Source organism: Anopheles marshallii, chromosome 3, assembly GCF_943734725.1.
Source record: "Anopheles marshallii chromosome 3, idAnoMarsDA_429_01, whole genome shotgun sequence".
Lineage (NCBI taxonomy): Eukaryota > Metazoa > Arthropoda > Insecta > Diptera > Culicidae > Anopheles > Anopheles marshallii.
This window is the reverse complement of record NC_071327.1, coordinates 33,367,641-33,480,038: the sequence shown is the minus strand read 5'-3', so window position 1 is coordinate 33,480,038 and position 112,398 is coordinate 33,367,641. Positions and strand designations below refer to the sequence as shown.

The following is a 112,398-nucleotide window of genomic DNA, read 5'->3' as shown; positions in this document are numbered from 1 at the left end:
CCGGATTGGCATCTTGTAAGTCCACCGCTACACCAACAGTTGAAAGTGTCACTCTTCCCATCACAAAGTGCACATGGACGGTTCATTCGATTGACTGTGTGATTTAAAAGTACATCAAACAAACACAAAAAACTCGCAGCAGCACTGAGGACCTTTGCCAACTGTGCCACAACGAACGAGCAGCACTAGCGCTTGTTGAAGTAGCTGACAGCGTCAACATTACTACGAAAACCCTCGACCAGGATGCATCACCAAAATCATCGCTAAGGCTGGTTTCGTCCTTATTTTTACGTTTCGCTTTTCCTACCAACAACGATTGAAGGTCTTTTAGCTTTTTGAACCGGACAGGAAAGAGAGAGGGAGTGAAAGAGAACGTACCATTTACGTCACGGACATGAGTTTTCCCTCTGTGTGTCAAATTTGAAAATGGCCAACGGAAAGGTCATCAAAAAAGAAAGAGAAAAAGCCAGCAATAAAGCTTTGGAAACTTCAGTAGTGTTATGCTGTGGTGAGGCCACGTTTGATGGTTCGTTGGAGGTACTAAATTTTTAAGCGAAGATACCTCCGCAATCCCAACATATGCCGGCAACCGGTCAAGAAGTCATGAGTCAGTTTGAGTTTGAGTGCCATCGGTCTTTTACCGGCAGCTGTAAAGTGTTCGCTAAGATACCCCGAGTACCTGCAACTATTCTTAGAAAGCAATTGCAAAGCGGCATTCCTTTTTTTGCCTTGAATTTCCCTTTAGGAATTGAACCTTTTGCCACTAGTATTAATGTTATCCACGCTGTAAATGTCACAATACCAGCCCAAATCCTGATTTTGATATCGCAGGTGAAGCTCCATTTTTTCCAATGTTCTACTTCGCTCATGTCAGTAGGTCAACTATTAAGCTATCAGTGAAAATAAATTGGGTCACTGACACGTTCACTTTTCGACACCTTTTCCGTTTTATTTTTTCGGGGTTTCCCCTCGTTTTTTCACTAAACTCCAGCCTATGATGATTCACACATTCTTCAATCCCACGTGTTCTAGGCGCCAACAGTTCGATGGCCCCCAAGTTCCACATGTACACCGTCCGCATACGACCAAAGCGGGCCACTCCATTACATGGGAAAGCAACCAGTGAACGAACCTCCTTCGGGGCCCGACGACCCCCTGCTACTGCACATTTTGATGGCCTGCTCTCCCTCTGCGGGTTTCCTGTTCCACTCCTCTCCAATCCTTCCGTTGCGAGTGTCGCAACGGGAATCATTAATAATTCACCAACCACACGCTCGCTCGAATCCCTTCGCAGGGAGTAGCGCAGAAGACATCGACGTCTTTCGGCCACAAATGCCACTCAGTGCGTTGCCGTGTGTTTTTGTTGAAAAAAAAAACGTCGACAACAGTGTATGTCTTCAAATATCCTCAAGCTGGAAGTTACTTGTGTTAATGTAGTTAACTATTTGTTGAAATATTTCCAACAGAATTGAGTCCGATAATGAAATCCTTTTCAAAAATCACCAAAAACACAGCTGAACACTGTTCACACACCGATAGGTGCTGATGATCTCATCGCAGACAGAAATCACAACAAAATCCCTGAGCACTCACTGCCACTTGCCGCTCGCGCGTGTGTGCGCTATGCAGCATATACTGGTGAGCACAACAACAACACCTCATCTCACAAACAAACACCAACTCACTAACGCTTTTGCTCGGACTATTCGACCGAGAACCGACAGCGCACCGTACACCGTTCCACCCTGTGCAACTTACACGATCTTTGCCAGACCAGCGACAAACGGTGACTGAAAGTCGCAACGGAAAAGAATGTTTCAAATCGCTGCCCCGTCCGTCGGCTGTAGCGGGGTCTGTATTGCACCGTGCTGGTGTGTATTAGTTTCGAAGCCAACGGTGGAACGGATTGGTCGTTGTGACTGGTAGCGACTTCTTTCGTCCTTCAGTGTAATAAAGGAAAAAAACCGAAACAATCCAGAATATCCCCGGCTGCTTTCCATTACCACACGAAACGTGCCATGTCTGGGAGGTCCTGGCATCGAGCACACGCTTCGACCCTACCGTGGGTCCTTTATGGTACGCTTTAGGTGGAATTGGTGGACTAACCAATCGGTAAGGGTTTTTTTTTATTTTTTATTACATTAGAAGGGCAAGGGTGAGTAGTGAAAATGGTTGTGAAGTCCCCGACGCCGCACGAATTACTCAATGGAGACGCATGGTTCATCACGCTTTTGCTAACGAAAGGCGCACATACACACACATACGCACATGTCGCACGTAATTTTTGCGTGTTCAATTTTGACGATTTCTTGCCTCCCTTTCTTGCGCACACCTCCATTCGCTTACACTTCCAACGGCTACTACGCTTACCTTTAACACAAATTCACTGATGAAGTTGTTCAGAAAAGAAATTCAATTCGATTAATACACCAACCCAATCAAAAATGCGTACGAAAACCAGCTACATGGTAGCAGATATTAATTTTGTTAACCTTGCCTCTATGTATGAACGATGTTTTTATCGCTTTTTCTTCCTTTTTCTTCCTTCCACTACCCTTTTTTAACACCCCGTTACGTACACACACGCAACGCGCCGATGCCGATGTGAAGCAATTAGAGCCTTTCATTGAGACCGCGAACATCGAGTGGTAAAAACTTAAAAAAAAAACCCGTATCAATAAGCTATCGGCGTATGATTAGCCGATATCACTGATGACCGTGTGACCAATTAACACAATACAATACCTCTACATCGGCGTGCACATATATCTATCTATTATGAGATTGTTGTGTGGTTATGTTGCTTATCTTATCCATGGAAGCGGATTTTAACTGTTTAACTGGTTTATCATTTAAAAAAGAAAGGGGTTTCGTGCTTTACTACATCATGATTTGGCTGTGAAGTGTGACGTCATTGGAAATGCCACTTTCAGGAACTGTTTATTTCGCGATGGGTGAACGTTCGTTGAGGAAGAGGTTTCACAAATTAACAGTCGCCTAATGGCGATCTCAACACAGCGTACTAATTGTTTCTAGGTTAGTATCTAAACCTATCTTGTTTTAGCTAGCCCTGGAGCTAGTTTTACACACTTCAAACAGGTTCCAGAGCAAACTAAGGTGTGGAGAATAGTTTTTTTTTATCTATTCGATGCAAAACTAACAGTTTTTGGTTTACACTTGTTCGAACTAGCCTATTATTCAACGAGCGGATGCATCAATAAGCAGCGCGTAGATAGGGAACCTTACAGCAAAACCGTTCTGTAAATATATTCTGTGCCTCACCTTATTGATTTACTCATGAGAATAACGAGTACCTTATTATGGATTATTTATTTACCACTTGGAAATTGTTTGTTTCACTTCGTTCCTTGTATAGCGTGATTTCATTTCTGATGAGAAAAAAACTGTAATAAAAAATTTTAAAAGTAAAAAAAACGCCTCTGCCACAATTTAAAGGTTTTCATTTGCTATTTGTGTTCCGCTTAAACAGCTATCAAGCTCTAAAGTAGCTGATAAGGTAGAACCTTTCGTTATTAAACAAACAAAACAGCCATGTCTTATTATACACACCTCTTATTATATGGATTCTGTGAAATACAACTGTGTTCAATAATTAAAATATGTTGTTGGAGGAATAGCGATAAAATCAAATCAATTTCAATAGTATCTAAAATATATTTTCAAAGAGATCTAATTTGAAAAGTGAAAAACTATCTGCCCATAGGGCGTCCCACTGTGCCATTCGATCAGCTGTCATTCGTAAAATATCAACAAACCGGCATCGTAAACAAAACGTGCACCAAAAACCGTCCCGTAATGCAACAAATTGTGCAACGTGCGTAATGCGTATTTGTGCACAACTTAATTTAAAATGTGGAGTTCTGTTTTACGCACCTTTGCTAATCGCCACAGCCAAACCGTGCTACCAGCTAGGCGTGTACTGCTGTTAGACACTGCACGGTATTCAAATCAACGTGTAGCTGTTCCATTACGAAGCAAGAAGCCCACATCCAGCAAACCAACGGTGAAGAGAAAAACACTTTCTTCAATTAGTTATCTTTTTAATAAAATAGTATTCGTCCATTTTTAGACACAATACTTCGTAGATAGCCGACATGTACGTACCGTTGGTGGCAGTGGTGGTGATGGATGTGTTTCCTTTCTACGTCTCTGGTGTAATGAAAATGCCGGTCCAGATGGTGGCGATGGTGGTAACGGTGGGCACGTAGTGCTGCAGGCATCGCAGGACGTTAAAGATTTAAATCACATTACCTCACTGCTCCGTGCGGACGACGGTGAACGAGGTGCCACTAAAGATTGTCACGGCAAAAACGCCAATCACACGGTGGTGAAAGTTCCAGTTGGAACGATCGTTAGAAATCCCCAAGGAAAGGTTGTTGGTGATCTGGACAACGAAGGCATGATGTTTGTGGCGGCTCGTGGTGGTGCCGGTGGAAAGGGAAACCATTTCTTCAAAAGTGATATCGAGCAAGCTCCACAGGTGGCAGAATTCGGTGCCACCGGAGAAGACACCGCGTACACGTTGGAACTTCGCAGTATGGCACATATCGGATTCATCGGATTACCAAACGCGGGAAAGAGTACACTGCTGCGTGCAATTAGTCGAGCACGTCCGAAAGTAGCCGCCTATCCATTTACCACCCTGAAACCCCACCTAGGTATGGTACAGTACGACGATTACGAGCAGATTGCAGTCGCGGATCTTCCCGGGTTGATTGAGGGTTCGCACAAAAACAAAGGTCTTGGCATACAGTTTCTTAAGCACGCTGAGCGTTGTAATGCGCTGCTGTTTGTGGTGGATGCATCCGCCGATGAACCGTGGATTCACTATCACACACTTATGCACGAGCTGAGTATGTTCAGCGAGGAACTGATTTCACGACCAAGGTTCATAATAGCGAACAAAATTGATCTTCCCGGCGCGGATCGGAATGTGAAAATGCTAGCCCATCACGTGGATGTACCGGTCATTCCAATCAGTGCCAAAATGGGTACCAATATTTCAGAGATGCTTCATGAAATACGAGTTATTTATGAATCGAATCGCGAAGAGAAGCAACCCACTGAATCTTCATCTGAAAAGAGTTAGATAAACCAAAACATAGATGCCTAGTGAGGAAATAATGTCTCTATTGTGTAATAAACGTTGATCTTTATTAAGCCCGAATAAGCGGATGCGTAGTTCGTGCGCAGAAAGATGAAAAAAAGAGTAAAAAATTACATGCTGAAATGCACTTGAGAGTTGTTGCTCGACCTTGCCCGCTGGAGAGCCGTAAAATGCATGACGTCGACATCTCATTAAGTTCTGTACTACCTGGATGTAAGCCTGGAGTTCCAGTTTTTACTCCAACTTCGAAGCAGCGAAAAGGCGTGCCAGCTCCAATATCTCATCAGCTTTATCGAAATTACCGCCAGATGCTTGGGCGGATTCGGGCTTTCCGCCACCCTTTCCGCCCATCACCGGTGCAATGTGCGAGATCCATTCGTTCGCCTTCAGTCCCTTCTCGACGGCCGATTTCGGCACGCTTGCCAAACAGAAGATCTTTTTCGACTCTTCGTCCACCGACACGAATAGTGCTGACTGTTCTGGATTTACCTTGCGCACCTCTTTCAAGGCAGAATCGAGCGCTTTCGTGTTGTTGAGGGCTTCCAGTCGCTGTACCATGAACGGAGCATCCCGATGAGCTTGCGAGAGTTCCTTCGCTTTCTCGACAACGCCACTAGCAACAGCGGCCTTCGCAGCACGTTCCTTATCATCGAGTGTCTTCTTGAACGCCTTCAGTACCGTGCGTAGTTCGTCCTTCTTTACGTACGGTATAGTCGCCTGCGACACATCGTCCGTTAGCTCGACGATTTTCTTCACGTGCTCCTTCGCTTCCTTCCCGTCCTTATCGCCCTCGATCGTGGCTTTCAGTTTGCTGACCTCCTGCTCTAAGAGTTCCGTCTTATTCAATGCTTTCAGTGCTTCCGGTCCGGTCAAGGCGACAATACGTCGAATACCCTTGGCGATGGCTTCCTCAGTTGTGATTACGAAATCCACCATATGGCCCGATTGATGTAGATGAGTGCCACCGCAGAATTCTACCGAATTGATTACGCCCGCTTCGCCGGTCGGGTCGGCTTCCAGCTGTTCCACCGGTACGCCGAACGAGATCACACGTACCGGATCCGGGTAAACCTCATCGAACACGGATCTCAGCCCACGGATCGTTTTGGCTACAGCCAGATTTGCTTCCTTCGCATATACCTGCACATTTCGCTTCACGACTTCGCGCGTCAATCGTTCGGCTTCGGCAACCTGTTCGATTGTCATCGCCGATTTGTTGGTGAAATCGAACCGAAGCTTCTCGGGGACTACCAAAGAACCTCGCTGATCCGTATCCTGTCCGAGCACCTTCAGCAACGAATGGTTCAGTGCGTGCGTAGCCGAATGATTCTTCATCGTCAACTGACGCCTCACGCTGTCCATGTGGCAGTGGACCTCGTCACCAACTCGCAACGTACCTTCGACGACTCCGATGTGCAGTATGTAGCCTCCCCGGTTGTACACGAGCGACACATTGAATTCGCTGCTCTCATCGTTCACTTTCACCAGATAGCCCTGGTCGTAGATCTGGCCACCACTTTCGGCGTAAAAGTTCGTACGATCCAGTATCACGCCACACTCCTGCCCGGCTTGCACCTCCTGCACAAAGGCATTATTGTGACGCAATGCCACAATCTTCCCTGAGCACGATTCGAACACATACTGCGCCAACGGATCGACCGACTCCGCCTTGTACCGGTACTTGAATGAATCATTCGTCGTCGGTACCTTACGCTCCTGCAGCTCCGAAATCGCGTACACATCCAGATCGATGGTGGCCGTTTTGTTCTTTTCCTTGCCCTGCGACACGATGTACGATTCGTGCTTTGCCTTTTCATACCCCTCCATGTCGATCGTCATCGCCTTCTCCTCCGCCATCAGTTGGGTTAGATCGATCGGGAAACCGTACGTATCGTACAACCGCCATGCGACATCGCCCGGTATTACTTTACTATCACCCAGCTTTGCGATCGTTCGGTTCAGCAGATTGCGTCCACGGGTCAGCGTCTTCAGGAACTGTTGCTCCTCCTCGTTAATCACGTGCTTAATATGCAACGGATCTTTTCGCACCTCCGGGAAAGTATCACCAAGCAGCAACACAACCGTATCGACGAGCGTCGCAAAAAATCCAGGCTTTGCGTTAAGTTTTTCCGTCGCATAGCGTACCGCACGGCGTAAAATGCGCCGCAACACGTACCCACGACCCGTATTGTCCGGGAACCCACCATCGGCAAGGGCGATCGTGATCGTACGAGCGTGATCGGCCAGCACACGGTACGCCATATCAACGCCGTCGGTATCATCCGTTCCCACGCGTCCCTGATAAGCCGGAGCACCCGTTCCCTTCTGGATCGCATCAAACAGCGGCACAAACACATCCGTATCGTAGTTAGACCGCTTGTCCTGAATTACCGACACCAACCGCTCGAAACCCATACCACAATCGATGTGTTTCTTGGGCAACAACTTCAACGAACCATCCTGCTCGCGGTTGTACTGAATGAACACCAAATTCCAGATCTCCAACACATCCGGATCGTCCATGTTTACTAGCTCGGGAACACTCCGACCTCCGATGCGATCAAAGTGCAGCTCGGAACACGGTCCACACGGCCCAGTCTCACCCATCTCCCAGAAGTTATCCTTCATACTTCCCGGCAGGATGTGTTCCTCCTTCACGCCCAACTTCAACCAAATCTCGCGACACTCCAAATCCGGTTCCAAACCCGACTCCGGATGTCCACCAAAGTACGTCACGTACAGCCGCTCTTTTGGTAGCTTCAACCGCTCCGTTAGCAACTCCCATGCCCAGGTACAGATCTCCTTCTTAAAGTAGTCCCCGAACGACCAGTTGCCCAACATCTCGAAGAACGTGTGGTGATACACATCCTTGCCGACGTCGTCCAGATCGTTGTGCTTGCCGCCGGCACGTATACACTTCTGCGTGTTGGCCGTCCGAACCCACCGTGCCATGTCGCTGTTCGGATCGACCGTGCCGAGAAAGATGGGCTTGAACTGGTTCATACCCGCATTAGCGAACAGTAGCGTCGGATCATCGAGCGGGATTACCGACGACGAGTGCACGTACAGATGTTCCTTCTCCTTGAAGAAGTTCAGGAAAATGCTCCGAATCTGCGAAGCGGTCAGCGAGGTATCCATGGTAGCACGACTAACAAAGTAGCTGCAAAGAAGTTTATAAAAATGGATCAAAACCAACCTATAAAAACCGGTTTGCACAGTGGGGCATATGCACATGAATGGTTGATAAATCAGTAGCGACAGTACTTTCACTTCTTCTGTATTCCGAACATGCAATGTGACACGCGTCCAAATGCGAGGTGTAGCATAGGGGGTTGTTTGCAGGTATGTACTCCCGTTTTACTTGCCTTAATAGCCTCTATTGTTTCATCAGCCACATTGATTTCGATTGCAATCTTGAATGATGTCACCTTTGGCGTACTTTTGCACAACTTCCCATCACTACTTACCGGTAAGATATAGAGTAAAACTACCGATGCAGTGTTTTCAGCCTAAAAATATGTCTCCCTAGGCAATGCGAATCACGATGAGCCGTTTCGCCGTAAGATCGGCCTTTATCCACGTTTTATTTTCCGGCACAAACACCACCAGGCGAACCGTGAAATGAAAAAAAAACAACCTCTGTGGCGCACTCTGTGCGCTCCCTGTGTCCATTGAATTGACATTTGGTTTGACAGTTTATTTTGCATTAAATTGAAAATGACATCTGGAAAAGGTTTTTTGCGTGTATTCTGCTGTGTTTAGAAAGGAATTAGCTATTCTTATTGAATTTTCAATACGTGATATTCGATTACTTCAGTAAATTTGATCGTTAGAACGCATTCTTCCTCTATTTCTGCCAAACACATGCATGCTCATGAGGAGCATGACCGCAGAGTACGGTATGAAATTATTTTCTTACGTTTTGCAGAGTATTTTTTTTTTAGTCTTTCCATTGAAACTTTGCCAAAAACTGTAACCTTAATCATGCCGCACAAATTCTATTCATTATTCATTATGCGATAATAAATATCACTAGAAATATGGTGCCACCAAGTGATATGACCGGTGGCATAACCCACTATCCACGCTTCAGAAGTTTGGGTTCCTAAACGCTAGCGTGTTGTCCTGCAGAAACGTAAACAATTCCAAATCCACCGGCTTTACCGCAAAAACAGACATCTTTTCAATTAAAACCCGCCCGACAAGTGTTCAGCGTGAGGTTATACCATATTTCTTGTGACCCCAGTACACCATAACAGTTGGCAAAGTGGCGGACGTACCGAAAATGAAGCTCATCGACTCGGTCGTGAGGAGCTTCAAAGTGGCGAAGGTATTCCGCGAGAACACGGACAAAATCAATGCGATCGACTTTTCTGCCAATGGCGAAATGTTGATATCGTGCAGCGAGGACGACCAAATCGTGCTGTACGATTGCGAGAAGGGTACCCAGATACGGACGGTGAACTCGAAAAAGTACGGCGTCGATCTGATACACTTTACACACGCCAACAACACGGCAATACACAGCTCGACCAAGGTGGACGATACGATCCGGTACCTGAGTTTGCATGACAACAAATACCTCCGGTACTTTCCTGGCCACACGAAGAAAGTGATCTCGCTGAATATTTCTCCTGTGGAGGATACGTTTCTGTCTGGTTCGCTTGACAAGACGCTCAGGTTGTGGGATCTCCGTTCGCCCAACTGTCAGGGCGTGATGCAGCTGAACGGCCGTCCGGTGGCGGCTTACGATCCGGAAGGGTTAATTTTTGCCGCAGGCGTTAATTCGGAAAGTATAAAGCTGTACGATTTACGCTCGTTCGACAAGGGACCGTTTGTGACGTTTAAACTGAACCAGGAGAAAGAATGTGACTGGACGGGGTTAAAGTTTTCACGTGACGGGAAAACGATTCTCATCAGTACGAATGGTTCCATTATCCGGTTAATTGATGCCTTCCATGGAACACCGCTGCAAACGTTCACAGGTAAATAAGACAACCGCCGCAAACTTTCATTAAATCCAAACAAATCACACAAAATCTCATTCTCTTTTTAGGGCATCTCAACAATAAGGGTATTCCTATCGAAGCCTCCTTCAGTCCGGACTCGCAATTTATATTCTCCGGCAGCACGGACGGACGCGTGCACGTGTGGAACGCAGACACCGGGTACAAAATATGCGTCCTAAACGGTGACCATCCCGGCCCAGTGCAGTGTGTACAGTTCAATCCGAAGTTTATGATGCTTGCGTCCGCCTGCACCAATATGGCATTCTGGTTGCCAACTGGAGAGGAATAATCGAAAGGATATTTTAAAGCAGACGGCAGGAACACAGTTTTAAAACAATATGCTATCAACAATACAACCTCGAACAGGACGATGTGAGACTTTTTGCGTCGATTAATGAAATCTTTAAACGAAACGGTACCCTTTAGTCGAAGGGTTCAGCCAGGTTCCATTTGTGTTCGGGAAAGCTGCACATTAGCTTGCGATATTGTAGATGCAGTACGGTTAAGAATCAGTCTAAATAAACTAAATAACTAACTTTCGATGTGCAGGTTGCACTTCGGAAATTCCCCAAGCGCGCGAGGTGACAGATAGCTTATTTTGAAAGTAAGCCCCTCTCCCGCTGGAGCAACCGCGAAAACGTCGCAAACGCTGTCAAAAGCTTCTTTCGCGCCCTCTTTTAACCGTCATTGCTGCTTTCGCACGTTTGCTCCTACGTAGAGTAGTGCCAAAATAATCCGAATCGAATAACTTGCAAGATTCAGCAATATGGCCTGGCCGTTCTTGTTGAATTAAAAAAAACTTGCAAGATTCCTTCGTTAGACAAATCACTCGGAGTATCTGTCATAGAAATATAGAACAGAAATCAAAATAGCAACTTACCCTACGTTTCCCATGCAACGCAGTCTGCTTAACGAACCATGTTTATTTCCATGAGGATTCGTAAATTTGAAGAGAGTTCTTTTTCGCATGGAATTGACGAATTATGCCGAAATAAACAAAACTGAATTTTGAAAAGGGTTTTTTTATATACTGTGGTAGACCATACATAGGACAACATAGACCTTAAACATAAATGCACCTAGAAGGTCTTACGAATATAGAACAGAAAGGGAATATATGAAGAAACATAAACAAAAGCGACAATCGTAAAAAAGGATAAATGCTTGAAGGATAGAACAAAAAACATATGTGTGCAACATAACTATCCGGTGTTAACAGGATATTGTGGTAATAAAATAAAACAAAACATGACCTAAGAGATGAACCACCAGCGATGTGGATTGCGAATAGGAAAAACCAGTCTCGAAAAATATTTGTATGCGCACTCACAGCAATAGGAAGCGGCATATCCAGAAAAAAATATCGTCGAAGACAGGATTTGCGTTCCTAAAACATGTGCAATTCCATTTTTTATTATAGACAGACTAAAGGAAATGTGTTATGAAGAACCATAACGCTATCGTCGCAATCAACGAATGTTCCTAAATAAATAAAGGCCATAAGAACCCTTTAAGAGCTAAACTTGGTGCAAAGCGTTTATTGAGGATGAAGATGAGAAAACCGTAGAAGAGAAAATTGCGATCAACTTCACCAATACCAGTAGGAAACATATCCTCAAACGCACACTATAACAAAACCAGGAAATAAGAAACATTTCTTTCAAAAACAACATCCTTTTACATTTGAAAACAGAGTGATCGATTCCGTTTTGGGATTCGAGAATGATGCACTTGGCTCGATGAGTTTAGTATCTGGTTAGGAATTGGTTGTAATTATCAAGGACTTAAGAACGGATGTGTATTCGTTTTGCCTTTGCGCTTAGTCTTCTCTGAAGTAATCCCTTGAAAGTTACAATTAATTCTAGTCTTGAAAATGGGATCACGTTTCGAGATAGCAAAAGGTTTTGTTTCTGTGAAAAATAGTGGTGCCCGCAATCACTCTTTTGTGTCTGACCGATGTACTGAGACTTAAATTGTTTTTTTTCTTTTTTTTCAGATTGTTGACAATTCTGTTGGCTATCCGAACTTTACATGAATCGGCATAACATTGCTGCTAAACAGCAGGTTACGAAAACGGACTTTTCAAAATGTTGCCCTCTGGGAACGTGCAGCCGAAAGAGCTGTCAAAATTGGGTAAAAAAAACGTGTCAGCAACGCCTCCGCAATCAAAACAAAACAAGAATTCGTATTTTTCGTGAGTTGAACCATTTTTGCTTGCTAAGCAATATCTAGTGACACCAATTTTCTACATAAATTGGTTGCTTACGTAGGTTTTGTCGGTCTTAAACTATTTGTAAGTAGTTAAACATTTCCTATTAGCATTCGTATTATCTGACACTGGAATCTGCACATATCCTTCGGTGTTGACATGGTCGATGGTCGGCTAAACGACGGAAGCGGTTTTATTTTTTCGATTCCAGCACCTTTATCACACACCACGCAATCAAGATGATAGACTACAGTGCCGCCGAAGAGGAGATGGACCGCGAAATCAATAGCTGGGGGTACACGATGAACGCGACCGATTACATGAGCGGCTTGCGGAACCTGCACTCGACAGCGAACTTTGCCAGCAGTGGTATCGGCATGGGCCGGGGACGTGGAGCTGTCGACATATCACGCAAGAGGCTGGATGAAATCCGACTGGCGGCTAGAATCAATCGACTGGAAGCACACAACAACCCAATGGGACATTTACCGACAACCGAAGAAACGCTCGCCAAAGATGTAGGACCGGAAATTGTGGCGGGTTTGCGTTCGATCGGAATTCTGAGCTCGGACGATCAACTGAACAAAAAAACAACTTCGCGCAATGTGCCACACTGCCGGGAAGATGTACGCATCGATCGAAATGTGCCCCTGATTTTAAATGGCGACGTATTCCGTGCCCATGCTCATGCCAACGATGGATTTGACGGGGAATTACCACCACAGCCGAAGGTGGTATTTGATCCGTCTAAACCGTTAGAAGAGCAGTTTTCAACGATCGAAGAATTCCGAACCCAGCCAGAACCGGAAATTGTTGAGGAGGAAGTGAAAACACCCAAACAGAAAAAAACCAATGCTGGAGCAAAAAAAGGAAAGAAACAAAAATGGACAAAGGTTCCATTATGCGATTTCCTCAGCCCTCCTGGCCATAGTGATAGGAATGGTGGACGCCCACCGTTACCGGTAAATAGTATGTACGAAGGTCGTGCTCTCTATGGTATCGAGGGAAAACGAATACTATAGCAACGATATGATTGGACCAGCTTAGCTACTTCTTTGGAACTAAAATTATCGAAATGTTGAAATTTCAACAAAAGACCCAGAGAGTGTGTACAGCTATTTAAAGATCGAATTTGATGTAGGTTATTAGAAGCAATGAGGTAGTTGTGTTAAGATTTTTATTAATGTGACCGTCAGCAATAATGGCCGGTAGGATGTGTGTATCCCAATGGGTTAAGAGCATAGTTGTAGAGCCCAGTGACAGATCGGGCGGTAGGTGAAGTAGGAGAAAGCCTAGGGTCTTGTACAAAGCTCTTTGAAGAAATTTATTATGCAGGGCAAAGTATGTAAATTGTGATTGTTAAATGTAAAGGGTGTGGGCGGTACACTTTTTTAAATTTGTCCGTCTACTACCCTATGCCTTCTGAAAATAGTGACCTCACCTACCATTTCGCTCAGGACCTACAGCGAGCATGATCCGCCATTGGCGTCTGCTTTATTCCCTCCTCCTTTTCTGTGCCTTTAATAAACGATTATTATATTTAGCCTCGAGATTTTAACACCACTACTCGATCGAGATTATTGTTAACACCACTACTTGAGTGTTCAAATTCGTAACTATTCGTGACACCAAAAGGAGAACTGGATGGGTTAGACAGAAGGGGGTGGGTCTCCAGGAAGATTTCTCCGGAGGCCCCTTGGGCTTCGAAGCCCCCTCTAGCATACGCAGAAGGTTGTAGAGGCGCTTGTTGTGCCCATTTCTGTCATAATTCATACACTTTTTCCTTCTAAACTGCTTTTCCAAGGACCTCCTATACGGCGAGGTCCCGGCCACCTACTCCGCCTACCGATGGATCCGACACTGCTCATAACAGGAGAATACTTCTTTCTTCTGAACCTTTCCAGAAGTTGCTAGTAGCTGTTTTTGTTTCTTTGATGGTGTCGTAGATCGGGTCTTAAGTCCAGCATAAAAAAAAGATGTAATTGATACAAAACAGAATTTAAGAACCAATATAGCTTCAATAGTGGCGGATAGTTGAACTATAATGTCAAGATTCTAATTTTGAAACCACTTTGTAAACAACTCTATGTTTCATCCAGAAACATCTCTTCCTTATATTTTTTGTCGTCGTGAATAAAGCACCTCTATTCTGCTGTTCGTACTGTCGACTAAATTTATTATAGAATTGTTGTACCTTGTAGCTCATCCATTACACTTAAACGTTGTTTTAAGCATTAAAATAAATATGTAAAATTCCGCTCTTAAAAGTCCGCCTGCTCACACCCTGCTAGACCTGCGTTCCTCTATCACAGCCCAGTCTAACGAACGTTCCGCATTGCTGGTTGTGGGGTATAGTTTTGTTCTAGGTCTTCATGCAAGGCGTACCGGCTGCAAGACGTCGCATGAAGTGATTGTAGTCGTCAGAAAGATAATCCAGTGGTTGATTCTACTCGTTACGAAGCGAACATTCAAATTTCTAAAGATTTGCAGACAAACGGTTTACACCTGGAGGGAGTACTAATGACAATATAGCTAAGCTCCTAAACCTAAACACCTTACGCATTCTTCTCTCCCAAAGACGACGATACGGGTGTGCCCTCGTTTTGCAAAAAAAAAAGAAGAGTTCCTTTCCAATCGACGGACAGCCTTAAACGTATTTTACTTTACTTTCAAAATACTAAAATCTTTCCATGCTTAACGTCCATTTTTGGATGTGCTTACAGTTAGTGCTCGTTAGCGCCTCGGTGCGCGTTTGGCCGGGAGTCATATAATGAGTATAGTTCGATTGTCTGCCTAGAGAGCTGGTCTGCCCATCATCGCTGCCCTTAACACTTGTCCTTCTTGCAGTCGATCACATTGTTGCTGATCTCGGTCGCGTTCGGCGGACCCTTCTCGTACAGGTAGGTGACGGGCCACAGTTCGGCCGGTGCGGTTACACCGTCCAAATGTCTCAATCCTCCCGGCTTCGGTGGTGGCTGATAGATTTCACCCTTTTTATTCTTGTTTTGATAACCCGAATCGTGCTGTTTCTTGGGGAAGTACTTATCGCTGCACTTGCGCCACTGATCTGGGGCATCACCCACGAAGCACCTGCGAATGCGGGGAGTAGAAGTTCGGGATTGTTAGCGAAAATGCGCAGGGGTTTTGAAGTTCTGGAACCATTTCACTCCATGCGGTGCATGCCATGCACATTGACAAGGTAGACTCGATGTGGGGAGCAATTTTTGACACAAGGTTACGTATATTATGGTTCGAAACATTGAAACACACGAACAAGGGTGAGTTGTACGACACGGAACACGGAACATGGATAGAAAAGAAACGTTGGACATTACACCGAAACCGAGCGGACGCTTGTCGTGGTGCGCTTGTATGCTGTTTACAACCGCATCGGTCTATAATCCCATCCCACACTGAGGCATGAGATTTGCTTACCATGGATAGTCGAACCCTCGCGAGTAGCCGCAAGGGTGTTCGGCCTTACAGCAATAATCCCATGAACCAATCTCACCACCCTCTATCTCGCAGGAGTAAAATCCTGTGATCTTGTTTCGCTCGCATTTGGTACCGTAGCGGCAGGGTTTTCCCGAGACGGTATACTGACGCCAACTTCCATCACCTTGGGAGGTCCGACAAAACACAATGAACAGAGAGGGGTAAGTGTCACGATCGTTATGCTTAATGTGTAGTACGAAATGAGTGTTTTTTTCTTGTGGGTGATTGATTGATGGTGTGTCTGAATGTGATGGATGGGTTTTCTCGCGGGACGATACGCAGGGACCAGGAGCAGTGATGAGCACACCATGAGATGAGATGAGACACGAGCATTAACAGAGCGGTCTAGGCTAGGGTAAGTAGTACGCACTAGGCATGAACTTTTGATGGATGAAATATCTGGTATACGGTTAGACATAAGCTTGGACCTTTCTCAGCTAGGGTAGCACTATGCTAATGATTAAGCAACTATTGGAGCGAGTCTGCTCCGGAGACCTCAGCAGATGTATGTAACTAATAGTAATTCTAGTACGCTGCCATCATGGGATGAGTGCTTGATGATGCTCGGATGTTAGCGAAAAAAACCTATGTCCCTTTCATCCGGATGTACCGAGTGGGGCAGTGTTCGAGGTGCTGCTGGTATATCTACCAGCAGGTCGCGACGATCGAGCGAGATCACTCTCAACCACACCGGTACGGTTTACCGAACTTCCGGGAAGCAGAATGATGAAGCTGGAATTGGTAGAGTTAGTGGTCGAAGTAGTGCTTTCGAAGGATCGATTTGCAGTGGTAGTGAGCGAGGTGGTGGAGGTGTTGCTATTCTTGTGGTGGTCGTCCTTGTGCTGGTCGCTAGTGGTATTGGTGGTGGTGGTGGTGTCGATTTTGGTGCGTTTGAAACCACCAGTCCGACCGTTACGGCCGCCATTACCCGGTTCACGAAGGACGTCAATTCGGCGATCATGATTCATTCGGGTACCACCGCTAATGGTCGTAATCTTATCGCGGCACGTATAGTCGAACGGGTTCCAGGCGAACAACCAAAAGTCGCGATCGTTCGTGTGCGCATAGTGCACGCCCAGCTTCAGTTCGCTCTGGTCCAGATCCGACATCTCACAATTGTATGTTGACGCTTGCGAGCTGGTAGGAAAGGAAAAGCGATAGACGTTATTGAGGAGAGTGATGGAAAAATAACAAGAGTACATTTGGCACCGACGGAGAGTGCCGCTAAGTACTTATTAATTGCTTTGTAGCGCTAAAATTCGTACCAGGTTGATGACACTTACCTGAAACTAAATGAAAGACACTTGAAATGGGTAGCCTCGCGCAAGCGTACGCACTCATTTTTGCAATCCAGCTCCGTGTTCACCGAGGTAACCTTCTTGATCGCTGAGGAAAGTAGCTTTGCCGGTGATCCATAGCCCAGATAGCAGACTGTAATGAGCAGTTTTGTGGTAAATAAGCTTTTCAGACGATCTCTCTGACAAACAGTTACTTACACTTCTTATTGTGCTTATCGTCGATGATGGGCTGTATCTCACAACCCTGCCCATAGCTGGCGCGTTCAAACACATCGAAGCTTTCATCCGGCACCAGATGCCGATCCTTGTCCATGTCGCGCACGGGCCAATCCGAAAGCTGACAGTTGTCGATCACCGCATTGATCGCGTTCGGTCCAAAGCTGTACGTAAACGCACGGCAGGTGAACTTGGACGCCTTAATACACTCCAGCTCGCACTCGCCGATGGATCGAACGGTGAGTGAGTCGCGTACGATCGATTTGAAGAATCGTGCCGAATCAATCACACGTATGAAGCACTCTGAAAGTTGGATAAAGTTTCATGAGAAGAATATCCACGTGCCTCATTAAACTCAATTGCTTACGCGCGTTATAGTCTCTCCTGGGATGGTTGAGCTCCGGATGGCAGGTCTTGGCATCATCGCTCATCGAGTAGATGTCGTAATCACGGTCCGGTTCCAGATCGGCGTAAAAGTCCAGCAAATTGAACGGCCGGTCACAGAGCAGACAGTTCTCGCGGGATACAGCCGAGTAGCGGTAGCTGAATGTGTGACACCGGAACCGTGTCTCCGAGTAGCACATTCGTTCGCACTCGATCACCGTCGGTGTGTTCAGTGCGTACTTCACCACGCCTTTGTGCAGACGGAAACCTTCGCTCGATTTAACAGAGCACTCTTCGTGGCTCGGTCGCCGGATCCACTGCTGACCGAAACCGGGCCGATGTTCCACGTACGGATGTACATGGTGGTCCTCCTCATAACCGTACTTACTGCCACCGTAACTCCAAACATTGTTATCATCAAAGTGATGATCGTTTCGCAGCTCAAAGTAGTTAAACGAAGGACTGTCGTAACGTTTGATCTCGTTCCGTAGGCCCCAATAGTCCGAAATCGATTTGTACGAATCGACGTTGAACGAAGGTCCGTACGAGCCACCGTAAATGCCACCATTCTTATGAATGTTTTGCCCGATCAGGTACGGTATGAAGGTGTTTGGTTTGCTACCGTACTGTTGGACCGTGGAAACGTGCGAAGCTGGTGGAGCTGGAGGCGCCGGCGGTGGATCTCGATCCTCGTATGGATGTCGTGGACGATGAGCTGGCCGGATATCTTCGTGGTGGAGTGGTCTCGGATATTCAGGACGGGTTTCATACGGCTTGAAGAAGCTATGATCTAGCGTGCCGTAACGATCGATCTCGCTACCATACTGTGGTTTGTAAGATAGCGCAGGACGATACGAATCCAACGGTACTGGTGGCGGTGGTGGAGGATAATAGCTCGAAGAGGGACTGTAGCGTTCGAATTCTGGTCGGTTGGAGTACATCGGTGGTCGGTACTTATCGATGGCCGTGATGACCGGTTTGTAACGGTGATCCTCTTCGTAAGGATGTTGCTCCGAAGGATATGGCTTATAGCTCTCTGGATGATGTGGACGGTACGTGGTCGGTCGCACAAATTCCAACGCTGGTCGGAAGGGTTTGGCTATGCAGTCCTTACAACTTGGCCGACAGTTCGCAGTTGCGCTGCGATCGCGCTCATAATAATCATAGTCTGGATCACGGATTAAGTTTGAATCTCGCTGATGTGGGCTGGAGTACAGATCGATCTGAGACAGCGGCTGATCGATCAGCTCACAATCACCCTGTCCACGCCCGGTAGGATCCAATCTGCGGCAAATAGGATTAGTAGGGACCCTTAAACTCCATGCAACAGTTCATTAGTGATGTTGTCCAGTAACTCACCGATAGTTGAATCCTTCGCATGAGAAACGCCTCTCATCGCCACATTCTCGCTGACAGTCCTCCACACGTTCGCAGATGAGTGTTCTTCTTACCCAGTGTGGAGCGACACGCTTTCCAGCCAGCACACGGCGATAGCAAGCTGTGGAAAGAAAGACGAATGAAAATTGGGCTGTTTCATTACCTTTATCCCCATGATCATCTTCATTTGAGGCCAAATGTGGCTTATCTTAAGCCTAGAACTATACAGCAGAAGCTGTGTGAAGAGTGATCATGTATGATCATAAGCAATCATCATCATCATTAATAACTATCACCATTACATCAAGCAGTGCCGATGGAAACCGCTGACGGAAGAAGATGAGCATGGACCGAGATGCTTCAATCGTCAGGCAGAGCGTTGGGCGCCTGCTTTTAGGTCACCCCGTGCGGTTCGGTAATTCATGGCCAAGATCACCATCAGCGGTCGGGCATTGTAAAACGCATTGTATTCGCCAAGCATCCAAACAATGAACATAACATGAACACAGACAGCGAGATAAAGCGTTACCTGTTGCTGTGATGTGATTAAATAGTGGGGAGTCCTACTGTCTCTGTCCAAAAAACATGACCTCATCATAGAAGATACTAGTCTACAAGACATTAAATGGCAAACACGGAAACGCAGGCCTCTATCGCCTGCCTGGCAGGAAGTGACTGGACTTCCTTTCGTCGTTTGGGGTGTGAGATTCGAATGATTTTAAATATGATTTGTGTGGCAGCTACCGTACACCGTGGCACGCTTTGATGCGGTCTGGAGATGCTGCTGGGACGATTAAATATTCCACCACCCTGCCCGCCCGCAAATGTCATTTCGCCTTTCGTAGATTTCTTGAAAGTTGCGAAACCTGGTGCCGCGTCATGGATCGTTGGTGGCCCTCCTCAGATAGGGCTCAACTTTGTTGCAGAGATTTTTTGTTTTGTTTTTGGCTCTAGTGTTCTTTACTTCAGCTATGTGCAGATTGTAAGAATTTATTGGACACTACTATTTGACTGCGGTGACTTCTAGGGGTTGCACGCGACTCACATCGCACCTGTCGCAATAGGACTGTCGTGCAAATTGGCGAAACATGGTGCATTTTCGCTGCAACAATGCTTGGCGCTTGGTTTCGTAGCATTGCATCGCTAGCAGACCGAAGCCCACATACAATAGGCGTATTGAATTTGTGTGCCGTACGTTACTCATGTAAACGTATCTCCCTTGCGTGCGGGAGCGTTTTGTTTGGACCGATTTTTGGTACCACCAGAGTTCGCTGTTCTGGGCGGATTGGTTGGTTTTTCATCGTTTCGGGCCAACCAACGTTCTTGCGCGATCGATTGTTTTTGTGCATCTTGTCAAGCTTTGATGGGTGTATGTGAATGAGTATGCGGTTTTCTGGCATGTCACTGACCATTCTTTCTTTGGGAACGAACGGTAGTGGGATTTGCAAATAATCAGCCAATCAATCAAAACAATCTCGCGCATCGTTTACACGGATTTTTATGACGATTTCAACACCTTAACTCTCTACGCTGCAAGGCGGGATTGTATGGAGCTGCATGAAATGGTAGATGTACAATTAGGCTTTTCTTGTTTATCAGTAACGTTCCTTTGTTGTATTGTTTGTGGGCAAACGCTGCGCTTTTTATTGATCAGCTTGAGGTTTGAGCACACGCATTTTAGCCGAACATTAATAGTTTGCTCATCTGTTGGACTATTTTGAGGAATTTTAAGTATTTTATATTTGAAGTTTCTCGTTTCAAATTTCGCACAGCTGTACTAATGCACTAAACAACATCAGTAAGCCGTAAGCTGACAGTTCTATTATTAAAAAACACTAATGCACTAAAGATTTATCTTTGACAGATTTAAACAATCGCAGAGATCGCATTAGGAATATGATTAAAACCTGAAGAGGACCACCTTTTTAAACTAAAAAAAAAAAAATTATTAGCTCTGGGAAGGTGATGAATGAATGTTAACGATGAATTTGGTACATTGTAGCATTTTTTTCCCTCAAGTTAACTTTAGAATCTAGTCGGGCTTTAAACTATTGGGAAGATGTAGGCTTGAAGATTTAAACGTATTAATCATTCGTTTATTAGAGATTTTGGTAGACGACACTAGGCTCAGACCATTTGTTATGTGTTGGTTAAAAGTACAGCATTATGTAATGTTAAACATTGGTGCATTGCTTATTTCCCATACTAGATAAGAGATTTAAATGTAGTATTGGTATACTTAGATAACATTGTCTATTACTTTTCTCAATGCTATTTGATTGAAGATTTGTAGCATATTGTAAAATAATGAAATTGAACATGTGAATTACACTGTAAATAATAATAGGAGTCAAAAACAAATGAAATTGATAAGTTATGAATTAATTTTTCAAGTCATAAGATTTAATATTAAATTGAATCACATTTTTTGTAAAGAGTTATGGATGTTTGAGAATTTAAGATTAAACTAAACATGAAAGCTCTGAGGATTCTTGCTGATATATAGAATTGTAAATGTAGCTTCATTCTACAAAACATGTATAAAACCCCACAATGGTCATGAATGCTAGATAAGATTTCAAGACTAATGCACGTGATCAAGAAAAAAAAACTCCCAAGAAAACTATTAAACCCCTCAGCACAGGGAGCAGATACGTAACCTTTAGCATCTTCCACAATGATGATCGTTGACGTAATGTAGGCTGGTATCAACCCCGATAAGCTGATGCAGATTATCAGCGCCTTCGAAACGCCAAACACCATTATCACAAATCGACGGTAACGCGATCGACACTAAAACGGCTTGCAACGATCACGCTCACGGTTTACTCTTGCACCAGCTGCACTTCACGGCACCGCACATTTGCATACGCACTGCGATTAACTCAAAACTCAAAGCTCTGTCTGGACTCTGTCGCAAATAATACCCAAGCACGACACAGTATGATTAAGCATGAAGCACCAATCGATAGGATTAATTTGATCGCTATTGTAGCGATAAGCGATAGAAACAACTTCACTTCTAGCAAATGGTTGGCTTCGTATTGTACAAAGTGCACTAGATACGCTTTATGTTCGATACAGCGTGTTGCATTGCAGCGTTTAATATCCGGTGCACATCCACTGAAATAAACACGCTATCGGGCTTGATCTAGTAACCTACACGTCCCTTCGCTGCAATAATAGGAACCGATGCGAACGTCTCCACCGTTCATACGAAACTGCCAGCACCTTTGCGGTGTCGAGTGAAGTTTAGGATTTTCGCGAAGCGAATCTGGCAAAAAAAAAAATAACGCCACTGCTAGCAAATCACAACCGGCAGCTTCTCTTCCCATTTTGGCGCAATGGGGGTGCAGCTCAGTGTGGTGGAAAGCGTTGGATGCCTTCGCCAAATCGTGCCCACCCGTGTGGTGGGGATCGAATCGTTTCAATCGTTCGAGTTTTTACTCGTGTTACTTTGCTCAGGTTCCCACCAGCTGCTGGAAAATTGTACGCTCAAGCACTGGGAGCTTTTTTGACAGCTTTCAAAGTAGAAGGCATACATTGGTGGCATGGCGCGAAAGAGAGATGTCTAAACTCACGAGCATGTTTTGGTGTGTTAATTAAATTTGTACCAAAACCCACCAAGGCAAACACTTTTGTTGTGAACGTGAACCATTTTCATTCAGTTCGTGCGTGAATCTCTCCACTCGCTCATCTGAAGGTCTTTGCCGAATCGGTTCGGTTAACCGTAAATTTAAATTTTCCTGTTGTACTCAAAACCGAATCCAAGTTATGCATGTTGTTCTGTTTTTTTACCTCTTTGTTTTTACTGGAGAACATTGGAACAGAACCATGGAGACATTGAATATTTAATTAGCTGGAGGCACACTCTAGTGAACTCGTTAATAGTTTGGACAACGAAAAACGAAATAAATTCTAGTGTGAAATGTACCGAAGCTTGAACCATAATGCGACGACGTCAATTCGCAACGTAATAGTACGATACGCCAAGTCAGCATGACATGTCAGGTTTAGACCTCAGGTGTTTCGAGTCGTGTTTTTGGAAATCGATTACCATTATAGATGTTAGTCCAAAGACGTATCGTAGGTAGGTATAGACGTAGGTGATCAAGCAGCCATAATTTGTAATCTACTGAAGAATTTGTACAATAAAATTTTGGCTTCGACTCCAAATTGGTTGAGATTCTTTTTGTTCCAATATTAAATTGGTAAAATGTACTTAACCTTTAAACCTGTATACTAAATACTTTCTACTGAGTAATGTTCAAATGGCCACATTAATATTGATGTTGTAGTGAGAGCTTCAAAGCACGGAGATTAAAAAACATAATATCGATATAACCACATGTCAGCAGCTTTAGCGCAGCTTCACAGCGCATGCCTAAGCGGGCCGGATGCCCTGTCGCCCTCAAAACTCTTCCACAACACACCCTCCCATGGTGCATGCGCGCGCGTAAAGTGTGCGTGCTGGTAATGAAAACACGAGGAAGATACCCATCTGTATCGGAACTGCCAGAGGTTAATGATTGTGAGTGTGTGCCTCATTTCGATCATGCCCGGTAGGGTAAAGAGCAGCTAAATTATGCTAATTTGCACTATTTTTGGGTGAAGGTCTATTGTTTTGTCTCACCATCTAAGCTTGATACGTTACGGGGTTGCTTTTTTGTGGCCAAAAAACCTGTCAGAACATTTCAACATGGGCCAAGCATTTGTCAGATCGGTTGGATGTGCTTGTATATGTGGCTAGTTTTCTGGTACCAAAAATTGCAGGTCATCTATCCCACTTTTTGGTGTGATTTTTATTCTCCCGGATAGGATGTGTATTGTCTTATAACATTGCCGGACATAAAGTTTATCAACCTTAAAAGTGGTATTTTTTCGTTTTATGTGTACTTCCTTCAATTGAAATCTAATAGAGTCATTTGACTACCCCCTACGTATAACGACCCTTTGTAGACAAAACCCTTGGAAATAGAAGGAAGTGGTGCACATGAAACAAAGAACATTACACGCTTCATGCGTGCCTTGCCCGGATGGTCGTTGGACAAAATCCACAAAGAGAGTACCATCTCCTGGAGCTAGAAGAAGTACGAAATCGTCTAAATTTTCCGGTTCACACAGAGCGTCGCTTGGTTAGTGGGTGTTTCGTAAGTGAAACCACCGGCATCACGCTGCACTGACGGCGGTGGCTGCCTTAATGAACGAACCCAAACAGCCGAGAGTGTGAGAGAACCAACTTCTATTTCTATTGCGAGAAAAGCTAACTGCAACAAGAGAGAAAAGCGAAACATCTGTACGCTAACGGTAAGAATTCAGATTTATGTCCTACACAACTCATAAAGTCGTCAAACACTACCACCGAACGGTCGACTGTTGTAGGAAACAGCGAGATCAAACCGCTGTGGGAATAAGTGGTCGGTCCTCACCACGTTAATAACGTAATAGTATCATCCGACCAGTGATGAAAGTTAGCAAAACGTTACACGGTATTGGGTGTCTCGTAATATGTCTGGACAGTGCTGATGATATCACGAAGAAGGAAGTACACGAGTTCACGAGTGTCTCAATTCATCAGTATATCACTTTCGTTGTATTTGTAGACATTTTTAGGTTTTTTTAAACTATTTTAAAGTATTACGGAATAGTTTTAGGTATTCCGGTGTGTTTAGTACATTTTGAACAAAGAAAAATCTATACATTTTTGCAGGTTTTCGTAATACTTCCTCTTAGATAAAAATATCGTTGTCGCATAAAAATATCGGGAGGTCTCCCAATAAGCAATCCGAATTCCAAATAAAACATTATCCATATTGTCACCCATAATTTCTTTTGTGATCTACATCCAACATTTGCTTACAACGGTAGCCTGTGTGCACTATTCCACAAAATAATTATGTCATAATTGAATGGACGTGTTCTTCCTGTCTCGAACGAAATCGCACCTCTCTTTCCTTTCACTGCACTTTTTCAGGTGTTTAGTCTGGTCTAATTTTCGCCTTTCATAGTGCATCGAGTAAAGGGTGTGAACCCTTTTCAACCGACCCTAGAGTAATTACGGTGCTTAATGACAATGAAATGGTTTCTATCCGTGTGTTAGTGTAGTACTGAAGTAGCTGACACATTGGACCAGTGTGGTGCCCTTGGTCCGTTTGATGTACCACACATTTGCTGGAGTATTGTCGTAGAACTTTCCGTTTCAGGTGTGCCTAATAAGCATGGCGTCATCGTATGGAAGGGAAGGAGATTTAAACGATCGCACAAACACGGCTAATTTGATAAAGATCTTCAACCCCATCAAAGTTTAAGAATCGAAGCACATAAAATTAAATTCATGACATTTTAGCTATATTTTACAAAATAACGATTAATATATTTAAAAAGAGTCATTCATAATTATATTATTAGCTCGTTAAACAATCATGAATGATGTAAATTTTAAACTGCTCTGTCGAACAGGGTTTATTGAAACTACTGCATCGGATCTGGTAATGAACTGAATGCTCGCTTGAAACGGCCCTTTCAAATTCGCTTCCGTTTGATCCAATTTTCCGTCCCGTTGCAACGGATTACTTCGTGTGTATTTTTGCACCCGATCTGCATATGTGAACCGATCGAGTAGTACACATCGACACCTCACGCTATATCTATAGCATGAGATGCAAACATTCATCAAACTATGCCCCACCGGTAACGCGAGTAGATAAAGTGCCTGCGGTCACGCCAACCACCGTGTGCACTATGGCGCGACAAATGTCACTTGGATGGATGAGATGTTCAACCACGTGGTGGCGGTCGATGCGGTTTAGTTTGTAAAAACGGGGAAAAAATACAAGAAGTACTTATAAAAGTGAGTAACCGGTATGGTTGAGTGCATTTTAAGCGATGTTCAGCCGAACAGAACGCAAGTGTTTGGTAATTATTCTGCCCGGTCTATGCACCTACAGCACGGCTTAATAATTGTGCAATCGCAGTGTCATGTTCTTTGAATGCTGTGTGAGTAGGAATGGTTTTTTTTTGTTTGGTTTTGGAAGAATTCTAGAATAAGATGGGATGAATACGCCAAATGGATCTCAATGTTTGAATGGATTACTCACGGCGTTTGGTGATGGTCGGTGGGTGTAGATCGAGTTTATCTTCGTGCACGTTGTATCCTGCTCCGTTCGAAGGTCCCGACTGGATTGGTGGAGCAGGCGCTGGTCGAACGATCCCATATCCAGAGGGACCGGTACTAGGTCCTTGTGCGGATGGACGTACAGGTTGTCCACCATAACCGCTTGATCCTGGTGATGAAGGTCGATGTTGTGGGTTACTATCGCCACCGTAACCACTTGGACGTTGAGGTCCCGGATTGTTGGAACCACCATTATAACTGCTGCCACCATTCGAGCTAGGCCGTTGAATACCTCCATATCCTGACCCGGCAGGTCCTGCTGATAGTGTGCTTCCAGAAGATGTAGACGGTCTACTAAAGCTTGTGCCACCGTACTCGGGCCTTAGGTAATTGTTATCCAGTGTCGGTACATTTTGTGCGTAAATCTCCGGAAATCCATTCTTATCGTTCGGCAAGGGATAGTGCGTTTCGTACAACATTGGAAACTGGTACGGATAGTTGCCAGGTTTCGCGGGACCAGTACCACCGTACGTGGGCCGATAGTCGGGTGGGTATTTTGTGGGTGCTTCGCGATCGGGCATCGTTGCACCGGTTTGAGTCGGAGGCAATCGTTCGCCCGTGGCTAGATTATACTGTGGTCCAGCGGCTGTACTTGTCGGAATGTATGGACTGCCACCGGTCGGATTGGAGTGATCCTTCGTACTATAGAACTCTTCGGCTGGAGCCGTCGTTTCCGGCAGTGTTTCACCGTTAGTTTGACCATAAGTCGTTCCTGGGGCTGTAGTACCGTATTCGCTGGTTGGTCTTGACGTGTCCACGAATCCCCCATTTGCGGTGGTTGGTGCCTCGATACCCGCAGATGATACAGGAGGTCCAAAAATTGGTGGACCGGGGCGATCAATTATGCTCGGAGGAGGAAAAGCACCGCCACTGGGTGGTTGTGGAGCGGATGGTAGTGGTTGTGGAGGTGGTTGTCGTTGTGGACCTCCACCTGGTTGTAGTTCACCAGAGGGGAAGCTACCCAGGCCTAAAAGAAACCGTATCGTTTAATTAGTGTTTGATTTGCATGCTTTAAAATAAATTTTTAATTTTTATATTCTTCTTTCATTTAATTTTGAACTGTTTCAAATTGTTATATTTTTAACAGTTTGAGAAGCTTTCATTTACCACTAATCGTTTAGCTTACCTCCCGGTTTGGGTGGTGGGTTTGTGGGCCCATCTAAAAAACAGTTGTATTTGCGTGCGTACAGATCAAAGTCCGGATCGAAGATGGTTCCGACCGGGCGCGATTTAGTTGCGTCAATTGTGTTCGCCGACAGCTGGCACGTACCATTGCCTCGACCGGAAATTCTATCATTGGAAAACGCACAGAGTACAACAAGTACATAATTAAGCAAAGATTAGGTAATGCGCGAAGTTTACACTTCACTTACCCAAAGGCAAACGTTTGGCATTCCTTGTCGTTGAGGCAGAGCGTTTCGCAGATCTTCAGCGAGTTGGTGTCCGAGTTCCGGAACGTTTTCTCGAACGGCAGCATCGCACCGAGCGCTATCCGCTCGAAACAATCTATAATTAAGCCGGGGAGAAGTACGGAATATGTGTTGGTATGAGAACGAAATGGTTGTAATTAGCTTGTCTAAGTGCATGCGTGAGCAATTAAAATTCTTCGATAATCGATCCGAAACGTGGGTCATCCATTCGCGTTGGAAGAAAAAATAAAACAAAATAGGTTAATGGTGATTTTAGCTAACAGCCACTAAAGGGACACGACCGCTGTAACAAGCGGGTAGAAACGATATGCAAACAAGTAGTCGTTTAATCGTCTAAACTTAAACACACCTACTAAAAAAAACTTATCGACGCACATTCCCTTCGGACCTTTTTGATTCCAGCCGGATCGGCCAACACATTATTATGCAATCGAATTGAATTCTCGTTCCGATCATTGTTCACCTGCCACCGACGCTACCGGATGTCCGCCATTGTTAGGGCGCCCGCAACGACGGGGCGCACACGCCAAACGCACTCGTAACTGCTCGTCATGCTTTTAGGGAGGGTGTTAGATGTAGTGCGGGGTTGTATTAAATGCGTACCAAAACGTACTGAGCGCGCACGGTAAATCCGGCGCGAGAGTTAATGAATCAGAACGGTATACAAATACGTCGCGCGACACAGACCGATACGGGTGCATCGTCAAAAAGTGAAAGTGATCAGAGGACGCGCTCTATTTTGTAATGGGTGTATTGTGTTTACCATTCTGGCTGCCAATTACATTGTACACAAAGTGTCAACAATGTTTAGCCATAGAACATTCGTCATAAGAGTGATTTTTTAGGCGTTTTTTCTTAACAACAGTGTTAGTAAAATTAAAAACTAAGAGAAGAAGTCTCTTAAGCAAGTCGGTCTAAAACAAATTCTTTAGTATCTGTTTGCGTTTAAAAAACGTTTCACTTTGTGTTTGGTTGTTTTACTGAAAAAAAAAATACTAGAAAACACTAATAAAACATTATTCTACAAGATTTAAACAATACTATCTGAATACAGTAACTACCAATGTCTAAGACGGTTAAGTATTAATTTGACTAATCCAGAATGCAGTTTACTAAGCAATTAACAGAATGACTGATTGGCGTGCTTCAGTAGGTGTCTTCAAAAACTCACACTACGTCAAAAACATGATGTAAAAAGATGTAGAACACTGATGAGGTCATAAGGTTTATATATTCGATCGCTTCCCGAAGTTTCAACATTAGAAGCTTTCTTCAAGTCTTAGTTCTCTAGCATCTCTGAAGATCATATGTTCAAATAAATAATTGAACATTCGGTTTGGTTCATAGGACAGATTTGTGGCTGCAACGACGGATTCTACGATTTGGGTCACCTTCTATGGTTCTTCGTTTAGTAGGAGACTGCAGGAGGCTCCTTATTGGACGCTGTAGGGACAAAGTATAGGAAGATCCCTTGAAATGCCGATTCGCGATGAACTGGGGAGCTCAGTTGTGTCCATTCTTAGAGTGATTTTTGAAGTGCGAATGTTTTGCCTAAATGACCCTCTTTGCTATCTTTGCCATTCCAGTGCTTTTGTGAGTTAGTGCAACGAAATGCCCACAATATCAGAATGTAGCCGACTTACCATGCTGTGGCTGTACGAGCCGATTATCGATTTGGATTGCAGTGGCGAAAGTCACCGCTAGCAGAAGCAATCGCAGCTGATAGCCGACGATGATCGCTACTTTCCTTTCCATTTCCGTCATACCGTTTGTGCTGATTCGTCTGTGCTTCGACGATGATAATGAGGCAGGCCAAAATTGGGATCAACCAGTCCTCCTCACATGCCACGCACTACCACACACACACACACACCTGCTTACATAGACCAACTTTTTTTTCTGGCTACCCAAATGTCTCACGGGTTTAACTTGGTTGGGATGTTGGTGCCGCTTTGGGCGTTCCTAGATTGTTTCTAGCACACGATGAGTGTTTTTTTTCGATAGTTCTTTCTGCGATTTCACAACTAGTGGGACCGCCACAAAGTCGCGAACTTTCCTGTCCGCGAGGCCCTTATTCGATGTAAAAGAGGATTTAATTGCTTCCTTTCGGTGCGGAACGTTTCCTTCCCTGCTGCGTGTTGGAAATCGGTTCCAGCCCCATTAATCTTACTATCGAGATGCTCGCACGTGAAAACTGTCCACGGAAAGCTTTCTTTTGAAGTAAAAAAAATGGTAAAATAGTGAGCTGATTGTTTTTTTTTGTGTGTGCCTTTTTGGCAATTTGGTCGCTGAAGGAATGGGTGGAGAAAAATCTCCCGTTTTTTATGTCGACCGCTTCTTTATGTTTTCCGCACTTTCAGACAACTTTCGCACACGACCCCTTGGTTCATACTCGATCAAGGTCAGTTTCGTGCGGTAGAAACTATTCCGGATATTGCTATGTTTAGGGCGAGGAACAACCCGGCGTGCCTGTTCCCGGGTCCGGTTGTGCGGAGTCCGGTCGATGTGCGATTTCTACTCAAATCTCTGGCACCCAATCTGCTCGAAAAAGATACGGATGTTTCTCTTGTGACGATGCGCACAGTGTTAGCACTGTCTAATTCCCGTTATATGCTGTAGTGATCACATTTCAAGATTGCCAACTTTACGCTCTTCTAGCATGGGAAACCGTCAGTGACATTGAGTCCATCACAGCGTGCTCTTGGGGGCGAATGGGTGGTAATTATGATTTTAATTTACACTCTATCTACGATGGTTCAACTATTTGCTTGCTGTTGTTGTCGCCAGAGCACCAAGGTATCAAGCACCAAGACGTTAGGTGGTCGGGTTCGAACGATGTCACCGGGCGATAGAAGACGAACCCGTTCCTGTCGTCGGCATTACGCCTGTCCCGGTCGCAGTTCGTTTGCTTCAATCACAAAACCGTTGGCAGAGCTGAGGATAGAGAAGAAAAAAATGGGACTGTAATGTAGTGGGAGTGGAGAAGCTTTGGTTTCAATTGACACGCTTGCATTTAAGAGAGAAAGAACTTGGGTTAATTGTACAGGGAAACAAAAGAGTTAAATTGAGGGTAAAGGACCTTTCTTAACGAAACACATGTAATTGGATGTTTTAATTTAAACGGTTATCCTTTTTTGTAGAATTGAAAAAAAACCATTGTTAAATGTTTCCATGAGTGTGTCGCTAGCGATGAGAACCAGGAATGCGTTCGGATAAGCTCAGTTTACCAAATTCCGACCAGGCCCTAAAGAATTGTTTGCAAATGGGGTTTTCGTGCGAATTCGTGTCGATCCTATCCCATGACGAATGATGCCATGCCGTTGGTGATAAGTTATAAATCAACTTGCCGAAATGAGGCCAGGAAAGATGGTTCGCTGACACAAAGTACTAGGGCTGAACGGATTTTGGTCAACTGAAGGGTTGCCAGAATTCATTTCCCCCTTGTCCAGCGCATTAAGCGTTGCTGGTCATATAACGCAAACGAAACATAGCAATACACAACACAAAAACACAACGGCTTGGGGTGCCATCGAACGAGGAAACATTTGGAGGTCAGACATCTCTTTTGATATGTTAAAATTTGATGGATAGTATTTGTTTTTGCTCTCTGTTTCGACGCACTGTCCCGGGAAAGAGGTGACCACATTTTCGTTGTTTTACTGCGTTCGGTGTTACAGATAGGATTACGAATTCATTATGACAGGTTGGTCTGGTGGTCGATTATGGAATAGAATTAGTGTATTGAAGGGCATACCCGGGAGCATTGTTACGATCTGCGCACGAGAATCCGTATCCGTATTGATGGATAAACGATGGAATTACATTTCAATTCAACTAGGCAAGCCTGTCATTTCATTAGGAATACGATATGTAAGGAACTTGTTTTAATAATTCCAAAAGAATTTGGAGCTAATTTTATTTAATAACAGATTTTGGATTAGTTGTGGAACTATCTATGCAGATTCTGTAGTCTTAAAGTAGAGTCATATCATTTCTTATGAGATTTTAATCAAACAGGAGCTGTTCTTTGCAAGAAGCTACTAAATTTGGCAATAAGTTTCATTTATGACATCTGAGTTATTAAATTGAGAAATTTGGAAGATATTTTTGAACTGTACATGTTAGAATATCGTTATACTTTAGAATACAAGCTCTGAGCTAGACAAAAGTATCTCTTCTATGATCCTGTTAGAACTTTTATGTAGTCCTGATAGAGGCGTTTATGTTTATAACGTTTATAGAAAAATAAGCAAATGCAAATCCCTCCAGAAGATATTTGCTCACTATGACCTCACAAACTAAGAATCTATTCTACCAGAAACGTTCCCATTCCCACAAAAACATTGTGCCGAAACAGTTGCTATAATTTTAAAGAATTTCCCAATCCAGTCAAGGTTATTCTATGTGATCTAGGCATCCCACATCAGCATTGACCCCAATGGGGAAGTATTTCTCAACTCTTCCAAAACCGAATGCGAATGTCCAACAAATTTTCACTGCCAAGCATTACGAAACTCTGTCTTAATTCTTCCGAATCTCGTAAAAAAAAAACAACACACATGCGTACACAAATGCGCATCCAACATGAACCGGCGGGAACAGAAAACGAGAACTTAGAATGCTGTGTGCCATGTTCCACAAACACAAAACGTATCCCAACCACTCTTGCATCCATCCAGCAGCTTTGTCCAGCCTGCCCAACCATTATGATGGTGGTTCTGGGTTGAAGCGAAAACGGGCACTCTGCGGATTGCTTCTAATTATCATGTGAATAATTGTCGTTAAATTTGAAATGGGTGTTGCGGTGGTTTTCTGCCATGCAATCGCCCTCACCATGCACCATATGTGATGGGCGCGTATGCAGGCAAGGTCAATAAAACCTTCCCATCTGGTACAGTCGATCGGATCATTCTAGCAGCAGTGCGGATAACGACGAATGGGCAGGTATTCTCATTCAAATCCGTCCGCTTGCTGGTATATATTGTTTTACATTTCAAAGCACATTTTTTAAGCTGCATCACAGCACTGGCTCCAGCATCCAGAACATCCAAACAGTGATGGCACTGCGACAAATGTGTGTTGAAAATGTTTGCATATTTTTCGATCATATTTTCGCGACACTAAACACACTTTATTACCAGGGGCACTGTATTAAAGTCTCTGATTGATGTTTTTAAATACAAGGAGGCTACTAGCGATGGTTTTGGTGAGGACATTAATTTACAAAAATGTTCCTTTATCGTTTAAATATTTCTTGCAAGTAATATTCATTATGAATGCGTAAGAGCACTAATAGCTTGAAGGACGAAAAGTACAATCACCATGTCACAAAATCAATCCACTCTTAAGGTACTGTTTGTTGCACTTCGCTTTTAGTAAACTATTATAAGAAATGAAGTTTAATGCTCATTAGCTATCAGAAACAATCACACATTCACTAACCCTCTGGTAACATCCAACAAAAATTGTTATTCAAATGTGCACCCGTTTTTTGTTCTATTCTGTATCGAAACAACATAGAAAACATACGTATCCACATGAGTTCCCGCGGGAGTTCGCTTATTTCGGGACTATTTTCCCACGGTTGCAACACATAATACTATGAATTGCTACTACACCGTAGGTGTTACCTCAAAGTACGGTGTACTACACACAACCAATGCTTACTCTCTGTTCACTGAACCGCACTGTACTGCACTGCCCGCACTGCTGTCACACTCGGAGAGCAGATTAAAAAAGAAGCATCTAACACGTCCAGCACTAAACTCGTGTCTCGCAACCCGGTGCGTCCGTACGCTAGCGAATGACGAAAACGACTGAATTATTCGGACGCCGTCCGGGGTGATTTTATTTTTATATTTTAACATATTTTTCCTCCACGCGCCGTCACTCTGGTACTTCCCATTTTTGCCTCTCTTCTGCTTTGGAGTTGTGTTTCGTTTCGTGCGCGCGCGCAAAAGTCTACTGTGTGTACTTGGAAATGCGCGCGTATTCTGGTGTGGTTATTCGCGTGTGGCGGAATGTGACGGTTGGACGAGGAGTGTTGCTTGCATGGAAGAAACGAGAAGAACTTCTTATAAAGATATAGTTTTTTTTCTTCTAGCTTGTTTAAAATGCTATTTTGTATAATGTAAAGTGATTTTTTATTTATCATCTTAAACTGAAAGATATACGAAGGATTAGATTTTATTTATTATTTTTTTTTACAAAACTGAAAACGATGCTTTGATAATGAATGTAACTACTGGAAAAAAATCATCACTGCGCTTACAAACTAAAATAAATTATTGCTATAAACGTTTTGCTGTATTGTCATTATGCAAACTTGAATGCTCATTTTGTACGGTTGTTAACAAAAGCAACCCAAAAAGTGGCTTAATCTTTGGCACATCCTGTCTGCAGGAGACTATCCCTACAAGTCCCAGAAATGTGTGAAATCAGCTTCACATGCTCATATGCAAAAGCGAACAATCAGCAGCAATCGCGCCAATTTGGACAACCGAAAAACTTGATAATTAATTAAGCTTCCAGTATGCTGCGTGATTTCATGTGAAGAAAACATTAAGGAAACAACAACAGAAAGGAAATAAAAAAAGGAAACTACGGTACGAGAAGTTTTTTAAATCGAACATGTGAACTGTAGTAAGGAAGATCGAAACAAAAGTACTCCAATGGCTCGATTGTGTTGTTCGCTAAACCATCCAGTAAACCAGTTTTTCGGTATGTAAAAGATGAGAGCGTGTACGTAAAAAGAAGGCTAAAACACATCTCACCGCAAATACTTTTTAAGGGCTCGCAAACACACCCAGCAGAATGCGGGACTCGATAATTTCGGCTGTCTTTCCTTCCGGTTCTCTTGAGTGGGAAAAAACGAGAGAAAGACAAGACGGTGGACGAGCTTATGTGGGGATTTAACTTTGCGCAGCGATCGTATTCACCGTCATGCTAATAAGCTTGTCCGAATTGTGTCCAGATTCGCTGAAGGGTTGATTGAAAAATTTCTCGAACACAGGAAACTTTTTATTTTCTTATTCGATAATTCAACTTTGATTCAATTTATTCAAATTGTTCTAGGCCATTAAAAAATTCTTTCTCCACATTCGCGTACCGTAGGTAGACACGATTAGGAAAATCACATACCATCGCTTTCCTATTCACCCTCATCAATAATTGTGCTTACCCAATTAAGACTCATTCGCCTGCTAAAAACCAGCTATAAAACCGCACGTCTGATAGGGCCCGGTCCTGCACGAGCTTTACAACGCTCGTGTGCCTGTTCCAGGACGGCATCTGACGCGCGATGACTCAGCGGTCAACAAACCGCACGACACTGAAAACTGGATGGTGTTTGCGTGCCTGTAATTAAGCCATTGCTGGCTATATTATTGGTCGCTATCCTTCTTCTCTGAGCTCGTCTCGCATGCTGTAGTTTGACCACTTATTTGTAAATCGTATCAATCTCGGTCGGTAGTGAAGAAAAAAGATGTACACATTAGAGAAACGATAGACTAAGATCAGATTCGAAAATAGATATGTTGTCGTGCTTGGGAGCGATTAACATGTGTATATATTTTTTGTAACGTTTTCTTTTGACATGGTAGCACTTTGAAACGGGTTCGTTGTTTAGTCGGTAGTTGAAGTCTTTTATGCAGTAGGCAGGAACTAACGCTTTTCGTTCAAGTTAGAGCTTTTAGTTCACACAATCAATGTATGTTTATTTGAATAACGATTATACTAATCTTGCTACTAATTTGATGTCGATCACATTACCGACCAAAGACCCCGAAGCTAATGCCCTTTTAAATAATTACAACCCTCCTCTCCGGTGGCTAATTGAAATTCACAGCTCCGAGCATTATTAATCATCTGCTAAAACAACAACACCATTTCGGTTTCGTACAAAGCTTCCCTATTGACTATTGTTTTGCTAAAGCGTGCGTTCTCAGCAACCAATCGTTTTTGTTGTATAAAGGGTTTTTTGTTTGCATTTTACGAGACTCGATGTTTGTCACCCGTACAACGTGGTCTCGCAGGTGTACCACCCATTAGAGCATCATAATGTTTTATGATGCTTTGAACGCTTACCGTAGGTTACGTAGTGTTATCCGGTCGGAAACTGTGGCGTACCTGTTGTGTCAAGGTTACAATAATTCGTTCGTTCCTGGAAAGCAAACATCGTGCATCAGTAACCGGTGGTTCTGTATTTTCCGGAAAACGGAAGCGTCAAACCTGCAAACCATCAAGGTACTGCAGAGAAATTCACCCCACAATAAAGAAGTGGTTAAATTTTGGCAAATAAATTCCAATTTAACCTACAGCAAGCCCAACGTAATGCTGGTTCAAGCCAGTAATTATTTTCCCTTCCCAAAATATGATGCTTTCCTTCAAACAGGAGCAAACCAAAAAACAGCAAAAAGTGCTCCAAAATAATTATTCTTAACGGGAAACAAAGCCTTCTTGGGCTGGTTCGCACGAAAACATGGATGACCATCCCTTTTGTTACCGGGTGGCTCGGTTTTACGGTTTGCAGATTTGGATAATAGGTGGATCTGATAAAGGTGCTTCCCCATCTATCGGTAAGACAAGTTAATAAGATCGTTGAACTTATTGTTCGTGCCTTTTTTTTGGTTATTGTAATAAAAAAGTCTAGTTGAAGAAACACAAAGACATCAATGCGTAGGTTTTTCCATTCTCTCTCAAGTGGGAATTTTACAACGCTGCAAAGCTTGAAGTTACTGACGATTTGCATTTATTTAACATTATTCGAACCCTTTACATATTCTTTCCTGTAGGTTCAAGAAGAAACAAGAAAAAAGTACAGGAAACAAACGTTCTGTTGTAATTAAATGGCACTTGTGCCAGGTATCTACTTTGGTTTAAGTTCTATTTAAGTGTTACTATTTTATGCGATTTTTAATAATGCAAATAAAAGTGTACAAAAAATTTTCTCTTCTAACTTCTTCTACATTTTCTCACTTCTAATATTTCCAATAGTTCTTTATCATGTTTTGAATAAAAAAAAAAGTAAACGACTTACGGACTTAAGGAAGTCAAGATAATTCATTGTTACTTTTTTAAATTAAATCAATATGCGTTTCTTTCGTATTTCATCGGAATTTCGATTTTTGTAATATCCGCTTGCTGTTACTTGGATTGGTTCCGCATCGAACATACAATTTCACCTACTAGCCAATTGACGGGGAACCCATTAAACCCCACAAACTCAATTAAATGTAATAACTACATTGTCTTCTGTCATCATTAGTGTCAATCAACCAACGCAACATCAATCGTTCCGTTTGAATTTGACTAATTATGTTTCTTTTTCTTTGTATTTTTACTAGGTTCGATTTTATGTTTCACTTGCTGTGGGTTGTTCTACTTGTCTGCGATACAGAATTCTGAATGTTTTGTAATTTGTGTTTTTTTTGCTGTTTTTGTTGCAAATTTGTGATGGTTTTTGCATCAAATATTCAATGTCCGCTTTGTTTCTAACATCATACCTTACAATGTTTTTTCCCTTGTCTTTTTTAACCCAAGCGGGTAGCGCTTAACACTTTACAATACGCGTCATCTGCAGTAGATTATAATCAAAACACTCACACACAGTGTTGTGCCATCAGTGCCAATCAGGGGTTTTCTCCGTTTTAATTTAAATTCTTTTTTGTTTGTTTTAGAAATGTAGTTGGGAAAGAAAATCATATCACGTAAACCAACAGTGTACAGATTCGAGCTTGGTTTTCGTTTTTACTAATCCCTGCTGCAACCTGTATGTCTGGCTGTAGTTTCAGCATCCCGTTCGTTTTAGAGTAAGAGCTCTCGTATGGTTTTTGTTAAGTCTTTTATCTTCTTTGTTGCAAATCGGTACTTACGCCAAAGTGCAGTCACACGCATTCGAAGAATGAATCGGCAAGTGTAGAATTGTTCAAGTATTACTTCCATTGTACGGGAACGGAAGAAAGCCTTGTATAATATGATCAAAAGTTTCAAAACACTATTGGGAAAATTTTACTGCTTACGTTACAGGGGTTTCAGGGTTGTTTCTGCTAGGTGTGCCTTAAATTTTAACTTGTTTCGATAAACAGACAGGTTTACTACATCAAAACTTAGAAATAAAAACACAGGATCAGTGCATAGAATTATGGTGAAATGGAATTTACGCCTTCCCATCGTTTTACACCAATCAGTTCTGCTGTATCGTTTTGGTACTAAATGCAACTGCATTAGTGTGTCTATGTGTGTGTTGTGCTGTAGTATAAATTTTTCCAAAAGGATCAGTTCTTGCTTGTTGTCCAAATTTAGTCCGAATAGTGAACATACACCTGCACCAACATCCATCCCCGTTGTGTTCTTATACTAACGTACAAATGTCTCAACATAACATAACAAACGCTCAAACTTTGCTTGGTTTCCACCACAAGCAGCTAATTACAATAATTTTTTCTTTCTTTCTACAGGAGCTGGTGGAGCCCTTACACGTTACTGATTTTTGTTTCTCTGTTTATTAATTTCGACTGCTTTCTTAGCATTTACAAATAAAGTAAAAAAAAATATGAAGAATAAATTTACTTCACTTTACTTACTGTTTATTGTTTACGTTTGTTTGGTTGATTTCTTGTTTTGTTTGCTTTTCGTATTGTGATGTGACTTTATTTATCATGTAACATGTGTTGCAATGATTGCATACTTTGTGCACTAGAAACGGGCATTTTGTATGGGATTGTTTGTTTGTTCGTTTACTTTTGTTTGTTTGAATTCAGCCTGTAACAGCTCCACTCAACGTTATAAGAAAGATTGATTTCGCATTAGCCTTTCTGAACAGACTAGAACGATTTACAGAGAGTGGTTCACCGTAGTAGAGAAGCTTTATTTCTTCTAATTTAAGAAAACCAAGAAATAAAACAATCACAATTCTGAACAATCTATTGCTATCTCAAATCAATTAAGTATCAAATAAAATGGTTAAAATGGTTTATTTTTTAGTTGCAGATTGTACACGTTGTAGCTTTATCTTGATTGGTTTAGAATAGCAAAATATATGCACGACATGAAACCACGACACTACACGCGTTTGTTGCAGCTATTTGCAGCTTAACATCAGGTGTATACAACTCCTAAAGTGAATGAATGAATCAAAATCAACACAATAATCATAATAAGGATTAATCAGTTTATTTCAAAAAGGCTTTCCGTCCGCTCAGTGAATCATTATGCAATATTCTCATTAACCGTGTGTGTTTTGTATGTGTTTAATGTGTGTGTGTGTTTGTATGTATGTTTTCTTTTTTTATTTTTGAATGGGAGTGTTCATATCTTCTTTTTCGGTTTGAGTGTATTTTTATTTTCACCCTTGTTTTTCTTGCTTTGCCTAACATTTTGTCCTAACTTGATCTTTTGATGATTATAGAATAAATGTTCAGTGAACTTAAGAGCTACCCGAATTTTGCTATTGTGAGTTTATGTACTATCATGTATATCAACTTGTTTTTGCTGCGTTCGCGTTTCTTCCGCTTATCTTCGGTGTTTTGTTTGTTTGTTTGTTTGTCTCCTATCAGTCACATCACAAAGTGTGTGTTTGTCGGTTATTTGTAGCTTGGTTGTGTATGTTATGTATACCTGATTTACGGTTACCCTGATGAGCGAAAGAACGCCACGCTTCGCATATTTTCCCTTTTCTTCGCTTTCACTAGTCAAAAATTATTCGTATCTAAAGTTTTCTCTCACATCGTTCGTTTAAATTAATTTAAATTATATTAGATTTCATCAACTTTGCCTATGCCTATGTGTGTCACATCCGGATAGCGAGCCTTCCCTATCCGTCTTATCCATGCTTAAACGTTTTGTTTTCCTTCCATCTGCTGCTTTCGCATAACTGCATCATTCTTGCACTCTGCTTACACACTATTGTTACTTTCTTTCCCTCTCTACTATCATCACTATGTATATAATAGTCTATATGTATAGAATTATAGATAACCATTTAATCATCGTTTTACTTTGTATGTTTCACGTGTGTTTTTGTCTGTTTTGTTTTTGTCTCCTGCCGTACCGTGCTGTGTGTAATTTTATTTATTTATTCTTGTATTTGTATCATCGTCATCATAATACACGCACCTCCGCCATTTAGAAGTACCGCATACAAAATGGAGTCAATCACTAAACTCTAATTCATTACCATTATCTCCAACCGATGCCGTGTGCAACACAGCTGAGCGATGTTGCACCACACCGTAACATTTTTGTCTAATCGCTACAGTTTTTTTTCTGTACAGACGATAGAGTCCCATTTTGTTTTTCTTTTGTAGGAACTCGTCCTGCCTGCTATGTTCTAGTGTTTGTGTTTTACTTGGTTTGCCTGTATGTACGTGTGTTCCGTTCCGTGTGTATCATTTCTGTGTAGTCTCCGGTTGTTTTCCCTAACCAATAACAGTTCTGCACGTTTTTACTGGGTTTTACTTGTGTTTTTTTTCATCCAGTTTTTTAAATATATTTTATTGTATATTTTTATGCAATTTATATATGTTTTGTTTTGTATATATCATTTAAGGCAATTAATTCATTACATTCATGAAAAAGTGAAGATGATCAGGCGAGTTAAGGAGTCTGATTTCAAACTGTAACTGTGTTCCGTTTCGTCCTTCGGCCATTGTACAAACCACACGCTATGCTTTAGTCATTCTGTGTTAGGTTTTAATTTTTCGCTATTTTTTTCGTTTGCATTTCATTGAGTCTCATTGAGTTGGATCCATATACATTCTCCGCCAGATTGGAGTTTGTATAACAGTTTCATTATCTCTCAAATGTAGGTTTTGTTGTGTGGCTTTGTGAGTGGTTTTCCTAGACGTTGTTGTACCGAGTTCATCCTCGAGGACTTTCCAGATTCCTGTCTAAACTTTACACAATTACCAAACTACTTTCATTTTCACAGTCATACCTAGCGTATTGTTACACTCTTTTTCCCTCTTCCCTCATTTTGCATCTGGTTTTTTGTGTTGTTTTTGTTATACTTTCCATATTCTTTCTCTTATTTCTTCGATTCGCTTTAGTTTTGTTTTAAATATAGATGTATATATATGTATATCATTCTGCTTTGTTTCTTATCCTCATCTTTATCTTTCTCTCTCTATATATATACCTATATATATATTTTCATATAGAAGCACCCATACATTTATAAGTTCTCATTTCATTTGCGGTTCGAATTTGTTGTTTTGACCGTTTTGTGTGTGTGTCCTCTGCCTAACATTCTCAATTCGAGCCAGTTTCCTTTTGATCTATTGTGTTTTACTACTTCAGAATTTGTAAACATATGTGTGTATGTTGAACGTATTTGTTGTTTATCTTGCGTTGAAGTTACTTTGAAGAAAGATCATGGGCCAAATGATGTTTGGTCAACCTTTCAGTTTCCTTTTTTTTGTACACAATCCAGAAGAAAATGATCAACCCAGATCCATCGACCTAAATCATCCAATTTGATTTAATTATGTATTATTTGGAAGTGTGCGATTTTTCTTCTGATTATAATTAAACAACACTTAATCACTTTGTAAGAACCTAGCCATAAAACTTAGAGCAATCTTGTCGGAAACAAATCAACCCAACGTAAAATATTGGTTTAATATTGGAGCTAGAATTTGTATTTTCCTGCTTTTACATCTTTGTATGCGCACTGCAGCCAATTCGAACAAATAGAAAATGTCGAACAAAATCATCCACTCCTAACTCGCTATCATTACGTGCTTGCAAGGATGAATTATACATCGTTAGATGGGTTTTATGTGTGTATATGTATGTGTGTGTGTGTGTGTGTGTGTGTGTGTAAAATGTGAGTGTGCTAAGCGCAAAATTGTCCTACAATATCTTATTAATAATTTCAGTACGATTTTTGAATTTCTTTTCCCACCTCCTAAGCGTTCTCTCAGTCCTGGTGTCAAGTTTCGTTACAATGTACTTTTGCTTCTGACGAAGTTGAAACAGAGGGCAATTTAGCTGTGAACGTGCTCACACATTTATCTAACTTATCGAACACATGTTCGATCCGTATCGTTATGACACAGGGCAAATGGAATAACAAAGCAAACAAACAACAGAACAGTGATGAGAAAACCAGCAAAGTACCACAGTTCGGTGTAAAGTAAAGAAGGCGCAGTAGAAGGATTTCCCCACGACCTAATATTTTGCCTAACAGGCTTCCACTAAGAAAATGGAAACGGTAAAGCTACGGTGGTTGCATTGTGCAAATTCCATTTCATTTGTGAATTGCAAGGATTTTCAAACTCTACAACAGTTTCCTCTTACAAAGAGCATGAAAACCACCCTGCAAGCTGTGGATCAAATCGAATCTTTTCGGATGCCAAAAAGGGTCGATTATTTAGCTATAGCTCAAAAGCATAAGAAAGGAAAGCTAGGTTGTGCGAGACGACTGAGACGTATTTGACGTAATCGAGTTAGTAACAAGTCTATTTCGGTTCATTGGGTCTTTTGGGATTGCATTTTCCGTGGGCAGCTTCCTTTTCGTTAGTGGTCTAATACTGAGCGAAAGGAATAGCCATTATTTCCAGAATCGAATTGAGAAAAGTGCAACGCAGAGTATAAAAAGGTGAAAAGCGAATTTGTGGATATCAAGTTGTTGAATTTTCTGAAGACTGAAGCTATATTTTTACCACTCACACACTCTTTATGTTCCAAAATAGTTTCATCTAGACCATTTCCAGTAAATGTAAGATAAAGGGTATACCTAAGTCACTTACACTAAATAAGAAATAAAACAAAACAAAAAATACACACACACGTACAAATTAAGCGAACCTAAGCGAAAGAGAGAAAGGGGAGAGATTCTGTTCTGTCGGTTTGTGTAACAGCTGGATCGCATTTTCATGTAACTTCGATTTCATTTTCATGTATCAAAGTTTCTCTCTTTCTATCGGAAGGTATTAACTAAAGAAATCAGACTATTCAGTTGCAAAAGACCGAAACCACGCTAGCTGCGATCGGTTAACGCTTCGGTCCCAAATTTTCCTAACATACCGCACATCTCGGGCACTTCATCGCTCATCCCCGTCCATCGATACAAAATAAGTTGTCCAAACGAAACGAAACAAACAAAATAATAGTTCATACTCCATTTTTGTACGTTAGCCGCTTGCGAAGAAATAAGAGAAAAAATCCCTAGAACGAAAGCAATAAACAGTAAACCGCACTGCAATGCGATGCGTCTTATTCTATTCCAAAACTGCTAGAACAATCGTGTACAATGCTCCAACATAAAACTTGGTGTCCGGTTGGAATCTGCTCGGATTCTACACATTCGAACGTTCGATACTATTTAATGCTTTGCTCCGTCTCGCTCCTAGATCGACTGATCATTGCACTTTTAAATGTGTCTTCCCTCTTGTGTGTGTGTGTGAGAGAGAGAGATGGTGATTCTGTGTGTTCTTGTATCTTTTACCCCGTAATCAGTATCGACGGATTCCCGATTTTGGGGGTGAGTTCTACTCCCTTTCGCTAAACTACACAAACACGCGTGGAACGAACAGTCTAATCCATTTTTTGTGTGTGTTTGTTTGTTAAAACGTAAAAAGAAATAAATCTTGTTTAAAAATAGACAATAGAAAACAACGATCAGTATATGATCCATGATCGAGGCACGAATATATGAATATATATATAAAAAAAGAAAGGAAAATAATTTAAAATACATTTCCTTTCCCGTCGCCTTTGCCATCCGTTTCGCTACCTATACGGTATTCGATTCCCTCTAGCCATGCTTCCTCGATTTCCTATGCTATCGTCAGTGTTATCGACTTACGAGTTATTAAAATAATATAACAAATCTTGTAAATTCATTTACATCAACAATTGCTAAAGGTGCATACTAGTTTTTTGCCGTCTCAACTGACGCTGCGCACCTCTCCTTCCGCGCCGTTCCGCGTATGTATGTGTGGTTTTGTGTGTGTGAGTGGATTTTTTTTTGTTTTCATGCTTTTTCTTCTCCGATGTATGTTTGTTTTTGCGCCACCTGGGGATGTTTGCTTCACGATCGCCCTACTACGTCTAAGCCTCCCACCCACCGCACCTGGTTATGTATGTATTTGAGCAGTTAACATCTTAAGGGTTGACGCCGGTCGCCGCCGTTAGGTGGGCCTCGCCGACGCCACCATCGTTCTGGATGATGATGATAAACGTGTTGTTGCCATTGTTTGTATTGCTATCCGTTACCGACGGTGGTCCTATTGCTTCGTCCAGCTCGCTAGCAACGATCGAGTCCTCTCTCCGTCCACACGATGACAACGACGACGACGACGAACCGGACGAGGCCGAAGAGGAATGTTGATACTGCTGCTGGGTGGAATCGTGAGATACCGTGCCGATTGTTGTCTGCTGCTGCTGCTGATAATGTGCCTGTTGGGGCGACTGTTGGTCTTGATGGTGGTGATGAAGGTGGTGCTGCTGGGACGGCTGCTGGTAGCCATGATCATCCTGTTATGTCATTAGGTCTTGCTGCGAGTCGATCGAGAAAAGTTCCTTGTATAGCGCCGGGAAAACGTATTGCGGGTGGTCCTGTTTGAACTTCTGTAACGCTTCCATATGCATGATGGAGAGCTCACTGTGTGGAAATAACGGAGTAAAGAAATGCATTAGAATTTATGTCCTTTCAATAGGGATCGAAACATGCGAAACTCACCGGAAAGTGGGGATTTTGTTGAGCAACGTATCGAGCACCGTAACGTCACCTTTGAGCGGTGCATGGTTCGCTTCTATCTCCTGTCGGATAGCGGACATACTCATGTTGAACAGTCGCTGTATTTCCGTGTTACCTCGCACACCATTTCGTTCTGCAATGAAACAACCAGAACACGCGTATAGTTTGGAGGAAACTACCCGAAGGAAACAAGGAACAGGTTCGCAAAATAATTGGACATTCTTACCAGGCCACAGTAGCACCAGACTTTGATAGAGCGCCAGCTCCGTTTCTGTCAGCTTCAACTCCGTAATACTTTTCGCCGTCTCGAATATACACGCCACCAGCTTCATCTCGAACGAATCGGACGTGTAGAAGGCTTCCTGCGGTAGCATAATGTCACCGTACAGCACGGAGTTGGTTGAGAGATCCATCAGTCGAGACATGCGCACGATCGCCAGCTCGAACGAGCCCGTTTTGAGAAGTAAGATCTGTCACGATGGAAGATCCCAAACGGTTAGCATGAAGTTTGCAAAACACACCATGTTGTTCCATGTTTGGTTAGAGCAATTAGTTGTAACAGGTATACACCGCACTGCTACTACCTGATACTGATTGAAATCTAACGTGGCCGGATTGTTAGTGAAGTGTTTTATTTGTGTAGAGATCATTAACTTCTGCAAAATTCAGCACTACAGCGCGGTAGCGCGTACTGCAAAAAGATACGATCTACTTACCTGATCGTCTTGACTCAATCGCATAAAGCCCGGTATCAGCTTGGCGAACTCAATGATCTGCTGTATCATGGCCGTTAGCTTCTCCGCACAGTCCAACCATAGCTCCTCTTGGGTCATGTTCTTGTAGTAGAGTAAGCGGGAAACATCCTAAAAATAAAATAAGTAATAACAAAAAAGGGGTTTTTGTTTTGCTGGTGTTTCCTGATGTGGCTGCTGATTTCGTACCTGTGGTTTTCTGAACATGTCGTGCACTATCTCTAGCTTGTGGTTGGTGTTGGCGTGCGCTTCAGCAAGGGTCTTTATCAGCACATCGTTGATATCACCTTCGGCTGCAAATATTAAAAGGAGGTAGCATATAGTAGTGCGGTCTGAAGAAAGGGTATTCAACAATGGACAAACTCCTGAACTCTGAGCATTTTGCAACGATATTGGATATAGAGCTATTCTCTAGCGGGCGTGTGCATATTAATGCTAACTAAGTGGTGGGTTAGTGAGCTACTGGACTATTATTGTACATACTAAGAGCGGTTAGTGTCCCATTACCCCATCGAGTATGCGAATCGCAGGAACTATCATCCTCGCCAAACGATACCGGTGTGTTCTGATGATGGTGATGGTGAGCCTGTGAGTGCGGAATACCATCCGAACCCGTGCCACCAGCCGTGATCGGATTCTGGCAGCAGTCATTCCGTCTTAGATTACTACCAGTGACATCTAGAGGGCGTATTTTGGGGGTTGGGAGTGGGCGTGCATAACAAACATAGTGTCGCATTGGTAGTAACGGTGGGGGACGTGTTTTACGGGAGCGTTATTTTCAAGATGATTTACAGGAGAGTTATGCGTTAGCGTTACGTTTGTGTAGTGGATAATGTGTGTGTGTGTGTGGTGTGGTTGTTTAAATATCATATCCAGATAGTTTTGTTAGATGCATAGTGAAGGGAAAGGAGAGAGAAAGAGAGAGAGAGAGAAAAAGAGAAGAAATACAATTCGGTTTCGGTTAGTAACGCGTGGTGGATAGCATCTACAGGGTACAAGCATCAGTCGCCAGCTGAAGGATTGTGATGATGAAGGGATAGTCTTTTAGCGGTTTCAGAAAGAAAACATGTTCGGGCCACAAACCGCGCACCTGATCCGGAGACGGGCGTTGGGACTGTTGTGGCTGCCACTGCAACTACTGCCGCCGTTGGCGCTACCGTGCCCATGCCACCGACGCCATTGGTCGTAACCATCGTGGCGTTACCCATCTGGTGCTGATGGTGGTGTGAATGCTGCTGCTGCTGGCTGGTGGGTGGCGATGGCAAGAAGGTGGTCGAATCGACAAAGCTACCGACAATGCTATCGACATTGGTTAGTTGCTCTTGCTTGATGGTTATAATTGTACTATTATTGGTAGTGCCATTGCTGTTGCCGTTGTTGCCGGTGGTTTGATGGTTGGCCAGCGCCGTCACAGCAGACGACTGTTGCTGCTGCTGCTGCTGCTGCTGTTGTGGTTGTTGTGGGATCGTGTGCTGTGTGGTTGCTTGACCTGTTTGCTGCTGGGATGCAAGACCACGGGGACCTCCACCACCATCGTTAACACCGCCCCCGTCTGAACCGGCGATCACATCGGTTCCAACGTTGGTGGTAGTCGTGGCGGTCGTTTGCTGTACACGCGCCAAACGGATATCGTTCAGCGTGATCGCCCGGTTCTGATCCGGCGAGCCATCCTTGTCTAGAAGGTGAGGTGTTAGTAGCAGAAGAAGACGGGGAAGTACGATTATGGGTTATTTACATCGCCTGTCACAGAGGGTTTAGTTCGTATGTGAGAGTGACTCTGTGTGTGTGTGGGAAGGAAACAACGCACACTGAAGGGAAGATAGTAATGCTGATACAGTGCTCTACAAATTAGTTGACATGCCTGTTATGTGAGTAATGGTTAGGTCTCGATTAAAGGACGGTGATTATTAGTGAAGAATAATTCATTAAAACGCAACCACCACAATGTATACCGCCCACAAGGAATCTTATGTACGAATGTCATAGCAGGGATTAGAGACTTAGAAAAGGGTGGATTCTTCTTTCTTATGATTTATGGGTGGTAGTTTGGGGGATTGCGATGATATGATACTCACTGTGTCCACTTATGAAATCTGAGTCTATCATCGTACTTCTTGGTTCATAAGTTGTTGTACTATCCACGTAGTCGGCCGAGATGTCGTAACCCATCGTCTGCTGCGGCGTCACCGAGGTTGAGTATCCGTACGGGCTGCTGTAGCCCACCTCGTTCGAATATGTGTAGCTGTGTGGGTATTGATAAAATGGTGTCCAGTTAGTGGGTGATAATTGAGGACCCTGCATCCAGTACTATTGTAGCTTTGATACATTACCCATTGTAACCGTGATGCAACTGATCGCTGCTGGAAGGTGTCTGCGTGTCGAACACGGAACTGTCCGGGGCTGCATCGTTTTGTGCGCGCATCTGAGCCCGATGAAACCGTACCTCGTCCTCGACCTTCTCCCGTTGTTTCTTTGACATGCGTCCAAATTTGACAGCTGAAACGAGAAATTAAACATTCAATGCCTCTGGTATCTTTGGCAGCTACACCTACAGGCTGGAGTATTGGAAAACCAGCGTGTTTGCTTATCAACTATTGGAGCTTCCTAGTAAATGGGATACAAACGCAACCAATCCAATCCGTTTGTTAATTGAACTGAATCTGAGATAACGATCGGCTAGACAGCTGGCACAAAAATGCTTGTCCTGATGTTTGTTCTATGCCATCGTCCAGATACTGGTATTCGCCAACGAATGGAGCATTATCGAGCGGTGGGCATTCTTTCCCAACACGGACACATCCTATCTCCAGACGGGTTGGCAGACATCCCGGATCCGGACTCATATGTTGGCAACAAATGTTGGCCCAGGTCCAGGAGATTATCGATTAAAAAAGCATCCCAGCGAGGCGTGCATATGCAATCACGGTCGATGCTTTCCCCACCCTGGCGAATACGAAAAAAACTCGCTGTGAGATATTCGTCTGGCAGTATTGAACGCGTAACTCACACAAGAGCCCATGAGTTCCGGATTGGAATGGGAAAAAGCAGGATTACATACTGGCGAGCTACAAAACGCTCGCCAAACGCTAAACGAGAAAACCATCCCAAGGAAGGATCGATGTACCCGCCAAGATGCCATTCTATCCATTTCCGTTTTTCTTCAAGCATTCTGGGTGAGGAATGAATATTTTTTATCCACTTCTCTTTTCCGACTTCTTGTTCGCATATCTCACTATTGCGTCGTACGCTGCCAGACGGCCAACAGCGAAATATAACAGAGAGATGAGCAAGGGATGAGCGCGATAGCGTTGAACGGTTAGGACATCGCATCCGGATATGCGGAGGCTGTGGCTTGGAATGGAGAGTTGGTCGGAAAGCTTTGTGACTCCACGGCTATGAGAAGCCACCCTGCACTGGTATCATATGCATGTGAGTACACGCCCGACGATATGGGTGTATGAACGCGTTCTATGCATGCGAGAATCCATTTTGGGATAGGTCAGGTACGTTCGATAAACATGCACACCCATTCATTAGAAGTGCATCAAGCGCTTCATTGTGCCACGCCGGCAAAACGCGAACCGTGTGTGTTCGTGTGCGCCTACCAGTTTGGCGTTCCGTTGATGGACTGTTTTAATTTAGCGCTGTAGCTTTAGTCGTTTGTGATCGATGTGTTAGTGTGTCTTGTTTTTTCTTTCCTTCGTTGTCTCCTAACAACTGATGTTGCTGAGGGCCGAGGGCCGTTCATTGCATGTAAAAAGTGCATTAGACGGATGGCGGATGGCTGGAATGAAGGCAGGGTAATGTTACGGTTTTATGCGCACGCGTTGCATAATCGTTGCACTAACGCTGGCCCGTGATGGCGCTGTACATTGACATCGTTCATGATGAGCCCGTTTTTTTGTTGAGCGAACGCTCCCGCAAATGGGAAGGCATGGGCCTGAGGCCTGGAGCATCGTACATCGACCCCTTTTTGTCGTTCTCATTGCATTGGGATTTAGCAGATGGAATGCTTTAGAAATTGACATCTCGTGCATCCCGTACATACATACACCTACACACGCCATACCAGTGGAAATAGGGGGCAAAAATGTATAGGGTAGATGGTGGAAGTGATGCTATCTCATCGTTATTTAGCGTTGTGCATTATGACTCTTTTTGTCTGCCATGTGATACATAAGATGAACCAGTGGATGGAATGTTTATTCTAGAGTCGCTAGACTAACGGTTGCCACAGAAAGTGGACTTCGCGAAACGATGCCTTTCTTCCACGATACCAGGACAGGCGGCGGTTTACTTTATGGAGCGAATGTTTACAACTGGAAAACAGCAATAAGACAATACTTTCGATGAGAACAAAAATATGTATAAGAAAAAGCATGAGAACGACTTGGCGTCTCCATCGACCACCATGGAGGCAGGACCGTGATTAAAACAAAAAAAATATAATTATGATAATGAGTTTGTTTCGATTTTTTTTATTCCTCGAGCAATCTTATGAGAGGACTTTTGATGTGATTCATATGACATCAAAAAACGTAATACACACACAGAAACCGAACTCCAGGACCGGTTTCTTACACATCCCTGTTCACGATCATTTCGTTCCTAATTACGATCGATTATTTTGCTTTGCTTTACCACTTTCGCTCCAGATAATAGGCCCGGTCGGTCAGGTCGGCTACCCGCAAATGCTATCATTCCATCAACGCAACGATGTCTGCGCCCTTCGCAAAAGGCGGCCACAGACGCATCAACGCCTCCTGTACCGGGGTAAACTTTCGCTTTCCATTAGGAGGAACAACATTGCGCGCCGTGGGAAACAGCAGGCGAAAACAAATAGCTTCAACTGCGCCGCGGTGACCTATTTTACACACGGCGGTTTATGCTTATGCAGTTTTTGTTTCGGTCGACAGGGAGATGTACGAACTGGTGGGGTCTGTTATCAGAAATGTTTTGCGAGGAAGTGATTCTTCTTCAATGCATCGATTTCGGTTCGGGGGACTTGGAGACAGGGTGTCCAATTTCCAAACCTACCTCAACGCGGAACTTCATGACAATGTCTAGACAGAGCAGGGCTAGATAGGAACCCCATCTACCACCTTCCCACATACATTTGAACGCGTCATCAGCGGAGGTATTGCAAGAATTGGGCCGAATTTAGGTCAAATGACGCGACAAGATAGGGGCACCGGGTAGACAAGCTGGGCACCACGGGGAGGGGCAAAAATGTACGAAAAATAAACAATATTCTCATTGCACGATGTGCAATTACTTCCCGCAACGCAAGTGCGCGAGTCACTTGCCTTTGGCGAAGGGCGGGGAAATTTGTCTTGGTTGTAGTCTGGGTGTGCGAAATCGCAAATGATAGCTGCTGGAGCTGGTGTTTGTTTAGGTGATAAAATTTGTACCACCGTCCCGGCACCACCACCAATATCATCACCAGTCGGTGATGATCATGGCCAATATTGGCTTGTTGCTTTACGTTCGTTGACGTTTGCCGGGCCAATCAAACGATAACGAGCGTGACGTGTTGCCGGGTGGGCAAAATTTGGCCATAGGCTGTTTGTATTTTTGTACATGAAAAAAAAAAACAAAAATAAATAAACATAAATTTGGATAGGACTTGAACAACCAATTCTATTTATTTATAACTATAGCTATTTCTTAGCAAGATCCATACGTTGGTAGATTGTTTATTAACATTCATTGTTGTTTCATTACTTACATTTCTTGAATCATTTTACATGCCTCAAGGATTTTTCAATACCATTATTCTTGAATGCACATAAATATTACAAACAATATTTTGCACAAGTTTTGAAAAATAAAACCCTTAAATTCAAGATAAATACATGCTTTCTAAACAGGTTTTTCGTAATAGCAACAACAAGCAACACAGCAAGTTTAATAAAACGAAACAAATAACAGGCAGGCAGACAGAGGAAGTAGCCAGATAATGCGGGGCCATTCTGCTGGCTGATGCGCACTTCAATAAACGTTGACTTAGGTCAGGAATGGCGAGAAACAAGCGAGAGTCCGCCACATCGCCTGCAGAACTCGATTGCGAAATTTGTACGACTTGCAAATAGACGGCATGAGGGCATCAAACGTCGCTGTGTTAATGCGTATGAGCAGTGTTCGTTCCCGGTGGCTGGTAGCGATATTTATCAGTTTCGCTGATGAAATGCCGTTGGTGGGTTAGATAAATACATGTGTGATTGTTGTCCGTGTTGATAAGAACAGTGATTGAATACAGTAGGAATTTCTGGACAAAATTGAAGGTGTAATTAGCAATAAATTTAGTATAATTTGGAACTGCTCGTTGTTTTATTTGAGTTTGAAGAGAGTCCATTTAATTTGGAAAATTAATTTTATTAGCAAAGCAATTTATCGAACACGACACATGCACGACACTCCTTCACCGTAGGCATAAATGTCTCGCTAGTGAATGTTTTCCACCATGGTAAAATAAATCACAAGGGGTGTGTTTCTTCTCCGGCGGACCATCAATCATATCGAATCACCGGGGACCTCCCCTCAGGCGGGCTTTTTCTCCAGGGTGGTCGTACATGGGGCTACCCACCCAATTCGTTTGCATTATACAGTTTGGAAGTTCTATAAATACACCCGCCATTCGTCCCTTATTGGAGAGAACGAAATGGAACTCATACACCCAGCGGTGGTGTAGTGCGTGTGGCCATCTTGCTGATGTACACTTTGCGGTGACGTCATGTACGTGATGAGTCGAAGATGCGGGTAACAAGCGAACAATGGTGGTGGAGGAAAGCAATTTCAAGCGACAACAACGATATGTCAAACAAGATGTAGACGAAGTGAGCCAGGTGAACGGATAAAAAAAAATAGGAAGGTGTGTACTGTAGATGAGCTCGCAAAAGAGTGATCACGCACACTTAAGAGTAAATATACAGTCAGTCAAGCTAATCGACAGTAGATGAATATTCGAAAAACATTATTTCATTTTCAAAATGGTTTCAGGAATAACGGATATTAAATTAATATCTGATACAACGCACCGTTGTGATATTTTTTATCTCCCTCCACGATATTCAATTTCTACCGATTTCACTCACGCATGAGACAAACCCATCGTGCAGGTAGGTATGCAACGACACCTGCGATTACAGCTGATGCGTACGTGCCACGATTTGTCATACGGCATTAGTACGGTGGTGCGGCATTTGCAATGCAAAATGCGAAAGTGTGACATTTCCGACCCACCCACCACAACCACCAGCGAACTGTTGGAAAAGACCCATCAACCCACGGTGCGAAATTTCATAGCTGGTGTTGCAAACCACTTCATTACGGCGGTGAGAGAGCTGTATCCTCCCACGCGTCCGATGTGGTTGGAAGTTGTGAAAAGGAGGGATAGATTTGCCTTTTTGCAGTTACACTCGATACCCTGCTGGCATCAGCAGCAGCAGCTGAAGCAGTAAGGGCATCAGTTAACATTCACAAACATTACGCCATCGTTTAGAGACGACGAATGACGATACCCTTGCCTCGGATGGCTTTCCCCCTTTCACGCCCTCCACCCATAAAATCCACCCTCTGTATGCCCGAGGTCACTCACCTTGCAAGCGGTGGTATTGAAAGGCAGAGCGGGAGGAATGATTTGCAAATTAAAAGCGCAAATGCAACCGATTCGGGGATCGGGTTAGCGGAAGAAGCACTAACATCCTTCACGTACGAGTGGCTGAAGGGAAAAGGGGAGTAGGTGGAAGGTTGTAAAACTTTACAGAATCCAGTCCTCATCTCTGGTGTGTAAAACGGCGCAAGAACCAACCGGGAACATCCTGCCATAATGGGCGTAATGCATCCAGTATGCATCAAACTCTCCGTCCCACCGGGAATGACCCCGGGGAGGCGAGTACAAGGAATTAATTTATTGCTCTGTTATGCAAATAAATGCAATTTTCATAGTTTTAATTGCAAAGATTCATCAAACGGAACGGATGTTTGCCGATTGTTTGTGCGAACGTTGTTATGGCGGCGTCTCATACCTTTCACTACTACTTTGCCTTTCGTTCTGCTGGAAATGCTGGAAATGGTGCAAAATGAAAAATCAGCCAAATTACAATTCGTATCTCGCCGGTACCATTACACTGATTGACACCTTGTGCATTGGTAGGGGTTGTTTACTTTTCTGTACTTCCATCTCTGTGCATATTGTCATGCATAGTTGGCACATTGCTTCCGCACTACGTTAACAACCTTAAATCTAATGATACAAAACACGCAAACGCTTCTCGGTTTTCCTTTGCCAAACACTTGTTGTTATTGTACCGGTGAATCAATTAGAGACAACATTAAAAACAACATTTGCAAAAACAGGAAAAAAAACACAAGCATCCACTTCGCAAACAACATTCATTGCAAGCGCGAGTTGAAAGCCACTTCCCAGGATGGCAGTTAGTGCATCCTTTGATCTAAATGACATCACCACGCTACCATGGTTGGCGTAATTAAGTGCGTCTTCATTACGGTCCCCGGGCCATGGGGCCCTTCGAATGGGACTGCAACTGAACGAACGACAGATTCGTATTGCGTTCTTGCGCTCTGGATGCGCCTGGACCTGCGACTCGTTTACAGGCAGGAAGCCACAGCGTTTTCATTCTACCTCGTTAACGACACGCTCTACAAAGTAGCTACTTGGGGAGGTTTCTTTATTCCGGTATTTGTGAAACAGGAAGCTATTACAGGAATGCTGGCAGCAAGTTGGCACGGCCGCGTTATTCCTAGTCTAAAAAACTGGATGAAACTGGATGCTACCCGAGCATTGCTTCCGGATGAATTGACCGTAAATCATTCGGCTAATCGTTTGCTTGCCGTTAAGAGTTTTTCTTCAGGATAGGGTAATAGTTTGACACTTTCTTTTACCAGTTCTTGTTAAAATTTTTTATCTGTGTTAGAATGTGTTGTCTTTGTTTATTCTTTGCTAAGTTGGGAAATAGTGAAAAATACTCTTTTTTAGATAGTTTATCAAAATAGGCTTACTTCCTTCAATTAGTTTAATTTATTATTAGTATTGTGGAAATGAACTGTCAGTTAAATTGGAAAGCAATCTTTTAACCTGCCAACAATTTTCACAAATAATGAACGACATACACTTGCTACTCGCTCATAGATGGCGCTGTTAAATAGTGTGTAATAGATCCGCGATAGTTTTAATTACTGTGTCTATTTGGAAACTTTGCTAACTAGAATGTTTAATATTGATCAAAAGTAGATATCAAACTTTCAGGGTTTCGTAAATAACTTGAAATTTAAATTTAAAGAACCCTTCAAAAAATCAATTAATAAATAAGCAAACTCCGCGAATACAATATCATAGGTACATTCAAACGAAAACGGAAGTTGAGCTTTTTTAAATACCAACATTATGGCTAAAACATTCAAGTATCTTATTATTCCAAACCAAATTTTCTTATCTCCCTTAAACATCATTTTGCATGGATCCATTGTGAAACGTTTTTTTTTTATTGGCATCTTTTCAAGTTTCAATCAGACCGTTCCAGTAGTGCCGGTAAAGTAATGCCAGAATGGAACAATGGCGTTCACAATGTTTCATCTACACCTTTGCTGTAACGCTTTATGCAAATTTTTCATTACACACACATACACCTCATAAAAATCCCCCGTGCCCGGACGCAGAATAGAGTAAAAATCTAATATTTTGTCAGCTCAATGTGTGTCCGAAAGGGATCGGGGACCATCGCAACCGTTCCCCGAATTACGCGAATGCGTTCCGGTGCGTAGCCCTCGCTTTTTTGCCTGTTTAATATTACGCGTCACGCAAGGTATCGCTCGGCGTGACGCACCGTTCCCTGCTTATTCTTCAGCCCCAAAATAAAACTGGCCCTTCGCGGACCTCCATAGTTCCACCCGCGCTGGATGAAGCTGGAAGCATAAACGGTGTTGGGCCTCCCGCGAGCACTATCGCTATGCTAGAGTGTTACGCGCCCTTTTTCCACCAAGAACTGTCCGCCCCCCGAGAACTAGTGCCACTGGCCACCCGATTTCATCATCACCGACCCGTAGCCACGTGTAGACATACACACACAGAGAATTCTTAGTGGTAGTATGCATGTGTGCATGCTTGGGTGTATGTGAGTAACGGATAAGGTGAATAAACTCTGGCGCAGCACTATGCGCTCTATGCTGGCGACACGTGCGAGCGTGCGTGCTACTTCCCATTATGCTACTCCATACTAGAGAGTCACTCACAGAACTATGGTCGCTCAGTCAACTATCAGCAACTATTATTCGGTGAGTGGCACGCTGTGTATCACGAGCGAAATAAACGACTGACGTGAACAAATTTCTTTAATAATGATTATTATTACATGATTGTTAACATTTTTAAAAATAACTCACGCTAGGCAACAAACGTACATTACCCGTCACCTTATTTCTGATAAGGTTACTATGAGAGGATTGTAGCATCCAGTAAAATGTAATGATACCGTGGGCTTTCACAAGCTAGCAGCATGTGGCCCAATTGGTCTGGCAACCACGGGCACGTTTCTTCGGTACGGTTTCTTTCTCCGCGCACTGCGACCAATAAAAGCTTCGCCGCCACACATTTGCCACATTTGAGTGTAGAGCTAGATTGTTAAATATTTACATTCGTTAACTTCAAAACTGACGAGCATAATGGTTGTTTGTTCTATCAGGCCTACCTATTCCGGGGGACGGAATCGGACACACGCGCTATTACGAGTTGCTGTCGGGAGAAGTCCCATTCGGCTTCCACATCTACGGTTCTACGGTTTCGTTCTTTTGCCACAGCGCCTGGTGCGTGAGTTTCGAGCTCGGCTTATGGAACGGGAAACAAATATTTGATAAGCCAAATGCACTTGCGTCCAGCTACGTTTTCCATATTAATTGTACCGCTGAACAAAGAAGTGCGTCGAAGCGTTTAAAGTAGAGGAAAATAGAACCCAACATGTTTTGTTGTACTGTAGTTCATGTAAGCGCAAAGCTACATTTACATTAAAAAGGTCCAACTGATGGGTTCTTTCATTGTTCTCTTAGTATATTTATGGTAAGTGCCTGCACACAAGTACAATAGTTAATTCCCGATAGCTACAACTACAGTCCAATTCCACTTCCAGGGCTAGTTCTTGCCTGCTATCACGACAAACGGTTTTCCAGTTCTTCCCACGTTATCGATTATTTCGGTTTCTTACGCTTGGAGCGTGGCTTCCGTCTTTGGACACCCTTTCCGGACGGTGCCATTACCCTTATTATGTTTTTTCTCTTCCGGCACGAAACGGACCTTTATTCGTTCAGCGGAAGTCAGCCTTGCTTCGTGCAGAAGTTCTAAATGTCCTTTGTGTTGGGCCGGTTCGCTTAGTCACCACACCTTCCATGACTTGGCTTCCACGAAGCAAATCAATCAGTTTATTTAATGTATAGTTTACTTCCCAGTTTTATGTTAATATTTATACACATTAACTCCTTAAGAGCTGATAATATAATTTCGTAGCTAAGCATCTTTGAAAAGTTAGGATGCACCGAAATCTACGTTTGTAATCAAATTATAAAAAGTAACTCTTATAGGAATTAAATTTAACTTCCATTGGTTTACCACGGTAAAATAGTCATCGCATACAAAAACTTACCGTCACGACTCATTCCCAGCTTTAGGCACTTTTGCAGTCGACAGTACTGGCATCGGTTTCGGTTAACCCGATCGACCACGCACTGCTTATTTCGCGGGCACTGATAGTTGACGACGGAGCTCTGTGACCTTCGGAAGAAGCCCTTGCAGCCCTCACAGGTGATCACACCGTAATGCACCCCGGACGACTTGTCGCCGCACACCTTGCACGGTATGATCTCGATTTGAGCTAGAAATAGAGAGATTTTCCAAATCGTTATTATTTTGCAAAAGAATGAAATAATTAAATAATCGAAGAAATGCTGAAGTTAAATGTGGAAAATAGCTACTAGTTATAAAATCCCTCAGTTAGATCCCATAAACCTTGCTCAAATTAAAAATTATCTTAAGAAACACTCTCCCTGACTTCTTTCGTTTATATCCGCCGTCTCTGTTTGATTCTACACTCTCGCCAAAAAATTATTCATCCTCCATCAACCACATCAATCACGGCGTACGAAACTCTTTATGGGCAACGAGAGAAAAAAATCATCACACCCAAGAATTCTCATACGCGCTTTGGTGTACGGTTGATGTATCCATCATTTGGGGCGTTGCTTTTAACTCCGTGCCTCGTTGCCTCCCGCATGCCCGTGTGCTGAATGGCTGACTGACAGTATGTCCGTTCGAGCTGACGCGTGCCCTGTCGACATGCTGTCCATCTTTCCATGCATAAGAGAATCAACGTAAATATTTGCCAAACTGCCAAAGTCAATAACCTCGGCCACAACCAGCTGGCGACTGGCAAGTTGCTGGGTACTGGTAATCAGCCATCAAGCATCAGATGCTGTTCTCTGTATAGCAGAAATCGTTTCTTTGTAATAAAAAAAATGATCAGAAAACAACATTTCTCAGTAATGTAGAAAGTAGAGAGCTAATTTCGTTCGTAGAATGATGGGCTTTTATTTATGTACCATCATTATTAAAATATATTTTAACGATTCATATTCCAATGACACACATGTAACAACACACCGACGTATTGTAATAAAAAGCAATAACAATATTAATAAAGCTTAAATCAATGAAATGATCTATCGTGACACTTGAAACATATTAGAGGTCTTCCAAGCTAATATGTTCAAGGAGACACGATGATTCAATTATGAGTTACAAGAGAAATATAGCCATGAATAATGAATTCAACTCATTACATGAATTGCAGAAACTGAACTCATCTCTCTTGGTCATTGAATGTGAATATCTCTTGGAGCGCAGGAACGTTGGTCACTCTTATACTTCTCAAATTTATAGCTCTAATAATTAATATCCGAGACAAGTGCTGAAACATACACTAAAATAATGCTCCAAATAGCGGAATAGTCACCTAAATCGAGGAAACCGTAGCATCAAGGGCTCTCTCAGCCTCTGGAGAGTCAGTACGGACACTTCCCGGTTGAGTGGCCTGCACTGCATCGTGTGCCCCATTAGCATTTCCATCGGCTGCGCTTCCTGGTATGACCAACCGCGGGAAGTTTGCAGATGTGCGACTAATGCATTCCCATAATAGCAATAATCGTGCCAAGCTTTCTATTGGGGCACATGCCAATCGGTCCCGGTGGCAACGTGTTAAATGTCTCGATAGAATTCCACCAGGTAGTTGTTGGCGTTTTATTCTCCCCAACGCTTGCATTTCGATTCCATAAAACTAGTCCACGATAGTTCCTTTTGGTCCAGCACCTTCAGCCGGGTAATATTTTCATCAATGCTAACCCATATTATACCGCCGGTTAGATTCTTGGAGGACATTTGAGTAACCAGAAACAGCCCATACACAAGAGTAAATCCACGTCCCGACCAAAACCACACCTTCCACCACCAACAGGCACCACCGATGTGCATTTCATGCAAATTAATGTTGATGCGACGTGCCGCTGCAGCGAATGCAATCATCTTTCTTTTGCTACTTCCCTGTTCGCTGTTGTTTTTAAATTTACAAATTTCACCCCGTTCGCCACGCTAGCCGTATTTTTGTCACCGTGTTGTTCCTTACAGCAGCGCGTTTGGAACATCCAGGCAATATACCGTACAATCACCCAATTCACCTTGCACGCGCACCATCGCTGCAGCATGATGTGACCACTTATGGTAATGGTGCCGCCATCACCTAAATGGCAGCTCAATTAGGACGGAGTGTTTCCAGTTTCCAGTACAAATATACAGGCAACTGTTATTTGCATTTCTGTTTAATATATTTCACATATTGTCCGCGTATTAGGTAGTGGCCTAAGAGAATGTTATAGAAAAATACAGGAAGACACACTTTTATGTCCATACAAACATTTATTACCTGTATTTGTAGCTTTCGAATCAAGATAACCTAACGTTATCATTTTTTTTTTGTTATAAATTCCAACCGAAATAAGCTGAACCAGCTAACGGAATCCTATTGCCACACCTTTTTTACTGGAATTAAAATGCTTTTGATTGGGCTTTAGGTTTTGGTGCGTACCTGCGATTGAATAACGAAACACGGAAGAGAAATTGCGCATGGTTGGCCAAAGTCAACGAACTCAAGTGCATTTATGACACACTTTGACGGGCGTATATGCAAAACACGGTGCGTCATTTGCGCAGCCACGATTCCGCGATTCGTTTGCAGAAAGTGTACAGTACGAAGATAGCAAAAGCACGGAGTGCGCAAATCAATACTTTGTGGGTGTTTAATTTTAATTTATTGACTATTATAATGTCGAGTTGATTGGGCTTCCCCGGATGTTTAGTGAGGATTATTGGAAAGTAATTTTGCAGGAGTTTATGATTATTTGTATACATTTTCCCACAAATCTCTCAACTTTCCTGTGGAGATTTAAAGTCCTTTCGTCGATTGCAATACTGAAATCAATAGCAAATGCTATTCTATTTTCACACCCGCTACGCTTTTGCCAACGAAAAAAAGGGTAGATTTATTGCTGAATCAGATGGTTGAACAAAAAAAATAAACACACACACAGCACAAGCAGTTTGAAGTGTTTCAAATCCAAACCGCTCGTCGTTTTTTTCACGCATCTATAAGTATGGCACCAGCACCAGGTTGGGAAAAGATAAAACAAATCAATGACCCGCACCCGCACCACAAATCCGGCATAGATAGGATGGCGAAACCAACACAAACGCATTCGCGGTGCCATTGACCTTTCGTTGTCCTACTACGCAGCAAATGCAATTCTTTTCCCGAACGGTTCAGTCTGTGTGTCGTGTGTTGCCATTCTGTCCGTACGGTACGAGACAATATCAACGGAAAACAACGTTGCATAGGTCATGTACCGAATGTGGGGTGAAAAGATCATGCCAATGACGCCATCGGAACCACTTATGTGGCCATCTTGTTTCGTTGGCCGGAAGGAGATGGAGGGGACAAGCAAGAGGTTGGGAATGGAACAGAGAATGATGCACGTTAGCGGTGGAATCGGTTGAGTTTGAGATGCAAAAGGTAGCGAGTGAGAAGAGTTTAATTTGCAAATTGAGGTTTCTGTCGATAAGCGGAAGTTCGATTCTTCTTCCAAGGGATTCGTTCGTTAGAAAGGATATGTCCGTACTGTTTGAATGTTTCTTACAGATAGACAGATTTTTACAGATAAAATTTCTGGTTTGATGATGAGTAAACGATTTGTTCATTTGTTGGGTATTTAATGCCTTCTTAGCTACTAATACGAACAGAATTGGAAATGCACTTGATACTTCCTCCCAAAAAAAAAAAAACAAATATTTGTTTTCTGGACATTAGGATCACTGATTAAAAAAAAAAAACCTACCTCTAATTGAATTGGGAGTCTTTTTTTCATGCTGATGACCATTCAAACCCAACAGTTCCCCGTTTGGGCCGAGATCACTTTCCACGCCACCATTAGCATCACTGGTACCACCCGTGCCATTCCCGGTTAGTCCAGCAGCAAGTAGAGCACTCGACGAAAATGGTGGCGGTGGTGGTGTTGTACTGTCGGCCAGATCTTCTTCCTCCATTGCGAGCGATGCAGCCGCCATCGAGGCAACGGCCGACAGGGTGGAACAGAATGCATTATAGTCCTGTTCTTCCTGACCGCCCCGTACCATTGAAGGTTGGGAAGTCCCGGAAGTGCCGGAACCACCACCCGGAGGTGGCTGATCGTGCGCGTTCAGTGGCTGTAACAGCCGATGGCTTAGCTTTGGGAACTCGCGCGTTTCGCGGGCAAAATTGGTGCCAGCACCGGTACCACCCATCAGATGCTGCGCACCGTTGGAGGTGTTCGTGTTGTGGCTGCCGCCGTTGCTGCTCGTTGTACTGCTGCTGCTGGTGTTGGTTGTGTTGCTGCTGGTACTACTGCTACTGGTATTTCTTAAAGGCCCTAGGTTTGTATCACGTAAATCAGTCGTTGGAGCACCTGCCGACACGTTGTACGGTGGCGCCGCATGACGGTTACCCACGGCGTTATTGCCGGGGTTCGTCGTGCTGTTGCTGGTGGTAGTGGCGGGTTTGTGGTTTGGGGGTAAGTGAGCCAAAAAGTGCTTGGTGCCCGCGTACAGGCCCTGTGGTCCTGCTCCGGCCGTAGAACTCTGCTGCGGTTGCATAAGCCGCGAGGTAAGCTTGGGTGCAACTGCCATGGCGGCAGCCGTTGCTGCAGCCGTCGCGGCGGCCGCCACAGCCGCCGTATTTGTGTAGCCACCACCGGTCGGCGGTTCATCGCCTGTACCCGCACGATTGGCCGCCGCATGGTACTTGCCATTCCAGGATTGACTGAACAGGTCCAAAAATTCTCCGTCATCCATTTGCCGAAACCTTTTGTCTTAAGCGCTGGAGAACGTTGCTCTGGGAGCGAGTGGTCGTGGGAGTATCCCCACCCTCCGAGTGAGCGAAGTTTGTAAGTTGAAGCTGAGGTAGTCGAATGTTGTAGTACGAACCGGTATAGTACCGATCCCGAAGGCCCGGGAAAGGGCTTTGCCCTTGTGCTTTTATTTGTTTAATGTTTTGCCTAACGGACCTTAACAGAATCTTTGCTTCCGTCACAAGCACTCTACTTCGCGCACTGTTCGCGTACCCTTGGCTGGCCGAAACCAGCGGAAAGGGTTTAGGTTGGATACAAATCCTCAATGCATTCGACAGTCATCCTTGCAGCGGGTTTGTAAACTCCCTGCCGCTGAATTCTGATTGAAGGAGGGTTTCAGGTTACAAAGATTGGGTTGTTCTCGAGACCGACTATAGCCTTAGGCTGTTTCAATGTTACACTTTTCCAAACAGGAAAATAAATCAATCACTTCGTAGTGTAGTCGTGAAACCGATAAACACGCACAAGATTTATGATCCTTTGTTTTTATACCTCCACACTTTGCCTTTAAATGTTTATCACACTGTCACTAGGAAGAGCTGTACTGTTGTTTTAATAAATGATTATAAGAAAGAAACGATCTGCATTATGGTACAATTCCCACACTAATTTCACCACACATCAGTATCATCATTGGAAGCAATCACACAATCGAAATCACATTAAAACAATTCGAAACCACAGAAGCCACAGCATAAATCCTACTATAAAGATTTGATAAGAGTCCCCCAGAAACCCCGGAAGACACTTTTGCCCGGTGTGTGCCACAGTGCGAAAAGGGGCCAGCTAACTTTCACGCCCGCACCGTGCAAAAGATTCCGGAACCGTCGACCTTAATCAGCACAGACGGACTGACCTAAAAATGCGCATCCCAACCCCAGGTATAGTACCCGATATCTTCGTGTGTTTGCCTTTGCCATTTGCTACAATTTTGTGTTGTTATTATTACGACCTCCCGCTACAATCAAAATACAAAGATAGATGCAAAACCCATACACACGCACGTATCTGCATCGGAATTTGCACATGTGTTGGGAAAGACTTTCAATATTGTGCTTGGGTGTGAGAGGGAAGGTTTAAGGGGTGGTCTCTTTTATTCGTTATTTAGGTGCAGTTGCAAGCGAAACTGATAAGAGTTTGTTGCTGTGCATGAAGAAAAAAATAATATGTATCATTTATCGATATGGAAATGACAAATTTTGCAGTTCTGGGAAACAGTGCTTGGAATTGCACCAACAGTATTATGTTTTATAAAGTTTAATTCACTAGTGCTGTTCTTACGAATAATTGAACAATTCAGACGTATCAAACAATGTGTATAGTTTGAACTGTAAAAACATAAAAATAATACAAATATTGAGTAGGAAATCAACAATTGAAAATTTCAATTTGAGTAATAAATAAATTATAGCAGCTAGAAACTAAATGTAATTTTTTAATTCTAGTGATATATAAGATGAACGAAACATAGAACAGTGAACATAAATAAAACACCAAAAAATAAAATGAAGAAACACTTTCACAGGTTGCATGGGGAAAATTTGCACTAATTTGATGACGCTACCAGCCCATAATCTTTAAAGCAGAACGACATCATTAACGAACCGTTCAGAATTTAAAAGAGAGGAATCTTGATTTCAAAGCGAAGTAAAAAAATAACCTATGGCAATGATAAAATAGAAGCAGTTTTCACAAGAAAGCAGCACGATTTCAGTTGCGGGATGCAAGTGCATGGGTGCAAATAACCACACATAAACATATTTACGCTTTTACTCGTACTGCTCACGGTGTTCTATCGCCGCAAAATTACCCGCTAACCCATCCACGGTGCACGCGCGTCCTTCGTACTGCGTGCGTGAAAATGGCGAGGCAATGGCCGGTCGCACGCTGTGCAGAGCAGAGACTGTGCCAACTGCATCGAGGCAGTAGCAGCGCCAAAAGGGAGAGAAAAAAAAACAGCAACGCCTCGCCATTACCACACGCACACCACGAACCACAGTGGGATAGGTCAAGAAACGGAAATCTATTTAAAATGAGATTACGGCAGCAGAATCGGCATCAGGACGGGGGCAAACGTTGCGTTTGCACAAAACATGCGAAACGGGCCTGCGAGTGTGTGCATGCGGACGAGACGCGAACGGTGGGGAGCGAGTGTGCGCCGTTCGTTCTGATCTACCCTTTTGACCCTCTCCGTCTCACGCCACACCGATGGCGAACCGCAACCCCACCCGTCTCGCCAATCGCCTCGCCGGTAAAGTTTCGATCAAACGGAGTTTTGTGGTCACGGTGGATACACAATCTATCGTCACAATATCGCTATCGCTTTCCGGGTAGGTGGTTGGCAAGTGGTCAAAGGGGGAAGGCACGAGGGTGTAATGATATAAAGTTGCAAACGAAGAGACTAACAGAACGGTAACGGTGAGTTAAAGAGACGTCTATTGGTCTGCATGCAATTTCTAGTGCCCGAACGGTTTTATCGGTTTGGTATGAAGGATTCAATCATTCTAATGGCTTTGGCGCTGTAACTTTATGATAAATAATGTTCGCAGGGGAAGGTTCAGTTGTTTATCGTTGCCATACAAAACCTCGATAAGAAACGATTAGAAAGAATTTATCACCGTGCGAAATTGGATATGTTTTACGAGAAGTAGATATAAATCAGTGTTATTAGAGTATAGTAGTAGTTCTTCGTTTGTAACGATTGTTATAGTATAGTATGGGTATTGAGTTCTCATATAATCTTCACAATAAAGTGGTACTATTTGGTACGGTAATTCTGGTTGGAAAGAATGTCGCACTCAGTGATTTATGAGACTTATATTTAATTTTAAACCAAGTGACAAGCCAAGTAGGAAAAGTAATATTAGACATTCAAATGCAATTAAAACGTCATGCAAAATGGCCCCCAACGAGTAATAACTCCATTAAGAAGCAAAACATCACACTCAGTTGATTCACCCGCTACAACACCGTAAAACGTTACGCATTCCGCCCCGTTATCTGGTGCGAAAGCGAAAGTGCAATTACATGACACCATGCATTCTGATGCGCCGGCCGCCAAGGATGGGTCTGCTGCTGTTAGTACTGCTTCTGTTGATGTCTGCCGTTTGATTCCTAATGATTGCCGCACCCGCAGGAAGGGTGGTGCGGCTATGGTAGAAGTGCGACTGATAGTTGCATATAAATAGAATCACCCGCTAAGCTGAATTTAAAATAAAGCAAACAACAACAACAACGGATGACGGAATCCGACTGCCAGTTTACTACTGAATAGTGTGTAGCATCAATTACTACTCATGAATCCACACAAATGAACGTCATAATGCAGGCGCTAATGTGTGATAAGCAAGGTGCATCGCTGTGGGTAGTTTGGTGAAATGCGAATGTGCTGAACTGGTTTGAGTGGGTTTGTTCTCCTGAGAGTTCTTAGACAGCGAGAACTTAATAGCGGTTGCTGCGCAGTGACGATACACCAAATATTCTGTTGTTAATGTTTGCTGCTGCTCTGTTTGCCGAGATTAACACAGCTTACCGCTTGAAACTTTTTAGATCTGCTCTACAAGATATTTCTATCGTTTGCATGGCTATAAAAGATTTAGTGTAGTCGAGGTTAGGTGATACAGATATAGCTATTTCTTGAATCCTTACAAGTTGAACTTTAATGTGCCGTGCTTCATGTTGATGTTGGGAATCTCGTGTAGTAAACATTTGTCTAGTTTAATTAGTTTAATAGTAAAGTTTGAACCATGTCTAGATCTCTTGCATTTTTAAAATTATTATAAAATTGTTTCGTTATCCTACATCTACGACGACCTTTGTAACTTCAGAGAATCAAGAAATGGTTTTACGATTTAAAAGCTAATATTGATTTTAATGTAAAGTTGAGGAATTTTTTAAGTAGAACATATTCTCTCTTACAAGTCTTAGGTTCTGGAAACATGTAACCATTTGGCTGGATTACTCAGTTACGTGGTTATCATTCATAATTGCACACATAAACATACATAGACAACATGGAGGAATAAAATGAATTGACTTTTATTGCTATCGTGCACAATTGTATCGAGAAAGTATTTAACTACGACCAGCTATTTCAGTTATTACCCCATCATGAGCTCATCGTGTTTCAGAACGTCTGAGAGAATATAATGATGCTCTCTGTCTCTCTTTCGCTGTACGTGACTTAAGGAAAATGTTTTCAAAAATCTTCCCATAGCGCTCCAAACGCTTCACGTCTGGCGATTTCCATTTGCTCGTTCATCTACTCCATAAAACACAACCGGTCGGCGAATCCCTTGCGTTCCGGAGCGCACAACGAATATTTACTGGTGCTGCATCTCGTGTTACCTTGCTGCCGTCCCAGTCAAATCCGGCCCTTGCTACCGGCTGCTATCTGGGGTGCAAAGTGCACCTGCTAAATTTGACTCCCAAGTTGTTTGCAAAAAAAGGAAAAGGAAAACTCTTTCCCCAAAAAGTAGCCTGCCCGAACGGACGCGAAAAGTTAAAACAAATAGCAGAAAAGTGTGCAAAACGAAATCGTTCCGATTTAGAACCATACCGATACAGACAATCGGCACGTCCGCAGTAGCCGAAACGTTTTAAAAAGTACAGACGCTGCAACTAGTGTTCGTAGTTGTTGTTGTTGCGGTTTGTTTTTCCTTTTTTTGTATGCCGCTGCTTTCTCGCTCACCCTAAGACCATTAACCCCAAGACGCGACGCTGCCGCTGTCGTCATGTCGACCGGCATCGTCGACGGTCACGCTTAAAGTTTTCGTTTTCTTTCTTGGGTGTCACTGTGTGTGGCTTTTTATGCTCATTTTTGCACAAAACCACTCGCATCACGTACGCGATGAACTGTCGATCACACATGATCGAGCAGCGTGTAAGTTGACTGTACGTGAAAAGTGGTCTTTTTATAAAATTGATAATTGAAATATGTTCACAACGACACTTTATTGGTATTTGTGTGTTGGACATGAAATTTTGCTCTTCAATTCACTTACAGACTGCAGAACCAGAACACCCTACCGTAGCATGCGCAAAAGAATGTAGAATGTATCATACACATGGCGGCCCTTCAACGGAGATAAAAACGAATAAGCGTCCATGGAGTGACCTTGACCTTGGGCATCTCAGTAAGCATTCGGGAAAGTTCTTGCATGAGCCGTTGTATGGTTTTCAATTTCATTGGGCAATTTCTTGCAAAGATATGAAACAATATCCCCACAAGTGTCAATGAACCAGTCAACCCCTTATGGAACTGCCATAAGAATGGTAAATTGCATCATGATGCACCATCCCATGGTGTCGCAGCACAAATGCGTCACCCTTATCAGCAACGGGAGTCTGTGCTCTAGTGTGAATCAGCATAGTTCGTTCACCTTTTCTGCTGCAGGGTTGTCGATTTGGTTTTGCTGTAAAACCACCCCGAAGCGAATCGGAACACACAATGCAACGGGCTAAGAACGATTGGTGTATTTGTGGTGGTGTTAGTACAACGATGCGCATCGGTAGTGTGAAATTATGCAAAGCACCAGCAATGTACGTTTTGTCTGGAGATGCAACCAAGCAAATGAGCTTCTCGATTGTACAACTGGATTGATGAGCATAAATTTAAGCTTGCACTGTTTTGACAGTGTAAGTGTTGTTGAAGAACATTTCTATAGCAACAGTTAATAATGTTCATGGTAAATGTAAAGAAAGATGTTTGAGTTTCACAATCGATGCAACTGTTTGTAGGTAAAGTTTATTAACCTGCACCATATGGAATGGGTCTGTCCATTTTCGCATTCCTGCATCACTGCGTGTGTGTAAACAACGGGATTTGAAAAAAATACAACAGTGAAATGCACATTTACACATGACCTTTTGCCGTTTTTTTTTGGTATTTTTTATCCAAACAATCGCTCCACTGTACCATTTTAGAACATTGCATTTTCGGTTTATCCCAGCCCATCAACTACCGCTTTGGTACGTTAACTAGCATGGGTATTCGTGCGAAATGAATCCCAGAAAGAGGAAGTACAAACAACGGAAAGAATGCACCACCTGAAGGACGCCCTCCGGTTGGGGGTAAATACCCTGGCCGCTAGAAGAAGCGATAGCCCCGCCGGTAGTAACAAATAAAAACAGATCGAGAAAGCAAAGCGGAAAAATCAAGCAAAAGTAAATGCAGCGCAGCGAAGACACCGAAAATTACGTCACATTTGCCGTCAACGGTAGGGCTGTGTGGCATCGCCACAAGCAACGGGGCGAAGAAGCGCACGAAGAAGGCGCAACCAACAACTACGCAAGCAAAACTACGTCGCCCGGCCTCAGCAGAACGGGACGAACAAGAATGGTAACAATAAAAATAAAAACATCTGCGCGATTCCGACGACACCAGAAGGATCATTAACCTCAAGGTGCGCTGACTTTGTCGGTCTGTTTTGGGGTGGGTTTGGAAATGGTTTGGAAAGGGGACCCGTGGGGTAGCAAGGGTTCCTGCGGGGTGGTGTGAGTTCGTTGGTTTTCTTGGCGTAGCGGTACAATGGTGAGTTCCGCTTGCACGCAGTTGAGGGCTGCCGGTTTGCGTTGAGTGCCGAACAGGTGCGTTGGTGGTGGCGCTGCGGAAGGTGCAGGAAGCATTTTAAAAATAATCGAGAACCATCCAAACCCTCCTGCGAGGGAATTAATCGATTTGTGGCCAAGTGTCAATTATAACGCCCAAAAACACCCCACAGAAACTAACACTTGTTAGCGCACTGTGTAAAAGGCGATCGAGACACGATCTCGGCATGAGAGGAATGCATCATCCCTCACGCATTCAAAGGGTGTGAACGAACCGCACACCGTTTTCCCCGTTTTCGCTCTGTTTTGGGTACTCACACAAGGTACTCATTCTCTCCATTAAAAAACCACCCCACGCTCTCTTTCTCTCTCGCACACAGCCACACACTCATTCTTTCGTTCGCTCTCTCGTGGCGTCTCAATCTTTAGGTTATTGAACTAAAGCAAAACACTGCCCGCTAGGGAGGCGCAGCACCGGGAGCACAATGTCTCGCGCGCTCTTAGACTACACACCCCCTCTAGCTCGTTCTCCTTCACAACCTCCTTTTCCACACTAGCTCCGGTCCGTTCCCTTTCGTTCCGTTTTCATAACCTGCGCGCTAAAAGAGCGGGCAAAACACACAACAAACAGCCGCAAGCCCCGGTTCCGATGGCGGGTTCGATGATTTCAACCCGCAAACCCGCACTCGGCACTCACCATGCTTCATCCACAGACCACACCATTCTTGGCGGCGTGCGTTTCACGCAGAGGATAGCTCGTTCTACGAGCAGATTTTTTTTTGTTTTCTGTTATTTGCAGAGCATTATTGTTTGCACTGCAGTATTTATTTGTATCTAAATTTTGGATTTTCATTGAAACTGGTTCATGATTTTTGACATGACGTTTGGGTCTTCAAAATGTGAACAAAGCAGAACGCGTTTGCTTTATACGCGTTCTTTGGGGAGAGTATTCCCATGTGCTTCTCAGGTAAAAGGTAGTATAATTTGGAGTTTTCGAACTTTTATAGCCTTTTGTGTCAGCGCGATTTTATTTTTCCCCTGTCAGAAGCATAAACGTGTGCTGTAATGATCTTATGAAGGATAAAATGTCTGTTTGGTTCGATGACCTTGCGGAAAAGAAACAATTTACAGCATACAGTTGAACGATCTTTTTATGCTCACGTTTAGCATTTCCTGATGGTTGAAACTCATTAAAAATTCGTACCGTTTTGTATGTTTTCTCCAAATGTTTCAAAATTTTGGTGTCACATCCAACATAATATTTACTTGATTTGAATTTTTCCAACCATGTTCATTTGTCCGTGTTAATGCCATCTCAGTAAGGAACTTATTGGAATTGAATTCCGCCCTGAAATTAGCACCCATAAATCGTGCGTAACAATTCTGATCTTCCCACAAGCAAACAAAAACTATACTCTCACATAGCCATTAGAGCCTGTTTGCCAGTGTGACAATCATATTGTCCCAAGAGTGTACGCTGGGAACGCATTTGCACGCAATTGACACCTGATTGTTTGAGATTTATGGGACTTTCAGTGTGAAGTGTGAAATAAATAATGCTGCCCCTCCGAAGTACACGGTGTTAATATCGATTCCCATTAATTAAGCTGTTCGTTGTACCGAGCTACCGGGGTAGCCGTGGCCATCAGTACTGGGATAGATGGCCGGGTTCAATGACCGCAAACGCTCGTCTTATCAACGCACTCGCACACACTTGGCGCTAGGCGTTCAAGTGTCATTTCTTCGGAACGTTTTGATGGGGTCGCTTGCCAAAGGAAAAGCTGAAATGGGATAAGAATGGAACGTCGGCTAAGAAGGCGCCAGTGATCGGCACGATCAGACGGGTCATTGATTTCCTTCTTCCCCACCGAGAAGCGAGTTGAACTTCTTCAGATATGGTGGCAAAAAACACACACACATACACACAAGATCAACACTGCTTTCCACTGGCAGCTGGACGGAAGACATAATCAAACATCGATTTGCACTATTGTCACGCTAAGACGGTTATGTTCCACATTTTTTGTTTGCGTTTGCATCTGGCGAAACCTCAACGTGTCTAGAAGAGAAGGTTGAAAGAAAGGCAAATTTATGTGTAAACTAGAAGATGAATCCGGTAAAACTGCACCATTAATCATCGTTAGGTATTACTTTTTTCCCTTCTGTGGCTCAAAGACGCAATCACACGGTACCCTACATTCACAAAAAAAAACGGCAACGACCGATGCTGTAGCCGATCATGCCGATGTTGTTTTGCGGACGATTGTGTTAAAGCAATCTTCATGCACTAGTGTACCACGGGAAAGGCAAAGACATGACAAGATAAGCTGAATGTGGAAAGGGCAGCACATTTCTTGTTGGTAGTTTGTTTCTTTAGCGATCTGATGCTTTTAAGACAGCATTCAGTGTTTCTTTTTTAGCGCATGTGTCTTTTTTTCATTAATTCTGTCATCTTCCAACGTGAAGCGTTGGAGCTTCAACATCCGCTTGTTCTGTACGTCACCAACCCGGGGGAGGGGGAGTTCCCCTGTTGGTCATCTCTGCGTGTCAACGGCCTACGGCCAACACACGGCGTGAGATGGCGCAATTTGTCTTGCAAAAGTTTTGTTCGCATATTTTTCGTGTTTTTTTCTCGCTCGTCCGGGTGATCCTTCCTCCCGATTCTGAGTGGCAAGAAAGAGGAAGGTGTAAAAACATAAAAATTAAGAATGAAATAAACCATCTGCATGTTGACAGTGTTGTAGTGTTTCTTTGTGCTAAGGAAAAACATACAATATTATTTTAAGATTTATGTTATTCTTAAGTAGGGAATACTGCTATGGATGGCACAGTTGTAATTATGGTCCATTGACATTGTATTTGTTTTAATTTTTTAATCGAACAATTGTGCTTAATTACTTATAACTCCAAAATGGGGTTTTACGAAGTATGAGAAAAGGCAATAAAAGAGAGTCATAAAACGTGGAACAATTAGATTGCATATCTGACAACTCAAATCCTTCTCGTTGAACTACAGTTTTGAGTAGTTTATCGCTAGTTTTAAAAAATATTGTAAAAAGGATATTCAAGCACATGCAGCATCCGTGGAGACGCCTGGTACGTCATACATTTATGAATCACCAGGCGTCCGCTTATTGTGCCTGAGCGCACAATTGAGGATTAAAAAACAGTTCTTTTTCTCTTTTTGTTTCTCGTAGCATGCTCATACCGAGCACAATGAAGCTGAAATAATTGCTTTGCGCCGTGAACAACATTAAATGAAATATTCATTGTTATTAATCACACCTGCGGATCGATATGGCAAAGTGATTTTTCCCAGCCATTTTTAATGATATTTGTTGCCTTCTGTTTTGCAATTGAAATCAGGAAATGGATGTTTTAATATAAAAAAAACCCTGTCTGCATGAGGTTGAACCAACGCAAAATATAAAGTAAATAAAACATCCATCGGGAATGCCTAATGATGTACAAACAAGCACGTGAAGTAATTATGTGCGGCATAACTCCTCGCGACTATTCAATTCCATTCAAGGCCGCGCATGCTTAACATAATCGCACCATATGAAACAATAACGCACCGCTTGTGAATTAAAAATGCATATTTTTGAGTTGCAACGTGTGAACGGTGACAAAAACACACACAGTAAATACGCATAGACACTGTGCCACAAATCAAAAATGCACTCGATCGGTTGAATAATTGTCAACGCTTAAATGGAACCCATGTGGATGTGTGTGAACTTTGGTAGCATTCGAGTGGCAATTGGCAATCGGGTCATTTCGGTGTTGTGATAATGTGATTCGATCGGTACACTCCCATTCGATAAAACCATTCCTCTGGCATGGCCTCGGCGTTTTCGGGTACCTGTGGAATTATGCAATTTGGTAAATCAGTTCCGCAATCGTTTGCCGGTGGTTTTCATTTGCATCGATTTGCAGCTGTACGATGTTGACACAATTGTTTCTGGTTCACTGTACACGGTTTGTACGGCTTCCGGCTCTACTTTGATGCTTTTTTGCCGTTAAAGACGAGTTTTTATTCAAGCCCACACAGATGCACAATTGTCGTTTAAATGCACTTGGTTCTACTTTTGTTTTAAGCAACAATTCTTCGGCACTTCTCCGAGTTACATTTGTGCGCGGTATTTTGATGGAGACCCACTACACTTCTTGCGTCACTCCTAGATTTCATGCACAAGCGTGCTGATGATGTTCAGGATCTGCGTAACCGGTGGTGGAAGGATCGCCGGAACCAAGATCAAACCGTAACCGGACCGGCAGGGTGAGGAACCGTGTGAAACGGGAAGAGAACAAGAGACGAGAGAAACAGAGACAGTGCGTGACTCGTGTTGCGAGATAGACAGAGAGCGTAGAGAAAGAGTGGGAGGTCAGGCCCGGCTAAGCGGGCGAAGGCGTACCGCGTGTTACGAACCAGCCAACTTGGGGAAGCATACGGCGCGAGCCCCGAGTTCATTGACACCGCGCGCGCGAGCATCCTAGTGGAGTGCGGAGGCATAGAAAATTCCTGTAAAAATTCAGCAACCAAAAACGGCAAAAAGGACCGCTCGAAGAGTGCAAGGAAGGGAGGGTGCTGAAACCCCAACATTGGACGAACAATGCGAACATACGGTGGCTTTCAATTTATGCCAAGATGAAATGGGTGAGGACGAAAAAAGGAATAGCTCCTCGATTTTTCACGAGTAATAGAATGAAAGCAATCGGTTTTGTGTGATATTTCTTGGTTGTTTTGTTTGAAGTTGACTGATCACTTATTTTTGTTCATGATCAACTGATCAACTAGAAGTCGTTACAAACTTTTCAAACGAATCAAACTTTTCCACGGAACGTAACGTTTTAATATACTAACGACATCAGTAACATCATGCTGCCAGCAAACAAGTGGTTTACAGGTGCTTCAAATCCCAAATGCTTTTGCCTAAACAGTGTTTATGCGTAATGCTTCGGAATGTGTTCGTATGTGAGCGGTGTGCAACGTTTCAACCCGTGCCCTAATCGACATAAGTTCCCGATATCAATCCGATAAGAAGAGCAGGTGTACGCGTAAAGCAACGACACACCTGAATGATGTTTTCTAGCAACAGCCATTATCAATCCCTCGCATTGACAAACCCGTACCGCATGGACTTCAGGTTCTGGATGTGTGTGAGTACTAGGTCTCAACTGCTGTTATCAAAGTGGCAGTGAAGCCTTGAGTTTACCAACACATGCTAGAGTTTTAGCGTGCTGACCACAACTACCGGTGTGAGCAGAGGTGATAATTGTTAAAGGGTCCCGTTCTGTGGGAAATGGAGGATTATGGAAGTGCACGAAACAGACGGACGGACGAACAGAGACACCAAGGTGTTAGAAATTGTCAATGCGCCCGTCGGAAAGTGTAACGGTTGGCGTTTTGTTTGTGATCTAGCGATCCACTGTGGGCAATGGATGCGGTTAAGAAGGGATGAAAGCGGGATGAAGCTTATCTCTCTTTCTCTCTCTCTATCTCTAGATCTCTCGCTCTCAATCTATCTACAATTCTATTGCTCTCGAAAATTTGACGTTTGACGTTCCGCCATGGGAACGCAATAGAGTGTTGGAGTTGTCCATGTGATTGAACTGTATTTGCGATCGTCTCGCTCTCCCATATTTCTGTTGACTTCTCTTTCTCTCTAGTTTTCTTTCTCTTTCTATAACACTTCGCCTGCCTTTATCTCGCACCGGTCATTTAGTTTCACTCTCTCTCTTTCTTGTTTTGGGGTGGTAGTGGGAAGAGGTTTCAACGCTGATTCATACTACACATACGGTACCGGAACACGCGTCTCGTGCACTATCATCCCCTTTCGTTCTCTCGCTCGCTCACGCAAGAACGCGTGGCTCGTTCGCTCACTCCGTGCGAGGTGCCGTGTCATTGAACCTATCCATTTTTCATGTAACAAGAAAGGGATCCACACATATACACACACACACACTCAGGCCAGATTGTGGGAGGCTCAAGTGTCAAATCACGCCGCCGGTTTTTGGGATTGGTTCCCGGGACGGAAAGGTGGTGGGGTTTAATGGTGGCAGTAGGTGGATTTTCCGCAAACACTATCATCACCCCAAACCGGGAGAGGATTTATTGGTCTGCCTGCTCGTAACTACCCGATTTTCATTCTCTTTCTCACTCCCTCTCTCGTTCTCTGCATCGCCCGGTCTGTCACATAATTCACCACCGGCTCCCTGTCTGCTCACTCCCGATTAGGCGGGATGGGGTGGTTTTTTTTTTGTTTAATTTATTTGACATATTTGTCACACGTTGCAGCGTGATTCTCCGGTTGGGGTGGCGATTTAACTCCTTGCCCGTTCGCGACCGTAATCTACCGATCAATCAGGGGCGCGCACGTACACTAGCATCCACTCGCGCGCAAACAAACAAAACGCCACTTACACTAATAGGCGGAGAAGGGTGAACAGTGAAATGCACTCGAATGCTATGCGTGATGCATTGAGGGAAAATTGATATTGGCAAATGCTATCGGTATCATCACAATCATCGGTAGCTGCGTTTCGTATCCATTGGCTTTACCGGGATAGCAACATAGAACGCATACGGTATCTTTTTCTCTCACACACACACACACGAACACACACACCCGTTCTCATACACATATGGTAAAGCGCACTAGCAGGTGACAAGGTGAAACAAAAGAATTGATGAAACTTCAAAAACAACTTTATCATCGTGTAGAATAAACTCAACGATGCACACTTTAACTCACTCACATACACACCACAAACACACACAAGCGCACGCTCACTCACTGATAGGAAAAATTGGGGGGAACAAATCGAAATGCAAATGACAAATGTGCATCATCACCTCCTCACCCCCCACTCCCAGCGGGGTGGACAGAAATCGATTAACCGAACGGAACTGGCGCGGTTTTTTTTTGTAGGTAATAAGCAAACATAATGCAGAATAAGCATAAGAATGTGGATGGAAAACTTTCAATACAAACGTAGAACGACACGTTTCATTCTCGGCTCTGTGTGACACACGGTACGCATTTGCAACAGAACGGATCCTGAACTGGCCCGATGTGTGGAGTGCATGGAACTCTCGGCCCGTTTTGCTGTTGTTGCTTTATGCACTCGACTGCACCGACGAATGCACCACAAACGCAGCTGCGTAATCGCCGGCACCGATTAATAATAGCAAGAACAGCCCCAAACACCGGCTCGTCGTCGGCTGTGTTATTTGTATCAACAAACGCCACTTTATAGAAATATGTTTCGTCGCGACACATTGACCGTAGCGCCAGAAAATTCACATCTTCGTGAGGATCTTGCCAGGGTGGCCGGTTTTCTCTCTCCCCCACACACGCACACACATGCACACGGACGCACGCTTCCAAACACACACGCAGGCACACACACACACACACTAGCTCTATCTCTCTTGCTCTCTCTGTTTCATCCTCGTCGACGGTGAGGATCGCACGATCGTGTCACTGAATCGCACTGTCACTGCTTTCGCCAAGCCACCCTTTTTACGTGCTGGAAGGGCACTTTTGCTGCTACGTCTGGGCGACTGGCCACCGCCAAAAACGTGGTGGAATTTTCAGAAACGACACCAACAACAAAAGCGACACGATCGCAAACAAAAAAAGGGCACGATGGACAGAATTGTCACAAGTCACGGACGACGACGGCCGGCACTGTTCACGAATGAATCGTCCCGAAATGTATCCGCTTTTCTTCCGTTTTCGTAGAGTTCGTCGTCGAGCACGTCGAGCGTCGAGCAAAAACTCAACAGAACCGCTTCACACTAGCGCACGGAATGCGGGATGCGGGATCTCTCGGCCATTCCCGCGGCATGCAATGCGTTTCGCGCTCGGCACTCACACGCGCTCGGGACCGCTCGGCGCACTCACGGGGAAACACACGGCAAACACTCACGCGGCATCACGAGTGGGCTGGCGCTGTCAATGAACGCTGTCGACCCGCGTGGATGCGGCGTAATGGCAATAACATTGCGTATCAATTCTAACCACTCTTTCCAACCACCCCGCTACTGTGTGATAGTGTGCGTGTTCTTTAAGCAAAAAAAAAACAGGAACAATCATCTCCCGTTTCGATAAACGACACCAGCTGACTGATGGAATGTCATCTCGTGTGGTGGAACGCCAGAAGCCAAGCCAAATCGCGTTGTCATAGCCGAGATACTATTTGCCTCCAGCACAACTACCCCATTGCCGCGACGTTCAATGTGCGTCGCGAACTTGATTCATGGGGTTTCGCTAGATACTTCGCCTTGGAAAATTGGAAAATCCCAAAGCAACTGTCGCTTTAGAAGGAAAAACTGCGTTACAAACGAAACGAATCAATCGGATGAATCCGAGTCAATGTATCGTCGTATTGGGAAGCCCTTTTGCTGTGCACGGGAACTTTAGCCACACGTTCATCTTTAAGCACACATCGACACCGCCGCTTGCGGTCATTGTCCTCGTGGGGCTTGCAGTACCCGGCGTACAATATTTCGCACTTCTACACGAAAAGCCGAAAACCTTCTCTGGCGCACTGATTGCATGTGACAAAATGATTTCTTGCACAAAAATTCTCTTGGAGCATTAGACTGTGTTAGATTATTTGTTCACGTGTTTTGATTGGTATCATTAGAAACAGATTATTGATCTATATTATTTGTATCCTTCAAAGTATTATATAAATTTATCACAGATTGAAATAATTTAATTAATCTCCATTCCCTATGACACCCATCATGATGCGAATTATTTCGGTAAATAATAAGTTGACTACATACCGCTTAAACGATCAGCGTTCGATTTAATTAGTTGGAATTCCATACTTAATTAGCACCTTTTGGTTGACCTATTGCTATACATCCGATGTTATCATACCTGCAACGAATGGAAATGGATGTTTGAAATTATTAATCTTTCGACAGTTGGTTTTATTAAACAGTTAAGTAAATAATAAATATCAGACAATGAATCATAAATACTGAAGAACAACCCTTATTTTTAAATAAAACAGTACCCGAAAACTGAGTAGAATATTTTTAAGAATATAATAATGAAGACCGCCAGAGTTACAATGTGCAGTGTAAGACCAATCTGATTACGATTCATAAAACGTGAAGCAATTTTTAAATATTACACTTGATTCGCAACGTTTGTTCGTAAGCGGTATAAAAAGAATCCAGTACAATATCTCTCATAATGTTACACATGTTTCGATGTTTAAAATTTGAACAGAATACTAGAATTACCATTTAAATTTCCAATAAATCCTTTCGTAGTTTGTGGGCAGGCGTGTTAAATTTTATAAAAGTGCGACTGTCAGAAGAAAAGAACGTTTTGGTGTGTATGGTAAGAATGCATGATAGGGACAGAGCAAACCGTAACCGAGCCTGAGTGGGGTTAAGTAAAAGTCGATGTACCCGTAGCCGCACCGAGAGTCTGCCTGATAAGACAACGGCTTTCGACTTTGACTTTGAGTGCTGTTCAACGCTGCACACAAAAAGGGCTGCACAGAAACAGGGAGAGGAACAGGGGGAGTGCGAGTGTACCACAATGGCCGGGGTTCGTTTTGCTGCGGTTGGCGAGAAAAATTGCTGTCCGCGGAAGCAACAGGATAAGTAAACACGTCAAAATCAAACCCTTCGAATGTGTGCAACGCTATCGAGTGCGGGTAAAGGGTGGCCAGCTTTAAATCATCGTCACCAAGCAACCCAAAACACACTACGGCACAATGCGTCCGGTGTCGTTGACGTCCGGATGGGCTCTTGGAGGGGGAGTGTATTTTTTCTTTTAATTTTTGGATTGATTTTTCGCAACTGTATGTGTGCGTGCGTGTATTACCTACCTGGGACGCAGGGAATGGATGCGCATCTTGGACGAATATTTCGCACAAACGAATGTACACGCACGGACCGAAGTTTTCGCCGAACAAATCGCGTCAGAGTGACGCGCCAAGATGTGTGTGCGTGTGGCTGTGAGAGACTTTTGGCGGAATCATTCAAAACCGACATTGCCACACGGTCGGCATCGATGCTCTCGAGCTCTCTTGCCCCGTCCCGTATGAAGCTGTGCCCCATCTAGCGAAACGATCTCGAAGACTGAAGGAATAAAAAAGGGATATACGCACACACAGCGTTCGGTTGTACGCAAACGCCGCCGCCATACACATATACAGACGCCTAGACCGTTCGCGCTTGCCGGCTTGGCGTAACGCGCACCAAAAACTACCGACCCAGCTCAGGCGGAGTGACATACGCAAGACGCAAGAAGACGCGTACGACCGCACGGATAGAACAAGAAAAGACGCGCGCGCTTCGCTGTGTGCGTTTGTGTGTGCGCTGGCGCGAGAGTGGGGCAGAAAAAATTTGTTTGATAATAATTGTATTGTTATCTTTGTCACGCGGTCGGTCGTTGACCCCTTTCGGTCAGCTGTGAGCGTAAGTCGGCACGCGAGGGCTCTCACTCGGGAACGGGGGGCAGTGGCACTCGCGAGCGGACACCTGCGCTCTCAGCGTGACTGCACGCATAAAATAGGGGAAGGTGAGCGGTTTGAGTGCGTGAGCTCTTCGTACGGGGTTGACAGCACTCAGCTCATTCTTCGCCGGACTTCGCAGGGAAAACATCACGGCTAGCGCATTAGCGTTCCTACACATATGGGCAGTGAAGGAATGCAGTGAGATGACAAGAATCGGGTAATAAAATAATATGAATGCAAATTTCCTTTTGGAAAGATAAGCACATTTCAAATAACAATTACTATGTTCAATGTCAATTCAATGTTCAATGAATTGATGACCTATCAATGTTGCTTGAATAATTAAATGTTTTGAAGCGATTGTGGAAAGAAATTGTCAATTGATATTACTTGTTTTAGATATAGATATTGTACTTTTAAAAAAAATTAAGTTTGGTAAAAGATAATGAACTAATGAGTTTAGAAAGATATTGGGAAAGAGTTAGGAGTTAAAGGGGTTATTAATGTTAATTTCATCTTTATGAAATACACTGTGGGACAATGTGTCACTATGTAAAAATCGTATCTTCATTGGAAAATCACTACAAAAGCGTTTTCAGTTGCTGTACCGGGAAACTATCAAAAACTGTGTTTTAAATAGTTACAGTTCCGGAAGGTGAAGTTAAAGAATTTCATACGCCAAACTGTAAATCAAGCAACGTCGCCATTGCCATCTCCAGACAGTGAGCTTAGCCCTAACGAGTGCACAGGCACTGCTGCACTGCTGCATGATTTATGCACGGTCGTACTTTCTTCGGAATAAGCATCAGACACAAGGAGACAAAAAAAAACATGCACACACATGCACGAAATCACCCAAAATAAATATTTCCAGTAGCAACCGACGTTGCGTTAGCGACACGTTTTACCAACATGCCACCAACCTCCAACGTTCCACCCAAAGCTCCATGGATGGTGCGTTAAGCCTTGCTTCCCAATAAATCGTCTGTAATTAATAGACTTTCGGGAGTGCGGTAGCCCTAACTTTTTGCCCCCGGGGGATAAGCGTCTCCCACGGTTTCAGCAATACACATCACTCAAACACGCGCACGACATGCGGGATTTTTGGATACAATGATTTAATTTAGATAAAAGCGCCAAGTGACTTAACGGCGTCAGGATGGGACAAAACAAAACACCAAACGTTCTCGGTCTTGGGTTAATAAGCCAAACAGTACTGATTGTGAGTGGAGTTAGGATGATTTGGAGACGAACATTTTTCATCACCTACTGGAACAAGTTTCCATTTCTCGGGCATTTATTTCGTTGTCGTTCCACCACGGTTTATGAACTTATTTGTGACTGCACATTTCACTTTTGGGTTCGATTTGTATTCCGCAGCTGGTGGGAAGTTCTTAAAAAGTTAAAAGTTCCCAACATCATGTTGTGAGGTCAGGAAATAGAGTATTTCTTCTAATAATAGATGTTTAAGATTCCTTGTAAACTCTGCGTATTGAATATTACTTCTTGTTTGAATTTTGAAGTTATATTTTATAACATATTTACAACAAAAACATTCTTCATAGTTTTAAGATCTTGTTCTATATCTCTAAACTCTTACAATTCCAGGCAAAATAAATTGTCAAATAATCCGTCTTGTTGCGTAGTTTTACGATTTCTTTCACGGCACAAGAATTCGATAAGGGCGCATTAAAACATGCTCTTCCCCACACATTTTGCGTGACAAAATACAATTCCGGCACCCTTCGATGAGGTTTCCTCAAGTTCCACAATTCCGCCGTTCGTTTCGGAACGTTTGTATCACGGGAAAACAAAAAGTACTTGAGCTACCGTTCGCGTCCACCACGGAAGTAGGCTAATTGTATGCATTTGAACGTGGGTTGCTACAGCAGTGAAGAAATGTAAATCTTAATAATGAAATTTATTGATGATACGCGGAACCTGCCATAAATCACCAAAAGTTGTTTGGCTGCTTCAAAACGAGGGTGCCTAATAGTTCTATTCCGGCAGAACTCCGGAACACGACAACGGCACTGCGGAACAATCGCTTCCACGTTCACGTTTGATATGATTGCGACCCGTTATCGGCAGTTGGTTGGTAAGTTATGCAAAAAGTAAAATAATAATCGCATACAAATGCAGGTCAATGCTGTGCCCGGTTAAGTCAGCGTCCCCGAGGCACTCTCCAACCCCCAGGCAATGACATGGTTCTAAAAGTTTCGAAAGTGAAACTAACGAACGCTTTATGGCATTGAGTGCAGCCCTTTGATCTTTTTGATCGAGACAAACAAAAAATAGTAATCGAACAGCCACGAAATGCGTCTGGTGCGATGCAGCTACACCCTGCTGCATATAATTTATGCTCCATCATCGATTACCCGCACAGCTGTTTGTTCAAGGATAGGAAGCATTTCATGGGCACATCGACGGACAGTGAAAACCTATCAGAACGGATGCGTTTTGGCGTGAAAAGGGTAAGCAATGGGGGCACGATAGCAATGCGATGAAAAGTGGGGAGCGAAAACGACCCGCCATCCACTGGCTGTTTTTGTTCACGCCTGCCGATCGGTGGATCCGGTCAAGTGAAACCACAATTCACGTGAACAAACAAATACAAAGCATTAAACGGATGTTAAAGAACACAGCACACATTGCCATGCGCTGGGTTGAAGGCAAAACGCGTCTGAATGGGGGTGTGGACGTGCATCGGTACCGTTAAGAACAAAGTTTCCAATTTGTAGCATATTTCGGTCGGTTGCACTTTGTAGCGCTTTTCACCCGGCCGGTTCGAGATATTGAACCACTGCACCCTTCCAAGGCCGGTTCTTGACGATCGTAGGACCAGTGGCCATGGAAGCTACTTCATGGTCAGTGCTTAATTTCACTTATCGTGCGAATAGATCGGGATTACGGGAGAGACGTGATTAAGGGCTGTTTAGATAGCTTTATAAAAACGATGATTTCTTTATTCAACATTTGATATGTATTTATTAACTACGAAGTATATAAGGGTATTCAAGCTGTCCAAGACAATCTTTAAAAAATGTACAATTTCGTTTCTTAACAAAGTGAAGGTCGTCTAGTAAGTTAAAACACGATGGTTGCTAACTGTTTGTAAAGGGTTTGCCTACACAGCAAACCGAAAAATAGTTAAATTTGAGCAACCGTCAAGTATTACTTAATTATGCAATTAAATTCATTATGGTGAAAATCTTAGGTAAATTCGTCGCCTTTGTCGATTCTTTGTCAATTCAGGTCGAGGATGTGTGACTTTGTGGAATTCTAAATTTGAAGAATAAAATCGTTTTTCATATTAAAAACATTCTTTTTTATTCTTCAACTACATTAACTCCTTTGATCTTCATTTCAATATGTGTCAAGGCATTATAATGAATTTTTCATGAGATCTCTCTCTTAAAACTTAAAATCGGAAAAAATTGAAAACTTTCTCAGTTAGAAAAAGCTTCCCAAAGCAACTTAAGTTTGGTGTACATATTAAGCTTACTTGTAATCATCCAGTCTTCGAGCCTTACCCGGACAAAACGCACCCGATGACAACCGGCATATAGTGCCGAAGGACATTAGTCAAAGTCGCAGTTGCGTGTCATGCAGACTGGGCGATGCATCGGAATCATGGCTACTGGTACTGGCACCGATCATGGGAGGGTTGGCATACCGTGTACCTTGGCTAGAATAGATGCGCGCTTTCAGCGTGGTTCCATGGTACATTGACACTTTTGTAGTTCAAGGTGTTGCAGTACCATGTTTATGCCCCTATAGATTCGCAATCATCACTCCACCAATCCACCCGGTAGCATCGCTTCTAGCGTGCTGCTATGGCAGGAGGGGAAAAAGCAACGCACCTCATCAGCACCGTTCGAGAAGTTCTAAGTCTAGCTAGACCCCTAGCTTTACACCTTCCGTTCTTACCAGCTCCCCTGGGGAAGAGGTGGTGGAGATGGGAGCTCCTTGTCCGTCAGCTTTGGACAACTTTAGAAACTTGCACCGCCACATGGGTGCAAAATGCGTTACGCAATGGTGCGAAGAAAAAAATAACACACGTTAACAAATGCAGTAAAAAGCAACGCTCAAATGTGAGGTTTGCAGCCAGCAGCATGGTTAGTAACGGATAATTAGTATCAATTTAGTTTCTCATCGTAGACCCTCACAACCCTCCGTTTACCCTTCGTGGACACTTTCGTGACGCTGATGATGGTGGTGGTTACAAGCGAATTGATGGTAGCTGTCGATTAGATGACTCGATGGTGGTTAGTATCGTTTTTTATTGTGCTTTAAAGACGCAACGTAGCTGTTTTTTTATTGCACACGAGGGAAGATACTGAAGAAGAATGACACCCTGTGTCACTATGTTTGTATAAATGGTTGTAGAGATTCTGTTGAATCAGCTAAGATAAGGGATCTGTTTTTGAATGTGATTAGCTTACTTTTATGGTGATCATGTCTAGCAACATTTATGATGAATTGATTTTATTTACAAGAGTAAAACCATCTCTTTCTCATCTTTGCCTGACGTCCTGCCATTTTGAGACTTACTGATTCTTACTTACTGATGAGACCGATATTAAAAAAAAAAATCTCTGATTCGTAATAATGAAGCATTTAAATATTTTACACTTAAAGAACGCAGTTCGTTTTGTCGTGAGACAATATTACACTCCTCTAAACGTCTACACGCAACTCAACGTCAACATCGCGTATTACATGCGCTTCGATCGTAGATGATGATCATCGATTGAAGCGCTATTCTACAAAGAAGACTAATCTTTCTCTCAAGGAATGTACCATCATCGATCGCACCCGTACCCACTGACCAGCTATTGCGTCAATTATGCAACACTGCTCTCTATGTATGTGTGAATGAAGATTTTTGTGTTCACGTCATCTTACATCGCCTGCTCGCAAACGCACTGGGTTTCGCGAAAGATGTGCCACGCAATGCAGCACGAAGACGATTTCCTTTTCCCACACTTTGATCGAAGCCGTTCGATACGTCTCCCGATCGGTCCGGATGCTGGTGGAAGTGTATGATTTTGTTGAAACTCACGATTTGGCGTGATGATGGCGTCTGATTGCTCCGTGGCGTGGACTAGAGCCGTACGCAAGGTTGGGCACGATCATTAAGCTTAGATAGGATTTTTGTAATGTGTCGTTGTTGGATGTTTTTGGCAGAAGAAAAAAGATTACTAGCAGGAATTTGTTCAACTTGGTTGTGAGAAGGGACCGGTAATTGTGTTAAGATGATGCAAGTTTGCGTTCCTTCGGTCAACGTATAGTTTCACACCCGCCAATATGTGACTATCGATACTATCAATAGAGAACTATGTTCAAGAAGAGTTTTTCCTTGGTTGCACTATTAACAAAAAGCACCGAAAGAAGTTTTGATAAGATAATGGCTATTTTTCATCGAAAATTCACTCGCTTCTTTTGATCGGATTTAATTAAAGGGCCGGAGGAATGTTGGTGGAACGATGATAAATAGGGATAACAAGAAGGAAAACAAAACTAAATAAATTAGGGGAAAATCATTCCACCGAAGCAGCTGAGAAACTCCGCTGCTGGCCCAGCATAAGCATAGAACATTATTGTGCTGTTTCTCCCCAGAGTGAGAGCTTGTGAGTAAAACACGGGTTAAAGCGAAGACGAATCGCTCTTGCGTGAGCATTCTGATGTGTGAACGAGAAGCAAACGGAATGTAAAATAGGTGTGAGTAAGAAAAAAGAATAACATCGAGCAACGGGTTCGTTTCCACGCACAGTTACCTTCAAAAGTCTTCGTACATGAGTAGATTTTATAGTTAGTAGTTATTTGGGAGGTTTATTAAAACTTTAGTATTTATTATGAAATAAGAAAGTTGTATGGAAAAAGTGAATAGTACTAAATCTAGCGTTAAGACAAATCATTTGTTCTTTAAACAGCAACAGCAGTAATTGAAATCCAAACTGATCATTAGTCGTGGACATATTTTTACAAATAAAAAAAAATTAAATTCACATAAAAATATCATATGCACAATTATTTACCGTAAAATGAAATGTATGTGTTTGTAGTTACAAACCTTCAAAGATTACTAATTCTTTGCACTACGTACACTTATACGCTGATACGTACACTAGTATCAGCTCTTTAATATAGTGTGGCTTTTTGTAAGAAGGACATTTAACAATACTGTCAAAATCTGTTTCAGGAAAAGTTTTATTTTCCCCTTCCTTGCCACTAAACAACCATACCTTTTTACGTAGTTTCTCATTATTACTTTATTATTAATTTGGGAAAGTTTGATAAAACTTGCTTCTAAAATTGTTTTAAATCAAAAATGATTTTGGGATTTTAACATCAATTAAACCTTCTGAACACACTGCTGCTTCGTCGAATGTGACAATAACATACAATTATTTACTAAGTTCTAGAAAATCAGTGTCGTACGATAACTTGTGAGCATGACTGTAAGTGCATTGACCCAGCATGACGATGACCCACTTACGAAGCGAAACGCGGTATGCATCTTCGTTCTTTTTCGCGTTTCGCTCGCAACCCCCCTCGGGGTGGTGCTTGGGTGAATGTGTACGTGTGAGTATGTGTTCGTTCAAAAGTGGGGTTGAACCATCGTCATCGAATCGATTGAAGTCGTGATGGTGTGCGTGTTTTATTTGGTGGAGGAACAGGCGCTTCACGACGTCAGCGCTATCGGCTGTCGCTATAGAACCCTGTACTCTTCCCTGTACAGCGGGGACAGTGGGAGCATTAATTTCAAATGCTGCACCATTCAATGATTTTACTAAAACGCATACGAACCGGCCGGGACCGGCGGAGAAGAAATCACGAAGAATCACGTGCCGTCGTAATTCGATTCAAATAAAGTAGTAGCAATAATCAAGGATACGCAGAATAGCGCGGGCACTACAATTTCTTGGCAGTTGCAATACAGACGGGAGAACGTACGCGTGTCTGTTGCTGGACGATCAGTTAAATGGGAAAGATGAATAATAAGAAATTTGCAATACATCAATGTATTTGGCCGATGCATTAAAATAAGATAAAATTATATTGTATCGAGTTTTAAATAAAAGTTTCGTATGGTTCGAAAACGATATGAGACCTAATTAATATTTTTTCTGTTAAAAAATACAGCTTGCTAAATGTCATATTGAACCATTGTTGATATTTGTTACTATTGTTATAATATGTTCGTTTTTATTCATTTTCCTATATAGGATGTACGAATATATAAAACTAAACTTAACAACTAGTTTTAATATATAATGAGTATATACTATATACTTAATTTAAAATATAATAATGAAGAGGGAATTAATGGGAAAGGACAACAATAAGGAGAAGTGTTTAACAAAAATAAGAACGGACAAAGAAGCTCAAATAACGTGACTAAGAATTTTTTAGCGGAAAAAAATATAAACAATAAATTACCATAATTAAATCAAACCAGACAAACTGCACCATCCAGGTGTGCCATGCTATGAAATTAATTATCCAAAATAAATTGCACATGTTTTAATATCAGTCACGATGGGGTTTTCCCCAAAAAGATGGCACACAACAAAATAAATAAAATTGACCTTTACGTTGAACAATGTAGCGCTTTAACAACGGTTTGGGGTAAAAAAACCATTCAATCCCCCTATCCCGCTCTGTGCGCCCGCGTTCAAAAAAAATCCTTTCCTTCATGATGCTTCTTGGAAACTGAAAACGGAGTGCGTACAATGTCTGTAGGAAATACTGCTATTTATTGCATCGGACTTCACAAACACAAGCGCTCCTTCTTTGGTTGAGGAATGTCTTTCTTCACGCAGTAGTGGTCACCACTTATCTCATATCTCATCCCATCCCAGTTATCCTTGAGCTCCGCCGACGAGTTCATTGGTAACCGAATCTGACCGGGAGCGAATGCGGCGGTATGCAAATCATTCACGAATGGTACACCGTTGCCAACATAAGCTCGGGAGGAGTTTTGGGCAAGCTGTCAAGCTTTCGAGTTGAAAATGAAATATGTCAAAGCCTGACAGCTGCTTTCAGAAATCGATTGATACGACTGCTAATATCGCTGAGCCATGATCGTGATGGTGAGCTCGAAGGGTGCAAATTGCAAAACAGATGAATATTTTGTTCGCCATCACAAAATGTTGTTATTTGATTCGATCTGGGCGGAAAGCGACATGTTACGTAGATATCGATATAGTGAGGATAGCAAAGATAACGAAAAATTTATGCATACAAATAGAAAATATGCAGAATTATAAAATATTCAGCTTTTTATTATAACGAAAAGCACACAAACAACGCACTGCGACACAACCATACGGCATTTTATTCTCTTTGCCAGTCTGAACGAGATCAGATAACAAGGTGTAAATGGGATGGTTTTACTACATGTACTTAGTGAGTTGCAGTGCGTGCTTTGCTTTGATTGCACTTGCCTCGCTTAGCGGTGTTACTAAAGCGCGTTGAACAGTAGAAATAAAGCACTCTTTTCATGCGAGCACCATCAACCGACGCTCTCACTGCATATCCCTTTTGCTTTTTATAGCCTACAGCAGCCCTGTTGGGTATTTTACTTTCTCACTCTTCCTCTCTTACATGCTGTGTCTTTTTGTCATGGCTTGTTCCTTCCCCATTGTCATGTTGTGTGGAGCTGCGTATAAAAAAAAAAAAACAAATCATAACACAACCATATGGTTGAATGCGCGATATGAGCGGACAAACTGGAGCTGCAAAGCTGGCTGCACCGTTTGCCCCGCCGTTGGATGATATAACACATGTTACAAAAGCCAATTAAAAGTCGCTGCCGAGCACGCGTACGAATGACTTCATTACACTCTTAACACCAACCGATGCGTGCACTGCCGCAGATCGAGAAAGCCGGTGGAACGCGCGGAATCTTGAAATGCACTTTTTATACCACGAAATAAAGAGTCGGAAGTAAGGCGTGTCTGTTCTCTCGTTTTCTCCCTTTCGCAGTATCTTTATTAGTATTGCACAAGCGAAGTATGATGGAGATGCACAAGGGTGCGCTTATGGCGTGGTGAAAGTGATATATTTATTTATTTATGCCCTTTTATTTGACAGCATCCTTGTCTGTGGGGCGTAGTCGGCACATGTGTTGCACTTGTCGCGTTAGGTGGGAAATTAATACCGTGTGTAGTGAGAAGTATTATATCCATGTGTGGTCTGTTTTATGATTACCGTTTGGAGCAGGTTCAATTAATTGTTATATAAATACTTTAAATAGTTTAAATAAGTTTCAAATATCATTTAACTGATCGTTCCAATAATGTTTATGGGTGTTTATGGGTTGCTTAAATGTCCTAAAAAACATGACTGCAGTAGTTACGACTGTAAGAACTCAGTATCACAATATCAATCCAAGGCTTTAACACCTTCTGATGAGAGGAATCATTTGTACTCTATTAAACTCCACTTTTTATTGAAACACTATTTGGTGCCTGCTGTAGTTCCATGTCAGCTTTCAATGACGCCGAAATTTTGGTTTTTGACCAATTAAACCCCCTTGCATAAGAACAAAAACCTAATTTTTTATAATATTCATATTTAAATTGATGGAAATAAATAGTTATCAATTATTTGAGGCACATTCACATTCACCCCACAGTAGTCATATCACATTATTCCCATCATGGGGATAACGTTGCTTTTATTTCAAAATACCCAATTTCACTGGAAAAATCATGAAAAATTTAGCTTGTTTATAAGGACATGTGTTCTTTTTAGTAAATGAATTGAAATCTGACCACAACCAGATTCTACTAGATGACAAAACCACTTCAACTATCACACCAAGCCCCGCCATGAATGCAAACATTGTGCATAATTGCAAGGAAAACGTTTAGCCGTTAGCCTTGTCGCCCATGTAACGATGAAACCATTGCCATTAATCTTCACGAGTGTGACAACCAGTATTACAATCTGTGTTTCTCTGCAATCGAATTTGCGGTGGTGTAGCAAATTAAGATTCAATAACTCTATCGGCACGAGTCGTGCGCCACGGAAGCTCACCGGAAGCTAAAGGTGGAAATTGTATTTCCATTGCTGCTTTAAAATAACGTAATGATTGACGATTTGTTTGCTGCAGTTTTGTCGTTGAATGGAAAGCTAAGAAGTAATTTTCGAAGAGGGGACGCATAAATGAAACGCAAAACCACAGCAAAACCTTACGTTCCAAAGGGGGAAAAGATAAAACGAGAGAGAAAAACATTATACCACGAAGAATTACACACTAAGTATAGAGTGGGTAAGGGCATACTAGTACCATGGCTAGTCAATCCATCAGATCACGATCGGCTACTAAGTCAACTTTTCATGTGTGACCAAGGTTGCGTTGCGCAAGAAACACAACCTAGCTCAAGTGCGAAAAAAAAGGAAGGAGAAGAAGAAGCAGGCGAAGCAAAACAAACCGAAAAACACCATCCTACACCGATGCATGGACAAAATCTGTCCCCTTCGCGGTGGGTAGGTGCTGGTGTCTGCGAATGGGCAGGTTGCATGCAGCAATTGCAGCTTCAAACGATACACGGATTCGGTAGGGAGAAGAGTGCAACGGACGCACTCGGTGCTACCGTGTTTGGTGACGACGTTTGCCAAACGATCGCGCTTGGTATGGTCTTTGAATTCGATTAGCACCGGTGGTACATGGAACCACATCGTTTGTTGTTTTTTTACTGCTAAAATAATAACAAAAAGCCTACCTCGAAAGCTCAGGGTTCGTGTCTTGCTGTTCTTTTCTACTCAAGTCACTCAAGTCACTTTGCGAAGATTTGCGTACGAAGGGGCGCTACATTGCACCCCAGCCCATAGTTCGTCCATTGTTAATGACAATCCGACGGACCATTTTGGAAGAGACGCGATGAAGAATGACACTGCGATCTGAAGGTACATTGTGCAGAAATGCACCGTTTCTGCACTATTCATTTGCATCCTTCAACGGTGGCTAAGGTTTTGGTTGTTCGGTACGGTGCGCATAGATAAACATGGTCAGCTTGATGTGACCACTCAGCTTTTTACTGCTCCGCTGCACAACATTGCATTTGAGAAAGGGCTACGTGCATGCGATGCATGTACACAGTGGCGCTTAATTAAACGTCGTTGGCCTTGATTTGTGAGAATGGAGGGTTAGAGGCACCATGACGCTTGGTTTTCTCTTATCCATGTTGCTTTGAGCGCAGGTCAAAAGTTTTCAATTCTTAGGAGACCCTAAGCCTTCTTGCTACTTGGCTAGTGTACACGTGAGCGGCTTACAGCCTATAGTGTATGATCGTTGATCGAATGCTTGAATACATGCATGTATGGAACCATACGATTGAATGCTGCTATGTGCGCAGTCTACCGCAGGGTAAGGCGTTCGTATTTTCCACGTGTGTTATTGAAGAAAGACCACAAGCAAGACCTTGAATTTGTCGCGAAGGTGGAGTCTGAACAAAGTGTCGACATGAACTAAGAGCATAGACATCGCTCAACTAGCTATGCGCTGCAGAAATCTTACGATTATCGTTCTTTGATAGATCGATGACATAGAGTGGAGACGCATGGTTGCTTGTAGTAATGTTCAATAGCTGATGAATAGTTGTTTAGTATGTTTAGACATATGCTTTGTGTTTAAAAGGCTTATGGAACTAATCTTCAATGTTTATTTCGAAAATTACAGACTGGTATGCAAAGTATAAATTCAGTATAAATTACAACTACATTGTAGTATATAATTAATAATGAAGAAATGTGAACGATTGCTGGTATCTAAATTATGGCAATATAGATATTTTAGATTATTGCCATAATATTTTAAAAACATTCAAAGCTTGCTATAAAATTATGAGCTTCACCACCTTTATTCTACCAGTATGTTTATTCATAATATTGAATAATCTCTTTCCATTTAAAGAAACATTGTACACGATTGTGGTTCGTTTTGTAACATGGCCACCGTGGTGAAGTGTTTGAATTGACAGTAGGCAAACAACTCGAAGCCACACTGCCCAGATGGTCGAACTCGAGCCCTACACTTGGACCACCTGCGTAGTGAACGCGTCACATTGTTCCAGTGCGTTCTTAATCGTTTTCTTCACAGACCCATTTGTTTGCTTGCTTGTATCCATCGCTTTTACAACGTTTATGCGCATACATGCTTATACACATGTGTAGCATACCCTGCATGGCAATTCGTGTGGTGAGAGTTGATCCCTTGAAAAAAGGTGCATTAATTTGCGTGTGTGTGTTGTAGTAAATGAAAACATAAATCTCAACATTTGGCACACGGCGTTTGCATGAGTTCATCGAGTTCGATGGTGTGTGCAACCATAGTACGAACGAATTCGTTCGTTAAGTCTGATTGACGTATTTTAATTTTAGACATACCGCTCCCTTTTCCCAATCGCAACCGCCAAAACAACCAAACCACCTCTTATCGTAGTTTTGACGTGTTGGGTTTAAAGTCTTTCTTTTATTGTCTCGTATGTTCGCTGTATGTCAGTCCGGTGATCACCTCCATCGCTCCATCTAGGGTTGACATCTTCGGGGAAGAGGTTTCACAGCGAGCGGGTGAGCTTTTTAACGAGCCGTTGGGTTGATACGACACCGAGGATGCCTTTTTGGGGGGAAGGAATATGTGAAAGCATCGTCACCATTGAGCCAGCGCACAGCAATTTGGTGGATCCGTTTGACGCGAAATGTTGGGGCGAAAAGCGAAAGTGAACCGGGTGTGTTTGGGTCGCACTGTATTTGGCAAATGGCGCGTCGGCGAAAATAAAAATTTGTCCGAGCCCTTGCTCGTTACGCGGCGCGCGTAAGTGGTTTCGGTGTGGTTTTCACACCGGCACTGTAGGTTTGGAGGGTACGGGCATGATTAACGATGTCATAAATTGGTGGATTGAAGCAGGATTAGGAGGTCGGTCGGTGGCCGGACGACTTGCCGCAGGATAAACACGCGTGTTGAATATGCGTGGGTTGCAGGTAACGAGGAATGGTAACAACGTTTTTCGATTATGTTTGTTTTGGTATGGTTTACAGCATCGCTGAATGAGCGGTACAAATTGCTCCCGTTGTAGTCTAGAGTGATATATAAAGCTGGCATAATTTATTTAATTTTGAAATCAAGTCTTTACAGTTTTTAAAACTGAAACTGTACTGCACCTTTGACAGCACTAAATTCATGTTATATTACATTATAATATGGTATAAAATTTCATTATTTATATACCAACAACAAATTGTCACTGCTTACATTGTTTACAAGAATATTGTGAAGTATTTAATTATGGAAAAAATAACCTTTAGTTGATTGTTTGACATCTGACAGATTTTTAATGCCATTCAATAATGTAAGATTCTTTTTGTAGAGGTTAGCACTTGTATGACCAAGTATCCAAAATCAAACTCATAAGATAATTATGACCCTTTATTGGATAAGACAATTCTCCATTAGCAAGCTACATAATTGTAAGAAACAATATAAAACAATATGCATTCCCGAGTGTAATTGTGATTACGCGAAGCATAGTGTTAGTGTACCCCCCATATTGGATGGTACGTGAGTAGCAAAGACACAAACACGCAAAAACTACTAACAAAAAACGAGAAAACGAGAGAGAGAAGGAGTGAACAAAACACGGCACACATCAAGGAATAAGCGAGACCGACCAAACCGGTACTACTAACATAGTTTTGCGAAAAGACGTCGCCTGGCCTGGCGCCTTCTCCGCACCTCCATGACTTTGAAAGATAGGCCAACCCATGGAACACGGGAAGGGCAGGAGGGATGAGCAGTGGAAAACTTCAGCGTCATCGTCGTCATCGAAGAGCCACCATCACAACGCAATGCATCGCAACGGCTTGTCATGGTTAGTGAGAGAAGCGTGAGGGGTGCTAAGGGTAGCGGGACGGAAGGAAACATCACCCCTAGTGGGGAGGTAGGTAGACGGTAGCGGGTTGATTTGTGAACCGTTGTGATGGTGCTGCACGAAGCCAAGCGAAGAACCAGCGATTTGCGAATGGAAGTGGAACAAAGTTGAATAGACCGTACCAAGGACGGTGGGCCTGTGTTGGTGTGTGCCATGTCCGAGTGCACGTTCTTCGTGGCCGCTTCCACCTCCAATTACCGCATCACAACGTTGCAACGTGTGTGACTCCAGCAGAGGCTTCGCTACTAAACCCACCGGTCGTTGTTGTTGTCTTTGGTGTTGTTGGGAGGTTTTTTTTTTTATTTTGTTTGCTGTGTTTTGCACCTCGTACAACCCTTCTTAGGCACGGCCTGTCTTCATTCTTTGGGCTGGAGACGGAAGGCAGCGCAGTTGGCCATCTCCCATCCGATGCGGTAGATCTCCCGCGGGGTCATCTAATGTGGGACCGCTGGAAAGTCTGTCTGGCTTGTGTGACTTGGGTACAATTTTTGTATAATTTCAAACGAATGGGCACGCGATCGTTGCCAGGGGGAAATAAAATGGCAGATGATCACGTTCACGATGGGTTCTGATGCAAAAATAAATGAAACGTCTGTACCAAACATGGGTCAATGTCTTAAATCACGTTGAAGTTAAGGAGAGTAAATGTTTTTTTTTAAGTCAAAATTTCTGCAACAGATTTAACTTTCCTTTTATATTTTTCTAGAGAATACTCTTTCGAAAGATATCAAAAAAGTTTTTTTATAAATCATTACGAAAACCGGAACATGAAATTTTTTTTCTCATTTAATAAAACAAATTCTCATGACGATAAATTCGAAACCAAACAACGGAACGAGAAATGATCAAAAACTTATTTACATTTAGATAATATAAGAGAGCGCTCCTTGATGGTTATTTCTACAGGATACCTAACGACACGTGATCGTGCAAGATGCAATGAGCCTCAAGCCATTGCAGCATTATACAGCAATCTTCATGTGCTTCAGTTTACAGAGAGTTCCCGCCAAGCACCAATCCCACCCGCAAGGATGAGTTAAAACGCAATCTTTAGAGCACTATCCGATTGCGCAACGATCAGATGATCGCGTGATGTAGCACGGTCGATCACCCGAAAAGGGATGCAGCAAATTCTTAGACTCGGGCCAACAATTTGGCTGTCGTTTCTGTTGGCGCAGGATGGTACCCGTGTGATCAAAGTGCTGGAAACAGAGAGTAACTTTTCGCATCGCCAGCAGTGGCCATTGTGTTTCCGGCAATGAGGCGTCGATCGAAACGATCCCTATCGGAATGGTTAATGGGTGTATTGTGTCGTTCGATTAGGCGTTGTTTTAGTGCTGGAAAAAGACGGCCTTTTAGCTTGGTTCATAATTCATCTCTCTTTTTTTGAATTGCTGGAAGCCTAATGTTTAATAATAGACACTCGAAAACGTTGTAGGGGGTTTTTATTTCTTCGTCTAGCGTAACGTAAGAGTCTTGTCAGTGATGAGGGGCTTGTAAGAGTCGAGAGGTGCTTGTCAATGATGAGATTATGAAGAGATTAGAGCTGCGCTTTGAAAAGCTTTTATATCTGATTGCTTTAGGGTGGATTTTTTGTTGCTGCTCAGAGCAGAAAATATATGATTTTATATCATTTGGAGGAACGGATGAAAAAACAAATTTACAATTTAGTTATCAGTTATAAGTTCACCTTTTATAAGCTGTTTTACGATGATTGTGGTTCCTCAAATAAAGACTTTTTTTTACCAAACCGGACGCAACATGTCGGGCAGGAATGTTAAACCTCAAGTCGTTCTTGACATAGTGTTTCCGTATTCTTTGAGAGCACTAAATATAAGGGAAAATGGGATTGAATAATGAAAAAAACGTTGCGCATACCAATTGCTTATTCTTTCGTCTTTAACATGCCAATTAAGTTATGCAACCAAGTTCTCATTTATTTATGCTCACAATAGCTCGTCGGCATAAGTCATCGAAACAGTTGCATCCTCACGGGCTTAAAACACAAGGAAAGGTGTAATCAACCCTATAAAAGTTCTATTCCGTGCAGCTGCAGCTTGAAAATGGAATTGGACAAAGGTAGTGCAAATAGGAATAGAATCACGCCGGAAAGGAACTGGATAAAAGATCCAAGTGAACCAGCGTCATAATCGAATGCTCGATTGCACAAAGCAAACAGCGGATCGGCTGCTTGGTTCGTTTGAGGCGTAGTTATTACGGTGGAAATTAATTGCAGCAGCCGTTATGAAATTGATTAGCGAGTTCGGCAAGCGAACGGTAAAAGCTAACGCTGACCACTCGCCCGTTACGGCACAGTGTCCGGATCCGAGGAAAGAAAGAATCACAGAACATGCGGCACAAGTGGCAGCAGCGTGGACCAGCGTGGAAGAGCTTAAAACAATGACAGACAGTGCTGCTGTCGGTGTTAATTGCTTCATCGAAAGCTTTTCTAGCGAGGTGGATCTGTTTGATTCGGTAAAAGGCAGAAGTGCATTGCCATTATCGCTGATTGGCCGGAGCAATTTTCGCGCTTTTCACCTAATGTAGCGTAGTGAAGAGCAACCGACGTAAAAGACCGGAAGCTCGGAAGCGGAAAGTGGGTCATTCTCTGACGCTTCTTTTGGCGAGGAAAGAAACAACAAAACTGCACTAATGCTAACGGTGTTTCACTTCCTGTGCGATTCCGATCGATCGGTTCGGTATTTGTTTCAGGTTTTTCGTGTTTTTACCATTCCTTCTCGCAGGCCTCGGCGGAAGACACCGGAGGTGGATGATGGCAGCTATGACTGATTAACTCATCGCGCTTGGAGAACTGGTTTAGACCACCGTTATGTCGGGCCAATGGGTTAGTAAGTGAGCAAGGGCGAACCGGGTCCCAGTATCCCCGGAACTCTTCACTGCGAAGAAAGACCAAGACAGGACGGTTCACACGCACCGTTCGGTGGGTATATCCATAAGCTTGCGTAATACTGCGCCTGCGTGCGTGGTTGATCCCTTTTCGCCTCCTTACACTTGTTGGAGGAACTTGTTGTCAACGTCGCCGTTGAAAGGGGCGACCACAATCACAACAAGACACCATTTCTCTTGCGTGACAACGCCGCAAAACGAACTATTAATTGCGCACCAGAGAAAAAGTAGCTAGAAGGGCGTACGGTACAAAGTGGGACGGTGAGTGTGGGAAGGATAAAATAAAACGAAACAAACTCGTCGATCGGGTGCTTACTGATATTCGCTCAATAAATCCATAAGACCGCACCTTTCCCCATGGCCATCATCCGTCCCTATCGCTTTGTTGCTTGTTCGATCGCGCGCGCGTGTAGGGCTTAGAAAGAAAGATTTGCATAAGTGTAGACACTGATGCGTGCGGGGAATCGTAAAGTTTGTGGCGCACTTAAGCTTTCCGAGTTGCGACAGGTGGTGGTTTTGTTGACGGCGGCGGTGTATGATTGAAATTGTATAATCGAGGTGTTGCATAAAAATCCTCTGATTAGCGACGTTTGATAAGGTATGAGTGATTTGCTCGTTTAAGCGCGAGAAGCATACTCCGGGTTGGGAAGGGCGAGATTTATTACTTCAGGTTTATGCTGTTTGTTGTGGGTAGGTGGGAAGCTAACAATCATCGTCCATGGTAGCTAATCGGGGTAATTTTCAATAGTGTACTTAATATTAGTTAGATAGAGATAGAAACAATCAAACAAGCATGAATAACTTGTTTGTAATATAATCGATTCCTCGATTATTACCAGTAGAAATTACATGTTTAAGTATCTTAAGTTGATTATGTCACCCTTAACTCACAAATTTAATGATTATACGTACTTTTGTTTCCAGTTCCAACAATTTTGTTTTATTACTAATGATTCTAGCAAAAATGAATTAGATAATTTAAATTCTCATAGTGGAATCACTTCACTTTGTTAACCAATTTTAAAAAGCAAAAGTTCATTATCCGTGATGTCTTCGAGGCCCATAATCGTAGCGTATCTGTTAATAAATCATCGCGTAAAGCTATTAGCACCGTTTCCGTTCTAATTTGATAACGCCACCCAATCGAACCGAGCAAATACGAATGGGTTTTGGCCAATAAAAACTTGTGGCAAAACTGTTTTCTTGAAAATCTCTATCTGCAAGCCCTTATTTCACTGTTTGGTTGCCTATTTTTCGGTACCATATGTGTCACCTGTGCGTGGTTTGGCTCGCCACAGTGTGTACTGTCGTATACTTCTATGGGTTGGGCCGTACCGACTAGTACCGTAACGACAACACGGTGTGAGGTTCGTTTGAAACGCGTTGCCATAAAATGATTTTGCAACGGAGGTTCTTACTTTCGATTTTGCGTTAGCTAGAAAGTAAAAGAATGTGGGTGTATTGGGGACAACGCTAGCCAATGCCGTTCTCAATCAGTTTGTCGTTGTCGAAATGTTAGAAGCATTTGCAGGTGTTGAAGCACAACAATAGGAAGAAAAACCAAACAGTTTTCGAAAACCGCGGGAAGGTAAACAAATCGCACACAACGTACACCAAGGGAACCGAAAAATTTTACGCAAATTTCGTAAAAAGCTTCGGGCGGGTCGTATTCTCCGGGGAGAGGAGGTGGTTGGTTGGTTGCGGGTGTTCTGTTTGCGTCGTCGACTTTGGCGACTTTGACGACGCGCTAGTCGATATGGTGACGATGGTAACATTCGCAAAGTAGGTCAAACCGGCGCGAGGCGAAAACCGCGGCGTTTCGTTTGCGTTTTGTGCAGAACCGCGGGCGAGTGAGATTCCGGTTTCGGTCGAATCGTAAAAGCCGGATCCGGCAAAATGATCGAGCGGCCACCGGGACGATGAAGTTTGAGCGGAAGGTTTACGTCCGAATGTTGGACTTTTGGACAATTATTTCGTTTGTTTTACGATCGGTTCAGACTGATTGTAATCTACGGGGTTTCTTCTTTCCATCCCGGGCTTCGGCTGTGCGATGGAAGGGATTTATTAATATCTCACTGATTTGCATTCAGGGTGGGTTTTTATGGGAGAGAATGGTCAAGTTGTAAGACTTGGTAATAGCAAGAGTTGGTAAAAAAAAGGAATGTTTTGTATCAAATTATTGTAGAAGAAACGTGATTATATTTTTAAATCTGGATTGTATCTCGTAAATATTTAAATGTTGAATCAAATATTGTTTTTTGAAAATTAAAATTCCAATCGCTATATTGAGATACATCAATTCATGTGCTTATGCGAAATTTTCGGAGCTAAGTATTTTAATAATTACCAAAAAATACTCAATGTATAACACGTGGACTAATGGAAATTGTTGATACAGTTGTGTAGTTCCAACTGTTTCCGTTTTATCCCATATATTCCATAGTTGACTAGAAATGATCTCAGCTCCATCATTCTAAAACAACAATTTAAGAAGTAGTGGAAAGAAAATCTCCAGCAAATAAAAGCTCCCAAAATAAAACGTTTGTTTCTTGTTCCCCATCAATCAGTTAGATAAAAAAGAAAGACAAAGAACACACAAATGATGACGTATGCTAATGATGGGGCATGGTTCATTCAAAGGACAGCAAAACCCAAAAAAAAAATAAAACGTCCCCATACAAGGTTCCTGGCGGCCAAAAGCCCACTAAACAATAAATGAAGTGGAAGCGAATTAATGAAATGCTGCAGCGTGGAGTACCGAGGTAGAAACGAATGGTAGGAAGTAGGCAGGTGAAAGAGCAATCGAAGAGGAAGGCACCGGGGGACGGTTTAACCAGCTGAAACGCAACGAAAATGGAGAAAAAGTAGCGGTAGAAAAGCAAGTTACTACGCGGTTTATGGCATGGCTTAAACCGCAAGTTTACACGCGTTTTACTGCGATCGAGTAAAAGAGTGCGAGATGGTGAGGGGTAGAGAAAGGCACCAGACTGTTGGGGAAAAGTGTGTAGAAGTATGGCCGAGACGGAGTGAATGTGTGCGATGCCGCGAGACGAGGAAAACAGTTAGGTAACTGTACATAACTTATGATGTACGCGCATCGACGGGATCGCTTGATTTCGGCCGATTGGTGTAGAGCTGCTTAGAAGACATGGCATTTGAACGAAGAGGGTAGATTTATGGGAAACAGAAGCGGCTGGTTCTGAGAGCAGATGTACTATGTTTCTAATGACGGACTATAAAGGGGTTCTTTAAATATTTCAAGCATACTCGAGCAGAATCGTGGATGAGCGGCTATGCACTGAGACTCCAAAAAGCTTTGAAAAAGTGCTGTGAAGCAGCTGACAGAGAAGACATTTTCGAAGGTTAATTTTTAATGAGGAAATTAATCGTTTCAATTAATCTCTCTTATTGTCAATCAAAAATACGGCTTCTTGAAGCTATAAAGCTTATCCCAAAACTACATTGAAGCATATCATACATTGTCTATTAACATTCAGATTGCATCAACGCTTCTTCATCATCGCAAGCATAATAACTGCATTTTGATGGTGGCATCTGTAAGGTACAAAGTTCACTGGAGATGCACCTAAACTTCAATCAATAGTGCTTACAAATTGCTGTCTGACACGGCACTGATGGAATACTCACGATAAGAAATAGTCCCGCAATAAAGAATCCCACAAGAATGCTTCATCCTCGTTGCATCAAGAAAAAGTTAATCGTACCTGGAAAGAAAGCAAAAGAAAAGAAATCGTTAGAAAAAAATAATTGGAAAAGCTCCTCGCCGTAAGCGTAACGCCTGGGGATGGTGGAGTTCAATGGGAAAGGGAGGAGTTTTACTTCAGCCAACAATTGAACGATTATGTCCTGGTGCAATCAATTCAGTGTTTCCTTCGATCGTCTTGAAACCATTCGGCTGCCGATCATAATTATTTCATCTTGAACAAAGGTTCGAAACGATCATTGCGCAGTGAACAATTTTGTTTGGTGCATCTAACGCTATAAACGATTAGCTAAGCAAGAATTCATTTTCATCCCAGCTACAACATCCATCAGTAGCTGTAGCGAGCACCATTTGCATGCAGATAAGCTTGTTTAAGATGGTACGGTTTCCCATGAAGGGTTTGGTGCTTGCGGTTAGTGATGTTGCTTGCTGAGCACCATGTAGAAAGCCATCTATTTCGACACATTTTCCCTGTCGGAAGGCGTTGATTTTGGCGTCGCGCTGGAAGAAAAAATAGCCCAGCGAAGCCTACAACATAATTTGCTCCCTTCATCCGGTCCCTTCTAATGTAATGCAAATGAGAAGCAAATTTTCATTCATTACCACACGAAATAAATCGCTGCAATGGCAAATATTCACCGTCGGCTCGAGGGTAGGCGATGTAGGTGGGTTCGATAGAGCAAAACCTACAGCGAATGCAGTGCACACCATCACCCCGAAATGGGACCGCGATCGCTGTGCATGGTTTCGGCACGGCTGGCCTGAACCCTGCATCCCTCAACCGGGCTGATTTATTGAGAATGAAGTTCGTGACAGGCGATCGCTCGCGGGCAACTTGGAGGGCCGACGATCACTGGACCGGTCCGTTTCAAATTTGATTGGATTAGCAAGGGGCGATATTCGCTAACGATTGCGCGTTTTTTCTTCTCTTCTTTGCCCATGATTGGACTCGACTTGGCCAGAGTTCTTAAGCAAGAACCAACGCGTTCCGATGGGAGGCGGAGAACCCACCCAATATCATGATCTTGAAGTGGAAGTCGTGATTTTTCCATGCCGCGCTGCACCGCTGGCGGCATTTTATGTTTGGCCGGTACCAACCCGAAACGAATGACTAATTTTGCGAAATTGATTCCCGTAATCATTCGAACGGTACGGTCCCTCTGTTTGTGGGCCTCTGTGTTAGAATTGCCATTCGAGAATTGGTCTAGTATCAGCAGGATACTGGAGAATGAGTCATACAATAGAACATTATTTGTAGCTGTCCAAGAGTGTATTGCTTTGTGAGCTTTTACCACATGTGTGTTCTTTGTGGGTTTCATAGATACTGGCTCCGGCGACTATACTTCATCAGTGACAATTAAAACATTTGTCAGCTACGGTAACGCTGATTCGAATTGCGAATCGAGCAATTTAGCTGTCCCTTCGGATAATATATTTTATCGATGAAATGATGAATGGGCTATAGAATGAGCCAGTCAGGCTAGATTTGTATAGACAAATATCAACACAATTCGTAAGGATTGTTCAAGTCATACAAAAGACGGCTTAAGTGCAAAGGATAATAGAGTTAGTTCAAGAAACACATTTTGTTCACACAACGTATACATATTGTTCAAAATATTCATAAATAGAAAGCCAAAGTGCTTTGTAGCAGTAGTGTTGCATCCCGCAACTTGATGTGTCGTGCAACAAACTTTTTTTTTTAACTTTCAACCAACGATCTCGACTCTTTTAACCGCTTTTGTGCTAAAATCGTACTGATTTATTTACTTATTTTGAACACAATCGCACAATCGTCGTTAAAAAAAACCGTACGTCTTCTCGCTGGTTGAAACTCTGTTAGTGACAAGTAGTTCCCAATATATGCGAAAAGATATTGGCTAGGATAGCAAATACGATTTATGTGAGCTATACTCACTATCGTCAGAAGATTTTGATAAATCAGTCATCGCCGATTGGCCACCATTTCCTTGCCAAATTTTGGGAATTCATTAACAACATGTGTTTTTTCGATATTTACAGTAAATAATTTAGTTCGCTAATCAAGTTTTAGCAATACTTTCTTAAAATCTGGTTCCTAAAATCAGCTGTTGCAAAACATCTTCAGACTAAATCAATAACAATTTGCCGTGTCCAGTGAAGCAGGAACGTTTGAAGCACTTTAAGTTTTTGTATTCCCAGCGTTTTGCGTCTTTTTCAAGAATCATAAGTCATTAAGATTTTATGAGAGTTTTTATTCAAATTTCAGCCAAACGACAGAGAAACATCTAGAGCCCTTGACGCTTCCGGAGCAAACAAGGAAGGACACAAGCACAAAAAATAGTTTATCCAGTTTTTAATTGCTACCGAGTTCTTTTGCCATGGTTTGGACGACGTTTTGTAATGACTGTAGAAGAATAGATGGCAATTAGTTGCTTTTCCCGCGCGTACTTCAACAACATTTCGGTAGTCATGGGATATTTGCGCTGTTGATGCACCTCGCTTTAATACAAAGGATTTCTATATGTACCTTTGAGTTTTTATTTGTTTGTGTTTGTGTTAACTGTTTTATTTTCTTATGTTTTATTTAAAAAGAATAGTTAGCTACTCAAAAGAATACATTTTTTAGAATAAAAGTGTTGTTACAGTGAAATTTAAATTATTTTATAAACATACAAATTAGGAATACTATAACGATAATAATAATAATAAAATGATGAATACTATAACGAAAATTGCTATTCCCTTCTTCATTCTGCATTCATAATACTCCAAACTTCAGTGTTTTGATTCCCAAATAGTGTTTGCTGCATTTTATGGGTTAGTATATATTTATCTAGCATGTTATCGTTTTGTTTACAAGCAAGCAAATTTTATTATCATATCCTTCGTGAGCGCATGTTTTAGTTTCTGTGTTTCTGCCGCAGCGATAAATATATTTCACAGGCAAGTATCAGCTACTCAAACATCCATGAAAAAATGCACTCAAATACATATTTGTGTTTCTGCTAGAGTATGCCTTCCGAAGAGCTTTTGGCCTACCAGCTTAAAGTCAATGCCCTCTCGGCCAGGCGACAGGGCACCAGCACGAAAACAATAACATTCCACCGAAAACTAACCATGCCCCGGGAAATCATCTGTTTAAACTCGCTTCCTTTGGAGCGTTTTTTTTTTTATTCTCAACTGGTAAAACAAATGTGGATAGGAAGGGAAAAAAGCAAACAGTTTGAAAAACAAAACAAAAAACCCAAAAACAACACCCTGCGTCTGGATAGTGTTAGAACAAATCGAATCAAATCCGCTCGGATTTCCCAATCGACCCCCGGGGCTCGTCGCGAATGCTGACTGGATGGATAGACAGGTGAAATATGGTTCGTCAGCCACATTTCGCAATGTTGGCAGAACGGTTTTGGTGCGCCAGCGAATAGGTGACGAAACGAACCGGGTGATCGGTGAGCGTTGGTAACAAAAATAACAAAATGCCAATTGGCAAACTTATTTCCAGCTCCAGGGATGCGCTTCACCGAATGAAAGGTGAGGTAACGATTGGGAGACGGGGGATGCGGGTAGACCAACTCGAGGAACCAAAGAAGAAGGTGAGGAGGTTTGGAAAAGCTGCAGCGAAAACAAACGAAGCGACCGACAAACGCCATTTGATTACACATGGCAGGCGACTGGGTTGGGTTGGCGGGCTTTGCACTTTTTCCCGACTGACCTATATTTCGCTGGGCATGTGTTTGAGCGAGCGTGCCGTGCGTCTCCATCGCTTCCGTGCGTTTCATTTCCCACCTTCCATTATGGGGTGGTTCCACAGTGCCAAAGGCACATACCCACACATACACGCGAGAAAATAATCATTCCCTCGTCTACCTGTGCACGAAATGGGTGGAATGGTGTGCGGAAGGAATGTTCCGGAATGGGATAAGCGAGTGGAAGTTCTTTTCATATTTCCATTTAGAATATTCATGCCTACGTCCCCATCCTACTCCCTCCTCCCAACACGAACATCACACCCCTACATCAAACCTCTTCACCATAGTGTTCTAGCATACTTTGACACCTCGACGATGGCAAGCTTTTCCCATCCGTCAATAGACACCGGGCAGGTTGCATCCCACATTCGTGCACACATTTATGCTGATGATGAATGCCAGCCGTACCCGGTGGATGAATTGAGAAGTGAATAGGTAGGAGGAAAAAAAAAACTCATCATTCTCGACACCCCGTTCCCCTTTTTCGAGCGGCCTTTCTTTCGTCATTTCATTTTCTCTATCGTTCAAAATTGACGCTTTAGCATTAGTGGCAGCAACAGGGAAGGGGCGAGGGGGGGGGCATGGAGGGGAAATAAGCAAAAGAAAAACAACAACAACAGCACGCTTGGGAAATGCAAAACTGCGCCTCACCCACGAGAATATCAATAGAAGCGTACGGTAATGTATAAAAAATAGCGTCATCCAGCCAGGGTTTTTACTATCCGCGGGCCTTTTCTTTTGCGAGGGGTTTGTTATTTTCTCTGTCGAGGGATGCGACACACCGGACGCGGTGCTGTGGTTGTGGCCAACGGAGCGAAAATGCTCGGTTTGATGCAGGAGGGATGAATGGTGTTGAATTAAAAAGGCTAAGCATAATTATGCTGCTTCAAGTAATGTATACACCTCGGGAGGGAAATTCGCGGATGCTCCAGAATAGGAATAGCAGGTGAAAAAAACCAACCAATGTTTCAGAAGATAATTGCTTCAATCCAATTTTCTATGGGTAGATAGATAAAGAAAGCGCTTTAACGAAACGGTGGATTAACGCTACTTTAATTTGTATTTCAATGAATGAGTTTGAAGTGTGGTTGGCGAAGGTAAACAGCTGTACACTTTACTGCTTCGAGTGTTTTAATGAATTTTCAAATGTCTTTTTCATTTGTATGCGACATTTTATTCAAATAATAAAAATATTTTATATCACAAATGTCTCATTCAGCTCTACACAATTGATGATGCAAATGGTTGTGACTTCAACGTATTGCAAGTATTATTTTCCTGTACAAGAAAAATGTATGAGGGCATGTGGGTATATGAAGGTATGCATATATATACGGGTATATTGGCTTTAACCGAAAAATGCGGTTCAACGCTTACTTACAAGAAGAACATACTAATGTCTATCATTAGCGTATTTTTTTGTTAAAATACAAAATTGTAATGTATTGCTTGGAAAAAATGGAGTTTTTCCGTGTTCTAGCTTCTAAGCGTATCTTTTTTCTTTAAAATCTAAACAACAAAGCTTCCTAAAACCGCGCTACTAAAAGTAGCTGCCAAAGGGTCGCAAGTTGGAGGGAATGCTAAAACTGACAAAAAAGTACACACAACCACATTAAAAATGTCGGCAAAGAGTCAAACTGTAGCCAGTGCAAACGCTCAACCAACGGTAAATTCTATTCACAAATACAGAAGCGTGAAACGGAAAGAAAACTAACAACAACAAAAAACGAGTTAGAAGCTAGTGGAACCCGCGCTGAGGTGTTGGAAGTTGTAGTAGCAGGGAAAGTGGAAGAACATAAAACGCTAGCTTGGCTGGTGGATACGAAAACCCGCACTGTGAAGGAAACTCTTTTTTCTGACTGAAAACCACCCCGACAAGAACAGGAAAGCTGCAGAAGATCATATGAAACCGGGGTGGAAAAGCTAGCTAACGGATCGTGTGCAAAAGAGAAGTTGTGAGGTAAGGCGGAAAACGCAACAGCAACATGGGTATATAAAATGGGAAAAGAAACATGGAATGGAGTAAATCCATCTAACCAGCCAACATAACATGGTTCATGGAGGCAGAAGAAGCGAACGGAAAATACGAAGAAACGGGAAATTCGAAACACAATCTGAGCGCAAGCAAACGAAGCGAACGGCAACGAAGAACAAGAATTGTTCTCAGGTGTAACATATTTGTTAATAGCACCAGACAACCGCTATGTGGCGCGGTTTTTCTGTTGTCGTTACTCTGCTTCATCATCATCATCTTCATTCCTCCCCGTTGGTTCCCTGTTTTAGAGGTACGTAACGGTGCAAAGGAAAAGCTCGCGCGGTACGCTTGTCTGCATCAAATCCGTGTCCGACCGGGAACGGGACTGGCTCCGTTACCATTTCGCGTTTTGTTCCGCGCGAGATAACGAAGTGGAAGCAGGAGAAAAGGATAGAAAGAGATATAGACAGAGAGAGAAAGAAAAAAAATCCAAAGAAAGAGAGAAAACAGTGATCGTACTGAAAGGTCGCAGTAGGTAAAACAGAATAGAGAGATCACAAATTCGCTGCTGAGGCTATGCGGATGAAGGCGAGTTCAAGCCGGAGCTGTTCACGCACACTCGGGTTTTTTTTTGTCGGTCCGCACAATGACGCAATGGGGATTCTGTGGCGAGAATCCGTTAGCTACTTTTGATTTCAATTATTTCATTACATCGCCATCGCGTCACGATGACTCGGAATTGTGTGTTTGTATGTGTCTGGGGGGTTTTATTTATAAGGCCGCACAACCCATTCTTTGCTTCCCGTTTCTGACTTTCCCATCGTGATCGGAACGCTAGCAGTTTAAGAAGCTGTCGAGATGCTGGGCGCCTTCAATTGCCTTTAAATGTGGATTCTGATATGGAAGACTTCAATGCTGCTGTAGCAAGGAAAAGCTACAGATGTGAAGTTGAGCAAATACAATTGCGAACTCTTATTAGCATACGAGTCGTTCAAAATGTTAAAGTGGATAATTGCAGTACACGTATTATGTATGGAAAAAATAATCATTTGATTGTAAAGCATCCGCACACAGAACACAAATAGACATCACTTGATTCTACCTCACCTTTTATCGATCCGCTAGACGAGTTCTGCACGGAGGACGCTTGCACATTCGTTTGCATGGGTATGTGCGCTTCCAGCTTGGACGTAACATTGCTCCACATTTCAAACATCCTCGGTGTAAACATTGGTACGCGTGTCCCGTACGCGGCACTGCACGATGCCTCGGGTCCAGGTTCTGGCGTGAGTTTATGAAGGATTCCGGTTTCTTAATACCACTTCAAACGACCGACACGATCACTGTTTTGCTAGCAGTCTTTCGTTCGCCACACAGAATCTAAAACACTCTCTCTCTCTGTCCTGGAGTCTCTTGTACTTGTTTCCCGTAAATTATTTCCTTTTGTTCCGCAGTACTAATGTTAGGCACCTCTGAAAGGGTTGATCCCTAGGACAGTGGTCAGAAATTTCCCGACTCCCTCAGAGACCCATCGAACGCCATTTTGGAACGTCGGTAGAAACTTTTGACGCGGATGCTATCTCGGTGCCGTCGTGACTCCGCTGTCCATCAGTCTCTTTGCAGAAAGGCACGCGAATGTTAGGATTCGTATTTGAGATCTACACGGGAAGATGTCTTAGCTCAGGAAAACGATTATTAAAGATGCATATTTTTCAGTTCAGGCTCAACGATAAAACTGGTGATGGTGGGCTTGATTTATCATGTGCTCGGATGTTTTTTTTTCGTCCACCAACTGCCGCCAAATGTCATCTAAGCCTTGTGATGTGCCTTAGCCTTTAAGATGCGCAACATGCGTAAATGTGTGTCTTATCTCCAACCAGGGTTTTATTTCCTTGTTGAACGATGTGTTTTTATTCCAAATCTTTGTGGTTTTCTTTTTCTTCGAATGATCTCGAATCTCAAAACACGAAGAAAAAATCTCCACCGTCCGAAAAGGAAACAACGTTGGTCCACTCGAAGAAAGCTTTCTTACGTAAATCGCAAGCTTCCACACAACCGCGCGGCCCCAAAGATTCAACCGGGGCTTGACGGACTTTCACGAATTTCGGTACCTCCGATGGTGGCCGGTTTGGCAGTCTGAATCCAAACGAAAACGCGTTTTACTGTTGTTGTTATTGTTGCTGATGGTTGGGCAGTCGCTTGCCTGCGTCCGCTTTTTTCGGTGCTCTTTCACTTCATTAGCAAATGAAAGGTTGCTATTATGATAGGTCTGTTTTCGGGCGGAATTATGCAACGCGACTGATCGTGCCACGCACACGAACACTATTGTACAGACTAAAACGGAACATAAGCTTTTTTTCGATTTTCCTCTCTCTCTCTTTTCTCTCTCTCTCTTTCTTTCTCTCTCTCTCTTTTTCGCTCTCAAATAAACATACACATGTGTAGTAATAGATCACTTTGATCGGGCGGTTACGATTTGGATGCTTTTCTATGCGTGTTTTAATCGAGGATCTCGTACAGAATCACACTTTACTAGGAATTCGCATAAGCACAAACACACACAAACACACTACAAAACGATTGTTGATGACTTATCCTGCTTTTTTTGTCGAAGAACACAAAACACTGGTGGTAAAGAAGTGCAAACTAGCGAATGCCCGGAGGTTTCATCACAGTTAGCAGCAAATCCTGCAACACTGAAGTGTTACTTTATCACCACGCTCCACCGCACTCCGATGCACTTGGATTCACTGGCGGTCCACGGATGGTGTTGCATTCCCAGCGACGGCATTTACACGACACGACACTCCCTGTACACTCGCGAATGGCGTTTATCTGAATGAGCGGGAAAATAATACGGCTTTTGGGTGAGTGATAAATCATTTCACTGCACGTAATGAAGACCACCAACCGTAGGCGGTGGGTGCAAAAGGACGAAACGCGGTGCGGAATGGAGGTAATTGGTCAGCGAAAGGATTTCCATAGCGCCATAAGATTGATATCACTTGGTTCCGGTAGTCAGTGTCTGATATGCAGCGGCACGGTGATCGACTTCATATGTAATAAACAGTGTAATTATTACATGGTCCACACTTTGACACATAAAGTTGATAAGGGTTTCACATTCAACTTAGTGAAATAATTAAAATAATGTCATAACACATTTATATCAGAAGTCTCTACAGTAGAAACAATTGTGAAATGTTGTAAGCTGGTCCAGGTAATGTTAAGAGCAAAAAAAAGTCAAGTCAGTCAGCGAGGAACCATTGAAATCTTTAAAGGGAGACTGTAATTATTCACCAAAATAAAAAAATACTAGCAAATTCAAATAGTTTGAATACAGTTGTTGCTCGAAAAGCACTTTATATTGGAAAATGTATCAGTATTCTTAACTCTTAACTCTTAGATAACTGCGAATGCGGCAAAGAACACATGGGTCAATCGGTTGAATCGGTTGAAAGTTAAATATAAAAACCTAAACAACGGAAAAACACATTAGATATTAATGGTAAATGCAAATCTTCCTTGAATTTAACTTCCGAAAACTTTTTCAAAATCAAAATGATGTAAACATTCAAGCATCATCTTGGAATCGACTAACGTATATAGAGAAATACTTATGAAGCCTTTGTTTCATTACTTATAAGTACGTATAATGATTACGTATAACGATAATGTTTTGTTCAAATAGTGAATTTTTTTTCAAAATCGTAACACAGCTCTCGGTATTTTCTCGGATGAAAATCGGACAAAAGCAACCATTCAGGAAAACGTTCGGAACGAAGGAAAAATCTCAGCCTCTCAACACAGCGGGACACATATAATTTTCCATCAGCCGACGGCCCGACCATCGACGTCGCATGTATTTCCGCCTTGTGGTCTAATGCAATTTTCTTTCATTGCTGTTGTTCCCTTGGCGGCAGCATTAGCGGGATGCAAGATATCATATTCTATCAATTTCTCCATCCCTTCTTTCTTATCCACCGTTAGCGTCCCCTTAACGAAGAAGTTTTACTCTTAAATATGTTCGACAAGACGTGAACGAGCCCCGAACGAACAAGAGCACCACACGAAATCTTGTTCTTGATGCAAGAAAACGACGTGAAAAAGTTCTTCTGTTGAGGTGGATACAGCGTCAGCTCGATAGTACCGAGAGCGCAAAACCTTAAACGGAACGGTGCCATTTAGAGCGACTTGCATTTCCTGCCATTGTTTTGTCTCGTTCACACACCACCACAAACACATGCGTACTTATCGTCAACGAAGGAAGGCGACCCTGTTATCGGTGTAGTAGGAAGTTTTCCGCCTGTCAATGCGCTTTTCTTTCTTGCCGGCTGGCACTTTATTTGCTGAAGGCTTCGAGCGAGGATCCGAGCTGCAGCTACATTCTCTTCAGCGTATACAGCATGTTTTCCACCTCCTTTCCTGTACGTGTACCTTCCCTAGTGGATCTTCTCCCGAAAACTTTTCCTCTAAGCTAGCAAACACAAAAAGCCAACGACAGAGCTGCATGTTTCGAGCCTCGGCAAAGGGAAACTCATGTGGCTTTATTTATTTCTTTGTGTGTGTGCTAGTGGAAGGAAAGATAGCACATAAAAATGAATCGATTATTGGAAGGGGGAGGCGAAGTAGATCTGCCCGTGGGATGGCTTGAGGAAAAATAGACATTTTTCCGTTGCAGTTTTCCCCACCCCATCCGTGTGTGAGCGCCCATTAAAGAGGCGGCGTTGTGTTGTTTGCAAGTGGAAGACGAAATTTGAGCGCGGGTGGAAAGAGGTTCTTTCGAGCCGGACAGCATGGAGCCAAGCAGGCGAGCCGTTTTGGCGGTCTTTTGTCCCACACAAATACACACATACTCATAAGCACGATGAGCATTGTTGTTGGGGAAATAGAAGGATATTGGAAAGGCTTTTTAAAGCGGATAGTTGTGAGATGGAGACGGTGATGTCTACGAGTCGATTTAGTTGTAGAATTTTCATGGACTAGGTTAAACGTAACCATATTAGTTGAATTCAAGATTGTAATGTTACATATGGCAAGAAAGGTTAAAGCATTGTTGAACACATCGTTCAAGCACGATATAGTAAACTCCCGAACATTAACATAAAACATGTCAGACTTTTATTGGAAAAGTAAAAACACTAACAATAGCTTTCTTCTTGCAGCATTTTAGCCACCCTTAAAGACATGCAGTTTTCTTTTACTACCACCAGTCAATCCCACTGAAAAAAGGAACTTCGTGGTGTTCGTTCATCAAAGAGCGTAGTAGCATTCACGAAAAATCGTAATTCATTCATCACGCAAACGCGTGTCTAGTGTGGTTTTTCGGAGTGATGGCGGGTAGTTTGTGTTATTTGACTTCCGGCTCCATTCACTAGTTCGGGAGTTCTAATGGTGGGTTTCATGTTTATCGTTATTTAGCTTGAGGAGCTACCTACTTTCCTCAAACGATGGCCTGGTATTTCTTCAAACCCTATTCGACACCCTACCTTCAGGCAGCTCAGGATATGACGGTAGTGTGAATGGTTGGGGCAATAAGGGTAGATTTGATTTAGAAGTTCCTCCGGGTTATTCGTCCGATATAGTCACTTGATTGGGGGAAGACATTTTCTTGCCCTTTTGTTTTCCTTTTTATATTACAAACGGTATCCTTAATGCACTAGCAGTTATAGGAAAACGTGAGCACTCAAACCCCTCCTTTCTGGGGGAAATGGAAGTTTGTAGGATCGGATTCCAGATCAATAGTGTTGATGGCAATATTTGCAAGATTGAACGCAAAGCATTTTGATATTTGTGGGTATATCATCACAAAAAAACGAATGATGATATTTGTGAATGAAAATACACTTCAAGAAAGAATAGAAATTCACTTAACGGGAAAAGAAAATATTCGATATACTCTCTCCCCAGTACTCAATATAATGAGATGTACCATACCCCAGTAGAAAATTGTCCCGTGTACTGGACATTCACCAGAGATTATTTTCAGTTAAACTGGAATCATGACAGAAGAAGCTATTACTTTTCTGCCAAGATGGACCAGAAACGCCACACGACGATGGTGATACTAATTTTAGCCTCCCGGCATGCAGATGGCAAGATGATTGAGGCCCGTTTCGCGTAAGGTCACTGGGACAGTGGAGCAAAAACGCAATCAGACGACTGCATCCATTTCTGCAATGGAATTGTAATCGGTGCTGCATATTATGTCCAGCCCGAAGGGACGACTAGAAATACGGGACACCGTTACCGGGAACGAGTTCAGTGACGTACTGCGGTGCTGTTTCGTCTTGTGTTTAATACGCCAACCAAAGAGTACCATCAGACAGATTGGTGACCGTTCAATTCGTGCATCTCTTGCACGAAGAATGCAACGTTACATATATATAAACTAATCCGCTTTGTATTTTTGTGGCATCCGAAGTGGTCCGGCTTTCGCTTTTAGTGCCCTCACCGCAATCGCAGTAAAGCGAAATGAAGTGCATCGAGCGAAGAAGAATAAACATGTAGCACACACATGCACTGCAGAGAAGCAAAATTACTTTCAGAATGAAACTCCGTTCAGTGTGTGTTGGAGGAAAATGCAAAGCGTCGAAGATCACTTTCCTATACAACGGGGTTGATTTTATTTTTAGTACATTTGACCAATGGTGAGCGATTCGAGAGAGTTTCTGTTGCGAAGGTGATCGTTTTTTTGTGTGAATTGCATGCAAAAATGGCAAATCCCGAAAATAGATACATTTTTATATTATGAAAGAAGAGAATCAATTAATAACCTGCATCGATTTGCATATAAACAACCATTAGCGGTTGTGCAATGGTTGCCGTTTTGTTTAATCGTAACGCATCCGTCTAACTGTAATGCATTCTAATCAATAAGCAATTGCAAATCCTGCTTGGGATGCACGATACACAACCTAGCCCAACGATGGCCAACATTTTCATGCCGTGTGCGTATACGCAAACACCCGTGCACTGCACATCGGCGCACGCAATTGCATCCCCCGAGCCCCCCTCCCGGGGTGGTGCATCCCCGAGTTGAATACCGAAATCAAAACAACATACCACTGACACAGTAAATGAAAATGTGCACGCACATATGTTGCATCGAGTGCACGCCCAACGGATGCCCGACAGTGCACACCGGCAAACGGGCGAAATGACACAAGAGAGAGCGAGAAAAGTGCAATGCAAAAATGCATACAACCACACCACTGACGCCATGAGGGAAAGCGCAAGGACGGTGTGGAGAGTGGACGGATGGAGGGTGATGATATAATACCACACAACCTTCTTCCCTCGCCAACCCCAACGATGCAAAGGAAATGGGAAACAGTCCGATTGGACAGGTTTAAGAGACAGGGATGGAATGACAAAAAGGGTCTGAAACATGTAAAGGAATCTCTC

At 43.0% G+C, this 112,398-nt stretch overlaps 6 protein-coding genes across 6 annotated transcripts; 3 read left to right on the top strand and 3 right to left on the bottom strand.

Annotated features, from left to right (window-relative positions):
- Positions 1-3,871: 3,871 nt before the first annotated feature.
- On the top strand, positions 3,872-5,110 carry LOC128712518 (mitochondrial ribosome-associated GTPase 2). The gene is made up of 2 exons (XM_053807411.1): positions 3,872-4,024; positions 4,091-5,110. The coding sequence occupies exons 1-2, from the start codon at positions 3,872-3,874 to the stop codon at positions 5,108-5,110; spliced, it is 1,173 nt and encodes a 390-aa protein (XP_053663386.1).
- A 252-nt stretch (positions 5,111-5,362) lies between these two features.
- On the bottom strand, positions 5,363-8,266 carry LOC128715858 (alanine--tRNA ligase, cytoplasmic). The gene has a single exon (XM_053810775.1). It carries the CDS (start codon positions 8,264-8,266, stop codon positions 5,363-5,365), a length of 2,904 nt encoding a protein of 967 aa, XP_053666750.1.
- Positions 8,267-9,413: 1,147 nt separating this feature from the next.
- LOC128712338 (WD repeat-containing protein 82) lies at positions 9,414-10,426 on the top strand. The gene is made up of 2 exons (XM_053807234.1): positions 9,414-10,113; positions 10,185-10,426. Exons 1-2 carry the CDS (start codon positions 9,414-9,416, stop codon positions 10,424-10,426), a joined length of 942 nt encoding a protein of 313 aa, XP_053663209.1.
- Positions 10,427-12,585: 2,159 nt separating this feature from the next.
- LOC128715131 (uncharacterized) lies at positions 12,586-13,368 on the top strand. The gene has a single exon (XM_053810012.1). It carries the CDS (start codon positions 12,586-12,588, stop codon positions 13,366-13,368), a length of 783 nt encoding a protein of 260 aa, XP_053665987.1.
- Positions 13,369-15,171: 1,803 nt separating this feature from the next.
- LOC128711269 (uncharacterized) lies at positions 15,172-29,484 on the bottom strand. The gene is made up of 11 exons (XM_053806137.1): positions 29,364-29,484; positions 27,664-27,796; positions 27,417-27,580; positions 26,214-27,257; positions 19,099-19,237; positions 17,723-19,023; positions 17,338-17,658; positions 17,125-17,272; positions 16,770-16,978; positions 15,782-15,965; positions 15,172-15,436 (listed from the first exon to the last, which is right to left on the bottom strand). The coding sequence occupies exons 1-11, from the start codon at positions 29,482-29,484 to the stop codon at positions 15,172-15,174; spliced, it is 4,029 nt and encodes a 1,342-aa protein (XP_053662112.1).
- A 14,697-nt stretch (positions 29,485-44,181) lies between these two features.
- On the bottom strand, positions 44,182-106,222 carry LOC128711426 (probable nuclear hormone receptor HR3). The gene is made up of 9 exons (XM_053806303.1): positions 106,099-106,222; positions 56,826-57,053; positions 47,505-47,670; positions 47,250-47,416; positions 45,364-45,467; positions 45,139-45,285; positions 44,649-44,892; positions 44,405-44,555; positions 44,182-44,326 (listed from the first exon to the last, which is right to left on the bottom strand). The coding sequence occupies exons 1-9, from the start codon at positions 106,220-106,222 to the stop codon at positions 44,203-44,205; spliced, it is 1,455 nt and encodes a 484-aa protein (XP_053662278.1). The 3' UTR covers positions 44,182-44,202.
- Positions 106,223-112,398: the final 6,176 nt, after the last annotated feature.

What these genes read in the sequence shown, in the direction of transcription:
- LOC128712518 (XM_053807411.1), top strand. Translation starts at nt 3,872, where the DNA reads ATGTGGAGTTCTGTTTTACGCACCTTTGCTAATCGCCACAGCCAAACC. An exon ending in CCACATCCAGCAAACCAACG is followed by an intron (nt 4,025 to 4,090) that starts GTGAAGAGAAAA and finishes GTCCATTTTTAG; the next exon opens with ACACAATACTTCGTAGATAG.
- LOC128715858 (XM_053810775.1), bottom strand. Translation starts at nt 8,266, where the DNA reads ATGGATACCTCGCTGACCGCTTCGCAGATTCGGAGCATTTTCCTGAAC.
- LOC128712338 (XM_053807234.1), top strand. Translation starts at nt 9,414, where the DNA reads ATGAAGCTCATCGACTCGGTCGTGAGGAGCTTCAAAGTGGCGAAGGTA. An exon ending in ACCGCTGCAAACGTTCACAG is followed by an intron (nt 10,114 to 10,184) that starts GTAAATAAGACA and finishes TTCTCTTTTTAG; the next exon opens with GGCATCTCAACAATAAGGGT.
- LOC128715131 (XM_053810012.1), top strand. Translation starts at nt 12,586, where the DNA reads ATGATAGACTACAGTGCCGCCGAAGAGGAGATGGACCGCGAAATCAAT.
- LOC128711269 (XM_053806137.1), bottom strand. Translation starts at nt 29,484, where the DNA reads ATGACGGAAATGGAAAGGAAAGTAGCGATCATCGTCGGCTATCAGCTG. An exon ending in TGTCTTTCATTTAGTTTCAG is followed by an intron (nt 16,979 to 17,124) that starts GTAAGTGTCATC and finishes CTTTCCTACCAG; the next exon opens with CTCGCAAGCGTCAACATACA. An exon ending in TGACGTCCTTCGTGAACCGG is followed by an intron (nt 15,966 to 16,769) that starts GTAATGGCGGCC and finishes GGACCTCCCAAG; the next exon opens with GTGATGGAAGTTGGCGTCAG.
- LOC128711426 (XM_053806303.1), bottom strand. Translation starts at nt 106,222, where the DNA reads ATGTTTACACCGAGGATGTTTGAAATGTGGAGCAATGTTACGTCCAAG. An exon ending in GTCTAGCGGATCGATAAAAG is followed by an intron (nt 57,054 to 106,098) that starts GTGAGGTAGAAT and finishes CTCTATTTCTAG; the next exon opens with CTCAAATCGAGATCATACCG. An exon ending in AACAAAATCCCCACTTTCCG is followed by an intron (nt 44,327 to 44,404) that starts GTGAGTTTCGCA and finishes ATTTCCACACAG; the next exon opens with TGAGCTCTCCATCATGCATA.